The sequence below is a fragment of the Neomonachus schauinslandi genome, chromosome 14 (genome assembly GCF_002201575.2).
Source record: "Neomonachus schauinslandi chromosome 14, ASM220157v2, whole genome shotgun sequence".
NCBI classification, from domain to species: domain Eukaryota; kingdom Metazoa; phylum Chordata; class Mammalia; order Carnivora; family Phocidae; genus Neomonachus; species Neomonachus schauinslandi.
The window spans coordinates 83,926,300-84,039,071 of NC_058416.1; the positions used below are offsets into that span (position 1 = coordinate 83,926,300).

The 112,772-nt window shown below is 46.2% G+C and overlaps 2 protein-coding genes across 5 annotated transcripts; one reads left to right on the plus strand and one right to left on the minus strand.

Moving 5' to 3' along the window:
- The first annotated feature begins 23,719 nt into the window (after positions 1-23,719).
- MYL2 (myosin light chain 2) lies at positions 23,720-31,877 on the plus strand. 4 transcript variants are annotated; one of them, XM_021698519.1, is made up of 7 exons: positions 23,720-23,909; positions 25,390-25,479; positions 27,616-27,691; positions 28,808-28,912; positions 29,503-29,581; positions 29,669-29,717; positions 31,540-31,877. In XM_021698519.1, exons 1-7 carry the CDS (start codon positions 23,907-23,909, stop codon positions 31,636-31,638), a joined length of 501 nt encoding a protein of 166 aa, XP_021554194.1. In that variant the 5' UTR covers positions 23,720-23,906; the 3' UTR covers positions 31,639-31,877. The 4 variants fall into 4 exon arrangements, with proteins under 4 accessions (XP_021554194.1, XP_021554195.1, XP_021554196.1 ...); XM_021698520.2 differs by having other exon boundaries at positions 23,849-23,909; positions 31,517-31,877; XM_021698521.1 differs by having other exon boundaries at positions 23,857-23,909; positions 28,808-28,861.
- Positions 31,878-32,513: 636 nt separating this feature from the next.
- CCDC63 (coiled-coil domain containing 63) lies at positions 32,514-63,900 on the minus strand. The gene is made up of 10 exons (XM_021698655.1): positions 63,827-63,900; positions 60,775-60,964; positions 54,826-54,945; positions 51,252-51,433; positions 50,042-50,223; positions 48,120-48,340; positions 42,128-42,202; positions 38,484-38,676; positions 35,317-35,520; positions 32,514-32,687 (listed from the first exon to the last, which is right to left on the minus strand). Exons 1-10 carry the CDS (start codon positions 63,883-63,885, stop codon positions 32,542-32,544), a joined length of 1,572 nt encoding a protein of 523 aa, XP_021554330.1. The 5' UTR covers positions 63,886-63,900; the 3' UTR covers positions 32,514-32,541.
- Positions 63,901-112,772: the final 48,872 nt, after the last annotated feature.

Consider the following 112,772-nt stretch of genomic DNA (forward strand, 5'->3'; position numbering starts at 1 on the left):
CCAAAACCATAAGATACCTAGGAATAAATCTAACCAAAGAGGCAAAGAATCTGTACTCAGAAAACTATAAAATACTCATGAAAGAAATTGAGGAAGACACAAAGAAATGGAAAAACGCTCCATGCTCATGGATTAGAAGAACAAATATTGTGAAGATGTCAATGCTACCTAGAGCAATCTGCACATTTAAGGCAATCCTTATCAAAATACCATCCACTTTTTTCAAAGAAATGGAACAAATAATCCTAAAATTTGTACAGAACCAGAAAAGACCCCAAATAGCCAGAGGAATGTTGAAAAAGAAAAGCAGGGGCGCCTGGGTGGCTCAGTTGGTTAAGCGACTGCCTTCGGCTCAGGTTATGATCCTGGAGTCCCTGGATCGAGTCCCGCATCGGGCTCCCTGCTCGGCGGGGAGTCTGCTTCTCCCTCTGACCCTCCCCCCTCTCATGTGCTTGCTCTCTCTCATTCTCTCTCTCTCAAATAAATAAATAAAATCTTAAAAAAAAAAAAAGAAAAAGAAAAGCAAAGCTGGTGGCATCACAATTCCGGACTTCAAGCTCTATTACAAAGCTGTAATCATCAAGACAGTACGGTACTGGCACAAAACAGACACATAGATCAATGGAACAGAATAGAGAGCCCAGAAATGGACCCTCAACTCTATAGTCAACTAATCTTTGACAAAGCAGGAAAGAATGTCCAATGGAAAAAAAGTCAGTCTCTTCAACAAATGGTGTTGGGAAAATTGGACAGCCATATGCAGAAGAATGAAACTGAACCATTTCCTTACACCACACACAAAAATAGACTCAAAATGGATGAAAGACCTAAATGTGAGACAGGAGTCCATCAAAATCCTAGATGAGAACACAGGCAGCAACCTCTTCGACCTCAGCCGCAGCAACTTCTTCCTAGAAACATCGCCAAAGGCAAGGGAAGCAAGGGCAAAAATGAACTATTAGGATTTCATCAAGATAAAAAGCTTTTGCACAGCAAAGGAAATAGTCAACAAAACCAAAAGACAACCAACAGAATGGGAGAAGATATTTGCAAATGACATATCAGATAAAGGGCTAGTATCCAAAATCTATAACGAACCTATCAAACTCAACACCCAAAGAACAAATGATCCAATCAAGAAATGGGCAGAAGACATGAACGACATTTTTTCCAAAGAAGACATCCAAATGGCCAACAGACACATGAAAAAGTGCTCAACATCACTCGGCATCAGGGAAATCCAAATCAAAACCTCAATGTGATACCACCTCACACCAGTCAGAGTGGCTAAAATTAACGAGTCAGGAAACAACAGATGTTGGCGAGGATGCAGAGAAAGGGGAACCCTCCTACCCTGCTGGTGGGAATGCAAGCTGGTGCAGCCACTCTGGAAAACAGTATGGAGGTTCCTCAAAAAGTTGAAAATAGAGCTACTGTATGACCTAGCAATTGCACTACTGGATATTTACCCCAAAGATACAAGTGTAGTGATCTGAAGGGGTACGTGCACCCCGATGTTTATAGCAGCAATGTCCACAATAGCCAAACTATGGAAAGAGCCAAGATGTCCATCAACAGATGAATGGATAAAGAAAAAGTGGTATATATATATATACAATGGAATATTATGCAGCCATCAAAAAAAAAAAAGAAATCTTGCCATTTGCAATGATGTGGATGGAACTAGAGGGTATTATGCTAAGCAAAATAACTCAATCAGAGAAAGACATGTATCATATGATCCCACTGATAGGAGGAATTCTTAATCTCAGGAAACAAACTGAGGGTTGCTGGAGTGGTAGGTGGTGGGAGAGATGGGGTGATTGGGTGATAGACATTGGAGAGGGTATGTGCTATGGTGAGCGCTGTGAATTGTGTAAGACTGATGAATCATAGACCTGTACCTCTGAAACAAATCATACATTATATGTTAAAAAAAAAAAAAAAGATAGTAGGAAGGGGAAAATGAAGGGGGGGAAACTGGAGGGGGAGACGAACCATGAGAGACTATGGACTCTGAGAAACAAACTGAGGGTTCTAGAGGGGAGGGGCATGGGGGGATGGGTTAGCCTGATGGTGGGTATTAAAGAGGGCATGTATTGAATGGAGCACTGGGTATTATACGCAAACAATGAATCATGGAACATGACATCAAAAACTAATGATGTATGGTGATTAACATAATAAAATTAAAAAAAAAAAGACACCAGAAACATACAGAGTGCCTTATAGAGTGCCTTATAGAACCTTTCAAGTAGACAAAAGCTCCTTTAGGGATAAAGGCCTTGCCTCGCAGATACTTTCCTCTGTATAATCAGTCTCCTAAGAATCTTAAAGGCAGCGGCCTCAATGGGAGCCTGAGGTCGAGAAGGGTTTATCTTGAGGTGACTTGTTATTTTGGCTTTTCTTTCATGGTGTGAGCCTCAATAAGATTTGTAGAAAACCCACAACGTTTTTAGTAGAATTGTTCTGGTGGAAGCAGTGAAATCTGGGACTACCAGGAACAGAAACGGTACAAAATGAAATGAGGTCTTTGGATTCCAAACCTTCCATGGGTAGGAAGCAAGCTGAGAAAACCCCTCAGCAGCAAACATGGGCTATATTTTATGGGAAAAAGAAGGATGGCTCAGAACCACATCCAGGAAGCAATACTGAGTCCTAATAAAGGAATTGGCAACATCTGCCCAGCTGGATTCAGAATTGCTGTGGACCAGTGACTGCTATATGCCTCCCATTTCCTCCCTCTTTGAACAGCTATGTCCATGTCAATTATCCTATGCCCGTCCCCCCATTGTATGTTGAGTGTGGGAGGCAGACGACTTGTTCTTTAGTTCACAGGTCTTCAGGTCAAAAGGAAAGGTACTCAAGGAGTTGTACCCAAGGCATTATATTTGGGAATTTTCATCTGTACGTGGTCCTTTGATTAAGATAACAAGATCCTGCGTCTTGGTACTGAGCCTGACCCTGTAACGGGATAAAACTTCTGGGAAATCTTGGAGGGATGTATTTTGCATACGAGAGGGATGTGAATTATTGCGACCAGAGAGCAAACTTGGAAGATTATGTTTTCCAAAAATGGCTGCAACAATATTTCCCATTCCATGTGCTCTTCTAGCATGTTGCAATTCCTCCATCAATGGGTGGAATCTATGTCCTATCCCCTTGAACTTGAGTTGGCCTTGATGACTGCCTGAACAAATGAATACAGCAAAAGTGACACTATGTGACTTCTGAAGCTAAGTCCCAGAAATACCATACATTCCCACCTTGATCTCTTGGGGTGCTCCCTCTTGAAACCCATCCGCCATGATGTGAGGAAGTCCAAGTGGCCCTTGAAGAGGTTCACATGGAGAGGAACTGACATCTCCAGTCTAGCACCCTGGCTGAGTGCCTAGCTAATAGAACCAAGAAGCTAGCCATATGAGTGAACTGTCTTAAGAAGTGGATCTTCACAGCACCCCCCACTGAGCTGCTTCAGCTGAAGTCCTTTGGAGCAAACATAAGCTAACCCCACTGGGTCCTGTCCAAGTTGCTGATTCATGAGCAATAGAAATGAATATTGTTTCTTCAAGCCCCTAAAGTATGGGGTGGTTTGTTACACAGTAATGAATAAAGAGAGTCCTTACCTAGAGGTACTTAAAAGTAGTATAGAGCCAAAGCAATAAGAAAAGATTAATAGATGAATACTTCAAAATGTAAAACTTCTGCACATGAAAGAAAAAGTCATAAAGTTAAGAGGTAAAGTTAAAAGTTAAGGACATTCACTTCCAGGCATATACCCAACTCAGACAGATGCTTCTATATCCATGTTCATATTAGCATTATTCACAACAGCCAAAGTTCACGGATGCCTGAACGGATAAGCAAAACGTGGTCTATCCATACAGGGGAATATTATCCAGACTTAAAAAGGAAGGAAATTCTAACCCATGCTACAGCATGGATAAACCTTGAAGACATTATGCCAAGTGAAATAATCCAGTCACAAAAGGACAAATATGATATGATTCCACTTACATGAGGTTTCTGGAGTAGTCAAAGTCAGAGAGACAGAAAGAAGAATAGAAGTTACCAGGGGCTGAGGGAAGGGAGGAATGGGGAGTTGGTGTTTAATGGGTACAAAGTTTAGTTTGGGAGGATGAAAAATTTCTGGAGATGGATGGTGGTGGTGGATGCAGAGCCCTCTGTGTGCACTTAAGGCCCCTGAACTGCACATTTAAAAATGGTTACAATGGTACATTTGATACATGAAAATTTTACCACAATAAAAATGAAATAAAATAAAGACAGAAAACTGGAAAAATATTTGCAATGTATTTGCAAAAAAAAAAAATAACTAATATATTGCCTTTTTTTTTTTATGTGGGAAAGTGACAGAAACCTGCAATGCAATACAAGAAGAATGAGAATGAAGAGGAGGAGGGGAAATCAAAATGGCTAAAAAGCACTTTGGAAATATATTCAAGCTCTCAAGTGGTTTTAGTGAGAGTGTGGGATAATGTACAGCTGGTGAGTGTGTAAATTAGCATCTTTCTGGAAGGCAGTTTGGTTCCATGCATCAAATCTCTTTAGAAAGTGCCATTACCCCCACAATTGCACTACTAGGAATTAATTCCAAAGAAGTAGTCAGATAAGATACAAGGATAGTGATAGAGAATGGCTTATAATCAGGCAAAAATTTGAATCAAGCTAGAGGTCCACGGAGAGGGGGGTTGCGAAGAAATGCTGGCACATCCATGGACTACTGGGCAACCTTTGAGAAGGATACATTCTGCTATATTTATTGACATGCAGAGGTGTTCATGACATACTTTAAGTGTAAAAAAATGCAGAATAAAAAGCAATATGTACAGTACGGGGCGGGGGAGTGCATGAGTCTGAATACATTAGAAGTCTAGGAGAAATGTTACCCATGCTCATTTCTGGATGGGGGAGCTCGAGACCGTTTTTTTTTTCTTCTTTAGACTCATCTGCGTTTTCTAACCTTTATTTGGCTATGAGCATATATTACTTCTATCAGAAAATTTTAGGCAGACATTTTTTCTTTCTTTCTTTTTTTTACAATTACAGAAAAGCACAGATGTGATTCTGGCTGGAAACTGAAAACACTGCTATGAATCCCACGGCTGTTCTCATCTGTGGATCTCAACACGCATCATGAAACATCTGCTGAAGCCTTGGCAGACCCTAAAGTTGTCTTGGGCAAAGTTGTCTTGCCTGGGAGTATCCTTGGAGGGGAGTCTCGGATCGCAGGTCTGTCCCCACAGCTCACTTACCCTCCTTGTGTCTTCCAGCCTCTGGGGCCGGTGGAGTCAGGTTCCTGAGAGTCCACAGTCTCATTCACTGCCCCCTCCCTTGCCCGTCCATGGTGCCATGTTCCTCTTGGAGCATGTGCGTCACTGCTTTCTATCGCCCCTTCATGCCTCAAGCTGGTGGCACAACTGCCCCGAGTAGAGATGGTCAAACCATGCCTCCAGATGCCAACCTTCTCTGATTCTTTGTTCTCTGGATACTGGATGCTGGCTCCCTAGGAAATTCCCATCCTGGACATCTGGGGTAGCTCATCAAGGCAAGGAAGGATGCCGTGGGAGAAGCTGAAGGAGTCTGGGAATGTGGTGCATTCCTGAATGAGTTCTTCTTTGCCACATGTGCGTTATGGGTTATGGGATCTGGCTGGTGGCCTTTTCCTTCAACTTCTTTATTTGTAAAATGGGCACATTGCACTTCTCTCTAGCCACTCATCGAGGTAAAATAGCAACGATGCTAGAAATAACACCAACACGTTTATTTGCCACTACTTCCTGAAAACCTACTATGTGCCCAGCCCTGTACCATACCCTTGCAGAAATTGCTCTCTTAATCCTCACAATGCCATGAAGTGGGGACGGGGACTGTGATTGCACCTGTTTGACAGATGGGGACACTGAAGCTCCAAGAGGCTAGGTGTGCTGCCCATAGTCTCACAGATAGGAGGCAGTACAGAGTGGGCTCAAGCCCAGGCTGCCTGTCTCCCTCGCCCACGTTGGGACCACATTCTGCTCTGTCATTCCTCTCCCCCCATCTCCCATCTCACGCCTTCCTCTGGTTTGCTTCTTCCTTTAGTCCCTCCTTCCTGAACAAGCTCTAAAGTGAAGCCCTGTGCTAGGCGTGCAGAGCACACAGAGTGGGGCTGCTGCTAAAGTCTGTCTCCCTTCCCAGCCCCACTCAGTCTGATCCTGCCCTCCACGAAATGCTCCGTGCATCATTGTTTATAATGGCCAAACACCCGGCTGTCCGTCCACAAGGGATCAAATAAATAACTCAAGACTTCTGCACAATGGAAATCTCTGCAGCCATTACAAAGTCCAAAGTAGCCCCTTGGAGAACAATATCTAAGATATATTAAGTGAAGAAAGCGAGAACAGAAGACATGTTTTAAATGAGCCCATGTGATTTTTTTTTAATGTGTAACATGATCTTAATTTGATTGATTGATTATTGTTATGACAGTATTCTTTTCAGTGAGGTAAAATTCACAAAACATAAAATTAACCATTTTAAAGTGAAAAGCTCAGTAGCATTTAGTACATTCATGATGTTGTGCGACCACCGCCTCTAATTCCAAAACATTTTCATCATCCCAAACGAAACCCCACACCCATTAAAGAGTCCCCTCCCCGAGCCCCTGGCAACTACCAACCTGCTTTCTCTCTATGGTTTTTCCTATTCTGGATATTTCATATAAAGAGAATCATACGGTATGTGACCTTCTGTGTCCGGCTTCTTTCACGTAGCATCCTGTTTTCAAGGTTCATCCACGTTGTAGCAGGTGTCAAAGCTTCCTTCTTTTTTAAAGCTGAATAATATTCCATTGTCTGGGGATAGCACATTTTGTTTGTCCATTTCTCAGTTGCTGGACGTTTGGGTTGTTTCCACCTTTTGGCTATTGCGAATAGTGCTCCCATGAATGTTTGTGTCCAAGATTTTGTTCGAGTACCTGTTTTCAATTCTTTTGGGTCTACAACTAGGAGTGGGACTGCTGGGTCATATAGTAATTCTGTTTAACTTTTTGAGGAAATGCCAAACTGTTTCCCACAGCAATTGTACCATTTTACATTCCCATTAGCGATTTACAAGGGTTTCAAGTTCTCTACGTCCTCGTCAACACTTTCTTTTCTGGGTTCTTTTTTTCTTAATAGCCATCCTAATGGGTGTAAAGTGGCATTTCATTATGGTTTTGATTGCATTTCCCTAATGACTAATGATGTTGAATATCTTTTCATGTGCTTCTTGGCCAGGTCTATTCAAGTCTTTGGCCCGTTTTTAAATTGGCTTATTTATCATTTTGTTGTTGAGTTGTAAGAGTTCTCCATTTAGTTTTCAAGCATATGCATGTTTATGTATGTCCATTCATGCAACAGCATTCATAAATGTTTAATGAGCACCTTCTATGTGCCAGCCACTGGACAGTGGTAGACAAGACAGACAAAAATCCTTGCCTGTAAGGAACTTCAAGTCTAATAGGGGAGACAGAAAATAAGGAAGCAAATAAATAAAACAAGATCTGTTCAGATTGCCCTATGTGCTAAGAAGAAAGTAAGCAAGACAATGTGATAGAGTCAGAGGAGGACTTCCTTACTCTGGGGGTCGGAGGGGGGCTCTCTCTCAGGAGGGGTCACTTGGGCTCAGACACACAGAGGACAAAGAACCAAACACATGAAGATCTAAGAGAAGGGCTCCAGGCAGCAAGAACAGCTGGTGCAAAGGCCCTGAGGCCAAATGAGCCTGGTGTGCTCGAGGACGGGCAAGAAGGCCAGTGTGACTAGAGCAGAGTGAGCACAGGGGAGAGAGATGTGTCACTAAGAGCAGAAATGTGGACAGGGGCTGGACCATGTCTAAAAGCAGGACCCACACAATCGATTGTGGCAAGTTCTGCAGAGATAGGACCCTTCCCTTTCTACTTTCCACACTTCTCTTGTGTTTGGTTTTTATAAGAAGCAAATATTGCTTTTGTGAGAAAAATTAATATAAAAAGCAATCCATGCCCAATATAGAAGAATTAATATAGAAAGCGTAAAGAAGAAAATTAAAATAAAAATTACCCATATGGCCAGCCCCTGGAGACAAACCCTCCTGCAGGATATTTATTTTTCTTCAGAAAAGACAATTTCATACCAAGGAGTACGTCTTCAGGCCACCATAGGGTCCCCCTGAAGCCCTCCCAAATGCCCTCTTGACGAACACATAGATCTCACATATAAAAGCTTTCAAATGATGCACACACTTCGGGCCAGCATTTTGCAAAAGTGCTTCCTAGGAAAATAATTAGATATTTGGACAATGTAAAAAAATGTTACAAGAATGGTGGCTGCATCACCCTTTATATAGAAAGATGGAAAACTGTCTAAATGCTCATTACGGGGGGAAATTAATGAATAAAATATGGGGCATCCATACAATGGGACATTCTACAGCTGATATGTGGATCAATATTTATTGACACGGAATGATCTTCTGGTTACCCTATTAAGCAAACAAGTGGTTATGTAACGAACTGTATGAATGGAATGCCCCCCATTTTGTTAAAAAAAATAAAGAACATATATGTGTATTTGTACGTGTGTGTGCTTAAAAATAGACCATAAAAATATATACCAAGTTATTTCTGAGAAGAGGGATTACAGGTGATAATTTTCTTTTTCAACATCTGATTTTCCCACAGTAGGTAGATGTCACTTGGCACTTTTTAAAACTATAAACTAAATAACGGCAGCATGGCCTTGGCCCTGGCAGCTAGCTCTGCCTGGAATATTCTCCGTCAGCTATCCTCCACGTCCTCTAAGTCTTTGCTCAAATGTCATTTTCTCCAGGACCCTTCCTGACCTCTTTATTAAAAATCACACACACACCTCTCTCTCGCTTCCCTCTTACTATATGGCATTTCCTTCTTTTATTCCACAGAAGAACATAATTTCTAACCTAATATGCAATTTGCTTATTTATTATGTTCATCACCTATGATCTCCTCCCCTTCTTCTTCCTATCCAGGTCAGGTCCAGGAGCGTAGGTATTTTTGTCTGTTTTGTTCCCTGTTGATTCTGAGAGCCTAGAAAAGGGCTTGGAGCATAATAGGAGCTCAATAAATACTGGAGGAATGAATGAGTGAATGAATGAATGAATGAAATACAAACAAGCAAATGGTTTTCCTTTATGAAAACTTTCGTCCTCGCCCTTCTGATTTTCAGAAGTAGTGTGGATGAAATGGATATGGCAGACCTGCGAGGGACAGGCAGGAGAAAAGGTGTCCCTCTCACCTTTCCAGATTCCTGCTCCCTGTATTTGCCGGCGAGCAGGCCCAGCTGGGCTGAGCCCTAAAGTCGCACCGCCCCCTGCTGGGAAATACGAAGAACTGCAGTGCTCAGCTGATGGCCCAGATGCGTTCCAAATTATTAAACCTGGGAATTTGGAAAGGAACCAGGTGGAGGAGGCCCCTGGGTTCTCCTCTGGGCCACCAGACAAGTCTGTGGGGGCCTTTCCAGGCTGGAAGAGGGGCTGAGAATGAATTGGGGCCCACTCCCTCGGCTCCGAGTCCTAATTCAGGCTGAGTTCATCTCTCACAGTGGATGGATTTCTCCTGGCCTGACCTTGATGGAAATCAGCTGTAATTCTAAGTCAACCCTCCAGTGATCTTTTTTTAAACTTCTGGTTTCTCTAGAGTCAGTTCAAGCCCAGAGTTTTTCTCCGGTTTCGTGTTTAGCATGTATTCTTTTACGCAACCCACCCCCACAAAATGAGAATTTCAAACCCAGTTTTTACCCAGACTTGTAAATGAATGTGCAAGTTCAGTTACAGAAGAGGAAATGGATTGGCCAGATTTGTTCACTGACTTGGCATTTTTACGGGAGACAGATGCTTAGCCCATAAATCAATTCTAATATCTAATTTAACCCTGTAGTAAGGGGTCTGAAAGGGAAAAACAGGATGTTGTGAAAAAGAGAAGCAGAAGTAGACTTTGATTTGGGGAGGTCCACATGAGAACATGATATTTAAATCTGAATTATTCTCCTAGTAGCCAGAAGCAATCTTGGTGGAGGAAATTTCCAGGCTTTCAGCCTTGGCAAAACATCCCCTGTGAGAGGAATAATTTGCCTGTCTTAGTAAATATTTGCTCTGTGGGATACGGTTTAGCACAGTGGTCTAGAATCAGAATCCTGGGTTCATGTTCTGGTTCCACCCTCTCCTTAATTTCCACATCCTTTGCCCATAGACTTATTATAAGGATTTAATGAGATAATAGAAATAAGGCAACTAACACAGAGCCTGACAAGTAGTCAGTACTCAGTACATACTAACTGTTATTGTGAAAAGGCTCGGAGAACTTCTATAACAGAGGAACTTATTTAACTAGACTCTTTGGCTGGAGAAGCTTCTGGTTACAGAACATCTTGTATTCCACTATATATTTCTGGGGAAAATTACTTCAGCTATTTTGTAGGCGACGGGGTGAGCAGTGCCTACCCCAAATCTATTTGCTACCTTTTTTCTTGCTAACAGAACTCCGTCTACGTTCAGGATTTGGCCAAAGAGCCTTTGATCTCAAAGAAAGTAGGCCAAGCTCAGTGTAGACATGGGCACCTCACCTTATTTTGGCCAATGAAATACATGGAGTCTCCTGGAAGCTTCTGAAAAAGATATTTCCCTCCCTGACAGGAAGTAGACAGGCTCCTTGGATCTGCGGCCGCTATCTTGGTAGCATTAAGGGAAAGCCAATAGAATCACAGAAACTCCACCAGGATCTCTGATAATGTCCAGCTACCAAACGACCGTGGAATTCCCAGTTCCCAAACTCCTTGATATAGGAGAAAAATCACTCCCCATTGGTTTAAGCTGCTGCTAATGGTCTTCTGTCACCTGCAGCCCAAAGCATTCTTCGCTGATCCAGGGGTCCCAGCTCTATGTTCAGAATTAAGATCAGCCCGGTTCTCTCCATTTGCATTAACACTCACTTGTTCACCTTGAGGACAGTCTCTGGGCATTGTACCAGGCAGAATCTTTCCCTTGCCTGGGGCCTGTTCCCCTTGTGAGACCATGACTCACCTCAGAGGCCCTAGTTGGCCTCACACCTTCATTCCACAGCAGATTCTGTGATCTGTCCCTCTTTGTCTTTCTCGTCTCTCCTGTCTATTTTTGTCCTTTGTAAAATGCCTTGGACCCTGGCTGGGATACAGAAATATAAGCATGCACTCCCCCTTAATCCCTTAGGCTCCTGTTCCCTTGTCCAAAGTCACCTAGGAGAACAGGGCAAACCTAGCTTTTCTGTCCGGCTTTTCCTGGGGAAATAGAACGGCTCCATTATGTGTCCCAACCCTCCTGTTCTCTTCAACACACATAGCCCTAGAACTTTTTTTCTGTCTCAGGTCTCAGGGGATACCTACAAAGGAGGAATAGCAAACACATGGCACATGGCATGCACCACCACTCTCTTAGCCAGCACCCATGGCAGACATTGCTAATCAATCACAACACTCTCTCTTACTGAGCCAGGATGGTCGTGCTAAATTGGAGTTGGCAGGGGAGATGAACTGACATCTTCGATGGTCTAGTTAATTTATTCATTCTTACGCAGTTCCCCAGATAAAGGTCTCCGGCACCAGGCCCCTCTCTCCCTCACTTACCACAGTTGCATTTCACATTTGTTTGTCCAATTATTTGATGAGCATCTGACTCTGCTTGGACTGTGGCTCCACAGGGCAGAGACTGTGCCTATCTTGCTTGCCATTTTCCCCCAGCACGCACCCAACACAGTGCCTGGCACATAGTAGTCACTCAGTAAGTGTTTGTTGAATGACTGAATGCTGTTCTATTGCATCATTCACTGCATGCTGCCTTATTGTCTTGCTAGTCTGTCTCTTTCTCTAGAACCTCTCAGGACAGAGGCCAGGATTCATTCATCTTCCCAGGGCCCTTCAACCTGGCACATAATAGGTGATCGCTATGGACTTGTTCCATGAAACTGAATTCAAGAGGAACTGAGGATGGTCCCAAGGTGAGTCCAGAACACGCATGAGAAAGGCCTGAGCACTCTTTTACCTAAGAGTGAGCAGAAAAGCCATGAGCAGACCAGTGGTTCTCTAATGGGGGCAATTTTGCTCCCCAGGGGACATGTGGCAATGTATGGAGACATCTTGGACTGTCACCACTGGGTGACGTCTAGAGGGAAAAGGCCAGGGATGTTATTCAACATCCTCCAATGCACAAGTCAGCTCCCCACAACAAAGAATTATATAGCCCCAAATGTCAATAGTGCTGATGACCTAACTCTTTATCCCCCACCTCCAACCACGTTGGAGAGGTCAAAGATGTCAGCTCATCTCCCCTGCCAACTCCAATTTAGCATGGCCATCCTGGCTCAATTAGAGAGAGTGCTGTGATTGGCTAGCGATGTCTGCCATGGGTACTGAATGAGGCAGGGGTGGTGCATTTGCTCTTCCTCCTTTGTAGGCACCCTCAGAGATCTGAGAGAAAGTTCTAGGGCCATGCATGGTGACATTGAGAAGCCCTGATCTAGATAAAGAGAAGAGGGAAGAAGGGTCCAAATGGGTGGAAGAGTCTTTATCTTAAGAGTGTGGGCAGTCACTTGAAAGTATGGGTGGTGACAACCAGCTTTGAATAGGTCCCTCTGGCTGCCATGTGGCAACAGTCTGCAGAGGGTCAAAGGCTGAAAGCGGGGAGCTACGTGGGGAGGTTTTTGGAGTCATCCAGCTGGGTGGTTGCAGGGGTTTGATGTCAGGATAGCTGTGCACTCTCTGCAGGCCTGAGCTGAGAGAGGACAGGAGACCGGACATGAAATCAAGGGAGAAGTTTTGAGCTGGGCTCCCATTTGGAGCTGAACATTCTAAATACTGATGTAAGACTGTGTTGGGGATTAAATGACCATAGGGCTGTCCTTTACCTAAGAGTGAGCAGAAAAGTCATGAGCAGGAAAGTCTTGCCTTTTCATCTAAGGGCAGGCTAGATTACCCTGGGAAATAGGAAGGCAAAAACAAAGTTGCATTTTGTTCAACACGATCTCAATGCAGCCTCACAGGACCACCCCCCACAATGGGGGTCAGTATTCTTACCCAACCCATTTCACAGATGAAAAAAGAGAGGTTCCACAAAGAAAAGCCACTTGCCCTCCCTCATCCAGCCAGCAAGTGGCAGAGGGAGCATTCTATCCCAGACCTGACTCCAAATTACCCTTCTTCCCTACGGCTAGATCAGGAGACACCAGGAGGAAGGGCAAAGGGTGGTCGGTGGACTTCAGCATCCCTAAACTACCCTCAAACTCTCTGTTGGCAGGGAACCCCTCTCTCTCATCCTAGTAATAATTGTCTAGGTCAGTGGTTCTCAACCCAGGATAATGTCCCCTCTAAGGGGACAGTTGGCAGTGTCTGGTGACATTGTTGGTTGTCCCAGAGGGCGGGGGGGTGGGGGGTGTTGCTACCGACATACTAGCATCTACTGAGTGAAGGTCAGGGATGCTGTTTCGTGTCCTATGATGCCCAGGACAGCCTCCTTGCCTGTAATAAAGAATGATCTGGCCCCAAATGTCAATAGAGCTGAGGCTGAGAATCCTTCTCCAGAATCAAAGCCCTGTGAACACCCATGTCTGTGCTGGGAAGGGACAGGGGCCGCGGGCCTGCAAAGCTGTGTGTTAGCTGAAGGCATGCTGAAAGGTCCTTCACCTGAGAACCTCAGGTCGGATGACTAATGAGCCAGGAGCGTGACCTTTATATAGCCCAGAGCAGGGCCATGCTGACAGGTTTGGCTGTCATGGTGCCCCGGCCTCAGCAAAGGGGCTCTGACAGGCGAGCAGAGGAGGGTGCGGAAAAGCTGGTGTGGGGCGGGGGGGAGACTGGGGCAGCAGCTGCTGCTGGAATCTGGGCCTCACCGAGAGGAACAATGCCCCCCGGAATGCCAGGCACGCCACTAAGACAGCTGAGCCCGCGGGGCGGGCGGGTGTGGGCAGGCGGGCATCTGAAGGGCACCAGTAAAAATGGAATTGTCTGGGTGCTTCTGTCCCCCACACAGACAAGGCAGATGACCAAGAGCTAAAAATACCAAGAGAGAAAAAGCCACCAAGGGGTTGTCTGGCTGCCTGGGGCCGGATCCGACCTCTGGGCTCCCTGTAAGCGGTGAGAGCTGGGGCCCGGATCCCCAAGCCCTAAATTCGGAATATCAGGGTGGGGAAAGGCCCAGGGCTAGAACCTGACGTTCTGGGTCAAAATCCGGCAGGTACTCACAGTGGGGCCCTCCAGACTGACTGCTCCTCTCTGAGCCTCTGTTTCCTCATCTGGAAAATGGGTCTAATATCAGTACTTTCCTTACAGCGTTGTTTGAAGATGAACTAAGATGAATGGGCAGAGCACTGAGCACAGTCCCGGTCACACGGGAAACTCTAGATAAGCGAGAGTCCGGTGTCATTGGGGACCTCAGATTGGCAAGCTCAAGGGGCGGTGGCTGGGTGGCAGTTATGGTGGGGGCAGGCCTACTATCCCCAGTCCTTCCTGCCTACCCCTGAGGATCCACCACCAGACTTAGTATCCCCGCCAGGAGCCAACACACGCCTGCTGTACTCAGCCAGCTCAGGTGTGTCCTTTCTCCACCAAGAAAGGAGGAACAACTCAAAAAATGAGCATATTCGCCAGGTGCCACAGAGCATCTTCCCGCAAGAGCTCTGCATGAGGGGCCTAGCCGGTTGGGGGTGGGGCGGGGCTGGAGTAGGAAATGAGCCTGGAAAAGTAAACCATAATAACCACATACACACACATGCATGTGTATGCGCATATAGGCACACACTCACGGTGCAGGTACTCTGCGCCCAGCATTATGTAAAACCCCCCCACACACACGGCAGGAGCTGTTTGTGGACAGCACTTGCAACAGTGCCCGGCACAGAGTAAGCACATGATAAATGTTAGCTGCTATCGTTAGTATCACAACTTTCTAGCTTACTTTAAAAACTATCTTCTGAGGTCAGCACCACTGTTTCCCTTTTTAACAAGTAAGGAATCTGAGGTTTAGGGTGGTTAAGTCATTTGTTCAGGGCCCCCACAGTTAAGGAAGTGGAGGAGCTGACCTGGAAGCCAGCTTTCAATCATTGCACCATTCTGGTAGGTCAGGGTCAAGTGGTAAAAGATCTTCACTGTTGAGCCAAGGAGGGGAGATTTCTTCCCGACGTAGTGGGGAGCCATTGAGGGTCCTGGAACATGTGTGGGTCATCATCAGAATGAGGCATGGAGGAAAGTATTTAGACTGGGGTATGTGAAAGATAGGGGTAGAAAGTCATAAGAGGACAGGCCCCAAACCAATTGAGATCTATTACCGTAGGCCAGACCTGGGACAGGACCGGGGGAAGTGGATTTGCAAGACATTCGAGAGGCGGGGCGTCTGGGTGGCTCAGCGGGAGTCTGCTTCTCTCTCTGTCTCTCTCTGCCGCTCCCCCTGTTTATGCATGAGCTCTCTCTCTAAAATAAATAAATCTTAAAAAAAAAAAAAAAGACATTCTAGAGGCAGAATAGATAGACTTTGTCACCAATGGGGCAGAATCAAGATGGCTGAGGATTTTGGTCTGGGTGCCTAAAAGAGTGGTAAAGTCGTTAATAGAAAAAGGGTTTGGGAGAGGAAGAGGAGAAAAAATGAATTCATATTTGATCATGTTATTTCTTTGACTCCCATCTCCCTGGACCCAGGTGACAGCCAAGAATAAGAGGTGACAGTTCCTGAACACTCCCTGTGTGCCCAGCAGTGTCCTAGCACTTTCCAAGTATCAGCTACCTATACTCATACTCATTCAAACTTCCTAAGAATGTTTAAAGTAAGGACCATTATTATATAATCCCATTTCACAGGTGAGAAAACCGAGGCAGGCAGCGTTGATGTTGCTTGCCCAAATTGCACTTTGCCCACAGTGAGGGTCTCATTAATGAGGCTGACCTGTCTCCACTGGGCACGAGGCCTGGTCCACCCACGTCTGACTTGCTGGAGAAGCTGCTTCTCCACTTGGTAGCTCCTGCTGACGCCTGGGGGGCCCTGACACAGGGAGATAGGCGCTATCACTTGATGACAGAGTCTATCAGCCACCAGGCTTCGGGCTGGCAGGGCCTGGTATGCCTTTGTTCTATCTGGAGATGGCTGACTTCACCACCCCCCCTTAAAAGGGCATGACCCCAAGGCAAGTTGACCCCCTAAGCCAGTTACTTCCAGTGGTATCGTATCCAGTGAGCGTGTATCTGGCACCTTCCTGTGCCAGGCTCTGTCCTAAATTTTAACGTGTTACTAGATTAACTCTTTAAGTCACTGATATTAATAGATGAACTCATTTAATTTGTCAAAGAATTTTATAAAACAACCATATGGAGAAGGCTTTCCTGTTTACCTTACAAGGTGGGTCATAACAGCTTGCATCTGCAATCCAGGAGCTAGAGAGGAAAAAGCACCTTACACAAGAAATTAATTTTAAAATGCCCCCAGCTGGGGCTGGATTAAAACTTCTAAAATACCTAAAAACAGAAAAGACGCTGACTCCCACGGCCTCATATAAAATGAAAGATAAAAACAGTGCGTAATGGTCAAACTAGCGTAAGAACATCCCACAATGTTCTGATTTTCCCCCCACGATGACTATTTTAATCCTTTTTAAAAATACATCTAATCCTTTCCAAAAAAAGTTTGCGGAGTTTTTCTTTGTTTTGTTCTTGGCACCCCTGCTCAGCTGGTGTTCTAAAGAGCATGTATTAAGTGTGCCGACCGCGTGACCTGGCTCTGCCCCCAGCCTCTCCTTTGGCCACAGAGAGGAAGACGTGCATCCCATCTCGTTAGTGAGGTGAGGGCCCGGGACTCCTCTCGAGGTCTCCAAGGTGGATCCTGGAGTGGAAAGGCCCAGGTGGCCTGTTACCTATGTTACCATTTGTGTGAAAAAGTGTATTCGTATGTGTATGTATGTGTGTGGTATGATATCAATGTGAAAAAATGTATATTTGTATGTGCAAATGAGAGAAAGAGTCAGGAACTGCAATATGGTATCCTGGGACAGAAACAAGAACAGCAGTAGAAAAATCAGAGAAATCCGGATAAACTCTGGAGTTTGGTTAATAGTAATGTACCCATGTCCCAACGTAATGTAAGAGATTAACATTAGGAGAAACTGAGTGAGGGGTATATGGGAACGTGGCAATTTTTCTGTGAATTCTAACATTAAAATTTTATTTCAAGCAAGTCTAGAAGGAATGTTATGAAGTTCTACAATGGCAAAATGAATCTATAGTGCTAGAGGTAAAAAAAAAAAAAGGTTACGGCGGGGGGTGGAATGTTCTGTCTTGACTTGGGTGGTGAAACAGCGTGGACATAGGCAAAAACTTGTTGCCCTGAGCACTTAAGAGACATGCACTTTCCCACAGGTGCAGCTCAAGTTAAAAAAGCAAACAATTAAAAATATAGCCTGGGAAACATAACAAGTGTTGGAGAAGATGTAGAGAAAAAGGAACCCTCGTGCACTGTTGGTGCGATTGCAGATTGGTATGGCCACTGCAGAAGACAGTATGGAGGGTCCTCAAAAAATTAAAAATAGAACTGCCCTATGATCTAGTAATCAATTGCACTACTGGGTATTTACCCAAAGATACAAAAACACTAATTTGAAGGGATACACACACCTCTAGGTTTTATTGCAGGATTACTCACAAGCGCCGAATTATGGAAGCAACCTAAGCGTCCACTGATAAATGAATGGATAAGGAAGATGTGGTATGCGTATTTGTGTGTATACATCTATACACCGGAGTATTATGCAGCCATAAAAAAGGACGAAATCTTGCCATTTGTAACAACACAGATAGATCTAGAGAGTATAATGCTAAGTGAAATAAACCAGTCAGAGAAAGGCAAATGCCATATGATTTCACTCATATGTGGAATTTAAGAAACAAAACAAATGAACAAAGGGGAAAAGAGAGACAGACCAAAAAACAGATTCTTAACTATGTATAGAGAGCAAACTGGTGGTTACCAGAGGGGAGGTGGGTAGGGGAATGGGGGGAAAGAGCTGAAGGGGATTAAGAGCACACCTATCGTGATGAGCACTGAGTAATACACAGAATCATTAAATCACTATATTGTACTCCTGAAACTAATAGAACACTCTGTGTTAACTACACTGGAATTAAAATAAAATAAAAAATTATAAAAACACAAAACACAAACAAAAACATATAGTCTGGAAGACTTTATACCAAACACACAAAGACATTCATTCCCTCCAGGGAGGATTTAGCTGCAATGATAGAAAGGAAGCTTTTTAGTCAATATATTTCTGTAGTATTTCAAATTGTTTTATATTAAGAATGCACTCATTCACATAGCATCGATTCAACTTTTTATGGCCATGTAACATGGACATAGAGAAGGGCACTGATAGAGAAGTCCAGCTCCACGAATCTTCCCAAACATTACATCTGTGGAACCAGCACCCAGATCAAGATACAGAACATCCCCAACACCGTCAAGCTCCCAATTACTCATTGTTTATCTCAAATTCTGATTTAACTGGGCATTCTATATTTTTTGCTAAACCCAGGAACTTCACAGATTCATTTTGCCTATTTGACCCTGCATCATTTTGAAATTTAAAAAATTTTTTAAAGATTTTATTTATTTGAGAGAGAACACAAGCAGGGAGGAGGGGCAGAGGGAGAGGGAGAAGCAGACTCTCCTGCTGAGCAGGGAGCCCAACATGGGGCTCGATCCCAGGACCCCAAGATCATGACCTGAGCTGAAGGCAGATGCTTAACCAACTGAGCCACCCAGGCAGTCCTGAAGTTTAAAATGTTAATGTAAAGAAGAACATCAGGAGAGCACTGCTTCAGCTCCCTGCTGAGCAGGGTGTCTGCTTGCCTCTCCCTCTGTCCCTCCCCCTGCTCGTGCTCTCTCTCTCTCTCAAATAAATAAAAAAATAAAACCCTAAACAAAAAAAAAAGAAGAAGAACCTCAGGAGCAGTGATTAGCAAAGTGGGAATCAAAGCCTTATAGGAATTCAAATGTTCCTTACCTGTCTCCCTCATTCCAAGCCTCCCTTCTACCCACTGAAAACACAGTCAACCACGCAAAGGCATTAAATCCAAGTTCAAATGGAGACATTGACCCTGAGACGCTCCATGGTGCACCATGGTGAGGCTCCAAATGGTCAATGGAAAAAAGACTGTCTCCCTTTCAGATTCCTGTCCCCTAGGCCTGGGAAAAGGTTGGAAACTTCCTGGCCCCAAGTGGGGGTCTAACAGTCAAACACCCCAAAACAATCACAGCGGCTAATATTTATGGAGTGCTCACAATGGGCTATCTGATTTAAGCCTCATGAAAACCCTTTGAGGTGAGTGCTATAATTATCCCCATTTTACAGATGGGGAAACAGACTCAGAAGAAACTGCGTAAGATCACACAGGCAAGCTGGCCTGGACACAAACCTTGTACTTGGATTGCAATAGGAACCATCCATTTTTTGCTATTCACCCACTTAATTTTTAGCTTAGAAATCAGGTCTTAAAGCTCCAGGAAGTCACTTTAGAATTTCACTTGAATTTCCCTAGGCGTTTTTTCGTTTGTTTGTTTTAGTTTTATGGAGTAAACCACACACTCGGTTTTTTAAAAAATAATCAAATAAATACACTGCTACAGTTTTAAAAGAGAATATTGTGCCATATTACAGTTGAACATAAATACCCACTTTTCTCAGATTTAAACTTCTTATATGCGTGTCTCCGCTTACCTGAATGAAGTTTTACTGATATACATCAGGCCCTGAAAACAGGGCCTGGCGCATAGTAAGGCTTCAACAAATAATTAAGTAATCAGTATCCTTTGAATTGGGGATCAGAATCATTCTTGCTTAAAAACAGAGTACATCTGTAAGCACTACTTACATTTTTCCCCCTCTCCCCACCTCTTCTTTTAAAATTGTCAATGGGTAATTTTTTTTAAATTACCATTCAATAAAATTGACCTTTTTTCTGGTGTATAGTTCCATGAATTTTAACAACTTTTATTGTTGTAATTAATATTACTCAGCGGTTGATCTGTTTTCTCCAGCTGCTGTGTTTCTCTAGATGTGGTACGTAGATGTGGTACGTAGGCAGCATTAAGTTCTCCAAAGACGTCCACATCCCAATCCTCGGAATCCACGAATATGTTAGCTCACAGGGCTTTTGCAGATGGGGTTATGGATCTGGCAATCGGGGAAGTATCTCGGACTATCCAGGTGGACCCAGTATAGTCACAGGGGATCCTTAGAAGATGGGAGAGAGGCAGGAGGATCAGAGTTTGGAGGCAGAGACTGGAGTGATGTGGCCAACAAATGAGCCAAGGAATGTGGGCAGGCTCTGGAAAAGGCAAGGAAAAGATTCTTCACTGGAGCCTCCAGGAGGGATGCAGCCCTGCCAACCCAGTTTCCATTTCTGACCTCGAGAACAGTGAGATAGTAAACTGGTGCTGTTTTAAGCCACCAATTTATGATAATATTTTTATAGCGGCGATAGGAAGTGAATACACTGGGTTTATTTTCTGATTGTTTGGGAAGTTGCTATTCTGATTCGCCTGCCCAGCATTCTTCTCTGGCTTCTGAGTACCTCAGGTGGGCAGTTATTTTTCTCTTTGGCTCCATGGGATTTGTGTGGTTGGGGGACACTTCTCAGCCAGATGAATCCCACAGGCAGTAGAAAGGTGGAGGGTCTCGAGGGGTTCTCGGGCCCTGTGAGCCTATGGCTCGTAGGTAAAATACAGCCAGCCCACCCTTGAGGCCAGAGAGGCTCCAGCCCCCCCATTCTTTCCAATGCACTCTTTTTTTTTAAAGATGTTATTTATTTATTGAAGATTTAATTAATTTATTTGTCAGAGAGAGCGAGAGCACAAGAATGGGGAGCGTCAGGCAGAGGGAGAAGCAGGCTCCCCACTGAGCAAGGAGCCCGATGCGGGACTCGATCCCAGGGTCCTGGCATCCTGAACTGAGCTGAAGGGAGACAACCAACTAAGCCACCCAGGCGTCTCCCTCCAATGCGCTCTTGAGGTTGATGCTGAAACCCCGGAAAGTCTACATAGACCCAGACCCCAAGTCTTCCCAGATTCTCCACTCCTAGGACCTTGTCCCAGGGCTCCGGGGGGCTCCTCAGTGGTGACTCAACCCACTGGCAAGGGGGGGCACCTCTGGGTCTCCAGTTCTCTCAACAGAGCCCAAGGCCTGACGCACATCCTGTGGGCCCTAAGTCCCAGCAGCCATGTTCCCAGAATCTGCCTGACACACATAATCTCACTCACTCCCCCCAGTAGCCTTATGGGGTTATGCACTATTATGGTCTCCATTTTCCAGATGAGGAAACTGAGGCCCCAGGAAGTTTAGTGCCCTGTTTGAGACCCTGCACCTCTAGCTCCTCAGCCAGAACTCTCCCCCTGTCACCCCTCCCAAAGATCCATTTGAAAAAAAATATATGTCCTCAGGGGGACTAGCTATATGGGCGCCCTTCAGAGTCACACTTATACACCCACCTGCCTCTGGAGGGCCTGAGCCTATGCGAACCCCTGAACCGGGGGCTCCCCATCCCCCAGCATGCATTCTGCACACACCTACTGCGGCTGCAACAACCATGCTGCTTGGCCATTTATAGCCACTGACTGCTCACACAAGTGTTCTAACGAAAATCCATGGTGTTCCTATTAGCTAGGGAAACACTTATTCTGGTGTCAGAGAATCGTGGACAGAAAAGCTCTTCTTGACTGATCTGTGCACACACGCACGGGTGTGTGAGTGTGCGTGGGTGTGCGCGCCAGTGTGCACGTGGGTGTGCGCGCGTATTAGGTGCTCCGTGTATGCACACAAATACATGGATGTCTTTGTGCGTGTGTGTGTGTGTATACACACCTGGGCGCACACCAAGAAACACACCTTTTGTTATTAAAGATTCTGTCAGAAGATGCTCCTGGGTAATTGTGACCCACGCGTGACTGGAAAGAGGAGAATTTACATCTTTTTTTTTGTCACGGCAATAAATGGTTCCTGGGTTTGTGCCCTCAAAACTGAATTTTGTTTTCACCTGAGAGGGGAGGTGAGTGATGCCTGTCTGGGCCTCATCTCCTCTCGCCCTGCCCAGAGCCTCATAAGGAATGTCTCTTTTCATTCCCATTTATGTGCTGAGAGAGGTGAAGTCACCGGCCCAAGGTCACACAGAGCTCAGGTTCAAATGCAATTTCATCTGACTTCCCAGCCTGAAGGCTAAATCACTCCACCGTCCTGCCTCAAACCTTCTCAGGTCGAATGGAGACATTCTAACAACCCCCACTCAGGCCAGGAGGGCAGAGTCTGCCTTACTCCTTTATTAACTAGTTTGTTCATTCCTGGGAGCCAAGGATCTTGTCGGTTTTCTCCCGGCAACACCCATGGAAGGTTCTAAAACGTCAGAGCAACTGAGAACATATTTGTGGATTGATTTGCTTGATAGGATCGCCTTCCACAGTTGTGCTTGCTGGCCTTGCTCCCCAAATGCACTGGCAGCCCCCCGGGACTGGTTAGACAAAGGGTCTCCTGCTCTGAAGTCCCCTATGGCTCCCCCTTGCATCTGGTGTAAAATCCCAAGGCTGTGATCTGCCCCACCTGCCTTGCTGACTTCACCTTGTGCCCCAGACCCCCTCACTCACTCAGCTCCAGCCACACAGGTCCTTCTGCTCCTCAAAGAAGACAATTCACCCTCTGAGGCTTTTGCTGTCCCCGCTGCTAGGAGCATTCTCTCCCAGTCTCTGCTCAGAGAGGACCCCTGAGCCCACGGGAGGCAGCCCCCGCCCATGACTTCCACACCTCTCTATCTCATTCCGATGTAAGAAGTGTTACTACCTGAAAGTATCTTGGTTATGCATATCTTTATCTTTGTCCATCTACTCCTTACTCACAGTGTCATGACAGGGAGTTTGTCACCTGCCAGCCCTCTCCCCCACACTAGCACAGCGCCTGGCACACAGTGGTGGGGATGAATGCTGGGGACACAGAGGACAAGGTGGTCTCTACCCCACAGGGTGTCTGGAAAATTAACTATGAGCGTGAGACACGTGTACATGGTGCCTGGCACGTAGCAAGTGCTCAGTAAGTGAAAGATGTTATTTCTTCAATCAACAAGTATTCATTGAGCAGGTGCTGTGCACCCGTCACGAGCTAGGAGCCAGGGAGAGAGTAGTGAGGAAAACTGAAAAGGACCCTGTTTTCCCTGAGCTTTTCACTGACACTGAACAAAATAAAGAAGTGAATTACACGGTATGTCAGGAAGTGATAAGTGCTCTGCAGAAAAACAAAGCAGAGAAGGGGTTCTGGATGGTGGAGGGTGAGTGGCTATTTTAAACAGGGTGGTGGGGAGGTCTCACTGAGGGGGTGATATCTGAGCAAAGATCTGAGGGAGGTGAGGGACGGAGCCTCGAAGATGTCTGATGGAAAAACACTCCAGGCAGAGGGAAGTGCAGGTGCAAAGGCCCTGGGGTGGGACCCTGCTCACATTAGAGAATTTTAACAGTCTCCTCTCTGCTGTTTTCTTTCTCAAAATTGACAAGCACAAGTGCCTCCCTCCCAAGGGCTGCTGAAAGCGTGCAGCATCTCTCCCTATGACCCAGCCGCCCGTCTCTTTAACCTTGAATGCCTTTTTGGGTCTCATGTGTCACCGGGTGGCGAGTGAGCTCTCCTTACTTCAGAAGAACGGCATGGGGGTGGGGGGGCCTTAGGTGGTGTCCGCCTCACCTATTACTGCCAAAAGTGGTCATGGGGTTATTTTTAAACATGGGGAGGAAGTATTTATTGTTTCCCAGCCGAGGAGAGCTGGGCAGCCTGAGGGATTCTTCTGGGGAAGCAGTGTTGTGTCCTTTTCACCATGGTGAGTAGTGGGGGCTCTAAGGGGTGTGATGCTGCGGGGGCGGGGGGGGGGGGGAAACTGCACCTATGAGCAGAGGACCAGAGGGGAGGGGGAGAAAGGTGGCTTTCGAGGGCCCCGGACCCTGGTGAAAAAAGCAGTGCTTGCTGTGTGTGCACAGAGGAACCCCAATCAATGCCCCGATAAGCCACAAATAACAGCAGCTCCCAGGGACTCGCAAAAACAAAATAAGAGAGTTGGCTTTTTTATGGCTTGTCTACTGACCTCTTGAGGAATCAATAACTCCCAGGGCTTGCAAAATGGGATTGAACGCTTTTAAGGATCAAATTGTAATTCTTTTCTCTTGTTCAGGCAGCTGGGGAAAAGAATCTTTTTGTTTTCACCTTTTGAACTTGCAAATTTAAAACCTTTCTCCCTGTGTTGTTTGGTTAGGTGTCCCCCTCCCAAAGCAGGAAGCCACCAAATCAGAGCCAGCCTGGGGGAATGGTTAGGGGCACAGACTCTGGAGCCAGACTGCCCCAAGTGCAACTCCGGTTCTGCCTTTCTGTGACTGTGTGACCTTGGGCAAGCGACCCAACCTCTCTGAGCCCAGGCTGACTCTCCAGTAAAATGGCTATGGTAGTAATAGCATCTACTTGTGGGGTGCCTGGGTGGCTCAGTCGGTGAAGCGTCTGCCTTTGGCCCAGGTCATGATCTCGGGGTCCTGGGATCGAGTCCTGCATCAGGCTCCCTGCTCAGTGGGGAGTCTGCCGCTCTCTCTCCTCCCCTCTCATGCTCTATCTCGGTCTCTCTCTCAAATAAATAAATAAGTAAAATCTTTACCAAGAAATAGCATCTACTTGCCTGGGGGGTTAAATGAAATCCTGTATGTACGGCATTCAAGCATTTGCTCTATTTCTAGTGGGCTGGGGTGGGGACACAGGTTAACTTGCTCTTCTCTGCACTGTCTGCCATACGCAAGAACAGAACATTCAGAGAGGAGATTTCACTGCCATCTGGATCAAAGGAGAATTGGGGAGGGGGAGCAGTGGGTTTTAACACCCTGAAAAGGTGTCATTTCGTAAGGGTATTCCTCATGGTTTAGCGAGCCCGACGTGTTCCCCCCCTCCAATCAATTCTCCTTCTGTGCATTACTGAAATTTTGTGAAGTGTCCTGAAACAAAGGCGGCTGGATCCTGCTGGGGCTGATCTGAAAGTGTTGCCTCCTTCCCCAGAGATGCATCCCCACCTCCCCTAGTTTGCAAAGGAGGTGCTGCAGGACCCACGATCTCTGACCATCCACCAGAACCAGCGTGCTCCTGAGACACGTGATTCTGTTTTCCTCCGATCCCTCCCGTATCACCGTTTTGAGATGAGTGTGGGCCTCATACCCCCATTTCACAGATGAGCAGCTGAGGCTCACTCAGAAATGGGACAACCTCACCTAGTTCTCTAGCTCCCAGCTTCTGACTCTTTTCATTATGCTCCCCCCCCCCCCCCCCAGGCACCGAAGAAAGCCAAGAAGAGAGCAGAAGGCGCCAATTCCAACGTGTTCTCTATGTTTGAACAGACCCAGATCCAGGAATTTAAGGAGGTGGGTGCAGCTGTTGAACGATCCGCCCAGATGGAGAGTCCCACCTGTTAGAGAGAACGCTCCCTCGGTCCATGTTCCCTGCAGGGACCTCTGGGCTAGATGTTTTTATCCTCCAAACATTCCCAGATCCAGTCTCAACATGTGGGTGAACCATTTAAAGAAATTATTTTTAATATTTTTTGCCGATCATCAAATAAAGCACGTTTCTTGTTGAAAATGTTGGGGGGGGGATTCAGAAAAGCACAAAGAAGAACATAAAAACTACCTACAGTTCTACCACCCAGAGATAATCAGTTAACATTCTCATATCCATCCTTCAAGTCGTTTTTGTATTATGCCTATAAACTTTTAAACTATTTTTAAACTATTTTGCTATTTTTCTTTGAGCAATTCCTCAGCAACATTTTCTATCATTTATCGAAACCACTCCTATGGTTGGAAGTTATCTTTGTTTAGACTGTTCTACAATTATGAATAACACATCTTTACTTATTTCCTTGGGGTAAATTCCTAAAAGCAGAACTGCTGGATCAAAGGCATTTTTAAAAAGGAACTAAAAACCAGGACTGCTGGCCCTCCAGAAATGCTGTACTAATCCCTACCCCATCAGCCTCAAAAGGAAAAATTGCCTTTTCCCCCTGTATCTCCAAACATTAGGTATTAATAGCCTAAAATATTATTTCTGCCAAACTGAGAGACGAAAAAGAGTATCTCTTGGATTTTAAATTATATAGTCCCCCATTGTTGAACGCTAGCCAGGTGGAAACCCCATCGCATTCTATGGGAGTGCGCCTTATTAAGTAAACCTAAGTACCAATTAGGCCAAATTAAGCCACTGCCCGCAGGCTTAGAAGGATAGACTCTGAATTAATTTTCCAGCCGTCGTGATGGCTCACACTGAGTCATCCACACTCCCACCTGGGCGTTTAGAGGAAAATATGCTGCAGAGGCCCGTGTGTTCTGTATCAAAGAGGAAACCATTTGGGGCTTCCAAGTGGGACACGAACACTTCCGCTTTTTTGTCCTCACTAATGTTCAGATCACAGGAATGTTGTGTCCCATAGGCCCCCAGGGAAAGAATTCCCAGGATGAAATATTCGTATCTGAACTTGAAATTATCACCTTGCGGGGAGAAGACGCTGCCGCCCCTTCCCCCTCACCCTGTCCCAATCTCTGGAATGAGATCAGCTGCTGGGGGGCGTGGGAGGTGGTGCAAATACTTTCAGGAATCAGCTGCAAAGAACTCAAAAAAAACACGGAGATGATAAGTCATTTGTAAAATGACCAGGGCATTTACAAGGCTCTTGGGAGCCTTCATGGGAGCCACCCGGGCAACATGACCAGCCCCATTTTATAGATAACGGCTTTGGTGGTGAGGTGGGGGTGGGGAATGAGACCCCAGGTATTAACTTGATTTTTTAAATAACAACTTCATAGATATGTAATTCACACAACCCTAAGTTCACCTTTGTCAGCTGTGTGCACAATTTGGTGGTCATTTACTGAAGTCACGGAGTTATGCAGCCATGCACAACTCACCCCAGAAAGAAACTGCAGGGCCATTAGCAGCCGCTCTCCCCCGCCCCCCAGCCTCTGGCCACTGCCCATCTATTTTCTGTCCCCATGGATTTGCCTGCTCTGGGCATTTCATAGAAATGCATCATACAGCACGTGGCCTTTGGCCCCGGCTTCTTCCACTCAGTGTCCTGAGTCAGGCCTCATCCGTGTTGTAGCTGGTGTCAGGATCTCCTTCCTTCTTGCTCAGTAGTGGTCTGTTACGTGGCTAGACCACATTTGGTGGATTCATCCATCAGTTGATGGACATATGGGCCGTTTCCAGGTTGGGGCTATTGTAAATAAAGCTGCTATGGATGCTCAGGCACAGGTTTCCGTGGGGACAGATGTTTTCAATTCTCTTGGGTAGACGCCTAGCAGTGGAATTGTTGGATCCCACGGGAACTCTGTGCATAACGTTTTGAGGAACGGCCAGACATTTCCGATTTTTGATTCTTGATCTCATGTCCTTCAGCGCTCCCTGAATCCCAGAATCCCATTTCCCCCAGTCCATAGCCCAATCTCTTGGGCTCCTCCACCCAACTTCTCCTGGGCTGACCAGCTGACCGCCCCCTTCCACAGGCCTTCACCATCATGGACCAGAACAGGGATGGCTTCATCGACAAGAATGATTTGAGGGACACCTTTGCTGCTCTTGGTATGTCTTCCCCCGCCCCCGCTAGGCGTGCAGGAGGGTCTCCTTATCCCACTCGCCTGAGGGGCAGAAGGTGGGACCACTGAAAAGGTCAAGAGCTTGTCATTTTTCAAGAAACGGCTCAATCATGGTTGGCCTTTAAGACAAACTTCGGAAGACAGCAAAGTGTTTAGGCTTTAAGTGTCCTCACATATCTTTCATTTTTCTTTTAAAATAAATTTTTTTCTGTGATTTTGAATGCAATGCCAGCTCACAATAGAAAATTTGCAAAATTCAGAAAAGTATAAAGAAGAAAACTTAACCATTAGGTCACATTCCACTGTCGCGTTTCAGCCTCCAAATCTTTTCTAGATACATCTGGTTTTTTGTGAGTTTTTTGTTGTGGTGGTTGTTTTAAGATTGGAATCATTCTATTTTGGATTCACCTTTTTAAATTTAGCATCTCAACAGTGTGAGCACGAGTGTATGGAGCTTTTTCAAAATATATGTGTCCAACCTGCCACCACTCAACCCCCCTCCACTCCCGCTCTCAGAACTCAGGGCTACCAGGAACAGCTTGCAGGTTGTGCATGACACCATTTTACAGATTACTATTCATGTCTTTAGTCACCGTAGGTTTTTATATTTAAAACATAAATTATCTCCAGAAGGGGTGGCTTTTAAAAATTTGCACAAAGGTGCAATGTGGGCTTGTGGCAGAGGCTATAATCCAGGTATATCAGAACCTCCGAGGTTGTGTGGGTTACAGCAGGTATAATCTGACAAAGTTCCCTCAGGTGATTCTGATGTCTCTCCCACCTCCAACTGAGAGGGATAATTTATAATAGGAGCATTTCCCATTTAAGTAAAAAGTTAAAAGATCTGCTTAAAATGTTCCAGGTTCTGAAGACACCATTATAAAAGTAGCTAGCCCCTCTCCCCGTTGGATGTTTGGGTTGTTTCCGGCTGTCTGGCTATCATAAATAACACTGTGGAGAACATCTTTTCCAGTGAATCTGGCATCTCTGATTGTCCCTAGACTAGATTTCCTCGAGTGGAATTACGAGGGCAAATGCCAGGGTCCTGACAGCTGTTTCCGGCCCAGCCCGGGGGGCCCTGACTGTGTGTTTCCTACCCTAGGGCGTGTGAACGTGAAAAATGAGGAAATTGATGAAATGCTCAAGGAAGCTCCAGGTCCAATTAACTTTACTGTGTTCCTAACGATGTTTGGGGAGAAACTTAAGGGTAAGTTCATGTGTAGATCCGTATGTGTATATTTGTGTATGTGTGTGTGCATTTGTGCGTGTGTATCTTTACGTGTCTTCATCTTTGGGCGTGAATTAAAGCACCAGGAGGGCAGACAAGGGTTGGCAGAAGATGAAGGCAGAGTAACACTGGGGGCGGGGGGGAAAGCAGCAGCTCCCATTGCTCCAAGGCTCACCCTGAGCCAGACCTCATGCCACGCACTTTGGATGCATTACCTCCTTTAGTATCTAGGAGGTAGGTTCTCTTCTTATCCCTGGTCTAAGGCTCAGAGATGGAAGGCCACTTGTCTATGGCCACACAGCTAGCAAATGCTGGAGTCAGGATTTGAATCCCAGTCTTTCTAAATCTAGATCCATGTTTGAGCTTAGGTTTGCTCAGAAATGACTGGATTCGTAGCCCACTCTTTGCAATTACCAAGGTTCAGTGCTCAGAGGAAGGCAGGGCCTTTCCTCCAAGCAAAACAGCCTGGCGTTGGCCCTTCCATCTTTGGAGGGAGTTGGGCCCTGCCTCCTGGAGTACCATGGGTTCTCGGCCACCCAGGGCATGTTCAACCCTGTTTTCTGTTTCAGGGTCAGACCCCGAGGAGACCATTCTCAACGCATTCAAAGTGTTTGACCCCGAAGGCAAAGGGGTGCTCAAGGCTGATTAGTGAGTGGGATGTGTGGGGGGGACACGGGGGTTCCCTGCTTCCCATACACACACCTGGTGCCAACACCTGCTGTTCTTTCTTGGCAGCGTTCGGGAGATGCTGACCACGCAGGCAGAGAGATTTTCCAAAGAGGAGGTAACAGCCCCTTGGACACAACACTGCACCCCAGCTCCTGTGTTACCCCCTTTCCTAAAATACCCCTGGCCCCACACTGACAGAGAACCTGCTACTGAGCCCCCTATCTCATTTCATTCTCTCAACCACCCAGCAGGTAGGGACTAGTATTATTGTCATTTTATAGTTGAGGAAACTGAGGCCCAGGGAAGTTAGTCACTTGCCTTAAAGGACACCACCAGTGCTCAACTCTGGGGCCTGGATTCAAACCCAGGTCTGTCTGACTCCAGGTCTACTTTCCTCACAGTGCACGGAGCCCTGGTTAGAGCACTGGTTTCCTGACGGAGTGAGGGTAGCTTGCAGGGTGCCGCATACCGTCATGTAGGTTCCGCACTGTGCAATTCTTCTGGATGCTGTACTCATAATATTGCAGAGTATCTATTTGTTGCAATTGTTTTCCAGCAGATGGCAGTAAAGTGTCCTGTTGTAATTTTATTTTTTCTTTTTCTTTTTTTTTTTCTAAAGATTTTATTTTATTTATTTGAGAGAGAGAATGAGACAGAGAGAGAGAGCACGAGATGGGGGAGGGTCAGAGGGAGAAGCAGGCTCCCCGCCGAGCAGGGAGCCCGATGCGGGACTCGATTCCGGGACTCCAGGATCATGACCTGGGCCGAAGGCAGTCGCTCAACCAACTGAGCCACCCAGGCGCCCCTGTAATTTTATTTTTTCTTAAAGCAGTATATATGACTTTTTCTGGCAGGCGCAAAAGGGGGCACTTTTGCTAATTCTCCCAAAGTCCTGTATCAATAAGCAACAGTCCCATCAATGTTATTAATGAAATATTTAAAAATAGCTCCTGGTCAGGCCTGATGGCATCAGGTTTCACATTTCACTAAAAACTGTATTTAGATTTCCCCCTAAAACTCAAGCACTTAAAAGAGCCTGCCTTCACCTCCTACCAGCTTGGTGACTTGGGACAAGCTCTTTAACCCCACTGTGCCTCAGTTTCCTCATCTGTAAAGTGGGGATGGTAATAAAACTTTCCTGGTAGTACGCTGTGAGGATTAAACAAGTTAATATGCATAACGTGCTAAAGCATGTGATAAGGACAATGTGTTAGCTATTATTGGCCAAGAGGTATTTTTAAAAATAACTAGTCAATACTTTTTAAATGTGGAAACTGCATGTTGAAAAAAAATCTAGATTTCTCATTTCCCACAGAGAGTCAGATTCTCTCAAAAAGTGTGACCTCCTAGCCCATTCGACAACATTCGGCTGGCTCTGCCCAGTTGCTGCCCCTGTAGATGGGTTGTGTGTCTGCTTTTAGCCACAGGCCCCCCCTTTGCTCCCTTGCACAGTCTGCCTAGCCCCTTTGTACACCTGCATTTGCGATCCCTGCTTTACCTGCTACTACAGGGCTGGATTCCCGGGAACATCCCTGCCGGATGGCCCATGGGGTCAGCACCTGCAGAAGAGCAAGGAAGGACAAGGAAGCAGGGAGGCACGGAGGGAGATGTTGAACCTCAGTTCAGGCCCAAAGAGTGTCTTGGCTTCCCCCACACCTCCCAGGGAGCCCTAGAGCTAGCACTCCCTTCTAAGACGTCCCAAGTTGGGCCCCACACTGATCAGTTGGCTGTGGGCTGCCCCAGGAAGGCCATGACGTTGGGGCTGGCAGCTCTCTGCAGCAGCTGAGCCACAAGGCCTTCCTGGAGGGGGACCTGAGTGTCGTGTCTCCACACCCACCACAGCCCTGCTGCCTCTGCATGGGGACCAAGCCCACACCCAGCGGCCCCTCTCGCTTCCCCTCCCGTCATGCTCAGTATGTGTTGCTGGTTCATTGCAGATCGACCAGATGTTCGCCGCCTTCCCCCCTGATGTGACTGGCAACTTGGACTATAAGAACCTGGTGCACATCATCACCCACGGGGAAGAGAAGGACTGAGAGGGGCTCACCACTCAATCCTGGGCTTGTCTTTGGTGGGGAGGTGGTCCCTGCTCTCCTCTCACTTTGCCCAGTAATGCTGCCATCCCTGCTACAGGCCTGTTAGCTGGCGGCTGCCTCATTACCCACCTCCATCTTCTTTGCAGCCTCAGGGGCACATAGATACCACGTGGCCACACACCCCGCAGATGGAAATCCATCCAGAAGCTGTGTTCAAATAAACAGGACGTTGTGTATTTGTTCACGGTGTTTCTCTGACAGAAGTGCCTTGAATAAGGAAGATCCTTTGCTAGTTCCCATGAAGGCAGAGTATGAGTGAGTGATGTCCCTGCTGCCATTATTACTGAATGTTAATAACTCTTATTTGAAATAGACCTTCACAGCCACTCAGGACTATTTCTATGAAGGTCCACAATTTATTGGAATGTTAACTAGAGGACCAAAGCCCTTTTCTTCAAAGAGCTCAAGCATCTGCAGAGCCTAGCTTCCATGACCTCCTCTCCTTTAGGATGTCATTGGAATATTTCTCCCTTAGATGTGCTTAGACAGGCCCCATGAGAAATGAAGAGGAAGAGGCCTCACATTCATTCTAAGAATATGGCTCATTCAGCAAAAAATCACATCCATTAACTATAAGAAGTTAATTTCTAATTTCAGAAGTACTAGTGGTTTGTTCTGGTCACAATCTCAGGGCGGGGGCGGGGGGTGTTTCAGGAACCATGGTGACCTCCTACAACTCTTGCTTCCTGTCTCAGCTCTTCTGTCCTAATTTCTCTATCCCATCCCAGGGTGGCTCCCAGAAGCCTAGTCTAGTCTCTTTGTAATGAGTGTGAGGAGGCACCAGGGTTACAGAACAAAACCTTTATTCTCTCTGGTTAAGGTACAAACGCAGCACCATCTGCCTCAGATCGCTAACTTCTTCTTGAGCCTCAGATCATCCCCCCTCTCCGGTATGCTGTCTGAGTGTAAGTCCCTGCTTCGAAACTCTCTCGCGGTATAGTTGCTGAGCACCAGCTGCCGAAGGCTGCTGTGGTCCAGGGCCTGCTCCACTGTATCAAAGAGAGGACTTGTGTGAGGGGTTTGGAAGTCACACCCAGCATGGGGTGGGCGTAGGCAGCTTCCTTTCCAGGGACAGTGCGTCTCTGCCCCGTTCATGGATGCCCAAGGCAAGGATGTCCAAGCCAGGTTTGGGGTCCCTTCACAGTGCTGGGAGTGGAGGGTGAGCATTCTTGAGGTTCAGGGAGGAAGAGCATTAGTAGAGAGATACTGCACAGGGATGCCCAGACAATAATTGTTTTTTTTCTCCCAGAAGAGGATGTGAAGGTGAGTTTAGTTTAATGTCAAGGAGACAGGGCCACCATGTGCAGTTGTTCGGGATGTAGACTGCCCAGACATCTGGTGGAGACAGGTGAATGGATGGGCTGAAATCCAACCCCTACTTGATTGCCAAGCCATGTCCACACAGAAGGGGCCCCTTTTCTCAATCTGTCCAGAGGGGGCGCCTCTTCGAATTCATACATATGAGCCATAGAGACTAGTGCTAAGAGAACCCAATGATTATCAACATTCCCTTGAGCGGAAGTGAAGACATCATCTGCAAGTTCCTGACCTTGTGGGGGCAGGATTACCAGCACTGCGCTCTGCCACCTTCCTTTTAGGAGCTCAAAGGGCCAAGGGAAGCTATGCTAAGGTGGCTAATGCCAGACCTAGGTTTTACTCCTGCTAAGTTTCTGTTGCCTCGACTAAATCAAACAAGGTGGGTGGGGGGGTATGTGTGTGTGCGTGTGTGTGCATGTGTGCACACCTGTGTGTTGGCACGCTTCCCCCAGTCCCCCCCATCATTGACACACCTGCACACCTGAAGTGCTACTTAGGGAAGTGAGACAACTTTTTTTTTTTTTAGATTTTTATTTATTTATTTGAGAGAGAATGAGAGAGAGAGAGGCATGAGAGGGAGGAGGGTCAGAGGGAGAAGCAGGCTCCCTGCCGAGCAGGGAGCCCGATGCGGGACTCGATCCCAGGACTCCAGGATCATGACCCGAGCCAAAGGCAGTCGCTTAACCAACTGAGCCACCCAGGCGCCCATGGGACAACTTTTTTAAAAAACCCAGTTTTCTCTGATTACTAAAGCTGCTCAAGATCATTGTAAAAGAAAAATTTAAACAATACAGAATGGTTTAACTTAGAAATGCAAAGTTCTCTGTAAATCACCACCAGAAGTACCCACTGTAAGTCAGCCTATAAAACCCTGTTTTATATGCATTATCAAGATACCTTCCTCCCTCCTCCTCCTCCTCCCCCTCTCTCGTTATATACATCTCTTTCCCTATTATACATCAGGGTTGTCAAGGGCTGTCTTGTACACTGTAGGATTTTTAACAGCATCACTGGCCACTAGATGCCAACAGCAACCCCCACCTCCCAGTTGTGATAACCAAAAATATCTCCAGACATTGCCAAAAGTCCCTTAAGGGGTAAATCACCCCTGGTTGAGAATTACTGAATATATATATATGTATATATATTCTTATTATCCATATTTATTACAATTATATATATAATTGATATCCCCTGTGTGTGTGAGAGAGAGAGTTTATACTGTCCCATTGCGTTCTTTTCCGTGTCTGCATAGTATTCCTATTGCATGGATGGGTGAACTGTAATTCATTTGCAACGGCGTGGATGGAACTAGAGGGTATCATGTAACCAGTTTCTAATGGGTGGGCATTTCAGTCACTTCCAGTTTGGGGCTGCAGTGAACATCGTTCTACTTTCATCTTGGACTCTTGAGTAAATGTTTCTTGAAGGACCAGTTTGCAAGGGTGAGATTATGGGCTTAACAGGTGTATCCATGTCTCAGGCTTGCCACACCTGTGACCACACTGTCCTCTAAAACCCAGGTGGGGGGCGCCTGGGTGGCTCAGTTGGTTAAGCGACTGCCTTCGGCTCAGGTCATGATCCTGGAGTCTCAGGATCGAGTCCCGCATCGGGCAACCTGCTCGGCAGGGAGTCTGCTTCTCCCTCTGACCCTCCCCCCTCTCATGTGCTCTCTCTCTCATTCTCTCTCTCAAATAAATAAATAAAATCTTTAAAAAAAATAAAATAAAATAAAACCCAGGTGGGGCCGATTTTCTCCCCACCTCCAGAGAGAAGGGCTGCTTCCCACAGTAAGGGGAGCGTCCTGAGCTTCGGCCCCAGAAAGGCGGGAAGGTCAACAGCCTGGCCCCAGGGGCCACAGTTAGGCATCCGCTTCTGTCACCAGCCAAGTCACAGCTGCTTCAGCCATGAGGTTGGGGGACATGGTTGGGCGGGCCAAGGGTGGAGTAAGACTCAGGGGCATAGAGTGAGGGGGACAGATGGGATCAGGGAACCTCGTGTGCCTGCAATTTGCCAGTTTGTTAACTGTGGACATTTTAAGGTTCATTTGAAACGGTCACAAAGTAGTGCTTTAAAAAAACATATATCCAGGATCACTAAAGTCCGGGATCTTCGTTGCGCCCTAAGGAGAAGCATCCCCTGGAGAAACAGTCAAGGGCCACAACCACAACCACGGTGGAACCCAATGGAACACATGGGCCCACGAGGCTCATAAAGGGAAACTGAGGCTCTAGCCTGCAGTCTCTCGCCAGCACAGGTCTCCTAGCTACATGCGCAGGTCGCAGGAGGAGGAGAACTCACCTTCATCCAACTTGTCGCCGAAGGGGTCAGCCCCGAACACTGGGGGGACGACCTTGATGGGTTCTGCAGGCTTGAGGAGGGCAGAGCCGCCCCAGAAAGGGTTGACAAATGGCGGCTGGACCTCAGTCTCTGCCCCTTCCATCTCCAGGATCCGCTTGTAGGACTCTAGCAGCAGCAGGTCGTTGGTCTTCTTCTCAATGATGGCTGGAAAAAAAATCGATCAGAACCAAGGCGGCAGCTGAAAGACCTGGTTCGGGGTGGGGAGGCGTGGTAGGGATTGGGGGTGACGCCCCCTGCTGGAGAGGAAGGGCAGGAACAGGAGGAGGCCTTTCTTGTGGGTTATCCCATGCATTCTCCAGGGGGCAGTATCACCCCGAGGGGGCAAAATTTGGTAGTTGAGAGGCAACAACAACAACAAACCTGACTTTATAACATAAAACAGATATGCATACAGAACATAAACAACTATACAGTGTATCAAGAGTGTTAAAATTGCCTGAGGACAACAATAAGGAAAAGAATGTCTAAAAAGACTCCTTGGGAGGCAATAATGAAAAGGAGGTTGAGAAACACTGGGTTACACCAAAAACTGGGAGCCCTGGGCAGCCCCTTAAACTACTGATTTTTTCCCCCTATGCACTCTCTGTCTCAGGCTTCTGGGCCTTTGCTCATGCTGTTCCTTCTGCCGAGAATGCCTTTCCCCACACCCCTCCCTGAATAATGCCTGCTGGTGTTTTCAGACTCGGATCAGGGCTCTGCCCCCTGCAGGAACGTTTCTCTGACCTGCCTATTCTGGGGAACCTGCCCTACCTCTGTGTTTCATAGCCCCCTACTGTCACCAGAGGCGTGTGTTCATTCACTCACTCTACAAATGATTATCGGATGCCTGCCAGGCGCAGTGCTGGATGCTCCCAATGCATGGGGAAAAACAAAACAACAGTAACAGTAACAACGAAGACAAGATGCAGTCCCTGAGCTGATGAAGCTCATAACTTTCAGTGTATGTGAAGAAGATGGAAAGAAAGACAAATTCAACAAGGAAACAAATAGATAAACATATCCCTTGCTATACAGATGCTCATTATCTAGATTAGGTAACTACTGGATTTGGATACAATGTTTTAAATAAACCTCACACTACCTGTACTGTGGCTATTCTTTCTGAAAATCGGGAACCAAAAATATTTGCATCTGGAACTTGCTATCAGATCTCGAAAACCTCATAGATTCAGAGAGTGAGAGCCACCTGTACATGGAGACAAACTGGGTGACTGCTACATAAAGGGGCTGCCATGACAGGGAATAATAGTGTGTGTGGAGGGGAGACCAGCTACAGGTCGGGCAGCAGAGGGAAGCCTTGCTAGAGAAAGGACATTTAAACTGAAATCTGAGAATGAGGAGGAACTGGGACAAGGATTCCAGGAACAGCTTGTGCAAAGGCCCTGAGGTGGGAATGTGTTGAGGGGAGGGTTGCAAGAATACATAGGAGAGTGTGACTTGAAGTGGTAAGCAAGGACAGAGAGTAGGACGAGGGAGTTGAGAAATGGAAGCAGGGGCCAGGCTGTGCAGAACCTGATAGGCTGTGGGCAGGAAGGAGTTAACACAGCAGTCCTGACTGATCTTTTTTTTTAATTTAATTTTATTATATTATGTTAATCACCATACATTACATCGTTAGTTTTTGATGTAGTGTTCCATGATTCATTGTTAGCGTATAACACCCAGTGCTCCATGTAATACGTGCCCTCTTCTTTGAAAGGCCTGCTTCCCAGGTTGGCACCAGGCTGGCATCGGGGAACTTGGGTTTCAGGAAGGTTCCTATCATCATTAACTGATAATAGCAGCTCAGTGTGCCTAAACTGTGTATACAAAACGTGTTTCTGCTAAACACCTGTTTTTTCCCACACCCTGGGCACAGTGTCTCTAATGAGCTTCCCTGGTTGACAACATTTCAGCTATGTTGTCACAACTCAATGCTGGGGGAATTAAGCACATCCTGTGTGACCCCACTGGGAGAGGACCCTTGGAAGCTTGCTCCTGGCTTCCTCCAGACTTCACTCCAGGCTCCTTTTTCCTTTTGCTGATGTTGCTTTTTATCTTTTTGCTGTAACAAATCATAGCCCCAAGTACCACCATATGCTGAGTCTGTGAGCCCTCCTAGCAAATCACTGAACCTGGCAGGAGGGGGCATCATGGGAAACTCCCAAACACAGATGGTATTAAGAACCATAGGTTTTATTCTAAGAGCTGTGCAAGCTGTTCATTCCAAATTGTCCTGATCTGTGGAGGTGCATCCCTCCTGCTCTATCCTGAGCTCAGGCTTATGGCTAGAAATGTGTGAAATAGGCATTTGCTACATGCCAGGCACTGCTCTGAGCACTTTATTTCTTCCTTTCCAACCTGTATGCTTTTCATTTCTTTTTCTTGCCTTATTGTATTGCTTAGGACCATCACTATGATATTGAATAGGAGCAGTGAGAGCAAACATTCTTGCCTTGTTCCTGATCTTAGAGGGAAAACATTCACTTTTTCACCCTCAAGGGTGAGGTTAGCTGTAGGTTTGTTTGTTTAAGAGAAAGAGAGAGAGCACAAGCAGGGGGGAGGGGCAGAGGGAGAGGAGATAGCTAACTCCCTGCTGAGCAGGGAGCCCTATGTGGGGCTTGATCCCAGGAGCCCAGGATCATGACCTGAACTGAAGGTGGACACTTAACCACCTGAGCCACCCAGGCGCCCCTAACTGTAGGTGTTTTGTAGACACCCTTCAAGGTTAAGCAAGTTTCCTTCCAGTTCTAGTTTGTGGAGAGTCTTTCATGAATGGATGTTGAATTTGTCAAATGCTTCTTCTGTCTCTACTGATATGATCATAAAGTTTTACTAAAATTAAATTTTATTTAATCTTCCCAACAATCTTATGAGGTAGGTGTTAGGTTTACTCAATTTTTTTTTTTTTAGATGAAAAAACTAAAGCATGGAGAGGTTCAAAAAGTTGCCCAACGGCACGCAACTAGTAAGAGGAGGACCAGGATTTGAACCCAGGCAGGCCAGCATTAGTGCCCACATGCTTCACCACTAGGCTCACCACCACCCAAAGAACAAGTCCTCGTTTCTGCTCATAGAAAGCTCTGGAAATGGTTCCTAATGGTCCAACGGGCCCCAGCTTGACTCACCAAAGTACTGTGGAAGGTTGTTGTCCGTGATTTTCCCCGTCTCCCCTAAGTGCCCCAGGATTGTGGTGGCATCACAATTAATCTTTTTAAACAGATTCTCCACCGAGTTCTTGAGATACTCCAAGGTCTTGCTGATTTCCTTGTAGCTGTTCTCATACCTATCTGCCTCCTCTGTGGTCTTCTTCAGTTTCTCCTGGTAACAGACCCCAATTCCCACCTCGCATCAGACAGACTGCCACCCCGGGCTCAGCCCCCCACCCCCAAGGAGGACCTTCTGTGCCAATGGGAGTTTGGGACCCCCTGGAAACAGGGTCTCTGAACTACAGATTTTCAAACCTCTCAGGGGGTGCCAAATCAACTTATAAGCCTCAATCAGCATTTTAAAGAAAGAAAATAAATAGAACAGAAAAGAAAGGAAGAGCAAATACTAATATGCATTACAGGTAAAGAGGGGAAATATTGTTAAATGTACATTTTGTTTCACTTACATATATGTACATGTGTCTATATGTGTACTGAATTGCTATAACTTTTAATTTTATTTTAAATAGGTTCCACACCCAGCACTGGCCCAAAGTGGGGCTTGAACTCACAACCCTGAGATCAAGACCTGAGCTGAGACCAAGAGTCAGATGCTGAACTGACTGAGCCACCCAGGCGCCCCAGGATTACAACATCTCTTAGAAGCTGGTGATTCATTTTTTTAACGTTGTGGCCCACAAGAAGGAATACATTTTACATTGCAGCCCAATGTATGCATACATACATACAGACGTGTGCCCATGGGTGTGTGTTCACGTGTATTATCTAATCAAATGAAGTGCAAGTTTCACAAATCAATACTCTCACTGTGTGTTTTCATCTTTTCTGTTCTGTTTCATTATTTTTAAATGCTGGTTTGATCCGACGAACTGATTTTACCACTTGCAGTTTAAAACACATCACGCGGGGCCAGTGGTTCTCAAAGTGGGGTCCCAGGACCAAGAGTATCGGCTTTAACAGGCAACTTGTTCGAAATGCAAATTCTTGGGCTCCAGTCCAGACCCTGATTCAGAGGCTCTGGGGATGGGCCTGGCAACGTGTGTTTTAATGAACCTCCAGGAGACCGTGATGCACGGTGAAGTTTGAGAAACCCTGCAAGTCCACTGGATCTTGGCTGCCCATTGGTATCACCTGGAAGCTTCAAAACACCTGCTGCCCTGGCCCCAGCCTCAGAGATTCCGGGCCTCAGGAATTTTAAAGCCTCCAAGGTGAATCTGATTTGCAGTCCCGGGCTGAGAATCCCTGCTCTGGGGTGAAAGCTTCGGGTCACTTCCTGTCTCTCCCTCTGAGTCCGTGGCTTGCTGAGGTGAACCCGGCCCTGTGAGGAGCTGTTCCCCATGGCTCCATATGCATCATCCCAAATAACAGTCCCAAAGGGTCAGTCCTATCCACACCCCCCATTTTCCAGGTGAGGAAACGGAGGCTCCAAAGCACACAGCCCAGAGAGGGAAGCCAAGATCTGGACTGTCACTCAGCTGCCACGCCCAGCAGCTTCCTCTGTGCCCAGCGCCCGGGGCCGAGAGACCTCTGGTGGCGCGGCAAGATCTGCCGCCTCACCTACAGGTGCATGAGGGGATCCCGTGGTTAAACGGAGAGCCTGATGCGACGGCATCAGACCCAAGCGTTTGTTCCCAGGGCCTGGCTGCCAAACTCTTATGCAAAACCCTCCTGTTAAGGGACAGGTGACACCACTACTCCCAGAGGGGCAGAAGATGATGGAATGGAAGGTGTGTGGAAAGGTTCCAAGACTAGAACGGAGGTAAACGATCTTTAGCAGGGGGTAAGAAACAAGGGCTCTTGTGATCCCATTGCTTTTAAGACAAATTCTCCTGTTTGGAGTATTTGCATTTGAAAAGAGGCCTCCAGAAGTCATGCTACAACCAAAAGAACAAAGAGGGGATGGAAGGACTTCAGAGGTGGGGGAGATGTTGGAGGCTGCCCCACCAGCCTCCCCAAGGTGCCCCTTTTGAGGCCTTCAAAACGCCGAGATGCAGAACGGCACCAGTCCCAGCCCCAAGGAAGCATCTGGACACTGGGTGGCCCTGAGCTGAGGACATGGGACCCCAAGCACGTGCTCAGCTTGAGAAGGGTCTCCTTGGACTGGGGACCTGCTTGGAAGTTTAATTCCTGGGAGAGGCCTCTCTGAGCCAGAGGGGCAAAATGGGTGCCTTGTGCTTTGCTGCCCCCCAGTGGCCTACAAGAGAATGGCACTGCCATCCCGGTAACCAGGTGCGTGCCAACAAAGAAAAAAATATGTCACAGAGAAGGAAAGGATAATGACCCAGGAGCGCAGTTCCTGGGCCGGAACTACTGGATTAGAGCAGGGCTGTGTGGTCACACTCTCTGGGTTCATATCTTTGTCAGACGTTTGCTATCCATTCTCTGCTTACACCTTAACAACAAACTCCTGATTGTATTTGGGGTGGCAATGTGCCCAGCTGAAGTTCTATTTCCAATCCTCCTCTGCAATAGAGATGGCCAGTGAGATGTAAACACAGAAGGCATTGACTGAGTCTTCACAGAAAGAAACTTTTAAGCTGCCCAACAGTCAGCGAAGTTGTTTTTGCCTCCCTGACTTTCTTCCTGCCTGGAAGATATATGTGATGGCTGGATCATTGGCAGCTACAATACAACCATGAGGCATCCTTGGGAATGTAAGCCACACACCAAAGATGGCAAACAGGAGGAGCCTGGGTCACTGATGACATCATGACCAGCCCTGAAGGACCTATCTCCAAACTTCTTTCTTTTTTTTTTTTTTAAGATTTTATTTATTTATTTGACAGAGAAGGAGACAGCTAGAGAGGGAACACAAGCAGAGAGAGTGGGAGAGGGAGAAGCAGGCCTCCCACTGAGCAGGGAGCCGGATGCGGGGCTCGATCCCAGAACCCTGGGATCATGACCTGAGCCGAAGGCAGATGCTTAACGACTGAGCCACCCAGGCGCCCCTCCAACCTTATTTCCTAACAAAGTAAATAATTCTACCTTGCTTAAGCCATTGTTACTTTGGTTCCTTGTGATTAGCAACTAAATACAATGCAAAGCTCTTATATAGCATCCCAGCTCCATAATGTTGGTCAAGTGACTTTACCTCTCTGAACCTCAGTTTCCTCATCTGTACAATGTAGAGATCATAGCACCTACCTCATAGGGCTGTTGTGAGGATTAAATGAGAGTACAAGCAAGGCGCTTAGCCCAGTGTCTGATATGTAGTAATTGCTCAACAAATGTTCATAATAACTGTTATTGATTGAGAGCAGGCCACAGCCAGACAAGGAGGAGAGAAAAAACAATACTGAGGCAGAGCTCTGTCTGGGACGAAGTTATAGGCACAAGTGCCTGGGCTAGGCTCCCTGAAGTTGGGGAGTCTTTAAAATGGACAAAGAGGCTATAGGGACAAAACTGCAGCAATATTTGTAGCGGAGGTGGCCCGAGACAAAGGCTCAGGACATGTCAATACACGAGCCAGGCCAATAGAGTCTCATCGGGCAGATACCATATTCTCCTCTCGAGAACCACCAGACAGGCTGCCTGATGAACAGACAGACAGACAGACAGACAACAGAGACTCCCATGTCCTTCCCTCCCCACCCCGGTCTTACCTCCATCTCTCTCAGGACGGAGTGATTGTCATCATGGGATGAGTTCTGCTGGGATCGCAAGAAGATGATCTCATCCTGTTCATGAGAGAACCAGACCATAAGGAAAAGTGGGTGCTCCCCTCCCACCACACCTAAAACTAAGCCTGTGCCTTGAGGAGATGATGAGGATTTAAATTATCTGTTTCGAGAGCCCCCAAATCCCTGGGCCCCTCTTATGCCCCTTTTCTTTCTGATGTCTTTCTCTCTCTCTTTTTTTAAGGTTTATTTATTTTTATTTTAGGAAGAGAGAGAGGAAGGGCAGATGGAGAGAGAGAGAATCTCAAGCAGACTCCCCACTGAGCGCAGAGTCCAATGTGACTCAGGTCTCAAACCCAGGACCCTGAGATCATGACCTGAGCCAAAATCAAGAGTCGGACGCTTAAATGACTGTGCACCCAGGTGCCCCTGATGTTTCTTAATTAAAAGGAGGATGAGGGCATGGGTGGGTGGGAGGCTCATCCTTTTTGGAGAATTGTCTAGAACAGCACAGTCAATAGAATGGTACTGGTGGCAGAGTTATCTCAGCACCACCCAGTCCTGCAGCCACCAGCCCCTCATAGGTACTGAGCACTCGAAGTGTGGCTAGTGCCACCCAGGAGCTAATTTTCAATTTTACTTAATTTAAATGAATTTACACTTAAATAGCCACACATGGCTAGTGCTACTCTAATGAACGCAAGGCAGCTCCAGAGCAGGGGTTATCAAATTCTAGCATGAATCAGAACCATCTGGAGGTTTGTGAAAACACAGATTGCTGGGCCCCTGTCCCGGAGGTTTCTGGGCCAGTAGTTCTGGGTGGGGCCCAGGAATGTGCATTTCCCAAAAGTTCCCGGGAGCTGCTGCTACTGTTGCTCCAGGGACCAGATTCAAGAACCCCTAGGGCTAGAACAATGTGTCCAAATAGAAAAGGCTACCTTTTGAGTAATTTCATCTCTAGGAATCTGTCCCATGGAAATAGTAGGACATGTGGGCAAAGTGGCTGCTCAAGGCTGTCTGTCATGTTATTACTTATAATGGCCCCCAGTTAGAAACAACCTAAATGTCTACTGATAGTGGATCAGTTAGATCAATGATGGCACATTCATATCATGAGGGGAATGGGTCTCAAATAAAAATACGGTTAAAAATGCAGATTCCTGGGGCGCCTGGGTGGCTCAGTTGGTTAAGCGACTGCCTTCGGCTCAGGTCATGATCCTGGAGTCCCGGGATCGAGTCCCGCATCGGGCTCCCTGCTCAGCGGGGAGTCTGCTTCTCCCTCTGACCCTCCCCCCTCTCATGCTCTCTCTCTCATTCTCTCTCTCAAATAAATAAATAAAAAATCTTAAAAAAAAAAAAAAGAAAAAAAAAATGCAGATTCCTAGCCCATTCTCAGAGAATCTAGGTTTATAGGTATGGGATAGAATTTGGGGAATCTGCGTTTTTAAGAAGTAGCTTATGATTCTACTACAGAGCATCCAGGGTCTCCAGAAGCCATTAAAAAGAACATAGAAGATGTTGGGAGGTGTCTATGATGAATTTTGGCGGGGGGAAAGTTTCAAAACAGTATGAACAGTCTAGAATGGTCCCAGAACTATAAATGGGCACCTTTCCTGCATCAGGACCTTTGCACGTGCTGTTTCTTCTGCCTGGAACATTCATCCCCCAGAGATCTGCATTGCTTATTCCCTCACCTACAAGTCTGCTCAAATCTTAGCTTTTCAACTTTCCATGCCCTCATTTGGCTCCAGAACCCCTCTTTACCTGCTGTACTTTTTCTTTTTATCCACACCACTTTTCACTTTTTAATATACTCTATAATTTATGTATTTATTAGGCTTATTGTTTATTGTTTCCCTCTGCCAGAATAGACGCTCCAAGCAGGCAGAACTTTTTGTCATTTTGTTCACTGAGCCATAATCAGTGTCTAGAATAGTGCCTGGCACATAGTAGGTGCTCAATAAATACTTGCTGGATAAACAAAACCAAAAGAACATTTTTTGCAATCAGAACATGTAACTCTTGGGGTGCCTAGGTGGCTCAGTCGGCTAAGCATCTGCCTTCGGCTCAGGTCATGATCCCAGGACCCTGGGATTGAGCCCTGCATCAGGCTCCCTGCCCAGAGGGGAGCCTGCTTTTCTCTCTCACTCAAATAAATAAAATCTTAAGAAAAAGAATATGTAGCTCTCTATATACTATAGGATAATCACTATGTGAAGTTTTAAAAGCATCACACATCCCCCCCAAAAAAAAGAAGTCAGAAGGAAATAGATCAAAATACCAACAATGACTATCCCTAGGGAATGGGAAAATGGGTGATTTAAAAAATTCCATCCTTAAGTAGTTTCCAAATTTTCTATAATGAGCATATCCTTCTAAGATTTTTAAAATATAAGCATTTTCACTAGAAACGAGTGTTTTCAGGAATTATTCAGCAGGCATTTGCTGCTGTATTAAGTCCCAAAAGACACAGTTCTATAACTTCAAAGAAAAGCTCAGAAGCTACTGTTCTGGTCTGAACATCATTCTACTAAAGGAGAGCCTGAAGCCCAGGGTGATCATGGGCTTGCCTATCCTTCATCAGATACACTCATGCTAAGGCCAGAGATAGGCTGTGTAGCCTAGAGAGAGGAGACCATCATGGTAAATGGGAAAGATCAAGGTCAATTTTGTTTAGTAACCATTTCTTGATTGGGTCAGTTTCTGACTAGCATCCTCACATCCCTCTGCTATGGTCTGTCCCTGTCATCCCCCTGGGACTAGGAAGGTGCTGTCTGCTAGAAAATGACCTGCCCAATTCCCAGGTCCTGAATGGACCACCCATCCTTCCATCCTTCAGATCTCCGCGTCCAAAGATTATCCATGCAATACTGAAGATGGCCACCTGAGGGCAGTGGCGAAGCGCCTACACCGGAGGCAGAAGCTCCAAAGGCTTGCAGGGCCCAGCGGGCCTGGGACACAAGAGCAGATCGGACCCAGCTGGTGCGGGTGGATGTGAGCCAGGGGCCTTCAGCTTAGAGTGGAGGCTGCGGGGCCAGAGTCGTCAGATCGGATTTTCCAAGAGAAACCAAAAATCCAGGTTTTCATGTGGAATATCCTGATTTTTAAATGTTGGCAACCAATAATTTTTAAAATGGGGGGGAAGGGGAGACCAAGCAAAAGAACAATGAGAGCAGGATTCAACCAGTTACGACCTCTGACCCAGGCGCTCTCTCCAGAAGGGGTGAAGTCAGTTGTTAGAATCCTAATTGTTTTGGATTTATATATTTTTCTTACCTGAACCCTAGTTTGCACAGAGGTGCCACAAGAAGACAAGAAGGTAAGGGTCCAGGCAACCCTCCAGCCACCCCTCCCACACCCCACCCCGCTCATCCAAAACTGCTCCATTTTACCTGTTTTCTCTACCATGTTTCCTCACAACCTGACTTTAAATGAAAATGTTCTGTAGCTTTATTTTATTTTATTTTTATTATTATTTTACAAAAGTTGGGAAAGTCCTGCTCTAGTCCAAGTAGGTCATTCTACAGATGTGGAGAATGAAGCCAGACAGGGCAGGAGTGGCCATCTGTCATCAGACACACTGGTCCTGACAGAGACAGTCTGTGTGGCTGAAGGAGAGGACACCATCCTCATGGTGAATGGCCAGGTCAAAGTCAATTATTGTTTTGGAGCCATTTCCTGGTGCCTCCCACTGTGTGCAGGGCCATCCTGGGCATCAGGAAAGCAGAGGGAATACACAATTGTGACTGTCCCCTGGAAGATCACCTTCCAGAAGGGAGACAGAGGGCTGTTCAAGCTCATTCTCCCCCCACCCCCCACCTCCTCTACACACACTGAGCTGGACATTCTCCATTTCTCCCCAAATCCACCTGCCTCTCTTCCCCACCCTCTGCCGCAGACCCCAGGGGCTACGGCTCTGGGCTCCCTTGTCCCCTGGCTTGGGTTGCACCCAAGGGAGGCACCAGCTGGAGATTAGTGGGTGGAAAGAGGTTGGGGGTACTTGCCCTCCTCACCCACTGAACTTGGCAGGTCACTAGCTTGGCCACAATCCCTCCAGGAGAGACACAGAGACACCCTCCTCCACACACCTCATTCCTGATTCCAGAAACAGCTCCTTCCTCTCACCTATTCTGGAGCCCTCTCTCGCTGGTCCTGCACTTTCCCCTTGTAATTTCCTTAAACCTTTGTAAATAGTCCCTTTTTAAAAAACCCACCTCTATTTACCCAGTTGGGGCATGCCATCTGCTTCCCATGACCACCCTGATACCACCACCTTCATTCCTATCATGTTTGCGTGTCACCTGTATGATTATTACCTATCACTCTATTATTGTCTATTAATAGTTTTCTTTCAATCAGCCAGATTGTGTTCATTTTATGTTTATCATTATTTGTTTACTGTTATTATTACTTATCACCCTAAGTGATTAAATCACTAGTTTGCAAACTATATTTGTCTTAATCCTCATAAAAATTAACTCACAACTAGTAAATTAAAATGTTTGCACCTGTGTTCGGGCTACTAGCTATTTGCACATGGCCAATGCACCTGCTCCGTATTCAGGAAACAGTGATGCTGCAAAAGGAAGTGGCTCCCTTCACCATACAAACAGCACAGGGACCTCCAAGGGAGGAGTAATGAATTCCCAGTGGTGGTGACATTTGTGCACGGTCAGGACTAATGAGCAGTATTTCATCAGAAGAAAAGCAGGAGGTGGGGACACAAGGAAAGCCTCAGAGGACAGCTGAGACTGGCAGCTGTGGAGGGCGCCTTTGGGGTCATGAGGGGAGGTGAACCTGCCAAGGCAGATTGAAGCCAAGTTTTGAAGGGGCCTGAGTGTCACACTAAGGAGTTTAGATTCTATGCTATGCAGACAGTTCCAAAGGCTGTTTATGTGTGTTCTGGGAAGTAAGTAGCCCAAGGAGCCAATTAAGTTTGGGAAATTATGGACTCAACAAAGGTAAATAGGTTTCTTCACTGCGGGACTTGTCAGAGCCTTTATGATGCTCAAGTACATCAATTCTCTTCAAGGTGGATTGACCATCTCTCCTCAATTCTGTGAAGCTGTTGATTAATAGGAGTCAGCAAGCTCTTAAGGCAAAGGGCCAAATAGATATTTTAGGCATTGCAGGCCACATATGATCTCTCTTGTGTATATCCTCTTTTTTTTTTTCTTTTAACCCTTTAAACGTATAAAAACCATTCTTAGCTCATGGCCTATACAAAAACCAACCACAGGCTGTATCTGGCCATAGCTAGTTTACTGAACCCTGGATTATGGAACATGCCACGGATTATAAATGTCACTATTGGGGGTGTGGGGGCAGGACCACATTACATGTTTGTGTCAGTTGGAAGACAAATACCAATTTCAGAAAGGTTAAAATGAAGGGGGGATCCCTGAAGAAATATAGTGTTTCCCAAACCGATTAGACCTCGAGGCCCTCTTTTTTTTTTTTTTTCTCATCAAATAGTGGTTTATTAAATGCTGACTGGGTATTGGCACTAAATATTCAAGAATGTTTATTTTATTGAAAAGAAAGAAATGTAAATTCAATCACTTCTTTGGCCACCGATTTTTTTTTTTTTTACACCTTTTAGGACTGTTTCCTCATCTGTAAATTGAGTCTCAGAAGACTTCTAAGGCCACGAGGGCCCGTTTTTAAAAAACTCTTAGAAGATTAGAGCCTCTAGCTTCTCAGTTAACTGTTGAAAAGTTTCATCTCCATTAGCTATAGGTCATTCAGTATGTCATTTTTTTTATTCTTATGTTAATCCCCATACATTACATCATTAGTTTTAGATGAAGTGTTCCATGATTCATTGTTTGTGCATAACACCCAGTGCTCCATGCAGAATGTGTCGAGGCCCTCTTTACAGGGCATCTCAAGGTGTGCTTTGAGGAACCCGCTTTGAGAAAGGCTGCGGTGAGGGTGTGCGCGTCCCAGGCCTATAGGAAAGAAGAGCCGCCCCCACCTGGATTTTCTGGGTCTTCTTGTGCATTGTCTCCATGTCATTGTTGAGCTCTGTGACATACGTGAACCGAGCGAAGTTCTTCTCCTCCTTGGCCAGAAAGTCCTCGATGAGCTGATTCAGGTTCCCATCCTTGGTCAGCTTCAGCAGTCGGAGGTGGGCCACCTCATAGCTCTCGAAACTCTCACCCTTGCCCTTCTTCCTGTGCTTCTTTGCCTTGAGAGCTAGGAAGGAAAAGCCAGCAACCGTGAATCTGAAAGGAAGCTGCTCAGAGCAGTGCCAGGCAGGGAGACATGCTCCATAATATTGTCACTGTGCCCTGGGGAGGAGGCTAGACTTTTCCAGGAGTGGGGGCAAACGCATTACTCCTTAGTCGCTTCACAGATATTTAATTGAGCATCTACTAGGTGCCAGACGCTGTGCTGGGCTCTGCAGACACAAAATCCCTGCCCCATGGAGCGTTTAGTGGAGGAATCAGACAAAAAGAGGAAAGAAAAGGAGATACCCGCGTAAACAGAAGTACATCACCACACTGTGGCTCAGGTCACAGAGGAACAGCATCAGATGCTGTGATGGGGGAGCTGCGTGGCCAGGGAAGGCCTCTCGAATGAGGTGACATTTGAGCGGGGTGAAGCTCAAGGGAACCTGGTGGCAGGCTCAGACCTTGGCAAATTCAAGGAATTAGAACCAAGAAAGTTCTCCAAGCTTTGTTCTCTCCCACATGATGCCTGCCACAGCCCCACATTTCCTGAACTCAGTCTTGTCTCTGATTTAACCTCCAAATGGCCATCACAAAGATCTTTTTAGATCTTCCTAGGCACATCTGGCCATGTGACTTCTTTACCTGTTGTTATTTAGAGAGTGAGAGGTGGGGTTTCTCAGAAACACACTTTTTGCAACACCACAGTCCCAAATGAAAAGGCAGGAGGAGATGGGAAATGCCAAAAGCCCAAAGCACAAATGCAGTCACCCGGTGTGTGTGTTGGGGGGGGGGGGGTGGCGGTGGTTTCCTCCAAAGAGCTCAGGTTTTTCAGTCTGTTCAGGGTAGAGTAAAAATAACAGCCCTGAGACTGTTCTCCACAGAAAGGGCTCTTCTTGCAAGGTTGGCGCGTGGCCGTACCTGGACACTTAGATGGTAAACAGTTCCCTACACGGATATCAGACTTTCCCTAAACGCTAGGAGCGCCTCACTGTGCCTAGGCCATAGAGATGGTGTGTGTGTGGTTCATGCCGAACACCTGCTTTCCTTCCAGGAGGCTGGAATTGGGGTACGCCAGGGAGAGGACCCCTATGTGACCAGCGCCCAGTGAGATCTTGGGCACTGAGGCTCTAATGAGCTCCCCTAGTAGATACCTCTTCATACATGTCACAGGGAGATGCTAGGGGAATTAAGCATGTCCTGTGTGACTGCCCTGGGAGAAGATTCTGGAAGCTTGTGCCTGGTTTCCTCCAGACTGTGCCCCCATGTGCCTTTCCTCTTTGCTTGCGTGTGCTTTGTGTCCCGACTGCCTAGTCATGCATGTCACTGCATGCTGAATCTTATGAATCCTCCCAGCGGATCACCAAACCTGGGGGGTAGTTCTGGGGACCCGACACCCAAGTCTCCTCCCCCAAACAATGCAAGAGGAGCCTCAGAGTAAGGACGCAGCCTCTGGGTTAGGATTGGCAGATAAAATACAGGACGCCCAGTTAAATTTGAACTTCAGACGAACCGTGTATTTTTTTCAAGTATCATCGTGTCCTAATTGCCGATAACCAACAAATAACTTTTTCTTTCATTTTAAAAATTTATTCGCTGTTTATCTAGAATTTAAATTTAACTAGACATCTTGTAATGTTACTCGCTAAATTTGGCAACCCTACTCCAGAAGGCCTTGGGCCCCCTCAGTTGAGAGGGAGCCAGAAAGAATGCCTGGAGAGTGTACCTTCTTCCTTTTTGGCCTGCTCCTCGAACTCCAGACGGTCATTCAGTTTGATAAGCAAGAAGGACTTGAGCTTGGTCTCGTGGGCATAGACACGCTCCAGCTCTCGGATCTCCTGGTTGTACTGAGAAATGTCCTTCTGCTGGCGGTCCTTCATGGCAGCCATGCGAGCCGTGGCTTCCAGCCTGAGTGAGGCGGTGCAGGGTCTGAGTGCACAGAGGCTCCCCTCTCCCCCTCCCCTCTCCCTGCCAGACCAGAGGGACTTGCTGCCAGTGACCATCACTTTTCTTATGCATGGAGGCTCTGGAGCGGATGAACAGCCCTCCTTACCTGAATGACAGGAGCTGCCAGCTCTAGACCATCCCCAGGAACAGATCGTTCTATCATCATCATCGCCACGACCATCACCACCACCACGACCATCACCACAACCACCACGACCACCACCATCACGACCATCACCAACACCACCACTGCTGCCACCACCACCATCACCTCCACCACCACCATGACCAGCACCTCCACCACCACCATCACCTCCACCACCACCATGACCAGCACCTCCACCACCACCATGACCAGCACCTCCACTACCACCATCACCTCCACCACCACCATGACCAGCACCTCCACCACCATCACCACCACCTCATCATTATCAGCACTTATCAATTACTGTGGCCCAGCCAGTCCTTACATACATATACTATTTAATCCTCACTAACCCCCAAAGCGGTCCTATAATAATAGAGTAGTGATGGAGCCAGGATTCAAACCCCAATCTCTTCAACTCCAAAACCTATGCTCTTCACAGCCCAACTATATGCCTCTTGCCCCTACGAGTATGAGGCCAGGAGATAACCCAGACTGAGAGACCCCAGGACTAGAGGCAGGGGCACCCAGAGGAGACGGCACAGCAGAGCGGTTTGAATCTCAGCCCTACCACATCCACCGTTTACCTAGCTCTCAGGTTGAGTATTTCGGCAGCTCTAAGCCTTCGTATCCTGGTCTGTAATAAAATAGGGATATAACCCCTGGGGCAGTTGTGAGGGTTGAAATAATACTCAGAGCACCTAGCATCATGCTGGGCACACAGTCAGTGCTCAGAGTGATGATGATGATTTAAGATCCCTCTAGACATAAGCCCAGGGGCAGAGGTGCTCAGCAGGGGGCCAAGAGACGTCTCTGCCCCTAGGGTCTCCGCCCAGCCTACCTCTGCTCATAGGCCTGGGCAGATTGCTCGATGGCCACATTCATGGTTTTCTTCTGCATCAACAAGCGGCGCTGGAGCTGTTGGTACACATTGTCGTAAGCAGCCTTCTCGTACCGCAGGTCCTCAATCTCCTTCCGGAGCTTAGCATTGGTGGTCAGCATCTTGTCGAAGTGCACGGTGACCTGTGGGCAGGGCTATGCTTCAAAACTGAGCTCACTCCTGGGGCACGAGACAGGCTTCCAGAAGGCAGCCAGAAGGTGGGAAGGTCCCTCCCACCTCCGGCCGCAGGTCCACAGCACAGCGGCTGAGGCGCTGGATGAGAGGCTTGAGTTGGCCACCAAATAGCTAAGTGGTCTTGTGCAAGGTTCCTTCCCCGCCAGCCCCTGGATTTTAAATGTCTCAAGCTCTTTTATACCTAATTGTCGGTTTTTAGCAATGGCAGGGGAGAGAGGAAAAGGTAAATGACACCATAAGGAAACAATCAGGCAAATCCAGAAGGTAGAACTTTCTGTATCACAGCTGACCCAGACTCTTCAACAGGTTGATGGCTGGGAAAAGTTGTAGAGCACTGTTCTGGGGCTGGATGATTCTTCGTGGTGGGGAGTTATCCTGTGCTTTGGGGTGTTTAAGAAGCAATCCCTGCTTTCTACCTACTGAATGCCAGCAGCACAGCCCCCGACCCAGCTGTGACAACCAAAAATGTCTCTTTTTGGAGACAATGTCCCTTTGGGGGCAAAATCATCTCTGCTTGAGAACCACTGCTGTCGACTAAAGAAATTTAAGAGACCTAACAATTAGGTAGAAACTTGATTGGCTCCAACTTTAAAAAGACACTTTGGGGCCAGCCAGAGAAATTTTAATGTGGGCAATATTAAGGAAATAGTATTAATTTTGTAAGGTGTGGTATGATTTGGTGGCTATGAAAGAAAATGTTTGATTTTTAGAGATGCAAATGGAATTTAGGGGTGAAATAGCAAGATGTCTGTAATTTACCTTAAAATACTTCAGGGGAAAGAAGGGTGAAACAAATATAGTAAAATGTTACCAATTATTAAATCTAAGTGATAGGTATGTGGGTGTTCATTACTTTATTCCCTCCATCTTTCTGCACATCTTAATAAATTTACCTTAATAAAAAAAGTTTTTTATGCAAAGTGCTCCCATAGACACTGAAAAGAAACAATGACAGAAAATATTCCCAATGGATATAAAGTAGATTTGATCAGAGGTTTTTAAAGCATGTTCTGAGAAACTTTAGGTTTCTGCAAGGCTGAGAAGGGGGAAGGCAAGGGAAACCACCAGGATGCAAAATTTAAGAAGGTACTCACTCTCCCAGAGTCAACTCTGCCTTTCCATGAGCCTAAGAGTGAGTGCCTCCTTAAATTTTGCATCCTGGACTCTTTACTGGCCTCACCCTAGTCCTGGCCCTGGGTTCCTCTGTAGGATGTGTCAGTGGCCACCACACAAGGGAAGGGAATCCAGGAACAGAATCATTCTTATTCTTTCTGTATCTTCCACTTACCCTTAAGAAGATATTGGTTATCAGTCATTCGCTCTTTAGTGTGAATTTTACTCCAGGACTGTTGACATGCTACCCATCCTCTAATTGTGGGATAAAAATGGGAGGACTTTCAGGCCCCACTGAGTAAGTGGAGGAGGCTTTAGGGTCATGGGGTATTCTGGGACCCTGAAATAACCTTTAAAGATGGTTACCTAATCTACTAAAAGGCACAGGCCAGACCTGGTCAGGGAAAAGGGGACCTGTTTGAGAAGTAAAGGAGCAGCACTCCGCTCAGAAATGAAAAAGGGGACATTACTATAGACCTTACAGAAATAAAAAGAATTATAAGGCAATGTACTAAGAACAACTGTAAAACAACAAGTTAGGATAACTTAGATGAAATGGACAAATTCCTAGAAAGAAACCAACTACTTAATTGACTCAGGAAGAAATAGAAACTCTGAATAGATCTATTATAAAAAAGCAGACCTCTATAGACAAGTCATCATTAAATCATGCATGCGTTCATTCATTCATTCATTCATTCAATCAACAGATGTTTGCCAAGTACCTACTCCAAGCCTCACACGTGCTGGGCATTAATGATTCTTAACCAAGGGAGCTTCAGTTTCACTGGGGTTGTTAATAGTGCAGATGCCTGAGCCTAAGCCTTACAAGTTCTGATTCAAAACCAGTGAATCAAGAGAATTACAGATTCTGACTCAAAACCAGGAATCTGCATTTTAACACACATCCTAGACCTTCTGAGGCATGGGTGCAAATCACTGTGCATGGATATTAAGGACACTGCCCTGCCTTCAGTCCACTTCCAGGTTACTGGGGAAACAGAGATCAGATCCAATTAACTTCAACCATCCCTGGTTAAAGCCTGGGGGTCAGAGTTTGGGGGAAGCTAAGAGCTTTGTATAGTGAGGCACTGACAGGCTTCCCTCCAAATCAATTCACTTGCCCTCTCTCCTGGCTTATGTTGTGGGAACTGTAATTTCACAAGTCAGACTGGAATGTGTTTGTATGTGCTCAGCATTCTTTCCTTTCTTTCTTTTTGCTCTTTACCACTTCTTCTCAGCTCTTAGTCCGCGTTGTTGGATAGGGCTGTCCTCTCTTGACTTGGGGGAGGGGGGAGTAATCCAAGGGTAGTCATGTGACTCAAGTCCATGTATTCCATTCTTCTGAGCACAGTGATTGGTTGAGGGATGGGCACTTGTCCCAAGATGGCCCAATGGGAACCCTCCCTGGGACTTGTGATTGAACTCTTAGAAAAGAGATAGTCCTTTTCTGCTGGTGTTTGTTCACACTGGGGGCAGCCCAAGAATGAAGCCATTTCCACCCAAAGGAGAGATGGACAGAGAAAGTATCCTCAAGACATGTTTGGAGCACCTGGATCCAGCTATGCCTGAAGGCCCCACTTTTGCCCCTGAATTTTCCAGTTCTATGGCCAACCCATTCTCTTTTTTGTGTAAGTCAGTTTGTAATTTAGAGAATCCTCCTTAATGCAAAAGGTCACTATAAATTGAAAGTGATTAGGAAACACCACTTTTCTCTTTATCAAGTTATGCATGTCTATGCTGAATATTTCCTAGAGACAGTATCAACAACAACCAAAAAGCACTAGGTCTAATAGAGGCGTGAGCAGATTGCAATGGGGGAAGAAGGTCTCACTAATTCTGCTTGCTGAAGGGTGATATTTGAGCTGCTTCTTAAAAATGAGCAAGAGTTTTTAAGTCAAGGCACTAAAAATAGGCATCCCAGGAGGGGTGGGGGATTGGAATAGAGGGGGTGGGGGCAAGAGCATGGTGCATAAAGTGCAGAGAGCAAGAAGGAGAAAGGCACCTTGGGTAACAATGGGCCGAGTGGGCGGAACAGAGTGGGTGGAGCAGGGTGGGTGGTAAGTCTAAAAGGCTGCCTGGCTTGTGTGAACACCACTGGTTCACCTTCTCCTGAGTCAACGAACAAGATGGGTAGGTTCTGCTAAAGGCTTCATAGACATCATTCTCTACTCTGAGCAAGAGAAGGCAGAGCTGTTTGCAAAGCTGCAGAGAACCCCTTACGTACGAGATTCAAACGGGCTTCCAGAACGTGGATCTGCTTCTGCAGTTTCCGGGGGTCATTGGCTTCCTGTATCTTTGTGAAGATCTGTTTTTGGTTTATAATTTTTTTTTCCATCTGAACAATCTGTGAAAAAAAAGGAGAGAGAGAGAGAACCCCCAGCTGTGTTAAATTAACATCTGTATGGGTACAAATTTTACAGTTCACTAACATAAGCGTGCTAAAATTAAACTGCAACGTTCTTTCTTTTCCTATCAATAGAATTTTAATTTCTTTCTTGAATGCATGCTCAACTCAACTTAATCTTAGCCAGTTTGGGGTAAAATGAGGCAATTTAGAGGTTTTGCTTTACCTGTGCTTGTGAATTTCACTCACCTTTTGGTCCAAGCTTCTTTTGGTTGGGTTTCACATCACCTGTGGCCAAAAGCATTCCTAACACACCATGCACTTAGGATAATTGATTCTGACTTCAAATAAGTGAAATACACTCTTGCCATGGTTGGCAGGAAAGAATTTGGGTGTTTCTTCCTACCCTGGTAGCTCCGGCCAAGTTCTCCAAACCCAAACACACCCACCATCACCCTTCCAGAGAACTCACTCTATAGTTTTTCATACAAGTACCAGTGGATCAGGTCATTTCCTCACACCGCCAGCAGTGTGATAACCAACCCGCCGTATGGCTTCAGCCCACACCCAGGCAGATATCCATCCAGCTTACCTGCCCAATAGTTAGCCCCATCTAGAAGCAGCTGGCTCATGCTAAATCCTAGCAGGTTCTAGAGAAGTTTAGAGAACTATTACCTGAAGACAAGTGCCTGTGAAGACTGGTGAGTGCCAGGTCCTAATGTGTCAGAGGTACCTTATCTTCTTAGGGTTTGGGCTGAGACTGAGCTCTGAGACTTTGTTTTGGAACCCTGGTGGGTGAAGGGTGGGGGCACTGTCATTTTAAGCAATTTGATATGTCCCTGTTTGTCTGGAGGTAGTAGCTTGAATTCACCGTCTGAAGCCCAGCTCCTGTTCTGGAATGGAGAAGTTCCACATGAGGCAGGTTAAATGCTTGGTGTAATGAAATATAAAGTCTGTCAACTACATGGAGGCTGGCTTCCAGCTGGGAGCAAGGCACCCCTGTGCTGAGCTTGGGCTAATGAATTCTGGGAGCAGTCTCATCTGGGGTCCTGTGTTAGCATCCCTGAGATTTAGTTTCCTTTGTTTATCCCCAAACCTTCAGGAAGTCTAATACAGCACAGTCTCAGCTATGAGCATGGAACATTGAGAGAAAAATCTATACTAGAGTTTGCAAACTATGGCCAAGCAGGTGACATAAAAGAGTAAAGTGGACGCACTATAAGACACTACAGGATGGTAGAGAGTATAGGAAACTAGAGGACACACACCCTGCCTTAAGGGGCAGCAGCTTATATGATGCAACTACAAATTATAGAAAGTGCAACTAAACAGTGGCTTTTTAAAGATTTATTTATTTATTTTAGAGAGAGTGCATGCGAGAGTTGGGGGGAGCGGAAGAGGGAGAAAGAATCCTAAGCAGACTCCCTGCTGAGCACAGAGCCCTCTGAGGGCTTCAATCTCACAACCCTGAGATCATGACCTGAGCTGTAAGAGTCAGATGCTTAACTGGCTGAGCCACCCAGGTGCCCCATGGCTTAAACAAATTATGGTTTATCTTCCTGTCCATAAACGTTGCTGGCTTAAAGTTCAGTAACTCAGGGAAATAAATACAAGATCTCTATAATTCACCTGGCCTTTCCCTGATGGTCAAAAAATGTCTGCCACAGCACCAGCCTTCACAGTCATGTTCCAGGAAGGAAGGAAGGAAGGAGCAATATGGGTAAAAGGGTGGAACCTAAATCTAGAAAGCAAAACTTTCCCAGATACCCCCAACAAACTTCCCCTTAAATTTTATTGTCCCCCCCTTAGCTGCAAGGCAGGATGGGAAACATAGCTCTTTAGGAGTCTGTTAGAGAGGAAGAAGTAGAGAGTGGGTAAACAGCTCTTGTGTCACCACGACACTATTTAGGTACAGTTGCCCCGTGGAAATTCAGGCCCACTGTTGCCAGATCTTTCAGTCTTTTTTTGAAGAGAAGCCAGATATCCACTTTTTTTTTTTCATGAAATCTCTCAATTTTTAACATGTTAACGCTAATTAAAATAAATGTTAAACACTGAACAGGCCAAAGCCTTCATGTTGTCAGGCTTAATCTGTCCTGAAGATCACCAATTTGGTCTACACCCATATTTTAAGGTCTTGAAGGAACCATAGTAGACTGATGAAAGATGGTTTAGGTAGCAAGAGATGCCAAGCAGAAGACAGAAGAGTGGTCCAGAGCCAGGTAGCTGGAAGAGGGGACAACAACCACAACTGTGGGGGACATGGTGGGTGGTTGACCGCCCCAACACCCATCCCACCCCAGAAGACTGATCCAAACCAACCATGGTGACTTTACCGCCTCTGCCTATGATTTATTCATCAGGGATGGGCTGGACTAAACCACTTGGGGCCTCTGAATTCAGAAGGTGTGATTGCTAGAGAAGCTTCTAGAAAAATTTCATTTCCTAAAAAAAGCGTCATAAGAAGAGACAGTCTGTCTCTTCATTTCCCTTTGCCAGTGATTGGCCTAGAAGTAGATATATGCTCTAGCCCTAGCCAATGAAGGAAAACCAGCTAGAGAGATTTTGTGAAAAAGTCTCTCCCCCATAAGAGCGGATATCATGTTAAGAATCAGCCCCTCATCCCTTCTTCACATCACTGAATGGGATGATGTGAGAAGCTACACCAGCTAAGCTTTGGCAGCCATCTTGAGACCATGAGGGGAGGGCCAACCAAGAGGATCAGAGAGAAAAAGACCAACCTATCATTGCAGAGCTACTAAAAAATCCCTGGGATGACCTTTTTCCAGATAGACATCTTACTATGTGAGAAACAAACTTCTGTTCTTCCAGCCACTTCTAGTCAAGAATTGCTTTACCTGCAGCCCAATCTATTCTCACTGGTACATCAAGCAAGACGGCAGCTCAGATGATCAGGCATCAAGGGAACCGCTGGGTCTCACACAATCTCATAAGGCACGTGAAGGCTGTGTGTGAGTGATATTAGCAGCCAGGCTTTGGATCAAGTCAAGTCAGATCCCTGTTCTACTCGGTTCTCCTCTTCTGTGTTATGGGCAGGCAGCCTCTCTAGACTGCAGCGTTTCCTTGTGCCTGCCCCTGAGTTGACCCAGAGACCTCAGGTTCCAGCTCCTTGACGAAGGAAGGTGTGTGTCAGCACTTCCTGTTGCTCCTGTGATTAAATTCAGCCTCCTATTCCCTTTGGCACCTTTGTGTCAGATGTTGTTCTTGTGATGCGGAGAGTAATTAGGCCTCTGCCTGACGGGAGACACAGCCAAGCCTGCGCCGACGGAGGAGGGCATCGCCTACGTGAGGTGCTCTCTTCAGCATAAAGGCACAGGCTTATCTGCTTTTTGAGGCCAGGCTGGGCCCGGTGAGGTCCCTGCCTCTAGTGACCTCTTGCAAGGGAGCAGCTCTGGACGTTGTGTGGTGGGCACAGCCGCAGGGGATTCTGGGACCTGCCCACCCTGCGATGGAACTGGGCAAAAAGGGTTTCTGTACAGGGCAGTGAGTGCCATATTCTTTTGAGGATCCCAAAGTAGCTGGGACACCTGGGTGGCTCAGTCGTTAAGCGTCTGCCTTCAGCTCAGGTCATCATCCCGGGGTCCTGGGATCGAGCCCCGCATTGGGCTCCTTGCTCCGCGGGGAGTCTGCTTCTCCCTCTGCCCGCCACTCCCCCTGCTTGTGCTCTCTCTCTCTCTGACAAATAAGTAAATAAAATCCTTTTTTAAAAGTAGCTTGCCTTTTCCTACTGTTTCTGAGGACCCACATCCCCATTTTTTTCTTCAATTTTCCACTTTCTTCACTGTTATTGCCTTTCTCATTCATTCATATATTCATTCATCAATGATTATTAAACACCTGCTGTGTGCCAGACAACTAAGGGTATGAAGGCAATCAAGACAGTATGATGGTCCCTGACCTCAACACTAGGGCTGGAAACGAGCTACGAAGCACAGTTAGTCCTGGGAAAAGGGAGAGGTAAGGTATTTTGGACACAGACAGCAGGAGCATCTGGAGAGGAAATGAAGGGACAACCACCCAGCAGAAATAGCATTTGGGCTGAGACCCGAAGGATGAATAGGAGCTCCCCAGGCAGAGAAGATGGGGAAGGGCAATCCAGGCAGAGGGAACAGCAGGTGCAAAGGCCTGCAAATGAGAGACAGCACTATGGGTTCATGAAAGTGGCCAGTGTGGACTGAAAACAGAGGAGGGGGGTGCAGAAGAGAAGGTGGGAGGGGCAGGAGGGACACAAGGCAGCAGAGCCAACAAACCACACTGGGGAGTTTGGCCCTCATCTCAAGAACAATAGGAAATTACTGAAGGGTTTGAAGCAGAGGAAAGATGGAATGAGATTTCCAGATTCTTTCAGTCAGTAAATATTTATTGAGGACCTACTATGTGCCAGGGACTGGGATAGGCACAGGATGGGTAGAGAGGGGAACAAAACAGACATGGTCCTTGCCCTCCTGGAGGTGACAGACTATGGACAGATGACACCTGTGTTAAAGTATAATTACCACAAGGAGAGGTGCTATGAGGGAAGTGCCATGGGGTGTCATGAAAGGAGTTAAGGGAGTGTGCTGAGATCTTGTTTGCCCCCTGAGGTTCACTCTCCACTCTGTTCCACCCACCCTGCTCTGGGCCCCAAGAGGCTGATCCGGAAGGATCCCATGATGACTCCCTTGCACTGGGGGCCCGTGGGTGAGAAGACAGAGGTTGGGGTATCTATTCCCCCTGGTTTGCTCTCTGTCTTCAGGTTCCAGAGTGTCTGCCCTGCCCAGTGCAGCTAACCCTACAGTGCGTCAATGTTCCTACTCTGTGCTCACACCCTTGTAAATACAGCCTCATAAAACTCTTCTCAAAGGTACCTTACTGAGCATACTATTTGTTTTTGGCAATTATTAATTAATGCAAGGGGGATATACTTTAAACAGGAGAAAGGGTATAGAAAAGGCCTCCCTGAGAAAGTCACATTTAGGCTGAGCCATAAAGGGCAAGAAGCAGAGATCAGGGGAACATGAGGTGAGAACAGTTTTCACATATTTGGGGAAAAAAAAAAAAGTCTTCTGCAGCTGGCTGAGATGAGTTGAGGAAGGAATGACATGGGATGAGGACAGAGGGGCAGGCAGGGGCTAGATCATGCAGGGCCTTTCAAGCCATGGGAAGGGATAGGACCATTAACACTGTTCAGCAAATGTCTCTAGCTCTTTGCCTTCTGGATACACGCACTTCCTAGACACTTTTGCAGATGGATAGAGTTGACTATTTGGGGGATGGGCAGTTGGGGTATACATGGATTTGGTAGACAGTTTTGAGCCTCTGGGTCATGGACAGAAGTGACGTGCCACATCCAGCCTGCAGCATTCAATTGCCAGTGTGAGACTTTCCAGAACTCTCTTTGTCTCTGTCACAACACCTGGCAATATTCAAGATGGTGGATACCCCATCAGCCTGGTCTCAGGATGAGAAGATAGAAGAGCTCACAGCCAATCCATGAGAGACAGCATGAATGGGGAAGAAACCTTTATTGTTTTAAACCACTGAGTGGTGAGCAGGGGTGTTACTGCAGCATAACCTAACCTCTCCTGACTGGCACAGTAAGGGTTTGGGAATTTACTCTAAGTGGAGTGGGGAGGTGCTGGGGAAACACAGCGGAGGAATGGCCTGGGAGAGTAGGGGTCACAAGGTGGCAGAGTAAGCACAGTCACCTTTAGAATATGGGGTGTCAGATCTGGCCTAAGGCATCATGGGTACCCCCTCCCCCCCATTCCACCCCGCCTCCTCCCCTTGCCCTGCGCTCCAGTTAACCCTCTAAGGGAAGGACCACACCTTCTCATCCAGTTCTGCCAACAGCACTTTCATTGACTTAATCAGGGCCTCATAGTCGTCCTTGGTCTGCAGCAGGAAACACAGCTCCATGTAGTTCTTCTCATTCAGATCCAAGTTCTTCGAGGACTTGATGAGACCCAAAAGCAGAGTGATCTCTTCCTGCTCTCCCTGCAGGGCCTTGATTTCCTTGCTGTGGGGAAAGCAGCGCGTGATTAACCCTGAACCGCCGAGTTTACCTTGCTCTGCCGCTCCAGGCTCCTTAGCGCGGCAAGGAGACACAGAGAGGTACCACCCACCCCGGCAGGTGGCTGGGGCGGGGCCGGGGGTGGGGTTGATCCAGGTCCAGAACTCTGACCACCTGCAACTCCACGGCTCCCCCCCCTCGCTAGGGGGCCTTTTCTTCCTAGGGAACAATTTGCAGCTGTGCCTGTCAAAACCCATTACCTAGATGGGAGGGGGGGACGGGGGGGGGGGGTGGGTAGCGGGGGGCAGGTCCTCTCTTTTGCCAGCAGTTCACGGGCATCTGTCTGATTTTGCTGACTTTCTTTCCAGACTTTACAGCCAATTATCTCTGGTAATGAGAAGCAAGCCCATCAGGCAGGCATTTTCAATTTCGCATCAACACAGAGATGCTCAGTAACCTCCAACCTCGCCCAGTTTCTCTACGCAGGGTGCTAATGATTTATTAAATCAGCTGACAGGAGTCTCCTCTCTCTCCCTCTCCCTACTCTGGAGAGGAGAGGGGTCGGAGTGTGGACAAACAGGGCTTTTGAAAAGAAAAAAGGCTCAGGAGACGGCAACTGAACAAAGGGAAATGGCACAGAGGCCGAGTTTCTGGCAAAGTCTGGGCACCCAGCGCCCTGGGCAGTGCAGTCTGCAGACTACATATCCTTTGGCAGCTTGGAGAAATGCAGAAGCTCAGGCCCCAACCCAGGACCTATTGAATCAGAATCTGCTTTGTGGCAAGATCCTCAAGTCACGCATATGCACATTTTTTAAAAAGATTTATTTATTGGGCGCCTGGGTGGCTCAGTTGGTTAAGCGACTGCCTTCAGCTCAGGTCATGATCCCACAGTCCTGGGATCGAGTCCCGCATCGGGCTCCCTGCTCAGCGGGAGCCTGCTTCTCCCTCTCCCACTCCCCCTGCTTGTGTTCCCTCTCTCGCTGTGTCTCTCTCTGTCAAATAAATAAATAAAATCTTTAAAAAAAAAAAAAAAAGATTTATTTATTTGAGAGAGTGAGGGAGAGAGAGAGCACAGAGGGAGAAGGAGAAGGAGACCCCCTGCTGAACAGGGAGCCCAATTTAGGGGCAGATCCCAGGACCCTGGGATCATAACCTGAGCCAAAGGCAGATGCTTAACCGACCGAGCCCCCCAGGTGCCCATGTCCAGTAGAATTTCTGTAATTATGGGAATGTTCTCTATCTACTGTCCGATAGCATCCACCAGGCATCAAGACTATTGAGCACTTGAAATGTGGCTAGTGCAACTGAAGAACTGAATTTTTAATGTTCTTTCATCAACTACAAATGTAAATAGCCCCATGTGGGAGTGTACCCCTAATTCTAGAGCTACTTGTCTTCTAAATCTGGCAGCTGGGACCTTTCTCCCCCTCTTAAGCCACTCTTGGGAGGGGGTCTTTGTTAAGGTGGAGAGAAAAAAAGAGCACAAGAGTCCACCAGAGTTAGGAGTTCAGAGGACTCAGTAAAAGCAAAAGGAAGGTTTGTCTGTCTTATCCGCTGGGCTGGGACTGGGAGTGAGGTGCTCCCAAATTTAAGGAGGCCCTCACTCTCAGGGGGTACAGGTGCAGGACAAGCACTGAGGAAAAAGTGTCTCCTTAAATATTGCATGCTAGGCAACTCACTCAGCTCATCTCAGTCCTGGCCCCTGTTTACAGGTGTTTCACTTGAAGAATCTGAGATCTCCACTTTTCCACCCCTCCCCTTCAGGTCCATCACAGTGAAACCAGATCAAATGGACTGGAGTAAAAGTAGGATGAAGGGTAAGATTTGAGAAAAACTGTCAGAGACCCACCAGGAAGGAGGCTTTTCCTGATGCCCACCAGGGGTAGGCTCTGAATCAGGGCTGCCACGCACAGATGTGCAGGTTGTGGACTGCACTGTCCAAGGGAGCTCTGTCTGCTTGAAAAGCAATCATTGATTTCTTGACTTACTATACTTTCCTGGGAGACGCTTCATCTTGTTCGAACAAAATCCCTAGGTAATGACAGTGTTTCCAACAGATGGCAGTAAAGTGTCTTGAGAAAGGGTGCTTTTTTCTAAGGCACATGAAGATCCCGTATGGACTGTCGGAGTTAAATCCATTAAAACTCTGAACCGCCCCGCTTCCCCTATCCTCTGAACTTCACATAACATCAAACAGTAAGATTTTCTTTCTAATAATGGGCAGTTTCTGCCTGTATAAACGTTATGGAGGTAGCTAAGGAATTACATTCCTTTGGAGGGAATCTAAGGATATTTGTTTATTCAACCCCAGGGAACACTTTTCTATTGTCTAAAAAAGCTATCCACATCATAATTTCTAGGACAACCAAATTTCAAATATTTGATCTTGCAGATTCCATAAGGACGCATAGCAGGAAACATCTTTTGGGATAGCCACAGCCTGATTATTTCCCCTCCTCTGGGAACTCCCCCACCCGGGTTGCTAGAACCATGCGAGTGACACTCAAGAGCCATTTTGTATCCTAAGGCTCAGTCCCCGCCCCCTGGCCACAGCTGACTGGACCAGGACCAGGATTAGACACCTGACCCAAGCTAAGCCAATCAGATTCCCCCTTTCCTGGGAGTTTGGGATTGGAATTGATTCACGCACAGGGGCCTCTTGGTGTGGTGCTCCCCCTTGGAGTCCTGGTGACAGCCTGGATTCTGCGAATAAATACCCCCGGCTACTGAAGCTATCCCACCTAGATACCCAGATTGGGTTCAGAATCGGGTCCCTGCTCAGAGGCCACATGAGAAGGCACACCGCATGAAACCAAATCCAAAGTTTTCTCCAAGTTCACTCAGTATAAAACTCTGGCCATCGCTTACTGCTGGTTGGAGATCTTCTGCTGGGAGCGGAAGTTAAAGGACTTCCGACTTTCCACCATCTTCCTGAACTGCTGCCTCAGCTTCCGAAGCTCAACCTCAGCCAGCTGCTCTTTGACCTTCTCCGAAAGTTCCTGGATGGTTTCGGAGCTTTTTCTCCTGTGCTTCTTTGACTGGGTGAGATGGGGAGAGGCATTGAGCAATGGGTTAGGTGACCAGAGAAGCCTACATTTCAGCTCAAGGGCAGAGGGCAGGAAGGTGTCTGGGGGCAGGGCTAGAGGTGGAAGAACAACACCCTTGGGTGATGTCAACTGCTTATCTGTTACATGGAAAACCTGCTCTGGGTTGCCAGGGTAGAGAGGAGGCTGGGCCTCATTATTGCATACTGAAAGGCGGCCTCGCTGTGTGACCTTGGCTGAATCACTTAACATTTCTGAGCCTCCAGTCTCTCATCTCTAAAATGGGTGCATATAGATTTGTTGTCAGGATTAGATGAGCTAGTATGTGCCTAGCGGCTAGCACAGTGCCTGACCCACAGTAAGCGTTCCACACACAGGAGCTAATACCTACCATCGGCATCTTGAAGGAATTGTGCTTTCGCTATGCTCAGACACCGGGGAGGTCAAAGCCAGTGAATGCTCTTCTCTCTCTCTGCAATGTCCTGTCCACAGCGGCAAACGGAAGACAATGGGTGAGCCACCCGCTGGCAGTGTGGGGCCCAGTGGCACCTTCTCCCTTACCCCCCCCACCTTCAGTCTCTTCCTCCTCCCACCACTTTGGCGCATGGGGAGGACTCGGCAGATGGCTGCCCGGGTGTGAGAAGAGCCTTCTTCTTTTTCTTCTTCTTCTTCCTCTTCCTCAAATAAATAAAATCTTAAAAAAATAATAATAAAAGATTTTATTATTTATTTGTCTCTGTCAAATAAATAAAATCTTTAAAAAATAATAAAAGATTTTATTTGTCTCTCTGTGTCAAATAAAATCTTTTTTAAAAAATAAAAGATTTTATTTGACAGAGAGAGACACAGCGAGAGAGGGAACACAAGCAGGGGGAGTGGGAGAGGGAGAAGCAGGCTTCCCGCGGAGCAGGGAGCCCGATGCGGGGCTCGATCCCAGGACCCTGGGATCACGATCTGAGCCGAAGGCAGACGCTTAACGACTGAGCCACCCAGGCGCCCCTAAATAAAATCTTTTTTAAAAAATAAAGTATTAGTTGTGTCAATCATCAGATCTCGACAAATTTCCTCCTCCTCCACTTACTAACCTTGGGCAAGTCACTTCCGTCCTCTGGGCCTCATTTCCTCCTCTGGTAAATAAGAGAAGTTCTAGAAGGCACCTCACAGGTTGGGAAGCCTTAAGGCACCTCACTGAACCTGGCACATAGTAAGTGCTCAGTAAACGGGCTGGTATGATATGGTATCGTATGGGTTGTTTCATCTGGTGAAGGTCCAGGGTAATAACCGTTTATGAAGGCTTGAGGAGTGTGCAGCATTCCTCTAGCTCCTGGTCACAACACCTGGATTTGTTCTGGGAAACCACCCGGCCAGGTTTTTCTCCCTGGTACTGACCCCACCCCTCCCTATCGGATTGGAGCATGTGACTCTGGAAGGGCCAATCAGAGTGCCAGATCCCTAGCTGATCTGCATAATCCCACCCCCACCCCCCAACTCCTGCCGGTGTGATCCTGTCAGGGATGGGATCGTATCCCTGACTTGTCCCAGCAGAGTGAATAGTGGGGTTTAATCTTGAACACTCAGAAGAGAGGGACTTTGTTTCCTGCTGCTCTTGAGCCTACTGAATGAGGTAGGGAGTGGCTGGCAACCTTCTTGCCTCTGCAGGGAGCCTGAGAATAAAGCTAACATGGAGAAGACAAAATGGTGAGAGACTGAAACTTGGGGACATCATCCAAACCTCTGGGCTTAACCAAGCCTGAAGATACCTCTGGGTCATGTCCAGTTACATGAATCAACATATTCTCTTAGAACAATCTGAGAGGAGTTTTCTATCACTTGTAACCAAATGAGTTCTCATGCCCGAAGTGCTTAGATCCATTTAGCACACAGACTAAGCCCCTACTGAGTGCTAAACACTTTAGGGAACGCAGTGGTAAGTCAGCCTTCAAGGTGGTATGAATTCTGTCCAGGGTAAAATAGTGGAAAAGAAGGAGGTAAATTTTAATTTGGGTTTTGAAGGATGAATAGGAGTTCAACAAGCAGAGAAGAAAAGTGGGTAGAATTCTGGGTAGAGAGAACTGCCTGGGCAAAGGCTGAGAGGCAAGTGGATGAAAGGAGTATTCAGAGAATGGTGTGTGATCTAGGGTAGGTGGCAGCATCCAGTGGGAAGTGAATGGCAAAGAAGTCTGGAAAAGTCTGGATTTTCCTTAAAAGCAAGAAAGTAATAAGGTCAGTGTGTAAGAGAGCTCAAGGTGGGGATACAGGCTGTAGCAGGATTTACTTGACTGATAAGGTTTAGGTAAAAGATACTCACTTTGGGACCTCTTTCTACTCGGGAGTTTTATGCAGCTCTAATTTCATATTGCCCAGGAGCTTTTCTATGTTCAAGGGCTCTTCTGGACCTCCGTGGATCTGTGATACCCCTTATACCTCTCTAAAAGCAGGACTCAAGTAAACCTGACCATCACTGATGGTGTGATTCTACCTCTCTGAGCCTCAGCCTCCTCATCTGTAGAATGGGGATACTCACACCCACCTCTTAGCATAAACTAATGTTTATAAAGCTCTTAGCACACTGCCTAGCACATAACAGGTGTTTGATGAATCTACCTTGTTTGTGAATCAGGATTGTCAAGTATCAGTTTATCTTGCCCTTGAGTTATTTGGTTGTGTTTTTGTGTTTTGTGTTTTTCCCCAGGAGCTGGAGGCACCATCAACTTCCCACATTTTTGCTGATACCACTCACACACACAGAGCCAGTCTCCCCCTGGGCTCTCTCCAGCTTCCAGACACCAACATAGGCCTTTCTCTGTCTGTGCCCACTGGGCTGGGCTCATTCTGTTCCCTACAGAGAGATTCACCCCCATTCTCACAGCTGGGCCTTCAGAGCCCCACCAGTATCCTGGCCCCTGGCTCGCTGCCTTCTCATTCCAGGGTTTCAAACTTGACGCCTACGGACAGGTTCAACCTACCTTCCATCCTGTTTATCAATCAGTGTTTTAAAATGTGAATGTGGGCAATGTACTGACTCTCCTGGCTACAGACTTCCCTGCTCCCTAGTGCCTACCTAACTCCTCTCTCCAATTCCCACATTCCCTGCAACTGCCTGGAGCTAGTAGGAATTTGAGTTTGCAATTCCAGAGCTGAAACTCAAAGCCTGCCCTCAGGCAATGCCCTCCGGTGCCCTGGGCCTCCGTCCATCCGCTACAGTATCTCTATAGTCTGGGGCATAGGATAAGCTCTTAGCAAATAGTGTTTGAATGAATGAAGAGATCACCTTTACCAACTAACATTTAATTAGCTGGGGTAGGGAGGCAGGTTCCTCCTCTGCTGCTGAATGTTCACAATCTGCCATTAAAGGAAAAGCCAGACTCACGACTACGTGGGTTATAAAATGCCAGGTCTGAGAGAGGAGCCTGTAAAACCTGAACCAAGGCTGCCTAACCTGGTAATAAGTTAAAGATATCCTTGGGGTGCTAGCCAAGTAGGGGTACAGAAACACAAAACATTATTTTTTAAAATGGGATCTTTTGGGGGCACCTGGGTGGCTCAGTTGGTTAAGCGACTGCCTTCGACTCAGGTCATGATCCTGGAGTCCGGGGATCGAGTCCCGCTTCGGGCTCCCTGCTCAGCGGGAAGCCTGCTTCTCCCTCTCCCACTCCCTCTGCTTGTGTTCCCTCTCTCGCTGTCTCTCTGTCAATTAAATGAATAAATAAAATCTTTTTTAAAAATGGGATCTTTTGGGGGTGAAATGGAAGTTTGTTGTACTTTTTGAAGTTATTTTACACATTGTAATTTATTTGTGTTTAATTGAGGGGGCTTATGATATTTTCCAGGTTTAAGGCAGCTTAAAGGAAATGGGCGAGGGGCCGCCACCAGCAGGGGGAGCTGTGGCGCGGCAAGCGCGGCCGCCAGGGCGTGAAACTTACCGGGGGCCGCCAGCCCCCGCTGCGGGTCCGACCTCCGCTGCGGGTCCGACCGCACCAAGACGAGGGCTTGCTGAGCGGCCCCGCTGCACCCACCCCCAGCCCCGCGTCTGGGAGTTCTCGGACCCCTGGAACGGGCGCCTTTGTGACCCGCACAGACGGGCGTTCTCCCCTGGAAGGCGCTGGAAGAGGACCCAAGCGAAGGCGAGAAGGCGGAGGGTGGGGGAGCGACACACCTCTCAGCGGCGCCTTTCCGGAGTAGCGCCCCTCACGATACTCAGTAACAGCCCCTCACAGCGCCACGCAGCTGTCACCTCAGGTGCTCCCACATCGCTGGCATCTGCATTCACTATCTCCTCACTCGGGCTCTCACAGCCCCGCATCCCTACCGCAGCCACGTTGGGTACACCCTCGACACGCACTAAAAGGGACCCATTTCTTCCTGCTCTGCAAAACGAGAGAAACAATTTAAGACAGAAAAGAACTTCACCAGTGCGGGGGAATTGGCCCGTCATTTTTCTTCAGGAGGACCCACACCCACCCTCTATGAGCATGACACAGGGAACCCTAGCCTGACCCAGGTCACCAGTGACTCCTGGCATGAGCATTTGTCACAGGCCGAATGCAGTCTGGTAGTTTAAAGATAAACATTTTTCATACAAATGGCCCCGAAACACAAGCTGACCACTTCTTGCGGGGCTAAATTCAAGAAGCAGCCACATTGCTCAAGGCAAATGATTGGGGGTACTGGTTTCCTAGGGTATTCTTGATTCCATGTGATTTCTACCTTCCCTACTAGGCCCTGGAATAATTGTAGCTCAGCCACACTAAGATCTCCATACTCTTATCCCTAAACTCTCGGGACAGGATGTGTTTTAGAACTTACCATATTTTTGGTTTCAGAAAGGTAATAAGGTGCACAAGGAAACATGTTGTCCCTGATGTTGCTGGCAGCCACGTTGTAACCATGAGGAAAGTTAGTGTAATGGTATATCATGTATGGGATTTGGGCAACATGTCACCAGACACATTAACATTTCTGCAAGGAAACATATGAATATTCATGCCAAGTAGAATAAAGATTTCAAGCAGCCTGTGTCAGGCCTTGATGAATCACATGAAGTGTTTTGGGGCAAGTGTTCCCATCCTCATTTTACAGATGAGGAAACAGGCTTGAAGAAACAGAGTGACTGTTGCAGTAAGTGGAGAAGCCAGGATTGGAATCCAGGGCTGTCTGTCTCGGGGGCAACCCTGAGTGAAACCATAGCCCCACACCCTAGCAGCCCTCCTGGAAGCCGACAGCTACCATCTCTTCGGTATTTAAAGGGCCACCGTAGCCCTCAGCTCCATACATAGCCTAGTGACTCACACATTTCAAGTGTCAGCGACTGAAAAGTGATTAAGTTCAATTAGGTTCAGGGCTTGTTAAGAATAGGCTAGAATAGGCTCTCCTCAGCAGAATTTACTCTCCCTGCCTTTATGGGCACAGATCTCAGCAGCCCCCATGCAGAGAAGTGTGAGGCTTTTTAAATTAGAACCTGCCAGAATTGATTCTGCTAAAGGGATCTTCAGCTCCATCAGCAGGGCTTGGAGCAGAGTGAGATGCCAGCTTGCCAAAGCAATGAGCCAGTGGTGACAAATGCTGGTGATAACGGAGTCCACAGAATGGAGGAGGAAATTAGAATCAAGCTGCAGAGGAGCTGGGCAAAGGCATTTGGCTACAGACCAGGAAGCTGATGGTCCAAATGACTCTTTGGCTACAAGGATCAGAAATCCACTCGAAATAGTCCAAAATGATTTTTTTTTCCTTCTCCAGCATCTGTTCCCCCTTCTTCCTCCCTAGCAGATCCCAATTTGTTCAGGTAACCAGCCTCTCCCATTCAGCTGATTGAAGTTGATTTGCACATGTATCTCCAGGGTAGATCTCGATTACCCTTAGCCAAGCCTTTCCATCCTCCTCGCCAATGATTGGACCAGGAACACAAATGCAAGCCAATCACGGCATAGCATTCTCCTGGAGACTGCAAGGCATTCAAGAATAGGTACAGAACTGACAGTGGCCTAATCAGACAGAAAGGAAGTATTTATAGTCCAAGGTTAGAGAGGAAATGCTTTTTCTAGCTCCGTGGCTGGGAACAGGAGGAGTGTTGCCCCTGTTGTTGATGGCCCCTCTTGTAACCATGAGAGAAACCAGTGTGAGATCAAAGCCAACACACAATGGAGGGAAGAGCCTAGAACTCTGGTTATACCATGCCTGAAATCCACCTTGGCTCTGTACTTCCTGTTGTAAAAATTCATAAATTTTCTTACTGCAGCCAAAATCATGCTAAATTATAGGAATACCAGGGTTATTGTGTGTGAACTAGAGACACATCCCCATGAAGAACAAGAACTAAGAACTAGAAAGCTATCAGAAACCAAATCAGCTCTTCTCTCCAACTCTGTCTTTCAAACTACCTGGTCTCGCAAACTGACCTCTTGTTTTAATTTTTATTTATTTATTTTTTAAAGTAAACTTTACCCCCAACAAGGGGCTTGAACTCACAACCCCGAGATCAAGAGTTGCATGCTCTACTAACTGAGCCGGTCAGGTGCCCCTGACCTCCTCTTTTTAAAGATTGTTTATTTTGCTCTCCTCTCCTCCCAGCTTGCTTCTTTTGAGTTCCCACTTTGGAGCCCAGTTTAAAAACAAAACAAAACAAAACAAAAAAACCAAAACACATTGATGTTCTAATCTCAACTTCTTAGGAAAGAGAATCCAATTGGCTCAGTCTAGATCTGATGTCCACTGTCGGCCCAGTCACATGGGGTCTGGGAACCATGATGAGGGAACACAATAGCCCCTTTGTAGGAACTGTGAAAGTAATCTCACAAACGGGAGAACAGGCAGGGAGGGCACAGTGTTACAGTGGAAAGGACACTGAACAAATTGTTAAGATACCCAGGTTCTAGTCCTGGCTCTGCCACTGATTTGCTGTGTGCCCTTAGGAAAGTCAGTTGACCTCTCTGAGCCTTAATTTCTTGAGACTACCAGGGCGGAATTGAGAACTTGAAAGCCTAAAAAGATCATAAAATACTTCACTCCACCTATGGGTTCAAAATAAAAACAGTAGTAATCCATAAGATAAGGGTCAAGCAGTCTGATGGGATTCTGACTTCTGACATAATATTTTTTTAAACAAAATAACAAATAATTTTGGAAAAAGTACATATGGTTTGGGTGTCCCTAATTCATATTTAGAGCTTCAGAGTCCTCCCCAGCAGGATTCAAAACTGACTCCCTCTTGCCCTTCCTTCCACTAAAGCCCAAAAGAGCGATGGTAATCTCAGTGGCAGTCTTTTAACATAAGGAGTGATGAGAACCGCACATCGTTCAGAAAGTAATGTGGCCTCCCATAGCAAGAGCTCTAAAAATGTTTACACCCTTCAACCCAGGAAACCTAAATCTGGGGATTCTTCCTAAAAAAAAATAAGTCAAAGGCAGGGTCCCTGGGTGACTCAGTTGGTTGAGTATCTGGCTCTTAATTTCAGCTCGGGGCATGATCTCGGGGTCCTGGAATCAAGCCCTGCATCAGGCTCCCCACCCAGCAGGGAGTCTGCTTAAAATTCTCTCTCTCTCCCTCTCCCTCTGCCCCTCCCCCTGCTCTCGTGCTCTCTCTCACTCTCTCTCTCAAATAAATAAATCTTAAAAAGAAAAAAAGTCAAAGGCAAAAAAAAAAAATCCATAGACACAAAGATGGCCCTTGTAATAATATCTCTACAGGGACAAGTGGAAATAAGTAAAGAGCAATAAAATAGCCATTGGAGTGAAAGAAGCCAGACCCCAAGGGGCTCATACTGAAGGATGCCATTCATGTAAAGTACAAAATTGGGGAGGATGAACCTGTGCAATTAGAAGTCAGAATACAGGTTATCTGCTGGAGGGGAGTTGAAGCAGACACACTGATGGGGAGTCAGGGGACTTCGAATGTTCTATTTCTTGATCTGGTTACATGGATAAGCTCACTTGTGAAAACTCATCAAACTGCTCTTCTGATATGTCCCCCTTATATATGTATATTGTGTTTCAATTAAAAAGTTTTCTACAGAGATGAACGAGAGAGGGATTTTTTTTATTTTAATTTTTTACATGGTGGCATATCTGTTAATGGGACATTCTGGAATATTGAAAAATAATTACAAAACAACCACCTCTCTTGGGCATGTGCTTAACACCCCTGTATCGTTTGCCCACCCTACCCGAGTTCTTTCTCTACCCTTCTCTGCCTGCCCTGAGTCCACATCACCCATGGGCTCCCTTGTCTTCCAGCTTCCGGTTGGGTGTAGCCAATGGGAGGGACCAGCAGGAGATCAGAAGGCTGGGGGGGAGGGGGGTGGGGCATTTCTTTCAAACTCCTTTGTTTGAGCATCATGTCTCTAGTGGTGGCCATCTCGTACCTCCAGCTGTAGCTTCTGTCTGGATGGCTCTCCCCAGCCCCAGCCCTCTCTGGGCTTCCATCATTCTGGGTCCTTCCTATCTTCCTGTCTACTGTTGAGTTGACAAACTAAAGCTGGGAGCTTCCACCTCAAGATTTCCCATTAGGTCAGATTGAATTAAGCATCTTCATTCTTAAGCCTTTATTAAGGGTAGTAATGACTTCCCTGTGTTGCCACTCTCTCTGTGCATCAACCCCTAACCGTGTCCACACTGAGAGAAGTTTCTTCTTTAAAGTCCCTTGACCCAGCTGCGTGAGATTCAGTTTTCTTCTGGGACCCTGACCGTCACGGCCTCTCCCCAACCTCCCCCTGTGACAAGCAAGTGCCCTTCCCGGACTCCGTGCTGCAGAGATTCTGCCCTCTGGAGGGGGTGGGAACCAGCCTGGGAGTGAAGCCAGCATTAATTTCATTTTGGCACCAGGAGCAGTGCCAAATGCTTCCATCTTTTTTAAATAACTGGGCCCTGCCCCCTCCCCATATGTGTCATCATCCTCTCCCCCATCATGGTCCTGCCCCCGCCCCCCCACCAGGCGAGGCTATGGACAAATAGAGCACCCTGAGCTAGGGAGAGAGAGAGGGAAAGAAAAGACTCTGGATGCCCTAGATTAGCCTGGTGCTCCAAGAAGGACGAATACCCGTCATGCCACCCCGTTGCTCTAACAAAAGACCACCTCTCTCTGGCCTCCCCTGCATGGGACACTGAAGCTTGAGTGTGGCAGATACTACCAGTTGTCTCACCAAATCCACTCTCTCCTTCCTTTCTTTCTTTTTCTTACTTTTACTGGGAGTGGCGGGTGCCCAACTCTAAAAACTCCCCTCGAATTGGAGCTGGCCTTGTGACTGGCTTTGACCAAAAGAATGCAGTAGAAGCGAGGCCTTAAAGAAGGCCTGGCACTGCTTCTTTGGCCCTGGAAGCCAGCCACTGGGAGGGGCGTCTGATCACTCTGAGACCACCATATTGTGTGGAAGCCCAAGCTAGCCATGGGACTTGAGGCCACCCAGCGGAGCACCAAAGCCCTAGACACGTGAACAAAGCCTGCTTGAACCTTCCAGCCTAGCCCAGCTGCCAGCCGAAGGCAGTTCAGTGGCTGACTCCACTGCCGTCCTGTCCCTGCACAACATGGGACAGAAACACCATCCAGCTGTAGTCATGTCCACCCGCCGAGTGTAAGAAATAATTGCATTGTCGGGCGCCTGGGTGGCTCAGTTGGTTAAGCGACTGCCTTCGGCTCAGGTCATGATCCTGGAGTCCTGGGATCGAGTCCCACATCGGGCTCCCTGCTCGGCAGGGAGTCTGCTTCTCCCTCTGACCCTCCCCCCTCTCATGTGCTCTCTCTCATTCTCTCTCAAATAAATAAATAAATAAATAAAAATTAAAAAAAAATTTAAAAAAAGAAATAATTGCATTGTTTTACACGACAAAGTTCTGGCATGGTTCCATTGCAATAGTCACTGAAACCTCTCTCCTTCTTGGGACCACAGGGAGAGACATCATCAACATGCTGGGCAGGAAGAAAGGCAAAGGAGAGAAACGGTGTGCGTCCTGGATGATACTGTTGAGTTGACAAGCTAAAGCTGGAAGCTTCCACCTCAAGCCCTCTTGTTATGTCAGATTGAATTAAGCATCTTATTCCTTAAGCCTTCTTAATCAGTTCTTCTGGTACCAACTGCCGAAGTCACTCCAACTGGTACAGCAGATTGGTTACAGATACGGAGTGAGCTGATGCTTGTAGGCGCAGCCCTAAGCTTGTCTTTCTATTCTGATGCTTCGGCCTCCCGGGGCCTTGCTGACTCGGGAAAGACAGCCTCTCCCAAGGTTAGCTCCTTCCCAGAGACAGCCAACAACCCACGTGCGAGCGCACTTTTCACATGCAAACCAGCCAATTCCAATGCCTACTTTATCAAGCTCTTAGCTCCCAGCTACTATCCCCCAGTCCTAATCACCCCAGGGCCAGAGAGCGACAACTGGGGACAGAGCCTGCACCCTGGGGCCTGCTGTAATTATTCAAATGAGCCAATCTTCAACCTTCTCAGCTTGCTTACCCTGGCTTGCCCATCCTTTCTGCAGAAATCACAATAAAGTCTCTTGCCCACGTTTTTCCCTCGCTCCCTCTACCTCCTGCCTGACTGTGGTGCTTTGCCATGTGGCCGCCTGTGAAATAATAGAAAATATACACACAGCAGACCCTCAGACCACATGAATTTGAACTGCATGGGTCCACATTTACATGGATTTTTGTCAATCAATAACAGTACATGCTATAAATGTGCTTTCACTTCCTTATGATTTTTAACATTTTTCCCTCTAGCTTACTTTATTGTAAGAATATAGTATATAATACATATAACATACAAAATTGTATTAATCAACTGTTTATGTTATCAGCAAGGCTTCTGGTCAACAGTAGGCTATTAGTAGTTAAATGTTGGGGAATTCAAAAGTTATACAGGGATTTTTGACCATGGCGGGGGGTCAGTGCCACCAACCCCTACTTTGTTCAGTGGTCAACTGTATTTGTCTCAACCCCCAATTCTGGCACAGAACTGCTAAAACCCTTGAAATTTCCTAAGTGACGAGAGCCCCAGAAGCATCTTGTGGTCTTTGAAATCCTGGTTCCTGACACAGTTCCTAAAGCATTTGGAATTGATATATTTACATTTATATGTAGTGCTTTTTACCACGTGCCGGACACCGTGCTGGGCATTTGCAAACATTCATTCAAGTATCTCTATGAGGTGGGTACTATTATTATTCAATTTTACAGATGAGGAAACTGGGGTCCAGGGAGGGGAAGTGACCTGCCCAACATCACACGGTGAAGAAGAAGCGGAGGCAGGATCCAAATCCGGCCTGTATGGCTCTATTCAGTGACAATCAGCTAGCGCTCGTCATAACTGACCCCTTGAGAAAGGCATGAACTCCCAGCTCACATCGGCTGCACCCCTCCCCCAGCAATTTTCTATTTCCGTTCCTCCCAGACCCCTTTGAGCTTGTGTTTTCTGGCCCCCACATCCTGGGGTGTCTCAACCGCAATGGCAGCTTCCCTAAATGACCCCAGTAAGCAAGCCTCAGGCCACTATGTCCAACTTTCATTTTCTGGGTCCCAGGCTTTCTCGAAAATCGTCCTCTCTTCTGAGAGGTTTAGATTAATCCCCTTATTCGGTGGCTCAGGACCAGGCAGACAGTCAGGTCACCTGCTTCAGCCTAGCCAGACCGGATTACCTGCCATGACCCCAAAATTCACTCAGGCACACCTGCTCCTGAGACGTTTGCTGATTAATAACAGCAGGGAGTTTGGGGAGTGTGTGTTTTTCACCTTCTGGGAACGTCTATGGCTTGAACACAGAGGCCACCTGATGTAGGGCTGTAGTTAAACATGCATCTCTTCACTCCTCATCCCCAGCCCCTCAGCTACCCACCCTGAATTGGCATCATTTGGAAATCCCACCAAATTCCACATCATTTAAAGACCCAGAAAATAAAGCTGATTGAGTCAACAGTCATCAAACTAAAAAATTTGAGAGTGAACAGAATGTTCTCAAATCATCCATGTGATGAACATATTTGAGCTTTCCCTGCCTTCTTCTGGTAAGAGCATCCAGAGTTCCCTTTTCCCACCCTGAGCCTGCGAAGTTTGGGGGGCGGGGGGGTGGGGGGAGGCTGCCCCATGCTATCTGGATGCAGGTGGCTTGGTTCATGGGGCTGCGTTCCTCTACCTTCAGCCCAGCTCCTGTCCCCTGTGAGACCCTAATTGCTTGCTACACCTGGAGATGGTACGCCAGTGGCCCTTTGGAGATCTGAGCCCCTCTCTCATCCTCAAATCTCTTTTCTCGGCTTCTTTTACCTCTTTGCCTCAAGCCCAAGGACTCTTCTGCTTCCTTTTCATTGGAAAATGCTGCTCCCACCCTCTTCCTTTCCGGTTGCTCCGGACACTTAGCTGCAAGGGAGGGTTCAATCTCCCAGCAAGCCTCTTGTTCACCACTCTGAGTTACTTTTCCTTTCTTTCTTTTTTTTTTTTTTTTTAAGTAGGCTCCATGCCCAATGCAGGGCTTGAACTCATGACCCTGAGATCAAGAGTTGGACACTCCACCGACTGAGCCACCCAGGTGCCCTCACTCTGAGTTACTTTTCACTGCACACCAGGCCTTGTGCTTGGGATTTTTGCAGGCATGAGCTCATTTGCTATGTGAGAAAATCACGTGGGGAAGGTACACAGCTCATGCAATCTCCCAAAGTTCTGACAATCATGGACACGGAACAGTTTTCCAGATTTGACAAACCAGTGGTGGGCAGGAGGGCATGGTGGTTATAGGCTTGGGCTGTGGAGTCAGAATTGAGCTCAGATCCCACCACTGCCAGGTGCTAGCTGTGTGATTTGGGCAAGTGACATAACCTCTCTGGGCCTCTGATTCCTGACCCAGGCTGCCATGTCGCCTAACTCCAGGAGATATCATTCACCTTGGTGCACCAGGGGGCGCCATTTACGCAGACAACAGTGAATGTCACCCCTGGAGTCCTGCAGGGAGTGGAGCTCACAACACCTCTCTGGATCATTGTTGTCCAGGTTCACCCAGCAAGAATGAGCACTCAGCAATCATCCCAGTAACCTACCTCCCCCCCTCCCTGATTTACAGAACAAGAAACTGAGGTTCAGAGAGGTTAAATGATATGTCGCAGGTTAAACAAGTGACTGAGTCAGGATTTGAATTCGGAGTTTCTTTTTGCCCAGAGCCTGTGAGCTCTCTAGGCTGCTGTCCTGTCTCTCCGAAGATCTCCAGTTTGGAAAGCTGCGACACCACGCGTCTTTCCCTTCATCTGTCATCATTTCCCGTGTTTTTTTTGTTTTTTTTTTTAAATAGTCTTCCGGGGGCCCTGGGTGGCTCAGTCGTTAAGCGTCTGCCTTCCGCTCAGGTCGTGATCCCAGGGTCCTGGGATCGAGCCCCGCATCGGGCTCCCTGCCCCGCGGGAAGCCTGCTTCTCCCTCTCCCGCTCCCCCTGCTTGTGTTCCCTCTCTCGCTGTGTCTCTCTCCGTCAAATAAATAAATAAAATCTTTAAAAAAAAGAAAAAAAGTTTTCCCTGAAGCGCCAACTCCCCCCCGCCACAGAACTACATACAGACCCTCACTTGTTTTTTAGCAGTCCCATTCCAAACTCCACCTGGGCTGTCTCCAACTCCAGATGAGGCAGATCCTTCCTTCCTCACTGCGAGGCCCGTGGCAGACATTACTAATCAATCCGGGCACGCTTCCCCTACAGATCCCCCATGATGCCGTCCAGGGAGGCAGGCATTACTGATTCAGGCAATCTGTCAAGGAAAACAAACAAAAAAACCAAACACTTGCTATTATTCCTTCTCAAGACTGTAATCTCATTGAGAGCAGAAGTGGAGTCTTAATCAGCTCTGCCTACTCTCTGCCCCAAAATAGTAGTAAGTTTTCATAGATCAGCAATTTTGGGTGGATGGGGAAATCGGGCCTTCCTTCTTCCTAGCAAGTGACTTTGAATGAGTCCCTTTATCTTGCTAATGTCAAACAGAAAAGGAAGCTCAGGAAAATGAAGGGACTTGCCCAAGGTCACACAGCTGGTAAGAAAGGGAACAAAATTATGTCAAAGAGAAACAGTAAGTTCTCCTTCACTATATGCTATTGGAGGCAGGGATCCATGTGAAATTCTTAGCACACTGCTTGACACATGGTCCAAACTCAGTAACATCAGACTTCTTTTGTATAAACAGGGTTTGGCTCTCTTCCCTGGCCCCAGCCTTGTATAAAACTGTTCTCTGTCTCTGGCCAGAATTCTTCCTTAATATGAGAATATAGAAGGCCCCAGAAAGCCCAGGTTATTGGCACATAGATATTGAGAATGCACCCTCTGGAAAACTGGGACAGAGTAACTGAGTACTTTCTAGAACCCTGGGCTGGATTCAGGAGCTGTGAGATTGTACTCTTGAGACCCCAGTTTGCCCAGCTAAGAAGCAGAGGTTGGAATGCAGATCCCAAAAGCTTCCTCTGACGTTCAAAGCTGTCTTCTCCTGCTCCCCTCCCTGTGGCCCAAAGCAAGCTGGTGGGTGGTATGTTATATAAGGAGCTTCCCAGCCTGTTGTGCAACCCTGGGCTGCCACACAGCTGCTGGGAAAGCTGGGACCCAGGAGGCTGGGCCTGGCTCTGGAATAGATCACTTCCTGCAGGGTCTGGCTGGCCACCGAATGCATGACCACGGATGAGGTCTTTCTTCCTTCCTATCTGCCTACCTTTTTTCTCCCTTCCTCCCCATCTCCCTTCCCTCCCTCCCTCCTTCCATTCTCTCTCCCTCCTTCCTTCCTTCCTTCCTTCCTTTCTTTCTTTCTTTTTTCTTTCTTTCTTCTTTTTTCTTTTTCTTTCTTTCTTTCTTTCTTTTTTTCTTTCTTTCTTCTTTTTTCTTTCTCTTTCTTTCTTTCTTTCTTTCCTTCTTTCTTTCTTCTTTCTCATAGTCTACTGATAGAAAACATGGACCCTGGAGCCATGGGTTCAAATCCCAGCTCTGCCAGTTACCAGCTGTGGGACTTTGGGCACGTTGCTTAAGCTCTCTGTGCCTCAATTTCCTCATCTATAAAATGGGGATAATAATAATACTGATCCTCACAACACAGCCTCACAGTCCCTGGCCTCACAGAACCTACAGCCTAGGAAGAAAGACCAGCATTAAATAAATAAGTCTGCAATTAACTGATAATTAATGATTATTGTCAAAGGTCTGGGGCGTCAGGGAATGTTTCCCATGCAATTGTGACTTGTCCATTAATTGTCTCTTCTACTAGCTTATAAGCTCCAAGAGGGCTGGGATCATGTATATTTTATTTGCTAATGTTTGCCTGGCAACAGGAGGCACTCAGTAACTATGTTTGGATCAATGGATGAATGAATGATGTTCCACTGGAGACCAGACGATGGGTAGGAGTAAACCAAGTGAAGAGAGTAGATGGAAGAGCACCCCAGGCACAAGGAAGAGCAAGGGCAAAGGCCCTGTGGCTGGACGGAGGTTGGAGTATTTGAGGAAATGAAGCAAGGACGATATGTCTGGAACAAGCAGAGTGACAGGGACAGTGGAGCAGGCCACACAGGGGGTCTTGGGAGACACGTGGTGGATTTTCTCCTCCAAGTTCCCAGCCGGGGCTGTAATGGGGGCTGAGCTGGGTTCAGCAAGGCCTGGGTGCAGATCCTAGCTTCCCCACTGTCTGGCTGCATGACAAGTCGATTAGCTTCTGTGGGCCCCAGATCCTCATTTGCAAAGAGGACATAAGAATAGTAACCTATTGCATGGTGTTGGGGGAGGATTGTGGATAGTGCCTGGCATACCAGTCGTGCTCAAGAGATGGAACTGTGGTTGTAATAATATTATGTTATGATTGACTCAAGTCTCCTGCTTCTCTTTCACTGTCCCCTGGGAGTGTCTCCAGGTCCTCCCAGGGCATAGCCGTCCTTGCCCTCCCCACTCATTCCTGGCTCCCTCAGGCTCTCCTGGGGCTGTTCTCCCTGAAGTTCCCACAGCCAAGACTGAGGAGATGGTTCCTTTGGCTCAGGGCAGAATCTGTCTCCATGTTGCTAAGCAACCAACCCTCATCCAGATGCCAGCTGCAGCATGGGCAGAGGGATGAGGAGAAGAGAGGATCGTCAGCACTCAAGGGAGGGCCTCCTGGGGTGCTCCCAAGACCTCAGGCTCCAACCAAGTCTGTGGCGGGAGAGAGCCAAAGCAGATGACCCGCGTGCCACCCCCTGGGTCACTGCCCTCACTGAAAGTCAGCACACAGCAGTGGAAAGCCCCTGGGGTCAAGGGCAAATCTAAATGCGCCCAGACCCCAGCTCTGCAACTTACCAGCTGTGCAGTCTCAGTCAAGTCAGTGAACCTCTCTGAGCCTCAGCTTGCTCATCTCTACAATGAGATGCAGACCTAACTACAAACTCCTCATGAGGATTACAGGGGATGATGTACCTGAAAATGCCCCACAGAGTAGGTGCTCAAAGAATCTTGAAATATGGATGTATATTCAGTTATGAGTCCACTAATCTTGTCACCCATCAGTGGTAATAAAGTTCAAACTCCTTAGCCTGCCTTTCACAGTCCCCTCACTTGATCCCCAACTTTCTTCTGTTACCTAATTACCTACAAGTTTAGGGTCTGTCGATCTTGTCTACTGATTTAAAAAAATCCAGCTCTATTGGAATATAATTCTCATATCTTACCATTCACCCATTTCAGTATACAAGTCAATGCTAATCAGTATATGTGGAGTTGTGTAACTATGACCACAATTTTAGAACATTTTCATCACCCAAAAAAGAAACCCCATACCCCTTAGCAGTCACTTCCCATTCCCCTTCCCTCAGCAGCCGGCAACCACTGTCTACTTTCTGTCCCTGTGGGCTTGCCTATTCTGGATACTTCACATCAATGGAATCATACAGCATGTGGTTTTTGTATCTGGCTTCTTTCACTTAACATAATGTCTTCAAGGTTCATTCATTTTGTAGCACGGATCAATATCTCATTCTTTTTTATGGCTGAACCGTAGTCCGTTGTAGAGATGGAGCACATTTTGTTTGTCCATTCAACGGTTGATGGACATTTGGGTTGTTTCTACGTTTTGAATAATGAATAATGCTGCCATGAACATTCACAAGTTTTTGTGTGGACTAGTGACATTTTGAACCCGATAATTCTTTGTTTGGCAGGGGAAGGGTGGGGGGTTGTCCTGTGCATAGAAGGATGTAGTCGGGTTCACTGATTGGGTAAATGACAGGCAGCTGCCCCAAGAGAACACTGGGACCTTTTTAACACCCAAAGAGCAGTCAGACGTAAATTAGTGTCTCCCTTTGTCTCCAGGAAGTGAGCCAAACTCCTCAGGAACAATTTGTGCTCCTAAGAGGCCAATGGTCAAGGTGGCCCTTGAATTAACTTGCACAACCCATGACTTCTCCAGCCTGTTGGGAGCCTGGGTGAGGAGGGATTTGGCCTCTTTGAAACGGGGAAGAGTCTGAAGGTGGTAAATCGAGGCAGGGGTGAGTGGGCACTGCCAACTGAGGAGACCCCCCCCTCAGCACTGGATTCCTGAGGCTTTTCACGGGTAGGGGGAGCAGTGTGTCAGGGCTTGGGCTCTGAACTTGGACAGGAAATCCCCTTCTCAGGAGCTTGGCAAGTTTAGTATACACTAAAATTTGAGAACTGTGGGAATATGTCTACTTCAGTCTTTTGGGGGGCAGATACATCCTTATTAACCAGATCCTACTGATGGACAGTTGTTTCCACCTGTTTATATTTATAAACAGTGCTGCAGTGAACATCTTTGTGCATACATCTCTATCTGCTGCTGCCAGTGTTTCTAGAGGGGTTGGTACAGAGTATAGTTTCCCCCTCATCCTTATGCATATCTCTATTTCATTTCTAGTTGAGGTCTTACTATCTTTGATCAGGACCCTGAGGCAACTTTCAATAAGAAGATAAAAGAAAGATGAGCAGACACAAACGAGAAGAATGGGCAGACATCTCCAGGCAAAAAGGGAAACAGGATGATTCACATGATTCCTATCGAATGCTCAATGCCTTCCTCTGCCAAGCACTTATTGTTACCTCTTCTGGATCCCTACTCAGCACCTGGCATACTGTACCTTTATTATCATACTTATCAGATTGTACAAGAACTATTCTCTTATCTCCCCTGTTTGCTGGTGATTGCTTGATGGCTCCTTGATTCCTCTTTAGAGCTCCGGTCATTCATTCAGAAACATTTATAAGTCTCCTACTAAAAGTCAGGCACTGTTCTAGGTGCTGGGGAAATACCTGTGAATAAGACAGACCAGCTCCATGTCCTCAGGGGGTTTATATTCTAATGGGAAGTCAGACATTAATAAAATGGCATACAGATATATAATTACCAACTGTGGTGAGTTCTATGTAGGAAAATCCCAGGAGGTGGGGGGGTGGGGTCTGATGTAGTTATGGAAGGCTTCCTGGAGGAAGAGACATTTGAGATGGAGGAGTGAGTGTTACTGAGGCAAACAGAGGGAAGGGTATTCAGGCAGGTAGGAATCAGACAGCCTAAATGACTGGGTCCCACCATAGGAGAGGGGCATGACCAAAGTTGAGGCAGGAGGTAGAAAAGACTAGACAAGGCAGGTCTGATGGGCTGCAGTGGGGATTTGAGTCCTCCTAGCCACAGTGAGAAGCAAGTGGGTGATGTGGGCAAATTTGGAAAGACCACATTGGCCGCAGTATGGAGGATGGATGGAAGGGGGCGAGAGTCACTGACGGGAGACCCCTTAGGAATGATGGCAGTGTCAGCGCAAATTCCCAGGGGAACTTTATTGGACATTGCAGGTATCCCAGAATACTCCAGGGCATCCTGGGAAGAGGCCCTTCCCTGAGTCTAAAATACTCATACACCACTCCTCCCGCCCCCTCTCAGCTACTCTCTAGCGCCTTTCCCTCCTTTGCCTTTGTTTTAATTTTCATTGCCATTATTTATTTCTCTCTGCTATTATGTATTTATTTGTCATTTACTTCCCTGCTGCCATCCCCTCCAGCATGTCAGCTTCACAAGAGAGGGAATCTTGTCTCCTATTTTCCTTGCTACAGTCCTGCCCCTGCACCCTTCAAAGTGATGGGCACACAGTAGATGCTCAATAAAGGCACTGCATGAGTGTGCGAGTGAAGGAGAAGTTGGGAGGTTAGGACTGCTTATGGCAGTGAGCTAGATTCCTTGCCCTTCTGGAGATGATGATGATCAATAAGAGCTCTCACTTCAATCCTGAAATATAAGAACTCAGAATTCTCAATGCTCCTTCTGAGAGGGTCCGGAAGCCGGAGAGTTGGGGAAAGGTATCCATTTGGCAGAGGAAGACAGAGAAGAAACATGACTTAGCAGACACCAGCTCAGACCCAAGCAGCAGGGGGAGGAGTGAATTTGCCAAAAGTGCTCAATTCTTTCAGCTCTACACACGCATGGGTTTGCAGTAGATAATGAGATGGTGCTGATAATGATGATGATGGTGATAGCAAACACAAAGGAACTCACAGGGTTTACCAGATGCTGTTCTGAGTGCTTTTGCTACATAAACTCATTTAATCTTTACAATAATCCTACGAGATAGGTAATGTGGTCATCCCCATTTTACAGAAGGGAAAATCAAGGCACAGAGAGGTTAGGCAACGTGCCAAGGTGACAAGGCTCGGAAGGGGTTGAGCAAGGATTGGAACAGGTGATCCTGGGCATTGCGTCAGAAGAAAACGTCTTGCTATCGTCCTGCCACCCAACCAGCCAAAGTGCCCCAAAGGCTTCTCGTCCCAAGATCAGGATTGGGTGGACCCACTCCTGCCCTCCTGTTTCATGAATTCCCATTCAGACTACAAATTTGTCTTCATGTCCCGGAGACAGGAGAGTGGCTACAGCCTGGGCGCCAGAGTCTCGCTGTCTCTCCAGCTATATAACATGTTGCTTGAGCTCTCTGTACCTCAGTTTCCTCATCTGTAAAATGGGGGTGATTGTATTAACAATTAAAGATTGTTAGGAGGAGTTGATACATGCAAAGGGCTTAGCACAAACCTTAGCTTATAGTAAGCCCTCAATGCAAGTAGCTTTAGAATGAGAGTGGCTTTGCACATGCTCTTCCCTCCCCCTAGAATGCCTTTCCCCCTTCTTTGCCTGTCTTAAGCCTGCTCATCTTTCCAGGATCTGGTCAGAAGCACCTCCTCTGCAAAGTCCTTCCCTGCCTCCCTCCTCTTCCTCCTAGAGAAATTAGTGAAATGCAAGAGTTCAATAAAGGGTCCGTTGGCACAGGTGTGGGCAGGTTTGACACACCTGTAAGGAGCAGTGCAATAACCAGTGGATAGCAACAGCGAGGAGCCCCTCCCACCCTATCCCAGAGCTACAAAGCCAAGAGGGGAGGGGAAGCTACCAGGACCTAGACGTGGCAGCTGTCCTTGCCATGAGAGAGGCCTGGCTGAAATGGGGCCTTTAGTAGAAGAACGCAAGGGGTCCCTCCAGAAGGAGTTGAGAAAATAAATACCATCTCCTCCCAGGCTCCCATTGGCCAAACTTAACCAGAAGCAGAGGGCAAGGGAGCCTACTGCCTTCTCGGCACAGAAAGCAGGGGAGTGGAGGGAGGAGTAGGTCCAGAGGGGCAACCAAGAGACAACCATCATTGCCTGAGGGTGCACCACTGGTTAAGGGCAGTCAGAACAGGAACTCAGGCCCTCTGGCTCCCAGCACGCATCCAGACAGTTGCTGATGGTGAGGTGGAAAGACCACCCAACAGACCGGGACAGATACCCAACACGGACCCATCACGGTTTCACTTATGCAGGTGGCTGGGTCAAATCGCATGCTCCTCAGCGTCAGACTTGAGGGTTTTTCCGGAGCTCTCCCGACCTTATTTGCATTGTTCCTTGGGGGCCTTACTGGTTAAGTACCCAGTACACACCGGCTTTGGAGTCAGACGGACTTAGGTTCAAATCCCAGCTCAGCCACTCCCTAAGGACCGAGGGGTAACTGAAGGCACCTTTGGGAGCCTCAGTCGCACATCTGCAAAACAGAGCAAACGAAGTTTCCACCCGAGGTGGGTTGGGAGGACCTGGTGAGGAAATCCGGCCGAGCGAGCGCCTGCAGGTCGCGGCACGTCTGCGCGTGGAGCCAAGGGGGGCTGTTTTTCTTCCCGCCAATCTTGACCCATCTGTCCTCTTGCTGCTTCCCACCAGCCCACCTCCCACCCCAAGTCCGCAGCCTGCTCGCTGACCTTGCCAGAACCCTCCCGCCTTACAGCGGATCAAAGTCGGAGAAATTAAAAGCCCAGCGGGATCCCTCCAGACTCCCCCAGCTTAGCAATGCAGGCAATTAAAGAAATCTCTCGGATTTGAGTTCTGAGCAAATCGGATCTTTAAAAAAAAAAAAAAAAAAAAAGTCGCAAACTCACGGATGAGCTAAATCTGGTGCCCCATAAAGCCATTGTTTCAAAATCCTCTGGACATCGGCATTATTGGGAGGTGAGAGTTTTGAGCATCTGCGTCTTAGAGGGGCTGCCCAATCTTTTCAAAGGGCTCAAGGTCAACAGAGATGTTAGCAATACAGCCTCCCCAGACAAAGGCAAACCAAGGGATCTTCTGCCAACCAACCGGTCTAGACTCTTTGAAAATGTCAAGGTCATGAACGACCAAAAAAAAAGCTGAGACACTTTCAGATTAAAAGGGACAAAAAGAAATGACAACTAAAAGCACTCTGATTCTGGATTATTAAGAAAGGGGGGGACAAGTTGAGAAATTTGCTAGGTACTGTAGATTAGATAATAGTATTGTAACAATGCTAAATATCCTGAATTAAATTTGCTAGGTACTGTAGATGAGATAATAGTATTGTATCAACGCTAAATATCCTGAATTAAATTTGCTAGGTACTGTAGATTAGATAATAGTATTGTAACAATGCTAAATATCCTGAATTAAATTTGCTAGGTACTGTAGATTAGATAATAGTATTGTATCAATGCTAAATATCCTGAATTTGATAATTATGCTGTAGTTATGGACAATTTCATTGTCCTTAGGAGATAAGCAAAGATAAAAGGCATCACATTTGCAACTTCTCAAATGGTTCAGAAGGAAATAATGTGCATACTTACATATGGAAAGAGGAATGATAGAGGAAAGGGATGAAAATCGGGGTCAGGGGATATGTGAATCCTTTGCACTAGTTTTGTAACTTTTCTGTAAGAGTAGAATTATTTCAAAGTGAGAAGTCTTTTTAAATGCAGATTTCGGAGGGGCTCCTGGGTGGCTCAGTCTGTCAAGCGCTCACTCTTGGTTTTGCTCGGGGTCCAGGGACGGAGCCTGGCGTGGCTTCCACACTCAACATGGCGTCTGCTTGAGATTATCTCCCTCTCCCTCTGCTCCTCTACCTGCTCTCGCGCGTGCTCTCTCTCTAAAATAAATAAATAAAATCTTTAAAAATAAATAAATAAATAAATAAATACCTTTAAAAATGCAGATTTCTGAGTCACATCCTCCTGGAGAGCCCAACTCTTGGATCTTCAGAAGGGCCCAGGAATCTGCATTTTTAGCAGCCTTCACCCACCCCTGGGTATTCTGGCACATAGGAAGCCTGACTGTAATTCCAGCTCTGCAGAAAGTTGGGGCCTTCTTTCCCAATGAGAGGGCAGAAGCACAGCCCCCTGTGGTTTTTGCCCTCCTTCCTGCCCTCCCCCCTTCCAGGCAACAACCAAAGAGCCGCTAATGGAGGGTTTTGCAAACCAACAGCATGAGAGTTTCCTCCAGACTTTTGCCAAGAACAGCGCTTGCTCCGAGCTCTAACCCACTTATAATTACATGACTTAAAATACAATTTGCTAAAGACAATCTGCTGGGGAAGGGAGATAGAAATGAACTGAAGGTAAAGGAGCCTGCCAAGACAAGATCAAGGGGGGCCCTGGTGGAGCATCGGGCTCCTGTGTGTGTGCTTCATCGGGGATAATGACATTGCTTGGCTTTAATCCTTAGTCGTTTTCATATGGGGACATTGGCAGCAGCTACCATTTCTTAATGCATGGGAGGACCAGCAGCTGGGCTTGGCGTTGGTGTTCCATTGTGCCAGGGGGCTGTCTCACCAAGACAGGGCTGCCTCTCACAGACGGAGCCTTGGGAAAGGTGACAACACCCCAAAAGCTAATTAGAAGGAAAACAACTCCAATGGAAGTGCGACCCAGCCCAGCCAGAGGCCTGCGAACCACTTTGACCAGGACCCACAGTTAAGGAATTCATTTGCATGACAGCCTGGTTTAGCTCACACACACACACGCACGCACGCACGCACGCACGCACGCACGCACGCGGGCTGATGGACAGGAAATGCTCCATTCTCCTCCAAGGAGGGTTTTGTTAACTTCTGGGAATGCTGTCTGCAGAAAGCCTCCAGCTGTCAGGCCCTTGGGCTGAGTCCCTGCCTCACCTGAAGGGAGCCACCTTGCCCAAGGTCACACCCTTTTCTAGGCGGTGCTCGGGTCCAATGATTGACTGGGGCGTGGGGGGGAGTGGCGGATAAAGGCCTGGCTATCTTGGCTCACTCAGCACAATTCTGAAGAGCCATTTTAACTCCCACGTTCCCTATGGGGTTAGTCAAGGTCATTGCAGGGCCTCTGTCCCAGCTTAACCTCTCCCCGCTGCCCACTCCTGCTTCCTTCCTCTCCCTTCCACAGGCTTGATCTCAACAATACTCCCTAATAAACCTCCCAAACACTAAATCCTGTCTCAGGACCTGCTTCCTTGAAGAACCTGACCTGACACACACATATTTAAAGCAAGAGTTCTGCGAAAACATTATTTATCCTTTCTGTGTGCCGTGCATTCTCATATTATCTATTCTGTTTCATTTTTTTAAATGTTGGTCATGACCTACTAAATTGATTTCATGACTCAGCTATGAAAATGCTAGCCTGGACTACACCCAGTTTGCAAATGCTAGCCTGAGCGATGCCTATGAAGCATGGAGATGGCCAGTGTGTCCTTTGAGCTGTCTTTGGCTGCAAGTAAAAGAACACCTGAGTAAATGTGGATTAAATAATAAAGGTTTTCATTTTACATAACAGATTTGGCAATGAGTTTGTTCATAACTCAACAACTTCATCAAAAACCCAGAGTCTTTCCATTTTTTGTCCCACTATCCTTAACATGTTGGCCATATCTCCCCATAGTCACAAGATGGCTGCCACTGCTCCAGGCATCATGTCTTCATACAACCACCTCCAAAGGAAGTTGGGGTGGGAAGCATCTCTTCACACATTTCTTTTTAATTCAGGAGAAAAAAAAAATCTACTGAAGTCCAAGGATCAGATGTCCCTTTGTTTCTCACTGGCCAGAACTAGGTCATTGTTTATGTCTTAATTGGTCTCTGCCATCCAATACCTAAGGTTCCATTAAAAAGACAAAAAGGTGAATGAAGGTTGGTAAGCAACCAACAAAGTCTACTACAAGTCATGTCAGGTATCCCGTTTAGCCCTTATTTTTTTCTAGGGTCCAGGGTAAAAGACCCTGAAATGAGGGCAGAGTCATTGATCTCAGGCAGATTCACAGCAATCATACTACCACCCAGCATCCCAGACCCATGATAGACAGCAGTAGTCAATTACAGCAATCTGTTCCACTAAGTAGGAGTGCGATTTCACAATGTGTCCCCACAAAGTACTCCATGCACCCATTACCAATTTATTAGAATTAACCTGAGATAAAATCTGGTTCCTACCCTGGCCTCTAGACCAGAGGATAACAGTGGAAGCTGATATGAGGGAGGATTAACCAGTTTTTGCTCTACATTTTCAGAACACTCTCTGACTCATGCTATCCACACTGCCCTCCTCACTTGGAATATTTCCAACTTCTGTTGGCCTATCTAAATCCCACTTGTCCTTCAAAGGGGTCCAACTCAAGCCTGACTCCTCCAGGAAGTCTCCCTGGGTATCCCAACCTTGTCTAAAATTATTCATTGAGGGCGCCTGGGTGGCTCAGTTGGTTAAGCGACTGCCTTCAGCTCAGGTCATGATCCTGGAGTCCCTGGATCGAGTCCCACATCCGGCTCCCTGCTCGGCAGGGAGTCTGCTTCTCCCTCTGACCCTCCCCCCTCTCATGTGCTTGCTCTCTCTCATTCTCTCTCTCAAATAAATAAATAAAATCTTTAAAAAAAAATTATTCATTGAACCCACTGATAGGCCTTAACATTACTCAAAGTGGGATAACCAGACATTGTGTGCCCACTGGTGTAATGCAGTGGACGTATTCCTAGAAAGTATTCTTGCCAAAAACCAACCTGAATTACATCCATCCTCAAGATTACCTAATTTACAAGAAATATGGGGACTAACATTAAATGACACATGGGATGCAATTAGAAGAAGCCTTAGAATGACAAAAACTAAAGAACCAATGACCTCGTGTCTTAAGCAAGTAAATGACATTTTTAAAAGGAGGGGAAGTTTTGTAGACGTGGATCAGTTGTTTGCCACAATCATGCTAAACGCTAGAATGTAGTGGTTTAAAATGCCAATTGATTATTTCTCAAGAGTCTGTGGTCAGCTGGGCAGTTCTTGTGGTCTGGGCCAGGCTGAGCTGATCTGGGCTAGGTTTGACGGATGGTCAGATGGCAGGTCACATAAGGACCAGCTGGTCTGGAATGGCCTCATTCAGGAAAGTCCTCCTGCACAAGTCCTCGTAGCCCACAGCGAGCTGCCTGAGCTGGTTCTCTGGCAGAGGCAGGGGTGCAAGAGAGTAAGTGGGATCATGCAAGATATCTCACTGCCCGGGCCCAGAAGTCATGCAGCATCACTTCTGCAACCCGTTGGCTGAAGCAAGGCCCATGATCAAGGCCAGATTCCAAGGACGGGAGATAGACTCCACCTCTCAAAAGGAGAAGCCGCGAAGTCGCCTCGCTAACGAGGTGCCTATGGAGAGAGGCCGTTTACTGCAATCAATCCGACAAGGGGTTCAGAGAGACTGTGTGCCTATCAGCCACATGATTAAACCAATCATGTGTAAACCTCACTTTCGTGGTCATTGGGGAAAATTGAACACAGACTGAGTTTTAAGTACAATACGGTATTGCTTTTTAAACATGTTTTTTATTTATTTATTTTATTTTTATTTTTATTTTTTAAAGATTTTATTTATTTATTTGAGAGAGAGAATGAGAAAGAGAGAGCACATGAGAAGGGGGAGGGTCGGAGGGAGAAGCAGACCCCCTGCCGAGCAAGGAGCCCGATATGGGACTCGATCCCGGGACTCCAGGATCATGACCTGAGCCGAAGGCAGTCGCTTAACCAACTGAGCCACCCAGGCGCCCTAAACATGTTCTTTAAATGTCCTTATTGTTAGAACTATGTACTAAAGTATTTGTAGGTGAAATTATATGATGTTTGGGTTTTATTTTTAAATATACCAGGAAAAAAAGAAGTGTGTGTATGGGAGGGTAGATAGTGGATGTATAGGAATGGCAAAAGTTGGTAGCTGTTGAAGCTGAGTAATGAACACATGGGGGTTATACTATTATTCTCATTGCATTTATGTGTATGTGTTTGCAGTTTTCCATAATAAGAAATGTTTTTAAATTGTTCAGCTTTCTTCTGTTTGGGTAGTTTCATAGAGTGTGGTGTGATTATCCCTGGTGGTTTAGGAACATTTAAGAGAAAGTCTCAGTTTGGTACTTGCCAAAATACCACCTATCAAACACACATTAATCTCTCTTTATGACAAAGTGAGAGCAGGTCTTAGGTTCCAGAGCCCTTGGCGGAAACAGTATCCAGCAAGAAATTCATATCATTGTTTGATTTTCAGTGCATTTATTTTTTTACTATTACCTTCTCTCTACCACGAGTGATGCTGTTTTCTGTTCACAGATAGTAACATAAAATTCTCCTTTTAAATACATTTAAGGCTATAAAGAGTGAATTGGGTTTCTTTTAAGTGATTAAAGCAACAATGGCAGGATGGTGAATGTGGTTGCTTTTGTTAAGGTCGGATACCCGCTTCAGCGAACAATTCCAAGTCTTACTGGCTTTACCCAGCAAAGTTCTATTTCTCAAGTCATAGCCCGATGCAGGGCAGTGGGGGGGGGGGGGGGGTCTCTGCTCCATGGAATCATTCGAGGACCCGTGCTCCTTCCAGCTAATGGCTCTGAAACCCTTCAGGCCTTGGAGTCCATTTGGACTCCTGCATTCAGCTCGCAGGCTGGAGAATAGAGAGCAAATCCACAGTGTCACGTGGCAGGATTTGGGGGCCAGGTCTGGACATGCACACTTCACATCAGCCCACATTCTTTCAGCTAGAACTTCATCACATGGCCACACCTAGCTGCAAAGGAGGCTAGAGATGTAGCCACATGCTCAGGAAGAAGGGGGTTGGGGTAACAGCATTACCTGTGTCACAGTGACCCTAAAAGGAAATTTGAGGGAAAAAAAACCATTCTAAATGATGAAGCCCAAACTCCTCAGTGTGGCGCACAATGGTCTCTGTGATCCTGGCTGTATTAGGCACCAGCGAATCCCTATGAACTGCACAGAAGAAAGGATAGAACACATACAATTATGGAAGCTGGTAGAGGTGCCCAGGCAATGATCTTGTGTCTGCAGCACTTAGATCAGCTGTCAAAGAGGAGGGCTGGGCATGAATGGGAGCAAGGCCAAATTGGAACCTGGGCGGATGAACTTGGAGCCACGAGGACAACTGAGAAGACCAGCTGGAATGTGTGTCCACAGTGCCTGGGGCCCTGCACTGACCCTCCAAGCATAAAAAACATGGCTTCACTTCCACCTTCCACATCTCACACAGATCTCTCTTGTGGCCAATGCCAACCCAGAACCATCCAGGGAAGGTAATCCTGGAAAATGACTTCTAGCCTAGCTGAACACAGTAGAAGCTGTACTGTTCATGGACCTGTGGAACACTCTGGCCTCATCATCCACAACTGCTTGCACTCAGCACTCTAGATCATACCTTCCACGCTAGCCATGCCAGCTACTTCCATTTTCTTAACTCTGCCAGACGTTTCCTCACTTTATCTATGCTGTTCCCTCTCCCTGGAATGTTCTTACCTGTCCTTGTCTTGTGCCCAACTCCTCCTTAGCCTTTAAGATCTGGTCCGATGTCACCTCCTCCAGGAAGTCTTCCCTGCAATCTCCAGGCAGAGACGAGAGAGTGGTAGAGCCATAAATACAGTGGAAGTTTGTGCAATGTGCCGTGTGATCCTTCTCCATAAGCCTTGAAATCTGCAGCAAAGTTCTGAAAAGCACTAAATGCTGAGCGTGATTGAGTTTCTTCTCAAAATTAGCGATGAGGCTGGGCTTCTCACCTCTGTTTGACTCAGGGTGGAGGCAAGAAAGAGCAGCATGTTACACATGCATGGTAAATTGGATTATCACTCTCAATTCTTCACTCTTTTCCCCCATATGACCTTGAAGTACACGAGAGTGAGGCAAATATATTTCCCTGTCATGTCGATGTTGGACTTGGCCATATGATTTTTTTTTTCCAGTCAATGGAATGTGGGTATAAGTGACTAGTTCAAGTGCTAGTTCTGAGCCAAGGTGTTAAGAAACTTTACAGGCGGGGCGCCTGGGTGGCTCAGTCGTTATGCGTCTGCCTTCGGCTCAGGTCATGATCCCAGGGTCCTGGGATCGAGCCCCACATCGGGCTCCCTGCTCCGCGGAAAGCCTGCTTCTCCCTCTCCCACTCCCCCTGCTTGTGTTCCCTCTCTCGCTGTGTCCCTCTCTGTCAAATAAATAAAAAAAAAAAAAGAAAGAAAGAAACTTTACAGGCGTCTACTCGCCACCTTGCACTTCTGCTGTTCACCATGAAAGGAACACGCCTGAGCAGTTGCCGATCCAAACAGGATGAAGACACATAGATAAAACATGTGGAGCATATCCCCAAACTCATCTGCTGCCAGGAGCCAAGCCCAGGTGATTCCGCGGAGCTGTGGTTCACCTGTAGACCAAAGGAGCAAGAAAGTTAATGTGTGATGTTGTTGTTGTTGTTGAACAGCTGAATTGAGACATAATTTACATACAAGAGAATTCACCCATTTAAATAGTACAATTCAATGGGGTTTTTTTAGTATATTCACAGTTGTGCAACCATCACTATGATCAGTCTCAGAACATTTTCATCCTCCCAAAAGGAAATTCCTATCCATTGCATTAGTGGTGTTTTCCCATTTCCCTGTTTGTTGATACACAGTGTTATTGGGGCAAGAGCAGACCCATACACAGCTATCAGAAATGCATCCAGTACAAACAAGTCCACAATTTTTTTAATTAAAAAAAATTTTTTTAAGTAACCTCTATGTCCAAAGTAGGGTTCGAACTCATCACCCAGAGATCAAGACTTGCATGCTCTACTGACTGAGCCAGCCAGTGCCCCCAAAAGTCCACCATCTTATATTCTCCTTGCAGGAGTTCAGGGTAGGAAAGCTTTACTTGAACACATCCACGCAGACCTCCAGACACACGTTCACACAATATATGCTCAGACACACTTCCGCTTTCGCACGTTTAAATGTATCACGCACCTACACTCAAAGACTCACACTCATCTTCACTGATACAAAGATTCATATACAAGAGCCATTTACACACGCTCACAATTACACACTTGTAGACACACACACCCAGACAGCAATTTCCCAAGCTCCAGTTATTCAAATGACTCATCGCAATTTTTTCCATATCTGCATGTAACATATGCTTTTATTTCCTTGTTTTCTTTAAATGACTAAATTTTTATTTAAATAAATTTGATTTTAAAGGAAAGTGCTATAAATAGATAGTCCTCATCTTTCCTGTTTGTTCTTGCCTCTTCTTTTGGCCACACCCAATCCTACCCATTACAAGTGGGGGTGAGGGATCCTGGGCCACCACCTCCAGGAAGCTCCCTGACCAATGGCTTGCAAAGGGCAGCTGCACAGGACCCAGCACTTAGAAGGACCTCTTGCTTACATTACTGCTCTACTGTAAGCATTTAGAAAATCTTAATAATGTGTTAATTAGAATTACAATGTATTTTCATTTTGCACTAGGCCCCATAAATTCTGTAGTCTCTCCTGCCCGTGACCACTGAATATTCCAGCTTCTGGGGTGGCAGCTCCTCTGTTGGACTGTGTGCCGACTCAGGCAAGGTCACATCTTACACAGCCCAAGCCTTGGAGTCCAGGCAGATAGGAGTTTGAATCTTGGCTCCATTTACTGGCTGAGGAAGCTTGAGCCAGCCTGCCCTGACATCCACAGGACCCGGTACAAGAGTACCCATGGAGGCCTGCAGGCCACATGTCTAAAACTCTTCATGTTATAAATCAAGCTTCCAAATTGTCAAATAAAATACGTTCTAACCTCCTTTTTAAACAAATACACCTTCCTTATAACAAAGTGAAAGAATATGTGTAAAGCTATGGTTTTTATATGTCCTCAAATTGGCAAAATATCCATGATGAGTGGATTAAATATCAATGATGAGTGGATTGTGCATGCCTGGATATTGTATTGATGTGCCAATGTTGTCTAAATGAATAATTTTAAAAGACATATAGAACTGGGGCACCTGGGTGGCTCAGTCAGTTAAGCATCTGCCTTCGGCTTAGGTCATGATCCCGGGGTCCTGGAATTGAGCCCTGCATCGGGGTCCCTGCTCGGCGGGGTGTCTGCTTGTCCCTCTCCCTCTGCCCCACCCCCCACTCATGCTCTCACTCTCTCTCTCTGTTAAATAAATAAATAAAAATCTAAAAAAAAGGACATACATAATTAATAAATTACTATATGTTTGTTCCATACATTTTTCTTGCCTTCATTTCAGCAAAATTGCTCACCATGTTATTATTATAAAGATTTTTACATAATTTGTGTGCTATTGACAATGATGATCAAAAGGAATAAAAAAATCAAATGAAACTCTACCAAAGTATGCAGTTTGAATACATTCTCATCAGAAATGTAAATTAAATGTAAAAAATTAACAAATTAAAATATTTTATGTTTTTAAGTTATTTTCTCCTAAAATATTTTATTAACTTCTTCTGTTAAAAAGAAATTTTCTATTAAATTAAAATTATCTTTTAAAATCAAAAGGCAAAACACGAATATAAAATTAAAATAACATTTTAAGGTAAATTATTTAAATAAAGCTATACATGTTATTTTTTTAATTTAATTAAATCCTAATAAATATTTCAAAATAAAACTAACGGGGCACCTGGGTGGCTCAGACAGTTGAGCGTCCAGCTCCTAATTTCAGCTCAGGTCATGATCTCAGGCTGGTGAGATCGAGCCCTGTGTCCCGCTCTGCTCTGGGCGTGGAGCCTGCTTAAGATTCTCTCTCTCGGGGCACCTGGGTGGCTCAGTCGTTAGGCGTCTGCCTTCGGCTCAGGTCATGATCCCGGGGTCCTGGGATCGAGCCCCACATCGGGCTCCCTGCTCTGCGGGGAAGCCTGCTTCTCCCTCTCCCACTCCCCCTGCTTGTGTTCCCTCTCTCACTGTGTCTCTCTCTGTCAAATAAATAAAATCTCAAAAAAAAAAAAAAAGATTCTCTCTCTCCCTCTCCCTCTGCCCTTCCCCAACCTCTCTTAAATAAATTAATTAATTAATTAATTAATTAATTAAAAAAACTAATAATCCTAGATTTCAATGTCTCATGAGCAATGTAAAGAAATGTATCACACTTCATGCCTTTTAAATCTAGATCTATATATGTTTAAACCTAAGGCTAGTATGAATCATTTAATATTTCAAAATGATCCTCTGCTGCTGTGTTAGTTATATATTGTTGTGTAACAAATCATCATAAATCTAGCAGTTTAAAGCAAACCAGATTTCCTCTCTCACAGTTTCTGTGGTCAAGAATCCAGGCATGGCTTAGCTGAAAACTCTGCTTCAGAGTGTCTTGTAAGGCTGCAGTCAAGATGTGGGCTACAGGTCGTCTGGGTGGCTTAGTTGGTTAAGTGTCTGCCTTCAGCTCAGGTCATGATCCCGGAGTCCTGGAATCGAGCCCCATGCTGGGCTCCTTGCTCGGCAGGGAGCCTGCTTCTCCCTCTGCTGCTCCCCCTGTTTGTGTGGGAGTGCACGCTCTCTCTCTCTCTTTGACAAATAAATAAATAAAAATATTTAAAAAAATTAAAAGAGGTGGGCCAAGGCTGGGATCTCATTAGACATTCAGCTGGGGAAGGACCTCCTTCCAGTTGGTAGGCTAGGATTCAATTCTTTATGGGCTGGCTGACTCTAGAGCCTCAGCTCCTTGCTGGCTGTTGGCTGGAAGTTGCCCTCAGCATTTTTTTTTTTTTTTTTTTTTTTTACCATGTGGTCCTCTCTATTATTGTGGCTTACTTCATCAAAGCTAGCAAAGGAGAGCATCAATACGGGAGAATCTGCAAGCAAGACAGTAGTTACATCAGATGCAAGGTAATCACAGATGTGAAATCCCATCACTGTTGCTGTATTCTCTTGGTTAAAAGCAAGTCACAGGTCCCATCCAGAAGGTAAGAATTATGTGGGACATCTTAGAATCTGCTCCCTACAGATGCCGTGTGCAGTTTTTACAAAAATCGCACTCATGCGTGTATACCTCTGGAACTCCAACACGGAACGCAGAAGGCAACCCGAGTTCCTTCTGCGTTTGTGCTGACAGAGAGGTGGGATCTTGCAAGTTAATTCATTTGTCTTTGCTCTTATCTGAGTGCTTGCAACTCTCAATTATCCCTGCGCGAGAGCCCGAACTGGAATGCCCGTCTCCAATTTGGCAGCCACACCACCTGTGACACTGCATTCGGACGCAACTGTTATTTCGAGGTCATGACCTAAGAGATGTGGAGAAGCTTTTCCCCGGGGCCCGAATGGTGTTCATCGGGAGAGCGGATGTTCAGGATCACAAAGCGGTTCTGTGAGAGCTCTGTATGCCGGAGTCTGAGTGACAGAAGCCCCGTGTGTTTTTAATAAATTCTTCCTTTGGGAGTGTATGTTTGTGATACTCAGGGCTGCTTGAGCATCCTCAGGGCATGGCGGCTATGCTCCCCCAAAAGGGGTGATCCAAGACAGAGAATGGGAAGCCATTCTAGTCATTTTATGAACTAGTCTTGGAGTTCACACACCATCGTGTCTGCGCTATCACTCTGGTTATGAACCAGGTCAATCCTACTCAGGTGGGAGCATCCCACACAAAGGTCTTGTAGTAGCAGAGTTGTAAAATCGCCCCCAAGCTTCCTACCCCCTGGTGAACGTGTGCTGTGAATTCTCCTCCCCTTGAGCGTGAGTAGGGCCTGTGAATACGATGGATGTCACTCATGATTATGTTGGGTTACAGGGCAGAAGAGATTTTTGCAGATGTAATTAATGTCCCTAATCAGTGGGTTGATCAAAGGAGGAATACCCTGGTGGTGCTGACCTAATCAGGTGAGACCTTCAGAGAGATCAGACTGATTCTTGAAGAAGCAAGTAGCTATGTTTGAACTGCCTGTGAAGGAGGCCACGTGGCCAGGCTCCGAAAAGAGCCACCGGGAGCTGAGGGTGTAGCCCCGTGGATAATTCGCAGGAAAATAGGGCCTCCCATCCCACAGCTGGAAGGAAAGGAGTGCTGCCAACCACATGTGCTTTGAAGAGATCTCTGAGACTCAGGGGGGATCACAATCCCCACCGACACCTTGATTTTGGCCTTCGGAGACCCTGAGAATAAACAAGTGTTGTTTTAAGCTGCTCAATTTATGGCGATTTGTTACACAGCAGTAGAAAACTAATATCAGTGTGACTATCAGAAGGCGAGAATTACTGGGGGCTGTCCTGGGGACCAACTACCAAAGCTCGATATTGTCAGACCTTTGAATTTTTGCCTGTCTTGTTGGTGTCCATCCACTTCCCTCTCTTTCCTATGCACAACCTCCTTTACACTTCACCCAGTCACTCACCTACTCCTGTCTTGATTCGTTCATTCCACAAACAATTCTGGGTCCCCTACTCTGTTCACACCCAGAACGGGTTGATGGGGACGCAGAAGTGAGTTGCGTGTGTTCCCTGACCTCTAGAAGCTCCGGTCCAGAGCAGGAAGCATTCCGTGGTCTTCCTCAGCCCCCTTAAGATTCCTCCCAACATAACTCACATGTGGTTCAGACCCCAGGACCTTCCAGAGACCCGTTTCAGCACATTGTTCCACCCCCAAACCATAAATTCAGCCCCAAAGCATCATGTGCAACAGATTTTGCTCAAATTCCAAGTCGAGACCAAGGACAGTATTATATTACATATTAGAAGCCAAATGTTACCAAACTTCCATATTAAACTTCTCTCTCCTCAAGTTCTACTATTCGGGAAGTCTTCTCCCACTCCACCGTGGCTAAACATCTTAATTGTCCTGGGAAGTTCTATTTTATTTTCATATCCCCCTTGGCAAAACAGAAGCCTTGTGAGAAACCAAACCAATGTGGAGGTGGGGGGATAGGGGGTTTGCCTCCACGGTTCTGCAGGCAGCACCCCCTCCCCGTGACCTTGAATGAGTTACTTGCTGTCTGAGTTTCCTGGCCTGCATTCTGCCAAAGGCCCTAAGGGAGAAACAGCAACTCCCTGGGGACCCCAGCCAGGCTTTTGAAGTTCTTGGAAGAAGGCGTGACGTAAACAGCAAATCCGGGTAATGCCGTCTGAGGGCCTTCAGAATGAGGGCATTGGAGCCTAAGGTCAAAGGCCCTGCAGACGGCGTCTAACGTTTACTTCCAGAACACACTGCAGCCACCCCAGCCGGAGCCCCTCAGGGCCCCTCTGGGTTTGAGGCTGAGCTGCTTGCTGGGTGTCCCACCACCATTCTAGGAGCTGGTCCCCACCCCCCACCCCCCCAGGGTGATGTGCATCATCACCCTCTTGTCTCTTGAAGAGGGATCTGTCTTCACTCACTCCCACACAATCTCATCCAGTCGTGTGGCTTTTAATACCATCAATGTGATGACTCATCAGTCTCCTGCCCTGCCTTCTTGCCTGAGTCCCAGACTCATTATCCAGCTGCTAACCAATATGTCCACTGGGATGTCTAATGGGCAGAGCACACTTCCTGGGTCCAAAGTGGAATTCCATTTCCTCCTCCTCTCTCCCCAACCACCCCCACCAAAACCGACTTATCCCCATCCTCCCATCTCAATAAATGGCTCTGTCACCATCCACCCAGCTGCTGGATTCAGAAACCAAGGGGTTATCCTTGATCCTTCTTTTTCTTCCATCACCCAACCATAATTCATCAGCAAGTTTTGTCAGCTCTCCTTTCAAAATGCTTCCCCATTCTGTTTGTTTCCAGGTCACCACCCTCTCAGGCCTCCTCAATATGCTACCTGCTTCCTCTCTTGCCACCCCATGGTCTATTCTCCACATAGCAACCTGAGAAAATATTATCCCCCTACTTAAACCCTCCAAGACTTTACTCAGCCAGCAAGACCCAGTGTGATCTGGCCCCTGTCTGCATCTTGAACTTCACCTCCTACCACTCTCCTTTGTATTCTGCTGTAACCACACGGGTATTTTCTCTCTTCCCTAAACACACCAAGCTTGACCCAACCTCAGGGCCTTTGCATATACTGTTCCCTCTGCCTGGAATCCTCTCCTCCCTACCACATATTTGTGTACCTCACTCCTTGCCATTCAGATTTAGTCCAAAGGTCACTTCCTTACAGACCCTGTCTCTAACTGAAGTTGACCCACCCACCTTCAACCCCCCCCAGCCACTGCCTATTATCTCATATTTCCTCTACAATTCCTATTACTATCTAATTATCTTACCTTTTCTTCTTTGCCTACTTATTTGTTTAGATTGTCTTCCCCACTAGAATTTCAGCTCTGAGAAGGCTGTCTGATTCACTGTTCGATCCTTAGCCCCTCGACCAATGCCTGACATACAGGACCTGCTCAAGAACATCTCTCAAATTCACTCATTCATTCAGTCAGCACATATACATTGAGTGCTTACTGCTTAATGCATAACCAAAGATAACCAAGGATAACCAAGATGTCTGGCATCAATGGGTTCAAATTCAGGTTGCACCATTACCCAGCTTCTGGCCTTCCCTATCAGAGACTGTTTCCTCATCCAGAAAATGGGAATGACAGTGCCCTATTTGGCATGATTGCTATGAGAATTAACTTGTAAAAGGCTACCAGACAGCCTGGCACATAGTAGGTACTCATTAAATGAGTACTTTTCATCCATCACCAAGGGTGATCTTGTCTGCCAGAATATGTGGGCACAGGCCCCGGGGGCTCTGAGGCACCCATGGAACAGCTGGATGCTCAAGTGGGAGGGAGATCAGTGTGGGCAAGGGGACACTAAGGTCAACTGGTGACCCACTTGGACACAGAAACAAGGGGGAAAGGACTATAAATGAGCCAGGGCATCTTCTTGAAATAATAGAGAGTGGGAACAGCCCCCGGGACACTGAATGTCTCCCAGGGACCTCCTGGGAGGTCAAGGAATATTTCCAGTTCTCAGTGCCCTGCTTCCCACCCAGCCCACCTAGGGGTGTACCAGCTGGGGGCAGAGAGATGTCTGGTAGGGAGTAAAAGATACCAAACTTCTGGGCAAGGTTTGAAAATAGAAGTTGTCCTTCCACTCAATAGCAGCCACCAAAAGCATGAGGATTTTTTTTTTCAAGCTTTTTTTTTTTTTTTAAATAATCTCTACACCCAACGTAGGGCTTGAACTCAGAACCCCGAGATCAAGAGTCAGATATTCTACCGACTGAGCCAGCTTGGCACCCTGGGAGGATGCTCTTTATGCACTGATATGAGTGATCACTCAAAATTCTAAAAGGACTACAAAATATAACACATACATATGTTTGCTCATGTACACCTTCACTATCTCTGGAAGAACGCATAAGAAAGTTAGTGATGGCAGCTGTGTCTTGGAGCAGAAATGAGTGGTCGGGGCATAGGAGGGAAGGAAGACTTCACACTAAATGCCCCTTCGAGGTTTTTGAATGTTGAATCCCTTGAATGTAATACTTATTCAAAAATACTTAAAATTTGAGAAGAAAAATGCAGTTGCCACCCACTTTGGGGAATTGCTTTACCCCTCCTCTCTCACCCAAGGGATTGAGGGAGAGCATACTTCCAGAATGATCTATCTAAAAGTAAAACTGGTTCTATCATTCCTCTTTATGTTATTCCTCTGGTTAAAGCCCCCTTTTTTTTTTTCATTTTTTAAAAATACTTTATTTATCTTTTGACAGAGAGAGAGACAGCGAGAGAGGGAACACAAGCAGGGGAAGTGGGAGAAGCAGGCTTCCCACTGAGCAGGGAGCCCAATGCGGGGCTCTATCCCAGGAACTTGGGATCATGACCTGAGCTGAAGGCAGTCACTTAATGACTGAGCCACCCAGGCACCCCTGGTTAAAGCCCTTTAATGACACACAGCTGAGCATATTATATAACTTCAAAAAAAGTATTTGTTGAATGAATGAGTAAATAAATGAACCAGTCACCTTTCATTTCTTAATTTTTATGTATTGATATGGAAAAAATCCATGTTAAGTGAAAAAAGCATATTGCAGAATATTAAATCAAGGATGATCCCATTTTTGAAAAATAAGATAATTACATATACATAAAATTATATTGCATATTAGTATACTCATGTATATATTCAGATATTAGCATATACATGTACATGTACATGATTATTGGTCTAGAAAAAGAAAAAAATCTAGAAAGACCCCAAACTTGCTGGTTCTGTATCTTGATCTTAGTGATAATTACATGAGTATAAATTTGGGTAAAAATTCATCTATCTGTACTTAACAATTGGACATTTTCCTATATATATAGTTATAGCTCAATTTTTAAAAGGAAAAAAGTTATACCCCCAAATATTATTAGATGCCATCTTCTGGGCCAGTTGGGATGATGAGGGGGCTTCTGATTTCCAATGTATAGCTGAATATTTTACAACAAGCACACAAGAATGAATCCTTTTAAAATACATACCTTTTAACTCATATTTTATTTCAGATTCTTTAGCTTAGGATGCAAAGCCTTCTACTTCTTCCACCGCCTCCATCCTTCATTACAACCACATCAAACGCTTCACCTTCCCAAATATGTCATGCTGTTTCTTACCTCCAGGCCTTTACCTTTGCTGCTCTCTTTTCCTGAGACACCTTCTCCCACCTCTTTGTCTCCTCCCACCTACCTAACCTTTTCTAGTCATTTAAGTCTCAACTGAAATGTCGCCTCCTCCAGGAAGCCTCCCTTGACCTCCCCACACTGGGTCAAATGCTGTAAAAACACCTTAGAGTTGACTCTTTCGCATCACCTGACTCACTTGTCCATCTCACCATCCAACGGTGAGCCTCCTCAGGCAGAGATTAGAGTGATGGGGCCGCAAGCTACAGACCGTCTGGAGCCACCAGAAACTGGCAAGATTCTTCCCCTAGAGCCTCCAGAGGGAGTGCAGTTCCCCTCCTACTTTGATTTCAGCCCGATGACGCTGATTTCAGACTTCTGGCTTCCAGAAGAATAAGAGAGTAAATTTCTGTTGTTTTAAGCCACCAAGGTTGTGGAAATTTGTTACAGTAGCCTTAGGAAATGAACATAATTGATACCTCCTTTCTAGAAAACAGTTTGGCAAAACCAAATTATAAAGTTGGTTATGTGCTTAATGATGAGCCAGCAACTTCACTTGGGATAAACCCCGAAGAAACATTTGTTCACGCCCACCAGAAGACACGTGTAAGAACGTTCCTTGCAACATCGTTTATACTGACAAAACCTGGAGACAAGTTACATGCTCATGCACAGGAGAACGGATCAACCATGGCATATCCACATCATGGAATAGTATGCAGCAGGAAAATGAACACACTGCAGCTATTTGTGACAATAAGCAAAAATTTCACACACCTAACGCTAAGTGGAAGAAGCAAGTCACACACACACAAAATATGAACAGTATGATTCTGTTTACATAAAGCTCAAAAACAGGTAAAAGTAAACAATACATTGTTTTGGTGTTTAAACTATAAAGAAAAGAGGGGAATAATTAAAGCAAATTTCCAGACATTGGTTACTCGAGGGAAGGAAGGGTCTGCAGTGGGGTAGTGGAACATACAGAACGCTTCTGGGTAAGGTGACCATGTATTTTGTGGCCGAACTGGTGTACTTTGGGGGATGAAAAGAGGGTGCTAGTTATAATTATGGCAGAAAACAGGTCCAAATCCAAACTGTCCCAAACAAACCAGAACATAAGATCACCCTACTCCTGAGACACATAAGATTTTATTTCATGGCCTGGTTGGTGTGGATATGGGTATTTATTAGTGCTTTTGAGACTGGACAAATACATTGTCTATATATGACATATTTCAGAATTACTGTGTTTTCAACCAAATAAAGGAATAAAGTGGGTTCCAGAATCAGTTCAGTTTTCAGTAGCAACTCCAGATACAGAAGCAGACTTTTGACTAAATTGAGCAGAAAGGGAATTTATTACAGGGAGAGTGCTGAGCTCACACAATTGCCAGGCAGGCTGGAGAAAGAGGTCAGAAACCAGGCACAGACAGAAGGCAGGCACACAGCAGGGCCCACGGCCGGAAGCTTGCCCTGACCAGGCCGCCGAGGACACACAACTCCTCCCACTGAGGCTGGTGCTGCCCACCCCGCCAGGCCGGGCCAAGGGACGCTCCCGCCAGCCTCCCAGCTACTGCTCTCCCTGGAGCCCAGATGGTGTTGCCGCTTCCACACCACCCGCACCACCACCTTCTACACATCCCTAAATTTCTCCTTGTCCCTGCTGCTTTGCCGACTCCACGGTCAAACCCCTCAGTGGGTGCATCTGACTGGTTGAGCCAACTGCCAGGGATGCTGAGAAAGTGAGTACTGGCCAACTTCCTTCCTCCCTTCCTCCCTTCCTCCCCCACGAGAGCCAGTATCTGGGGAAGTCCCAAATTCAGGATGACGGTGCAAAGGCTCAGCAGCTGAAAAATGGAAAGCCCACGATGTTTGCGAGGGGCGTCAGAGACTAGGGACAGACGCCAAAATGGATCCACAAGGACCTAGAAGGTCTTAAAGGTGGCCGAGTTCTAGAATTTTAGAATTCCTCTCACTAGCAGGGCTCAAGTTAAGGCTTAGAGTGAGGGCGCCTGGGTGGCTCAGTCGGTTAACGACTGCCTTCGGCTCAGGTCATGATCCTGGAGTCCCTGGATCGAGTCCCGCATCGGGCTCCCTGCTCTGCGGGAAGCCTGCTTCTCCCTCTCCCCCTCCCCCTGCTTGTGTTCCCTCTCTCGCTGTGTCTCTCTCTGTCAAATAAATAAATAAAATCTTTAAAAAAAAAAAAAGACTTAGAGTGAGGTTTCTGAATTTAACACCTTAGTTGGTGTTAGGGTTATGGTTAAGAGAAGTGGCCAGATGTATTGAAAACAAACAGCGATTTACCAACCTCCCCCCCAACCCCGTTCCTCTGGACCCTGTGTCTAGACCAACGGGATCACTGATTGGATCAGCCATGGTCACCTGATCCAAAGCTGGTTAACCCATTGGCTGGACAGTAAGGAATTAGAGACTGTGTCTCCAGCAGGTGCTCCCAAACCTACTTAGTGGGCGCTTTGCCTATTGTCTCTGTCCTTTTTTTTTTTTTTTTCCCGTGACAGCCCTAGGCGAAAAGTAATACCTAACAGTTCCGTTTATTAAGTAGCTAGCTCCGAACAACTTAGTCTTTATGGCCTAATAACGTAGACTTTGAAAAGATAAATTTGAAAGAAAAAATTTTTATTTCATTCTTAAATAACCACAATTGCTGTCTAATGGGATGGATGTGCCTGTCGGGGCACCGCACGAATTCTCAAACCTTGGAAGCAGATTGGGTTACACCTTCTTTCCTGTTCCAGGTTGATTTTCAAGTAGTAATTGCTTTTTATTACAACAGCCACAGAAAATCCACCTTGCAAAGATATGACATCATGGAAAGGAATGTCGTGCAATCTAATGCTGAAACTAGCTTGAGCTACCTTGAGCTTAGTAGCTCCAGAGGCATCGGAGAGATGTCAACTATCATTGTATTTGCCTTGAAAATGTAAAATACGACGTGGTGCCCCTGTGAGTTTGCTGCAGAGGCTCTGGGTGCCTTGGCACACAATTTGAAAATTGCTGCTCTAAAGCATAAACTAAGAAAGGCGGGAACTTGTCAAATCAGGGTAGGGTCAGATGTTTTCATGCTGACAAATAATCAGAGAAAACGTATTTGCAAAGAGAAGAGGAAGAATCAAAATATAGACAAGCCAATAGGCCACGGAAGGCAGTCACCTGATGCAGTGCAGCCTGCTGTTGGATTTCATGATCTCGCCCCAGCATCCATGGCTGACCCTGAGCTCCTGATCTGTTGCCCTAAACTAGCCCCTCCCACTATCTTTCTCAGATTCAGGGAGTGGTGAGAGCTCCAACGTTTCAACTGCTGAGGCCAAAATTTTGGATCATCCTGACTCTCTTGTCCTCTTTGGCTCATCCTTAACTCGCTTATTCTCTCACATCTCACACCCAATCCAATCCGTTAGCAAATCCCGTCATCACTTGCCTTCAACATATATCCGGAGTCTGACCACTTTTCCCTATCTCTATGCTATTGACCCAGCCACCATCACCTCTCATCTGGAAAGTCTGTGACCAACTCACTGCTTCTACCTGGTCTATTCTCAGCCCAGCAGCCAGAGAGATCCTCTTTTTGTCTTTATTAAAACATTTTTAAATTTCATCATAATTTCATCATAATCATATAGGTTAATTTTACATTCTATTTCATAATATATATGCCTTTATTTTACTATTAAAGTAATACTGTTTAAAAGTTAACAATAGAAAATTTATATATATATAATTTATATATATTACCTATAATCAATATTGCTTATTTGATATTTGGGGGGGTTAGTTTTTTTAATTAAAATTCAATTAATTAACATGTAATGTATTATTAGTTTCAGAGGTAGAGTTCAGTGATTCATCAGTTTTATATAATACCCAGTGCTCATGACATCACATGCCCTCCTTAAATGCCCATCACAGAGTTACCCCATCCCCTCTCCCCTCCAACAACCCTGTTTGTTTCCTGAGACTGAGAGTCTCTTATGGTTTGACTCCCTCTCTGATTTTATCTTGTTTTATTTTTCCCTCCCTTCCCTTATGATCCTCTGCTTTGTTTCTTAAATTCCACATATGAGTGAGATCATATGATAATTTTCTTTCTCTGATTGACTTATTTCACTCAGCATAATATCCTCTAGTTCCATCCATGTCATTGCAAATGGCAAGATTTCATTTTTTTGATGGCTGAGTAGTATTCCAACATATATATATATACCACATCTTCTTTATCCATTCATCTGCTGATGGACAGCTGGGCTCTTTCCATAGTTTGGCTATTGTGGACAGTGCTGCTATAAACACTGGGGTGCAGGTGGCCCTTAGGATCACTATGTTTGTATCTTTGGGGTAAATTCCTAGGAGTGCAATTGCTGGGTCGTAGGGTAGCTCTATTTTCAACTTTCTGAGGAAATTCCATACTGTTTTCCAGAGTGGCTGCACCAGATTGCATTCCCACCAGCAGTGTAAGAGGGTTCCCCTTTCTCTGCATTCTTGCCAACATCTGTCATTTCCTGACTTGTTAATTTTAACCATTCTGACTGGTGTGAGGTGGTGTCTCATTGTGGTTTTGATTCGTATTTCCCTGATGGCAAGTGATGTGGAGCATTTTTTCGTCTGTCTGTTGGCCATTTTATGTCTTCTTTGGAGAAATGTCTGTTCATGTCTTCTGCCCATTTCTTGATTGGATTATTTGTTCCTTGGGTGTTGAGTTTGATAAATTCTTTACAGATTTTGGATACTAGCCCTTTATCTGATAAGACTTTTGCAAATATCGTCTCCCATTCTGTCAGTTGTATTTTGCTTTTGTCAACTGTTTCCTTTGCTGTGCAAAAGCTTTTTATCTTGATGAAGTTCCAACAGTTCATTATTTTGCCTTTGTTCCCCTTGCCTTTGGAGATATGTCTAGCAAGAAGTTGCTGCAGCCAAGGTCACAGAGGGTGCTGCCTGTGTTCTCCTCTAAGATTTTGACGGATTCCTGTCTCACATTTGGTCTTTCATCCATTTTGAGTCTATTTTTGTGTATGGTGTAAGAAAATGATCCACTTTCATTCTTCTGCATGTGGCTGTCCAATTTTCCCAACACCATATGTTGAAGAGACTGTCTTTTTTTCTATTGGATATTCTTTCCTGCTTTGTCGAAAATTAGTTGACCATAGAGTTGAGGGTCCATTTCTGGGTTCTCTGTTCTGTTCCATTGATCTATGTGTCTGTTTTTGTGCCAGTACCATTCTCTCTTGATGATTACAGCTTTGTAACAGAGCTTGAAGTCCAGAATTGTGATGCCACCAGCTTTGATTTTCTTTTACAACATTCCTTTGGCTATTTGGGGTCTTTTCTGGTTCCATACAAATTTTAGGATTACCTGTTCCAGCTCTGTGAAAAACGTTGATGATATTTTGATAGGGATTGCTGTGAATGTGTAGATTGCTCTAGGTAGCATCGACGTTTTAACAATATTTGTTCTTCCAATCCATGAGCATGGAATGTTTTTCCATTTCTTTGTGTTTTCTCAATTTCTTTCATGAGTGTTCTATAGTTTTCTGAGTAAAGATCCTTTGCCTCTTTGGTTAGGTTTATTCCTAGGTATCTTATGGTTTCTGGTGCAATTGTAAATGGGATCAACTCCTTAATTTCTCTTTTCTGTCGCATTGTTAGTGTACAGAAATGCAACTGATTTCTGTGCATTGATTATATCCTGCCACTTAGCTGAATTCCAGTATGAGTTCTAGCAATTTTGGGGTAGAATCTTTTGGGTTTTCCACATAGACTATCATATCATCTTGAAGAGTAAGAGTTTTACTTCTTTTTTGCTGATTCCGATACCTTTTATTTCTTTTTGTTGTCTGATTGCTGAGGCCAGGACTTTCTACTACTATGTTGAACAATAGTCGTGATAGTGGACATCCTGCCATGTTCCTGACCTTAGGGGAAAAGCGCTCAATTTTTCCCCATTGAGAATGATATTCGCTGTGGGCTTCTCGCATATGGCTTTTTTGATACTGAGGTATGTTCCCTCTATCCCTACACTGTGAAGAGTTTTAACCAAGAAAGGATGCTGTACTTTGTCAAACGTTTTTTCTGCATCTATTGAGAGGATCATATGGTCCTTGTCCTTTCTTTTATTTATGTAGTGTATCACATTGAGTGATTTGCAGATGTTGAACCAACCTTGCAGCCCAGGAATAAATCTCACTTGGTCGTGGTGAATAATCCTTTTAATGTACTGTTGGACCCATTGGCTAGTATCTTGGTGAGTATTTTGACATCAATGTTCATCAGGAATATTGGTCTACAATTCTCCTTTTTGATGGGGTCTTTTCTGGTTTGGGGATCAAGGTAATGCTGGCTTCATAGAAAGAGTTTGGAAGTTTTCCTTCCATGTCAATTTTTTGAAACAGCTTCAGAAGAATAAGTATTAATTCTTCTTTAAATGTTCTGTAGAATTCCCCTGGCAAGTCATCCGGCCCTGGACTCTGGTTTGTTGGGAGATTTTTGATTACTGCTTCAATTTCCTTGCTGGTTATGGGTCTGCTCAGGTTTCCTATTTCTTCCTGTTTTCAGTTTTGGTAGTTTATACATCTCTAGTATGAATCCATTTTTTCCAGCTTGCCTAATTTGTTGGCATATAGTTGCTCATAATATGTTTTTATAACTGCTTATATTTCTTCAGTGTTAGTTGTGATCTCTCCTCTTTCATTCATGATTTTATTTATTTGGGTCCTTTCTTTTTTTCTTTTTGATAAGTCTAGTCAGGGGTTTATCAATCTTATTAATTCTTTCAGAGAACCAGCTCCTAGTTTAGTTGATCTGTTTACTGTTCTTTTGGTTTCTATTTCATTGATTTCTGCTCTAATCTTTATTAATTCTCTTCTCCTGCTGGGTTTAGGCTTTATTTGCTGTTCTTTCTCCAGCTCCTTTAGGTGTAAGTTTAGGTTATGTATTTGACACCTTTCTTGTTTCTTGTGAAAGACTTGTATTACTATAGACTTCCCTCTTAGGACGGCCTTTGCTGCATCCCAAAGGTTTTGAACAGTTGTGTTTTCATTTTCATTTGTTTCCATGAATTTTTAAAATTCTTCTTTAATTTCCTGGTTGACCCATTCATTCTTTAGTAGGATGCTCTTTAACCTCCGTGTATTTGAGTTCTTTCCAAATTTCCTCTTGTGATTGAGTTCAAGTTTCAAAGCATTGTGGTCTGAAAATATGCAGGGAATGATCTCAATCTTTTGGTACCAGTTGAGACCTGATTTGTGACCTAGGATGTGATCTATTCTGGAGAATGTTCCATGTGCACTCGAGAAGAATGTGTATTCTGTTGCTTTAGGATGGACTGCTCTGAATATATCTGTGAAGTCCATCTGGTCCAGTGTGTCATTCAAAGCCCTTGTTTCCTTGTTGATCTCCTGCTTCAGTGATCTGTCCGTTGCAGTGAGTGGGGCATTAAAGTCCCCTACTCTTATTGTATTATTATCCATGTGTTTCTTTGCTTTTTTTTATTAATTGGTTTATATAATTGGCTGCTCCCATGTTAGGGGCATAAATATTTACAGTTGTTAAATCTTCTTGTTGGATAGATCCTTTAATTATGATATAGTGCCCTTCCTCATCTCTTATTACAGTCTTTGGTTTAAAATCTAATTTGTCTGATATAAGGATTGCTACCCCAGCTTTATTTTGATGTCCATTAGCACGATAAATCGTTTTCCACCCCCTCACTTTCAATCTGGAGGTGTCTTTGAATCTCAAATGAGGCTCTTGCAGACAGCATATTGATGGATCTTGCTTTTTTATCCAATCTGATACCCTGTGTCTTTTAATTGGGGCATTTAGCCCACTTATATTCAGAGTAACTATTGAAAGATATGAATTTAGTGCCATTGTATTACCTGTAAAGTCACTGTTTCTGTATATTGTCTCTGTTCCTTTCTGGTCTATGTTACTTTTGGGCTCTCTCTTCACTTAAAGGATCCCCTTTAATATTTCTTGCAGGGCTGGTTTGGTGATCACAAATTTTTTTAGTTTCTGTTTGTCCTGGAAGCTTTTTAATCTCTCCTTCTATTTTGAATGACAGCCTTGCTGGATAAAATATTCCTGGCTGCCTATTTTTCTCATTTAGCACCCTGAATATATCATGTCAGTCCTTTCTGGCCTGCCAGGTGTCTGTGGATAGGTCTGCTGCCAGTCTAATGTTTCTACCTTTTTAGGTTATGGACCTCTTGTCCCGAGCTGTTTTCAGGATTTTCTCTTTGTCTCTGAGACTTGTGAGTTTTACTATTAGATGTCAGGGTATTGACCTATTTTTATTGATTTTGAGGGGGTTCTCTGTGCCTCCTGGATTTTGATGCCTGTTTCCTTCCCCAGATTAGGGAAGTTCTCTGCTATAATTTGCTCCAATATACCTTCTGCCAGAGGGATCCTCTTAAAATGTAAATCAGTTCTAGGCTCTGAATCCTTTGATGGCCCCCATCTTGTTCAGAGTCAAAGCCAAAGCCCTTAACATGGCCATGCAGGCCTACAGGAGTAATAGCACCTGCTGTTCTGGCTCTCACTCACTTCATTCCAGCCACCCCAACCTTCTCACTGTTCTTCAAACATGTCAGGCACAGTCCTGCCTCAGGGCCTTTGCACTGGCTATTTTCACTGCCTGGAACATCATTCCCCAAATATCCTCATGGTTTCCTCCCTCACTTCCCTCAATCTTGGCTCAAATGTCACTTTGCCAGTGAGTCCTTTGCTGACCTTGTGTATAAAACAGAAAGAGCACCCCCTCCTCACAGCACTCCCTGGCCACTCACTTTTAGGAGGGATCACTGAGTTGTAGGACCTGACAGACACAAGTGAACTCATATACAAAGAAGTATATTTAAATAATTCATTTTTTAAAACAAATACTTATTGTGCAATCTATGTGCCAGACATTAAGCCAGGCACTGAGGGTAAAATGGCTGCTTCAGTTCAAAGGAGGCCGTCTCAAATCACCTACAATCAGTGTCTTGGACCATGTTCCCCAGTTAACTATGCTCCTCTATTCAGGAAATACACTAAGAGGTGCTTAGAACTGCCTGGGAAGCCTGAGTTAGATTGCCTGGGTGAGGCCCCATCCCAAGCACCATTCTAGGCCTGGAACCTGCATTCACCCTGCCCTACCCTGCATGTCCAGCTGCCATTCAGGACTGTGGTGGTGAGGCTGGCCCAGGGAAGTGCTCAACTCCTTTAGTCTGTGGGCTGACAGGGAAATCCCAGGGGTGGGCCGCTTTGGGCATGAGTAAGAACACAGTCCAGGCCACAGGTGCAACTCGATTTTAACTTGTAATATATTTAGACATATGGTATGTGGGCCTCCATTTGTACTCTTACTCCAATATTTCACACAGGATCTAGATTCTGGTACAGGAATGGCAAATAATGGCCACCATGACTGTCCCCTCCCAGACCATGGCAGACATCAATAATGGATCACAGCATTCCTTCTCCCTGAGATGTGGTTTCAGAACTCCTTCGCACACAGCACTCTGGGAAGCCACTACTAATCGTCCATCAGCATGAGAGGTGCAAGGGAAGTGCGTTCCCTGTTCTAGCACTTCTACATGGCAGTCCACTCTGTGCACCCCCAGTGTTTATCAAGAGGCCTCATTCTTGTCCAGAAACTTTTTTCTCCTGTGAAAAAGAAGCCGCTGATGCTAGATGTTTGTGGAAAGTAGATAAACACTCAAATGCTGTCTTTGGTTGCTCCTCAGAAGGTCCTGATATTCTATGGAGAAAAGACAAAAATGAATAAAATAATTTCCCATTTGGGGAGCAATTACTTACATGAAAACCATTTTTTAAAGCCCACTCTTTCCTCTGGAGAGATTAATGTTTTGCATTAAGGCCCTGACACAACACATTCTGACTCCCAAGATTTTTTGGCAGAACAGAAAATCCTGATGGCTCTTTTTGTTTGAATGGTTTATTCTCTTCTCCTTGTGGATCTGTTTCTTTGCCTTTTTTTCTCTGTTTGTCTCATTCTCTGTCTCTTTCTAGTCTCTGCTCTGTATGTGTATTTGTCTTTGCCCATCTCAATCTCTCTGTCCCTTTCTACCTCTGTCCCTCTCTTCCTCAGTGGCCGGGCAGCCCATCTCTCTATGCGAATCTGTCACTTGGAGTATGTCTGAGTGTCTGTGTGTCTGTGTTTCTTTGTTTCTGTCTCTGCACATGGGTCTCTCCACTCCCAATCTTTGTCTCTTTCTCTCACTCTTTCCAGTCGTGTCTGACTTTCTCTGTGTGTCTCTCTATCTCATCTTTTTATCTCTTCCTGTGTTTATGTCTCTGTCTCTATGTGAATTTCTCTATCTCTGTCAGTGTTTATCTCTCTCCATCGCCCTGCTTGGGTCTCCTCTCCCTCACTCTCTTTCTCCCTCTTCCCCCCACCCCCCATCTGCTTTCCTCCCTTTGTCTTTCTGTCCATCTCTGCATGCTTGTATCTGTCTCTCTCTGAGTATCTCCATCTGTCAGTCTCTCTCTCTCTCTTTCAATCTCTCTCTCTGCTTTCTCCCCTCCCCCTTGCCTCTAATTTACCAGTGTTTCTTCTTTTATTTTTTCCTTTTTCCTCCTCTAGAGCACTAAGGTTGAGTCCAGACAACAAAACCGTGACTGTAAAGTGAGAAGTCACCCAGAGGTTTCCAGGCCACCAGATGTGCAGCATATTTAGACAGAACAGCTGGATAATTTAACAACTTCCTTGTCCCCCCCCCCCCC

What these genes read in the sequence shown, in the direction of transcription:
- CCDC63 (XM_021698655.1), bottom strand. Translation starts at nt 63,885, where the DNA reads ATGGTGGAAAGTCGGAAGTCCTTTAACTTCCGCTCCCAGCAGAAGATC. An exon ending in TGGAAGCCCGTTTGAATCTC is followed by an intron (nt 51,434 to 54,825) that starts GTACGTAAGGGG and finishes CCCTGCCCACAG; the next exon opens with GTCACCGTGCACTTCGACAA. An exon ending in CGGCGACAAGTTGGATGAAG is followed by an intron (nt 32,688 to 35,316) that starts GTGAGTTCTCCT and finishes TCTTTGATACAG; the next exon opens with TGGAGCAGGCCCTGGACCAC.
- MYL2 (XM_021698519.1), top strand. An exon ending in GGACACCTTTGCTGCTCTTG is followed by an intron (nt 27,692 to 28,807) that starts GTATGTCTTCCC and finishes TTCCTACCCTAG; the next exon opens with GGCGTGTGAACGTGAAAAAT. An exon ending in GGGGTGCTCAAGGCTGATTA is followed by an intron (nt 29,582 to 29,668) that starts GTGAGTGGGATG and finishes CTTTCTTGGCAG; the next exon opens with CGTTCGGGAGATGCTGACCA.